The 144,179-nt window shown below is 46.3% G+C and overlaps 1 long non-coding RNA gene and 1 other non-coding gene across 2 annotated transcripts; one reads left to right on the top strand and one right to left on the bottom strand.

The window, feature by feature from the left end:
* Positions 1–5,971: 5,971 nt before the first annotated feature.
* On the top strand, positions 5,972–6,044 carry TRNAG-UCC (transfer RNA glycine (anticodon UCC)). The gene has a single exon. It is a non-coding gene; the product is annotated as a tRNA-Gly (tRNA).
* Positions 6,045–43,591: 37,547 nt separating this feature from the next.
* Positions 43,592–105,643, bottom strand: LOC139037459 (uncharacterized). The gene is made up of 2 exons (XR_011490298.1): positions 104,718–105,643; positions 43,592–43,868 (listed from the first exon to the last, which is right to left on the bottom strand). It is a non-coding gene; the product is annotated as an uncharacterized lncRNA (long non-coding RNA).
* Positions 105,644–144,179: the final 38,536 nt, after the last annotated feature.

The raw sequence follows: 144,179 nt of genomic DNA, 5'->3' as shown, positions 1-144,179 counted from the left end.
TCTTTTCATGGGCATGGCAGCTCATGGTATTCATACGTTCTGGGGTTTAGGCATAGAATCTTGGGGGCCAATTTTACAATTCTGCATTATACAGTTACCAACTAAGGCCAGATGTGATACAATATGAGCAATATGATAATGTTTTTGTAAGAAAAAAATTCAATGAAAAAACCATGGGTTATATTTACTTTCTTCTTTATCCTGATGATTTTTTTTTTTTTTTACAATAAACACATATTGCTGGATAATATGAAGAGTTTACACAACATTCAAACCCATAAAAATTCATAGGCAAGGTGGAACTCAAGGTACGTTTTCCCACAGAAAAAATGTTTTGGGGTGACTGGAGTCCTATGATATTCCACAAAAGACGTAATTCTAAAACTCCATGCTCCATGTATTATTTCTAGCAGGCACTAAATTCCAAGTTCTAATCAGGATGCCAAGAATAAACGACTCTTACTCCCTCACCCCTAACCCCCAAGAGGCGTCAGTGGGCAAGGGGGCTGGTGATCAGAAGCTATTAACATATGAAAAGATCATTCTCTGACGTTTGCAAGAATATCTGCCTTAAGAGAGGAGGAGGCATAGCCCCTGACAACATGGCAGCACTGGGGCTGGCCTCGTTGTTCAGTTGCTCAGCCGTGTCCCGATTCTGCAACTCCATGGACTGTAGCCCGCAAGGCTCCTCTGTCCATGGGATTTCCCAGGCAAGAATACTGGAGTGGGTTGCCATTTCTACCTCCAGAGGATCTTCCTGACCCAGGAATCAAACCCGAGTCTCCTGTGTCTCCTGCATTGGCAGGTGGATTCTTCACCGCTGAGCAACCAGGAAGTCCAGAAAAGCCTTGGACTTGTGTGCATGTGTGCAGAAGTGTGTGCACATTAGCAAACAAGGGAGTATGTGCATGAAGGGCTGGGTGCTGCAGGTGACCCGCAATGACTTGGGCTGCCTCTTCCCAAGAGAAGGAACGTCTGCTATGCAAGTTCTTATATGAGAATACGGGTTTTACTGAAAATAAGGAACGTGCAGGGGCATGAGAATTTATTTTACAACTCTCCACTCTCTGTAGTTCTCGCTTCATCCCGGACGGGCCCTCCTGGAGCAGCCACTTCCACCTCCCCCCAACCCCCTCACCCCATCTTCACTCACTGCATGGGCTTGCTTATTCTCTCTCTAGCTCATTTGGTTGGTCAGTTGGTTTGGTTTGGTGGAGACTCTCTCCATCCTCTCTTGGACCATTTTCTCCCTGATCTCCCTGCCCACAAATGAGAAACAGCCTTTGATGTCGTTTGGTGATGAGTGATTAAACACTACAAACCAAGGTACATCTATCACGGAATAGCCCTCAGCAATCCAGAGGGAGGTTGGGTATCCATACACCCAACAACATGGATGCATTTCCAGAGTTATGCTGAGCGAAAAAGACATATGGACCACTACCCCATTTATAAAATATTCTTGAAATTGTAAAATTATAAAAAGAGAACAGACCACTGGTTGCCAGGGTTGAGGGACAGGAGAGGGCACACTAAGAGATCCTTCTGGTGAGACATACCTTGACTGTGGTGATGGATATGCAAATACACTCATGGGAACAATTGAACAGAACTAACTGCATGCATGTGCACCTGTGTGTGCACACACGTACCAATGGATATACACAAAAGTGCAGCGATGTCAGTATTCTGGTTGTGATATCTTACTATGGGTCTGTAAGATGTTACTTTTGGGGAAGCAGCATTAAGGGCACACAGGATTTCTCTGATTTATCTCCTACAACACATGTGAATTTCCAATTACCTCACAATGAAAATTTAATTGGAAAAAAAAGTGAAGGATAAAGAAAGATTTTTCTCAGACAAACAAAAACAGAGGGCATTCATTGCCAGGAGATGTACCCTGCAAGGGATGTTAAAAGGAGTTTTTCAGGCAGAAGGAAAGTGATGGAGGTCAGACAAGCGGAGCAGCAAAAGGCAGAGATGAGTGTGGAAGAAGGAGGAAACGGAGCTAAAAGAACGTCTTTCGCGTTTCTTATTCTCTATTGGTCTGAATTCCTAGCTGTGACTTTGCAGCTTTCTTCTTAGACTGGGAAGCTGATTCTTTGGGCCAGTGTCAAGCATGTTTCTTGAAAGCTTGCAGGCTTCAGGCAGACTCTGTGTGGAAGACACAAGGGTCTCCCAAGGGTGCCCCAGCTTCTCCCAGGCATGATCCTCATTCTCCCTGAGGAACCATGACAGAATTTATGGGAGGGGGCCCACTGAGCCCTCAGCACGTGGATGCTCTCCAAGGCCACTCACAGCCTCAGTTCTGCCTTTTAGTGCTGTGTGACCTTCGGCAAGTTACTTGCCCTCTCTGGTTCCAGGTTTCATAGTTTTTGTAGTTGTTGTGCTGGGCCTTCACTGCTTTGCAGGGGCTTTCTCCAGTTGAGATGAGGGAGGGCTGCTCTCCGTGGGTTGTGCGCAGGCTTCTCCTTATGGTGACTTCTCAGTGCAGGGCACACGCCCTAGGGTGCGTGGGCTCAGCAGTTGCGGCATACGAGCTTAGCTGCTCTGTGGCAGGTGGGGTCTTCCCGGACCAGGGACCAAACTCGTGTCACCTGCCCTGGAAGGTGGATTCCTACCCACTCTACCACCAAGGAAGGCCCAGATCTCATATTTAACAGTGCTTTTCCGGGCAATGGTGGCAGTTATAAGACTTAACACATGGGATAGAGCCTGGCACATAGGTGCTAAAACATGTTCCTTTCTTATTAAGATGCGTATAACCATTCTTCCTACTGGGTAGACAGCTGCCACCCATGTAGGAGACTCCATTTCTTGACAAACTTCACAGGTAAGGCTGCAGTGCTTTGTCCTCTCCTGAAAGCCTGTACTTGGCGGGGAGGCAAACATGACTATCACTTCTCAGTCATCCTCCAAACTCAGGCTGGGGACAAGCTTCAGAGGAGGCCCTGATGTCTAAGCAAACAGTTCTAGACCCAAACCACCTAAAGAAACAGTCACCCTGACGTCTCCCTCCTCCCCAAAGCCCTTGAGAGTGGAAGCCTCGTGCTGCCTTCTCAGAGCTCCAAAAACTTGGCATCTTGGTTTTAATACAATTCTACAGTCCATTCTCTAGAGACCCAGCAGTCAAAACAGCATCTTTATTTTTTTTTTCCATTTATTTTTATTAGTTGGAGGCTAATTACTTTACATCATTGCAGTGGTTTTTGTCATACATTGAAATGAATTAGCCATGGATTTACATGTATTCCCCATCCCGGTCCCCCCTCCCACCTCCCTCTCCACCCGATCCCTCTGGGTCTTCCCAGTGCACCAGGCCCGAGCACTTGTCTCATGTACCCAACCTGGGCTGGTGATCTGTTTCACCCTAGATAATATACATGCTTCAATGCTAAAACAGCATCTTTAAAATGAAATTCATTTTTCTAGGTTCCATATATATATATATACACACACGTGTACATATAGGTTAATATACAATATTGTTTTTCTCTTTCTGACTTCACTCTTTATGACAGGCTCTAGGTTCATCCATGCGTGCTCTGTCCTAAGCCATGTCTGACCCACCTCTCCACAAATGACCCCCTTTTGTTTCTTTTTATGGCTAGAAAAATGGCCCTGATGAACTTACTTGCAGTGCAGGAATACAGACGCAGACATAGAGGAGAGACGTGTGGACACAGAGAGAGAAGGGGAAGGTGGGATGAATTGGGAAAGCAATGTTGACACATACACATGACCAAGTATAAAATGGAGAAGGAAATGGCAGCCCACTCTAGTATTCTTGCCTGGAGAACTCCAAGGACAGAGGAGCCTGGTGGGCTACAGTCCGTGGGGTTGCAGAGAGTCAGCTATGACTGAGCGACTTCACTAACACTGTGTGTGTAAAATAGACAGTTAGCGGGAAGCTGCTATGAACAAGGAGTTCAGCTTGGGGCTCTGTGATGACACAGGGGGATGGGGGTGGGTGGGGTGGCAGGCTCAAGAAGGAGAGGATATATGTGTATTTATAGTGGATTCACTTCATTGTACAGCAGAAACTATCACAACATTATAAAGTAATTATGTTGTTCAATCACCAAGTTGTGTCTGACTCTTCATGACCCCATGGACTGCAGCACACCAGGCTTCCCTGTACCTCGCCATCTCCCAGAGTTTGCCCAAGAAAGCAATTATACTCCAATTTAAAAAAATTAATAAATAAAATGAAAGTCAGGTTGTGTCAGGCTCCCACTCCCTAAATCCACACAGTGGCTCACGCTGTACTTGAAACAAGAGCTGCTCATCAGGAAGGCTTGTTTACAAAGCCCCAGACCCGACCCTCCTCCTCTGCTCCTCTGGGGGCTCACGGCATTTCAACCACCCTCACTCTCTCTCTGGCTTTCAAACCCACGACTGCCTCAGGGCCTTTGCACTTGCTGCCTCTGCTTGAACTGCTCTGTCCTTGACCTGAGCTGGTCCCCAGTGTCAGCAGGAAGGCTTCCCTGACTGTGGTCTAGAGCAGATGCCTCCCTCCCCTGCAGCAGCCTTCTCGCCCCTGTTTGTCCCACGTGCTCCCCACAAGCTGAAAATGTCACACCATTTACATATTTACTTGATTTTTTTTTGGGGGGGGGGCTTCTAATTTTTGCCTGTTTCCTCCTTTAAGAACATCAGCCCCGTGGGACAAGGGACCGTGACGTGAAGTCCCCAGTGCCCAGATCTGGGCCAGGCATGTCGTGTGGGTGGTTTCTAATACTGATTTGTAAGTGGAGAACTGTTCCTCCCCTCCTGGCACAAGTAACTCATGCCTGCATAGGCTCCTGATCCCTAGAGAACCATCAGTGGATCCCAAGCCATCCCCAGACCACACTCTGGGAAGCTTGCCCAAGAGAAACAGCCCACGACCCCAGACAGTCGTGTCTGGTGTTAGGGCCCAAAGACAAAGACTCTTCAGGCCAGGCTGGGGGGCCCAAGGCAAGAGATGCTGAATAAGGGGATCACTGAGCATGTCCCCTCCTGGCGTGTGGTGCATGTGCAGTCACGTAGCCGGGTTGTTTGGGATTAGGGAGCAGTGCCAATGCAGCTGACACTGAGGCAAGGGGATTGTACCTGGGAAAGCTTTATTTCTCCTGCTCCATGCCTCATGTCACCCTCACGGCCCCTCCCCCCTCCCCCTGGCTGAGCTGCACACCTCTCCCTCTGCGGTCATGATAATTCAGCCAAAACCAGAGCGACTCCCCACCACCCCCTGCTCCCCACCAATATGTACAGATGTCTGGGTATCCAGGGAGGAACATTTGTCAGGAGGCTCCAGGAGACAGATGACTATTCCATAAAGATTTCATTTTTGTTGGAGTCCATCCACGTCTCGGTATTGTCATAAAAAGTCAATAGGAAACTTCCATTTAGGAAAAAAAAAAAAAAAGAGGCACAATTAAAAAGAAATAGGGACAGCTCCAGGAGAGGTTGAAGATTAAAGACCGAGAGGCCCAGGGCAGGCAGGGGAATTTTATGAGCTACCAAAGAAAGAAAAACACACCACATAGAAAATGTGCCCAGCAGAAACTTGTCTTGGCAGCCTTAGCGGAGTTGAGCCGGCCAGTCTGCAGTGCTGATCTTTGCAGACCCTATCGTGGGGGCAGGAGCTTGGGGTCTGCTCAGGGTGTGGCTGTGTGCCTGGCCTCTAGCTGGAGAGGGGCTCAGACCCCCAAGAAACACTGCAGCTGCTGCTGTCAGGAGGCATTGGGGCATTAGACCTCTGAGACAGTAGAAACACACCCACCTCGGAGCCACAGAGGTCAGCAGCCCGAAGCAGATTAAACCTTCATAGGTTCAGAATCTAGGACTTCTGAGATGCTCTTGAATTAGCCCTATAGAATTTTCCAGATTCCAAGAATATGGAGTTAGACTTCCTCAGGTTTGAGAGATTGAATGCACAAATGGACAATGATCAGGCCAAATATAAAAACAAGACTCTGGGATTTCCCTGGTGGTCCAGTGGTTAGGACTCTGTGCTTCCACCTCAGGGGGCACAGGTTCAATCCCTGGTTGGGGAGCTAAGATTCTGCATGCTGCGGGCATAGCCAAATTTTTTTTTAATTAAATAAAAGCAGAATTCTGCCCCAGAACCTACAGCAATCTACCCAGGAAACCAAGCCTTAATCCACAGCCAACAGCCCAGGAAACCAACGTATTCGAAGTCAGACTCACAGGAACCTAGATTGCTGTTCTGCTTGACAATCCAGGAAGATAAACAGTCATTGCTGTAACCATCAGCCAAAATGGCCAGGACTTGATGAATCACTGACAGCTTCTCTAATTTTTGTCCCCACATTCAATTTAGGGCCAACACGAGAAAGCCTGATATAAGCCCTAATCAATTACACAGGATGTCCGGTCCTCTGTAGCCTGCCTCCAGATCCAGTATGCCAACAGCCTCCAGATAGATCCACTGTGCCAACAGCCTCCAGATCCACTGCGCCAACAGCCTCTGATCCCTTCTCACCCTTCCCTCACTATAAAGCTTTCCCATCCCCCTGTCTTTGAGTCTCTGCTACATGCAAGTGATGGTGGCTGACCCCCTCTCTCTAGCAAGGGGAGAATAAATTAGCTCTGAATAATTAGCTGTGAATAAATTAGCTGATCTTCGAGTCTTCCCACAGGTTAAATGCCCATTTCCCACTTGTTAGTGGTGGTGCCTTATCAGATCACTCCCAGTCTCTCAGCCTCTGTCTGGGCATATTAGTAATGAGTCAATGGCACTGGTTGTCTCCATAGCTGGTCGCAAAGGATTCATGAGGTCCTTCATATACAGCTCCTGGCAGAATACCTGGCGTATAGTTACTGCTCAATGAATACTGACCACCATTTTTATTATGATGTCATTGCTAACCACCCTTCAAGACCCTTAGAGATGATCTTCTCCTAGAACTGCTCTGATGACCTATCCGGGAGGAATAAAAGCTAAGTCAACTGAGAGTCATTGGTCTCAAGCCTTAAGTTAAAGTGGAAGCTTGGAGCTTGGTGAGCAGCCAGGGTGCTTTGGAGAGGAAGCTGATGGGACCTGGAAATTCAATATCTCCACTAAGGCAGGTGGAAGTAAGCCAAAGGGATTTCTATCTACAGGGCAGGACTTAATACTAGGCTCTTAACCAACTCTGTGAATTAGGCAGGGATTATCAGGCCCATTTTACAGACAAAGAAACTGAGGCTTATAAGAGGTTAAGTGAATCTCTCAGTCCCATGGGTAGGTCTTGAATCCTAAGGTGCTCGGGATTAGAAAAAGCTAGGGAGAGGGAGTCTTCCCATAGAGTGTGGAGACCACAGAATCAGAGGCATTGCAGGACAAGGACAGTGTCAGCAGGTTCCAGCAAGGGTCCTGACAGAGAAAGCCCAGTGACCCAGACAGACCAGAGGGACCAGGCATGAGGAATGGGCTGCGGCTGCAATGGGCAGCCTTGGACTCTTGTGTGGGCTTCTGGGCAGGACTGGAGGGGACAGGGTGAGCTCCTGAGCAAACTCTCAGGTCAAAGACCCAGGCTCAAGGGAAGAGGTTGGAGGGGTTCAAGAACCAGATCAAAGGGAGAGGATGGGTTTTAGAACCTAGCTGCAAGATCAGCCAATGACCTAGATGACATTCAACTTACTAAACTGGCTCTTGAACGTCTCTGGACTAAGATAGGCCCAGCCCCAAGGTCTATGACCTTGGTGACTTGCAGGTGCAAACAGATGGCCTTGGCTGTGGGGAGCTGGGCAGATGAGCCCAGAGGTCAGCCTCACTCTAGTCTGTACACCCACACGCATTTACACGCCTGCACCAATGGTGTTGATCAGTAAGCAGAGAAGACAGAACAAATGAATGCTGTCCTAGAACCAGCCTGGAAGGATATTCAGGAAACTAACACATGCAGGAACTAACAGGAGAAGAAAATCAACCTTTGGATAAGAGTTAGGGGGGTTTTGTGCTTGAATATTTTTACAATGTGTATATATTAATTTTCAAAAAATAATTACGACAAAAGACTACCCTCGTTAAATGAGGATCAAAAAATTTACAGAGTTGAAAAGGCAGTTGAAAAAAAAAATGAAAACGAAAATAAATAAATAAATAAATAAATAAATAAAAACTAAAGTGATGATAAAAAAAAAAAAGAAAAGGCAGTTGAAAGACAGTACAGGCACCCAAATCACAGTCTAGGAGGTACATCTGCTCTGTCTCAACACCCCTACCTCGGCATGGGCACAAGAATTGTGTGTCTTTGGCTCCAGCAAGAAAAGCCTGGATGAACAGCATGCACAGGCCAGGGCCAAGGGGGCAGGGGCTAGCTAGGCTTTCCTTTCGTCTTAATAAATGGAAGATTAGGATCTCTTTTTAGCAATTAGAAATGTGTAATAAACACAGAGAAAGGAAGCAAAATAACAATTGCAGAGACGATGACGGCTCACGTGTATGTAGTGCTTTCTAAGTGAATTGTAAATGTGTGTATGCGCTCAGTTGCTCAGTCGTGTCTGAGTTTCTGTGACCCCACAGGCTGTAGCCACCAGATTCTTCTATCCGTGGGATTTTCCCAGAAAGAATATTGGAGTGGGTTGCTATTTCCTTCAACATGGCAGGTCCTCTTTAAGAATTTCTTACATAATAGCAGGCTCTCCCCTGATGGTCCAGTGGTGAAGACTTTGCACTTCCACTGCAGGGGGGCTTGGGTTTGATCCCTGGTCAGGGAACTAACATCCTGCATGCCGGGGGGCAGGGGGGCAGAGAATTTTTCATACATAATCGCTAATACAATCTTAATAATGATGACATAGGTACTATTATTGTCATATTCCACAGATGAGGAAACTGAGGACCAGACAAGTTAAGCAACTTACCCGAGATCACACAGCCAGTATGTATTGCAGCTGGGATTAAGCCAGGTGTTCTGGCTTCAGGGCCCACACATATTTTTATGTGTCCTGATAAAATAAGTGTTCACATACTGAGGTATGAGGAAGTCTTTCTGCCTTATACATGAGTTAACCTGAATTTCATGCTATCATAGCCTGTTTGTGGCCTATCAAACACACATTGTATATCTACTTTAATTATAAAAGGAAAAGGCTCATTGGCCAGAAGTAAAGCATGTTAAAAATAAAGATCAAATCCCTCTCCCTGCGATGCCCATGCTGGTCCTCCTTTGACGATATGACTCTCCTCCCAGGTGCCAAGGCCATATTGACTCACTTTATACATGCTGATCTATTTTTTTTTAAACCTTGAAGGAGTGTATCCATGACTTGTTTAATGTTCTTTGCTCTGACAACACATTAAACTGCTGAAAACCATGCTTCTCCCAAGCAGATCCTCTGAGAGGGTGTCTTCTGGGCTATACAGTCCTCAGTTTGGCTCAAATAAAACTCTTTTTGATTCTGACTATAGATTGTTCATCGATTATTTCTGTCGACAGTCCAAAGCATTCAGCTTCTCAAATCCTTTTATTTGAAGAGCTCAGATGAAAGCAGGGGAAGAAACACACAGTTCACAGATCCAAATGGACTGGCCTGGACTCTAAGAGGTCCCCTGGCCCTGTTTTCACCCCACATACAATTCCTTGAGAGACCGTCCGAGCGGATCTGAAGCCCCAGCGGGAATCGTCTACCTGGCTCAGAGGACAGCAGGGCCTGGATGGGGAACAGACCCCTTTCCCATCTTACCTGTGGATGCCCCACCCTCGGGCCTGGCATCCCACAACTGGAGGGCCCGCCGGCCTGGTCTGCCTCCAGCCCGGTTCTCTGGACGGATGAGCCAGGCCCCGGCCTGCAAAGGGCAGCTTTGACGGAGTTCACCAGACTCAAGGTGGAGAGGAGACAGGCCCCCGGCCTCCTTTTGCTGGTGTCCTGGGCCTTTCACCAAAGGGGGCTGAGCTGCAGCTCCCCTCGGGGTCCAGTGGTTACGGGTCCGCCTTGCAATGCAAGGGACGCCGGTTTCTTGATCTCTGGTCCAGAAGATGCCACAGAGCAAATAAGGACATGCACCACAACTACTGAACCTGTGCTTAGAGCCTGGAGCCACAGCTACTGAAGCCTGCAGGCCCTCGAGCCTGCGCTCCACAGCTAGAACAGCCACCGCAATGAGAAGCCAGCACGCTGCACCCAGAGAGCGGCCCTCGCTCCTGGAGAAAGGTCCCGCCCAGCACGGCCAAAGATAAGGTAGACAAATGGATAAAAATCTTAAAAAGAGCAAATGATACAATATTGTAAAGTAATTAGCCTCCAACTAATAAAAATAAATGAAAAGAAAAAAGAGAAAAAAAAGAGCAAATGAAACTTTTTTTTTTTTTAAGTTGATCCTTTTAAATCCAAAAGACTTTGACAAAGTCTCTGTGGCTTCATGATTGCTGCCTCCAATAGGTACACCGATTTTCCTGGAAAAAAGAAAGTGCTGAAATAGACCTAAGTTTAGCTACAGAAAATACATACTAAGGAATATGTACCAGTTGCCTGGATGTTGGAGGAGTGATAAAAGGAAAAACAAGCTGTGTGTTTACAAGACTCCAGTCATTTCCGGCGATTACGAAAGATGGGAAGTGTCTGCCTTTAGAAATCTAGGAAACAGGACTGAAGTGAATCCACACACACAAAACCAAATCCAGTGTCAAAATATAAGAAACTAACATTGCAGCAAAAAGAAAAGAAAAGAAAGGAAAACCTAGTAAGATACAATGGGTCTGCGAAAATCTGTTCACCTGGACTCCAGAGGCATTTTCTTGTTTCTGAAAGTTAGTGACAAGGGAATCGTGGGCACTGCAAAGAGCATGGTGCCCCATCCTGCCATGAAAATGCTCCCAGGACAAGCCCTTCTCCCAGTTCACTGGTTTTCTTTCTGAACCACGGCAGATAGGACAATCACTTCTTCACAGTTAGGATGTATGTCAGTGACGAGAGTGAAGTCTGATGCTGGGTTTTGATCTCTGCACCCCCAGTGGGAGTAATCCTGTGGACTCCAGGCAAGGTCTTTGATCTCTTTGTGTTGTTGTTGTTTAGTCCCTAAGTCGGGTCCAACTCTTTGTGACCCCATGAAATGCAGCCCACCGGGCTCCTCCATCCATGGGATTTCCCAGGCAAGCATACTGCAGTGGGTTGCCATTCCCTTCTCCAGGAGATTTTCCTGACCCAAGGATCGAACCTGCATCTCCTGCATTGCAAGCAGATTCTTTACTGCTGAGCCACCATGGAAGCCCTTGATCTCTTTGGGCTTAAGTAAATAAAGATACTTAAGCCGTAGCCGACAAAGTTATCCAGATAAAGAGACACTCAAAGATGAAGTCTAAATTCATCGGCAGGTAACGCCCATCACTGCTCAAAGGGTCCAGGGCCACCAGCAATTCCTTTGATTCACTTTCTTCTCAAGGTTCCTATTTCATAAAAGCCACACTTCACTTATCAGTAATAATGCATTTTGCCTACTTTGGTTGGCCAAAAACATAATTAAACTATCAAGCAGAAGTCCTGGTTGATTACTTCTGCAGAAAGTTATCAAAAGAAATCAATGTTTCCATGAAAAATAGGATGTCATTTTAACCAAAAGTGTTAGTTGCTCAGTTGTGTCCTATCTGAGATCCCATGGACTGTAGCCCGCCAGGCTCCTCTGTCCATGGGATTCCCCAGGCAAGAATACTGGGTAGCCATTCCCTTCTCCAAGGGGATCTTCCCAACCCAGGAATCAAACCTGGGTCTCCTGCATTGCAGGCAGACTCTGCTGTCTGAGCCGCCAGGGAAAAGTTAACCAAAAGCAATGTCACTAAAAGGTTTAGTTAAGGGTTAACTATATATTTCATATTTGGAAACAGCGTTTATAACTTACAAAAATTGTCCTTCAACCATATACTACCTTCCGGAATCCTTTTGAAATCCAGGGACCTTGAACTTGGAATTACTGTATCTGGTGGTCTCTAAGATTCTAACATTCCATGATATTTAGCTTCACATATTCTGGCTGCCAAGGGGGAGGATATATATTAAGAACTCTCATCTACTACGAGTGAGAATATAATTTGGTACAATATTTGTGAAGGCCAATTTTGCAATACATTTTAAAATCCTTAAATGGGTGAAGAAGTTCTAGTTCTGATAATGGTGGATGGAGTAGCTCCTTCCTACTAGACCAAACCTCCTGAAGATAACAAGTAAACACTTGAAACAAAATATTTTAGAGAGGAACGATGTGAAAGCATCTGAGAGCAACCAGAAGCAGGCAGAAACCAAAGCGGACTTTAACCTTTGAAAAAAGGAACCACACAGGATGAGACCTATGTTTAGACAGTTTTCAGATGAGGGCACTCCTCAGCCTGCCAGACAGAAAGCTGCAATCTTAACTGTTTGAAGTATCAGAGGACAGAGTTCATTCAGGGCTGTCAGAGTGGCCGAAAATCGAAGAGCTAGATCTGGAAAGAAGCTAAGAATTTTTTAAACTGAATAGAGATATCAAAAGCTGAGAGAGACAGAATGTGGAGTTTGAATCTTGTCAACTTTTCCAGGAGAGATTTCATAAACACCTTGAATATTTTATTGATATCCAGAGAAGAAGGAGGGGAGACGATCAAAGATTATGTCCCAAGACCGAAGATATTTCCCTCAGATTAAGCAAACTATCAAAAACAGACCCGCTTTAAAGATTAAAAATCAACCAACACAATACTGTAAAGCAATCATCCTTCAATTAAAAAAAAAAGTCAAAATCAAGTTTCCATAACTTCAAGTTGATAGCCATAATTACCTGCCTGCTATCGTCAAAGACAGACAAAAGATACAGAATCTCTAAACCCACTGTTCACAAAAAAATACAATAAAAAATTTCTAGATATGCAAAGATACAGAAAAATGTGACACACACTCAAGAAAAAAAATCGGAAACAGAACTCTAAGGTAACCTAGATGTTGGAATCAGCAGATAAGAAATTTATAGTAGCTATTCTAAATATATTTGAGGAATTAACGGAGAACACTGCCACGATGGGCTTTCCAGGTGGCTCAGGGGTTAAAAAAAAAAAAAAATCTGTCAATGCAGGAGACTCGGGTTTGATCCCTGGGTTGGGAAGATCTCCTGAAGAAGGAAACGACAAGCCACTTCAGTATCCCTTCCTGGGAAATCCCATAGTTAGGGGAGCCTGGCGGGCTACAGTCCATGGGGTCACAAAGGTCAGATATGACCTAGTGACGAAACAACACCGCCGCTGCGGCAGAGAATCTCAGCAGAGCAACGGAAACAATTCTTTAAAAAGACCCAAATGGAAGCTGCAGAACTGACAAGACTCAGAAATGAAAAATTCAGTGGCTACCCCTAACAGAAAAATGGGTAAGTGAACTAGAAGACAGGCCAATACAAATAAGCCAATCTTTTTTTTTTTTTTTTGGTAGATGGGCTTTAATTGCCCTGTAAGCTGCCTTCAAAAAGATTATGCCATAGGAACCGAGCAATGTGATCTATGATAAATCTAAAGTAAAAGGAGCTCTTTTAGAAAGAAATTGAGAACTTCCCTGGCAGTCCCGTGTTTAAGACACTGAACTCCTAAGATAGCGGTCATGGATTCGATCCCTGGTTGGGGAACTAGATCCCACATGCTGCATGGTGTGGCTATGAAATAGAAGTGTGTGGTCAAAAAGCATTCTCTTATGGTTTAATTGATGATATCTCTACTCAAATAAGTCAATCTTAAAAACACAATACAAAACAAATTTTTTAAAATGAAAGAGCTTCAGTGACTTTTGGTACAATATCAAGTATTCTAATATAAGTGTAATTGGAATCTCAGAGAGGAAGAGAGGGAAAATGAGCAGGAAAAGTATTTGAAAAATGTGGCTGAAAATGTCCTAAACCTGATGGAAAACACTAACTTCTAAACTCAAGAATCTTATAAACTCCAGGGAAGATAAGCATATACACTCACCACAGAAAGCTATGTCATAGTTAAACTGCTGAAAAATAAAAAGTCTTAACCAGCCAGAGAAGAAAATGACACATATACAAGGACCAATGACATGAATCACATCTGAGTTTTTATCAGAAGCAATGAAGCGAGAGATCATGAGATGATAAGATAATGAAATGATTAGTGCTAAAATTCTACATCCAGTAAGATACATTCTTCAAAAAATTCAGGAAACAGACGTTTTTAGTTAGCTGAAGCTGAGCGACTTCTTCATCAGGAAATGTGAAAGGAAGTTATTCAGATTGATGAGAAATGACACCAGGAGGAAACTTGAGTCTTCAACATGGGGAAAAGATACCAAAAATGGTAAATCTGTGAGCAAAATAAAAGACTACCTTTTTGTCCTCCTGCAGTTTATTTTAGAGACAGCCAGTAACTGTTTTTGCCATGATATCATACAGCATGAATCTCTGACCAATTGGAATTAGACCTTATCAACAAGTCTAGAAAATCTTCAAATAAAAATTAAGCAACACACATTTAGGCTTACCATTTATAACTTAAAAGTAAAATTCTGAAGCTGTGAAACCCGTGGAAGATCTTTACAGTCTTGGGGAAGACAAAGATTTCTGAATGTGACAGGGCACACAGGTCCACTCTGGCACCTGGACTGTGTCTTGGAAAAGAAACCTTGGGCAATGTCAAAACCTTAGAGCTCACTGTCTTAAGTTTTACAGTTAGTTTTTACTAACTCAGGACTCTTGAGGTAGTAAAATGAAATATTTGGTTGCTACCAGTAGGAAAAGGGCTTGGAGTTCAAGATGAACTTAGATATTAAAAAAAATGAAAGGTAATTTTTTTTTTTTCCCTTCTGACATGCAATTGAGTTATCTGTGCATTTCTAGAAGATTAAAATGTGAGTAGTAGCCCATGGAGAAGCAGCCTTAGGGAAGAAAGAAGAGGAAACAGTGGCCGGAGACCTCAAGGACTGGATTCCAGGATCCCTTTACACTACGGGGTAGTCCTGGTAACAAGATGTACCACACTAAGCTTCGGTGAGCCGTACTGGCTCAAAGCAAGCTGCTCTCCCTTTGAAATTCACATAGAACCCCTGTGCAGTTTTGCCTCTAGAGAAAGGACATTTTCTTATACATATGGCTTCCCTACTGTCTCAGACAGTAAAGAATATGCCTGTAATGCGGGAGACTTGGGTTCGATCCCTGGGTTGGGAAGATCCCCTGGAGGAAGGCAAGGCCACCCACTCCAGTGTTCTTGCCTGGAGAATCCCCATGGACAGAGGAGCCTGGGGGGGCCACAGTCCACGGGGTCATAGAAAGTCAGACATGACTGAGCGACTAAGCATAGCACACACACGTGTGTGCATATATATATTTAAATATATATAAATTTTATATTTAAGTTTGAAAGTGAAAGTCGCTTAGTCGTATTTGACTCTTTGTTACCCCATGGACTATACAGTCCCTGGAATTCTCCAGGCCAGAATATTGAAGTGGGTAGCCTTTCCCTTCTCCAGAGGATCTTCCCAACCCAGGAATTGAATCGGGGTCTCCTACATTGCAGGCAGATTGTTTACCAACTGAGCTATCAGGGACACCTCATATTTAAGTTTATATGTATTTAATATATAAATTTATGTATGTGTGTCCATGCTAAGTTGCTTCACTATACATATAGAATGTCAATGTCATTACACATAAATAATATATAAAACATAAATATACAATATAAATTTTATACAATAAATTATATGTATTATATATATTTAATGTATAATTTTATTTGTTATATAAATATATTTTAATATGTAAATTCTACATTATTTATAAATGTATATTTAATTCAATATAATTATTTATAAATGCAGATTTAGTATATAAATTATATATATTTAATTGAAGTGTAGTCGATTTACAATGTATATCAATCTCTACTGTACAGTCAAGTGATACAGTTAAACACATATGGATGCTTTTTCATATTCTTTTCCATTATGGCTTATCACAGGCTGTTGAATGTACTGTAGGGCCTTGTTGTTTATCCACCCTATGTGTAGCAGTTTATATCTGCTAACCCCATGTTCCCAGTCCTTCCCCGAGAAAGGATATTTTCTACACTGACTCAGTACCACCTCTGAGAAACTTGTCTGCATTTTTTTCAAATACTAAAATTTATTGTCATAAATGAAACGCTTATCAGTCCCGTGGGACCCTAAAGATTTTGAAGCATTCACCTTCCACAGACTGCAAAACCCTGGAAAAGCTCTGACTTCTGCTTCAGGAGGGGATGGTAGGGTCGTCCTCGTCCCTGTTCTCACCACCCACCCTGAGCATAACCAGTGGGCGACAGACACATCCCGGTGGCCCCAGGGGACCGAGGCTCTTTCATCACTAGAGAATTCGAGAGACAGGCTGGAACTTGCTTGACCAGCCGTCCTGGCTGCCTTGTGACTGTCCTTGCTCCAGCTTTCAGAGCCCATATCTCAGGAGGTTTCTCAGTCACCCTGCCAGCAGGTCAAGAACTGTCAGTCGGAGGCTGTCCCCTCTCCCCAGGGCAGCTGCTTCCCGTCCTAGAGCCTCTGTTCAAAAGGCTTCTAGGTGTGAATGCCCCCCGCCCCTGCCTGCTTCGGCCTTTTCTCCTGGCTTTGAGTTCTGTTCGATGTCATCCACCCCATCCCATGCCTCCTTGGATCTCAGCTACAATCACTCTGTCTGGGCCCTTCTGGGTACCTCCAGCCTGAGGACACCAGGCTAGTTTCCCAGAAGACCCAGAATCTAAGAGTTACTAACCCAGATAATCACAATGGCTCACCTAGAGCCAGACATCCTGGAATGTGAAGTCAAGTGGGCCTTAGAAAGCATCACTACGAATAAAGCTAGTGGATGTGATGGAATTCCAGTTGAGCTATTTCAAATCCTAAAAGGTGATGCTATGAAAGTGCTGCACTCAATATGCCAGCAAATTTGGAAAATTCAGCAGTGGCCACAGGACTGGAAAAGGTCAGTTTTCATTCCAATCCCTAAGAAAGGCAATGCCAAAGAATGCTCAAATACCACACAATTGCACTCATCTCACACGCTAGTAAAGTAATGCTCAAAATTCTCCAAGCCAGGCTTCAGCAATACGTGAACCGTGAACTTCCAGATGTTCAAGCTGGTTTTAGAAAAGGCAGAGGAACAAGAGATCAAACTGCCAACATCCGCTGGATCATCAAAAAAGCAAGAGACTTCCAGAAAAACATCTATTTCTGCTTTATTGACTATGCCAAAGGCTTTGACTATGTGGATCACAATAAACTGTGGAAAATTCTGAAAGAGATGGGAATACCAGACCACCTGACCCATCTCTTGAGAAACCTGTATGCAGGTCAGGAAGCAACAGTTAGAATTGGACATGGAACAACAGACTGGTTCCCAATAGGAAAAGGAGTACGTCAAGGCTGTATATTATCACCCTGCTTATTTAACTTATATGCAGAGTACATCATGAGAAACACTGGGCTGGATGAAGCACAAGCTGGAATCAAGATTGCCAGGAGAAATATCAATAACCTCAGATATACAGATGACACCACCCTTATGGCAGAAAGTGAAGAAGAACTAAAGAGCCTCTTGATGAAAGTGAAAGAGGAGAGTGAAAAAGTTGGCTTAAAGCTTAACATTCAGAAAACTAAGATCATGGCATCTGGTCCCATCACTTGATGGGAAATAAATGGGGAGACAGTGGAAGCAGTGGCTGACTTTATTTTTGGGGGCTCCAAAATCACTTCAGGTGGTGACTGCAGCCATGAAATTGAAAGACGCTTATTCCTTGGAAGGAAAGTTATGACCAACCTAGATAGCATATTAAAAAGCAGAGACATTACCTTGCCAACAAAGGTCCATCTGGTCAAGGCTATGGTTTTTCCAGTAGACATGTATGGATGTGAGAGTTGGACTATGAGGAAACCTGAGCACCGAAAAATTGATGCTTTTGAACTGTGGTGTTGGAGAAGACTCTTGAGAGTCCCTTGAACTGCAAGGAGATCCAACCAGTCCATCCTAAAGGAGATCAGTCCTGGGTGTTCATTGGAGGGACTGATGCTGAAGCTGAAACTCCAGTACTTTGGCAACCATCATGCAAAGAGTTGACTCATTGGAAAAGGCCCTGATGCTTGGAGGGATTGGGGGCAGGAGGAGAAGGGGACGACAGAGGATGAGATGGCTGGATGGCATCACCGACTTGATGGGCATGAGTATGAGTTGATGGACAGGGAGGCCTGGCGTGCTGCGATTCATGGGATCGCAAAGAGTCGGACACGACTGAGCAACTTAACTGAAAAAACTGTAAGTTATGTGTAAATTTCACAGCTAACCATTCCGATGACAAAGAACATTTACTTGCTCTTGTTGTGTTTAGATCTATATCATTCAAAATGCTTTAAAACGGTACAGCACTGGCATTCACTGCCCACTGCTGAGCCCTCTTACCTTTGAGTAAAAGCCCGCGCCAGGGATTCACGTTTCTGCTTTATTTCTGGTCCATGGGAGTCCTAAAACAATAAAACAGAAAGACAAAACCAAAAGGACATGAGCAATGTTCGCTGCTCTCTAGCTGAGTCTCGGGCTCACTGCTGAAGCTGTACCTGTAGCTTTAAGTGGACGCGTCAGTCCCCTGGCAAGAAGGCTGGTTTGGACTGCAACCTTCATTTACTCGTCCATTCAGCAAATACGCATTGCATGTCAAGGTGCTTTGGAGATGAAACGAAGCAAAAACCCTGCCAGCATTCATTAAGGTTCTGGCCTGTTGTTACTAACACTCGTGCCCACTTCTTTATCTTCTGTGTCCTTCACACAGCAGGGTAAGTGGGAGTCCAGTGAGCAAATTTAAGGCTGAAGGAGAAGCAGAAGTCTTTTTGACCATCATGGGGGACCCTGCCTGGGTCTGAAAATTAAACTGACAAAGATTTAACAGGAGAAAAGCATACACATTTATTTAGTATGCACATTTTACATGATCTGGAAGCCCTCATAAGGAAATGAAGACCCAAAGCAAAAATTAGACCTGAGTATTTTGTGCTGGGTTTGATGAGGAGTGCCCAGGTGTGGAGCATATGACAGGTGAAGGAACAGAGGTGAGTGTAGTCAACTGGGGCAGAGTGAGCAAGCCCTGTTTGTTAGCACTCTTCCCTGTGTCTTCTGAGATGAGGATGATCTCCCAGGTAAAGGGAGGGTGCCTCTCACAGGAGGATTTTACCTCCTGTGTCTCAGGGAGGGAGTACAGTGGAGGTAGAACAGGGCAGCTACGATTTTCCCAAGTCCCTTCAGTTTAAAATACTCGATACGCCCAGGTACCATATATTTTTGGGTAGTATATTCTGAACCTCATCGTGGCTCTGGCTGTAATGGTGTCCTCTTAGATAATCAAAGAGCCTATTGCTGGGCAACAGGGAGCTAGGGGCAAAAATGAGTCAAACCCATGCATCCCTCATCACCACCCCTCCCCCAGTGCACTCCCAGCACGCCCCTGGCTGACCAGCAGCCAGAGCCTTGATGCCAGGACTAGGTTTCCCAGATACATCAAGACATCTGCCGGATGGCACCAAAATGAATCCTCGAGTCCTCCATTTATTCAACACAGTGGACAATCCTTGTGGGCCTCCCTGCTGGCTCAGTGGTAGAGAATCCACTTGCCAATGCAGGAGACGTGGGTTTGATCCCTGGATCAGGAAGATCCCCTGGAGAAGGGAATGGCAACCCACTCCAGTATTCTTGCCTGGGAAATCCCATGGACAGAGGAGCCTGGTGGGCTGCAGTTCATGGGATGGCAAAGAGTCAGACACGACTGAGCGACTAAACAACAAAGACAATCCTTGTCTCACAGGTTTTGGGTACCAGTCACAGAATCTCCCTCTGTGAGCTGCATCACAAGGGGCCTGTGTGCTAAGAGACTGCAGGTTCCGTGAATCATGTAGAAAGCTGAGTCGCTGGGTTTGGGAATGGGCAGGGGAGAGACCAGGTATGCAAAAATAGGCATGAGGCAGGAGTAATGTGGTCCAGGAGGGCACTGCTGAGTTGAATAAGGTAAGCCCCAAAGTCTCAGACAACAGCATCCCAACGACAGAGCTTGGTGGCATATCCCCCACCCCCACCCCCCAGCAAACCCCCAGGCTATGCAGAGAGAGGAGAGGAGGAACCAGCCTCTCACTCTGGTGTGGCATTCAGAGTCACCCCCTCCCCAAGATACCACACAATGGAAGGAAGGGGCACGGCCCCAGGGGGAACTGGGTGCAGCAGGCATGGGTAGCCCTGATACACTGCAGCTCTCTTGACAAGGCTTCGTTGCCTCTTTGTAACCAGGCTTCTCCAAGTACTGCTCAGGGGTACAGGCAGCCTCTAGAGGCTACAACAGTCAAGGAAGCTGAATCTCTTCTCTGTGTGTGCGCGCACTCAGTCATGTCTGACTCTTTGTGACCCTACGGACTGTAGCCCTCCAGGCTCCTCTGTCCATGGGATTTTCCAGGCATGAATACTGGAGCAAGTTGCCATTTCCTTCTCCAGGGGATCTTCCTGACCCACAGATTGAACTTGTGTCTCTTGCATCTCCTACATTGACAGGCAGGTTCTCTACCAACTGAGCCATCTGGGAAGCCCTGTATCTCTAGTCTCCAAAAAAGAATGAGGGCTTGTCTGGAGCCCAGTGAGATGGATTTGGGGCGCCTGGCCTCCAACACTGTCAGAGAATACATTTGTGTTGTTTTAAGTCACCCAGGGTGTTTACAGCAGCCAGAGGAAACAAAAACATCTTACATGACAAGCAGGAAGATAGAGACCAAGGGGCTCACGTGTCACATCCTAGGAATCCAGACCTTGCCTCCTGCTGGGGAGCATCCTCCTGGAGTCCCAACCCAGGACAAGTCCCTAAGAGGGAGGGTGCCCTGGGGCTCAGCAGAGCCCTGGGAAAAGCAGTGGTCCTTCATCAGCTCCAAGAGGGCTGCTCACCAACCCTCAGCCTCCAGCACACGGGGCATTTTATGACTGTTCTGTGCCCACTGATGCGCCTGCCAGGGCACCGAGTGGAAACGGTCTAAGAGTTCTTGGGGCTGATCCGGGTGTCTCCACAGTCTCCGTGAGTCTGAACTGGTGCATCCACTGCGTGAACAAGTGCATACTGGAAACATCCAGATCGGAGTAGGAGTTGCTGCAGACTCGGAAGGCAGAGGATGGTGAGGGTCCTCAGAGCAGCTGCTGTTGCTCAAGGCATTTTGATCACCTAGCATCAGGCATGCTGGCTTTCACGATATCCTCTGAAAGATGCACACACAAGGGCAGGTGGGAACGAAACGTTTCCTGCTGCTCATTTCATCCCAGCCTCAGCCCAAACGTATTTATATCTCAAAATTTCTCAGCACAATGAGGTGTGAAGCAGGGGGAGGGAGATGCTCTAGCCACACTGTGGGGGAGGGTGATTTGGTCCACGCTCCTGTTTACTGGAATGGTTTTCTATTAACACAGAAAAAAAACTTCTGAAATAAAGGAGGACTGCAACTGTTTGTTTCCTTTTGCTTTTTTGGTTACAGCAGTAAAAACTGTCCTTCAAAATAGTCCCCAAAGACATCAGAGCTGGACAGTGACGAATGGGGAACAGATGTTTCTGGGCTGTCAGAATGGCAGCTTCCTCCTTGACACGTGGGCTCTGGGATGCAGGGAATGGGTCACTGTCCGGCCTTGGAGGCCAGACAGACCAGGCCTGGCAGGCCAGGGCTCCAGTTCCAAGGGTGAGCAGGACGGCAGGCCAGCCTTCCCCTGTCAAGTTGGGCAACTTGGGGCTTTTAACTGCCTTGGGGATGAGGGCGTGCGCCTTGAATGAGGAACTAGGACCGGCCCTGACTTCCCAGCAGGCGTACAGCTCAGTTTACAAAGATCTGGTTCCCCAGGCCTGGGAGGCAGGGGCCAGAGGAGGATCTGCTTTTCTCAGGACCTGGGAGCTAGCGCTGCAATTCTGTGCCACCCACTTTCCCACATCACTTCACTTGCCCACTTCCCTCTCCCCAGAAACCCCACACGGCCAGCGCCTGGGGATGGCAGATGGGAGTGGACCCGGGGTAATGGCCAGGCAGCCTGTTCCTGCCAGAGGTCCCCACCCCACCCAGTCTCTGGTCTCCAGTGGCAGCAGCCTCCCAGCAGGTCACCCCACGGTTCTCCAACGACATCAGTGCTTGCTCCATGGGCTCCTACTGTCAGTGTCCACAGGGTGTTCAAAGGTCCTGAGGGGCTGGAGGGTCCAGACGAATGCAGTGGAATGGACATGACCAGGCCAAATCTGGTCCTGGAGACATGGGGGCCCTGCTACATGCCCTAAGGCTCCCCCACATGCAGAGCCCCTCCCCCGCCCAGCAGGAAGCAGAAGCAGGGGTTGAGGTCACCCCACATCCTTCTGTCCCGCCACACTCACAACATCACGTGCATTGCACACCATGGCCGAACTTCCACTCCTTTAAGGAACCCCCCGAGACCTACCATGGGGCAGGTTTTAGATGCCAGGGGTTAGGTGGGAGGCAGTGTCTGGAGTCCAGCTCCTAGGGTTCAAACCCCAGGTCCAGACTCATCATCCCCCATGGGCCTGGGCATTTCATAACCTCTGCGTGCCTCAGTTTCCCCATCCTTAAATGGTGAGTTTAATACTTTCCAGAGGAGCTGCTTGTGACTATTACAGGTCAAGTACCGGCGCTGGCCTGATACGCGAGGACACTACTTATAACAGGCTCAGAAAGCTGAGCACCTGGCCTCACGGATGGACCCAGGTGGTCGTGCGGCCTGTCTAGCCGTGGACCGCCCCCACCAGCTCTCAGTGAGTTCGCAGTGCGCATGCGCGGGTCCTGCGGGCCACGCTCTGCGCATGCACACCGGCTGGAGCCCGGAGCGCTGCTGGGAACAGCATCATGGCACAGAGGATGCGGAGCAGAGGGCAGGGGTACGAGGGGGCAGCTGGAGCCCAGTTCGCTCTTGCAAAGCACTTCCTGAACTGCACATTCAGTTACCACAAAATGAGTCAAGGTCCCTTTCAAGTGGCTTATTGAGCTTCCCTCTGATCTGGTGCAGCCTCCCCAGGATGGACGGGCCACAGGCTTTCCTGGTGAGCTGTCAGGCCCCGCTCGGAAACCCCTCGACTGGGCACCAGTGCCAGGCTCTGCACAGCACTGCTTCACTTCTCCCCTACATCAAACCCACAGTCTGGCCTGGTTCCCATTTTACAGATGAGGAAACTGAGGCTCAGAGAGCTTGGGTGAACGGCCTGGGATCACACAGCTAGTCAGGGTCAGGGCTGGGATTTGATCTTATGCCTGTCTGGCTCTTACCTGCTAGCTCTTTTGCCTGGCTCAGTGCAGTGAGCCAAGGCCGTGTTCACCTTACCTGCCTGGGTCAGATAGAGGTCTGGAAACTCTCACTGGTAAAGTGGAGACGCTGGGGAGGTGAGACTGTGGAAACGGGAGGATTAGAGCCCCTTTTCTCACTTCCCAGGAGGAAATAGGGCCCCACTGATGGGGTGGTATCTCCTGTGGACAGATTTCTCATAAGAAGGGAGTCAATTTGCCTCTAAAATATCCAGGGGAATGCCCTATGAGTCAAGTAGTTAGGATTCTGAACCTCCCCTGCAGGGGGCCTGGACTTGATCCCTGGTCGAAGAACTAAGATCCCACAAGCTGCCTGGTGTTACCAAAAAAGTCTCCCCTGAAACACCAAGATTCCATGGTTGAGGGAGACAGCCACAAAAGCTTTCTCTGAAACCTGTCTTCAGGACCAGGCACCTGCCTGGGTGGAGGGGGAGCCTTAGCTGTGAAAGCCCTTCATCCTGGGTGCCGAAGGAGGGAGGGTGGGCCCCAAGGCCAGTGTAGGTCCTGCCCCGGGGAGAGGTCCTTTTGGGTCTCTGGGAAAGAGGGAGGGCTTCTCAGTGGTAGTCAGGGGAATAAGAGAGAAAAAAGGAAGCAGGTGCATTTGAAACACAAAGACAGCCTGTGGAAAACCCATACCAGCCAAGAGGATCTGAATTGTGCTGCTGCTGACTTGGTTGTTTGTTTTCGCTTTTGTCCTTGTTTTGATTCAGTTTAGGAGTTTTCTTAGTAATCACCGCTAGGAAAGTCAGGTGGCCACACAAATGGAAAAGAAAAAGAGAAAGAGGGAGAGAGAGAGAGAGAGAGAGAGAAACAAAACTGGGTGATAACAACAGACAACAAATCTAAGGACGTTTTCATGGAACTCGCCCATCTTTTTGAGATGGAAAAGAGCCTGAGCCTAAAGTCACACTTATTTTTCCTGATTCCCTTTGTTTTTTCCCTTTTAAAAAGCAACTTTCACTTAGGGAAATAATTCACAGTACCCTTGTAAAATGTACACACTATAAATAAGGCTCAGGAACGCCTTGACCACTGCCCTATGGATGGGACCTCCCAGTCGACCCCTGCACCCTGAATGCTGGAGGGCTCTGTGGACTGGATAAGGCCTTGTAGTCCCTCATTATTTACTGCTTCGTTTTTAGGAGTAGGCTCAATGCTGGTGACTAAAGCACATGCTTAAAGAAGCATGGTTTTCTCTCTTTGCTTTGGAGATATTTGTATTCATAAAGCATGTTTTAAAAATACTGTCATTCATTATGGATTCTTAAACTGACCACTATATTTCATGTCTGGCAGTTAACATGCATCAAGGATTGAAATGGGAGCAAACATCAAATAAATTACTTAAACATGAAAAAAAAAAAAGTTCTGTAAGTCAAATTGCAAAGTTTGCCACAATGCCCTGCTCCTCAGAAAGACCTAGAAAGGTCTGAATTGCCCCTAAACTCTTCCTCTGAACAGTACCTAAGCCTTCTGTTTGAAGCTCTTTCACATACCCCATCCCTCACCCGCCATGCTTCAAGCCTGGACTGGCCACCTTTCTCATATCTATTTCAGAGATCCCTGGGTCAATAAGATCCCCTGGAGGAGTAAATGGCCACCCACTCCAGTATTCATGCCTGGAATGCCACATGGACAGAGGAGCCTGGCAGACAGTCCACGGGGTCACAAAGAGTCGGACACGACCGAAGCAACTGAGCATGCATACACACACAAAGATCATCTCAGAACTAAGAGTCTTGCCCCAAACTACCCTCCCTTGTTGGTTTCTCCAGAATAGCAGCAACTCCTGACCTCAACTCCTATCTTCTCACTGAGATTTCAGGAGATGATGACCTCCTGGGGGTGAATGTCCCGTACGCAGACTCCCATCAGAGTCCCTGGGTTTCCTGACTAAAGCCAGCTGCTCCTTCGTGAAGCTCTGAGCCTGTGTTCTTATGGAGATTTTCCATCTAGTGTCTCAATGCAGGAGCACAGGAGACTTGTAAGGCTCTGGAACATTCTAGAAGACCATAAACACCAGATCTTCAAGCAGCTGGTTGTAGAAATGGAGGAAAGAGATGCACCAGCTCTCACCCCTGTCCTCACATCCTCCAAGTTGAGCTCATCCACACTGGGTCATGAGGAGACACAGCATCCAGAGCTCCTGGTTGGACTCCACTGTTGCTCTGCCAATAGAGTAGATATATTGTGAGCAGTAGCAGCTGAGGTGGGTACACAGCCTTCCCAGAGGATACTGTGTAGACATGCTGTCCGCATGGAGGGCTGTCCACAAGGGTCAGGACAGAATGCCAGACTTTAAGAACTGCTTTCCCTTCCATGATTTCTAGCACATTGAAGACCCTCAGAAGTCTCGCATAGTGGAAATAGTTCAATTCTGTAACTCAAGTTTTCCCAAACTTACTAGCTCAGAGAACTCGTTTCTGGCAAAGTGCCTGTTGCTGTCTCCCAGCAGAACACACGCTGAGACCTGCTGGTCCAGGCATCTGGGGAGAGTAACGATGTGGGTCACAGTGCTTCTTAAGCAGGTGACAATTTGTGCTGCTGGACTGCAAGGGCCTTGACACCCAGCCTTTTTTCTGATAGTTTAGATGGACCCAGTGTCTGAAACCCTAGGGTGTTTTAATGATGGCTTTAGTTTAAAAGAATGGGATCTCAAACTGTGGCCCCTGTGATCCCTGGTCCAGGAAGATGCCGCAGAGCATTCAAGCTCATGTACCACAGCTACCAAGCCCAAGCTCTAGAGCCCGCAAGCTTCACTGCTGAGGCCTCGAGCCTGGAGCCCGGGCTCCACAAGAGAGGCGTCTGCAGTGAGAGGCGCACGCACTGCAACAGCAGAAAGCCCGTGTGCAGCAGTGAAGACCAAAATAAAGTAAAAAAAGACCCCGTGTGTGTAGACCCTCTGCCACCTCACAGAAAAGTCAGCATTTCCTGTTAAGCGTGCCCAGTGTGTATTAAAAGCTCAGCAACTAGGTTTCCACCCAGGAATCCTTCAGAGGACTTATACGTGGTGTGTTGGCACTATCTGGGCAAGACAAAAGCCCCATTCTTCCCTGGTCGGATGTTAGGTGCTAAAAATTCGGGTCACCTCCTGAGGGTGATCCTTAGCCTGGTTCTCAAATGTGGGCATCAATCATGTCACAGGTAAACAGGGCTCATGAGCTACTCCATGTATAAACCAAAAGACCACCTGGGAAGTGGATTGTCCTAGAAGTGTAACTGGAGATGAGCAGTGGGCAGAAGCATGCTATGATCAACTTTGATGCTGGCATTCTTGACGGGGCATCTCCGATTCTGGAGGGCAAATGAGCAGAGCTGCTTTGTGTCACCCAGCGAGGTCTGCCTGGAGACATGTTGGTGTTTACCTGCCACATCCTTTCATTTTTATTACACTCAATCGCCTTGGATATTTAATGCAGGAATTTGCTGAAGTGGTTACCAAGCCACGGGGAATAGGAAGGCATGAGGGAGCCACTTTCTGACCCTGAGCCTGGCAAAGTTGCCTTCTTAACCAGACCTGTGCTGGGTTACGACGTTATTTGCATTTAGAGCATTAAGCCTTGAAGCTAAAATTGTAGCAGGAGCTAATTGGAATACAGGCAGCCTGCTCTGCCATGGATTTAGGATGTTTACTCAATGATGGATGAGAACTTTCAGGGAAAGAAGGATTTTCCCCTCCATCTTTCCACAATACAATGTCAGTCCACAGTGATCAAGGTCCTGATTTGGGGGTGAGTGTGCAGAGCCTTTTTAAAAGTCTTCACGGGCAAGAAGAACAGATCCTGTATCTGAGCTTCATAGTTTTGCTCTCAAATAGGCGGGAAAAAAGTAGAAATAGTGACAGATTTTATTTTCTTGGGCTGCAAAATCACTGTGGACGGTGATTTTCGCAGCCACGAAAATAAAAGACACTTGCTTCTTGGAAGGAAAGCTGAGACAAACCTAGACAGGATATTCAAAAGCAGAGACATCACTTTGCCAACAAAGGTCCATATAGCCAAAGCTATGGTTTTTCCAGTAGTCGTGTATGGATCTGAGAGTTGGACCGTAAAAAGGGCTGAGCACCAAAGAACTGATGCTTTTGAATTGTGCTGGAGAAGACTCTTTAGAATCCCTTGGACAGCAAGATCAAACCATTCAACCTGCAAGGAAATCAACCCTTAATATTCATTGCAAGGACAGATGCTGAAGCTCCAATACTTTGACCACCTGATGCAAAGAGCCAACTCACTGGAAAAGACCCTGATGCTGGGAAAGATTGAGAACAGGAGGAGAAGGGGACGACAGAGGATGAGATGGTTGGATGGCATCAGTGACTCAAGGGACATGAGTCTGAGCACACTCTGGGAGATGGTGAAGGACGAGGGAGCGGAGAAGCCTGACCCTGTCCTTGTACTACAGACCCTGGGTTCTCAAAGAGTCGACACAACTGAGTGACTGAACAACAACAAGAACCGAGAAGCAATTGGGTGAGATGTCAGCGGGGCTAGGGTTTACAGTGGGGTTGAAGGACCGCATTGCTCTGCCCGAGTTTAGGCAGAGCTGTATTAAGTGCCGCTCACACATGTAGGAGACATGGGTTGGGTAGGTCCCCTGGAGAAGGAAATGTAAACCCACTCCTGTACTCGTGCCTGGGAAATCTCGTGGACAGAGGAGCCTGGTGGGCTACAGTCCATGGGGTCGCAGAAGAGTCAGACCTGACTGAACAACTAAAACAGCAACAACATCACGGCCTGATGTTGAATCAGGAGCATCTGGCCGCCGTGCCGCTGCACGAGGGACTCAGGACCCCCAGCAGAGACCCCCACGCCCCTGCCAAGCGTTTGTCTTCAGGTTCTTGGAACTGATTCCTGATGACTCCAGAAAGTGGAGGCCTCCCATTTCCAAAGTTCCCACTCCTCCCTCCTGTGATAAGACAGACAAAGAAGAGCCACAGGTTTCTGTCAGTCCAGGCAGAACAAGACCTCTGATCCCACAGAGTAAGGGAAAGACATTGGTCCTCAGAGAGGAGCCTCTTTCCAGAAGGGGGTTCCTTACAATGCAGCTCTCGCAGCATCCATCCTACACTTGGACCCAGAGGCAAGGACAAGAGCAAACCCTAAAGTGGTCAGAAGCATTAATCTCCTGTGCTCTGGTCCTGTTGTGCGTGCACGTGTGAATGTTAAGTCGCTTCAGTCGTGTCTGACTCTTTCCAACCTCATGGACTGTAGCCCACTGGGCTCCTCTGTCCATGGGGCAACCACGGGGTTGCCATGCCCTCCTCCAAGGGATCTTCCCCAACAGGGATGGAACCTGCATCTCTTACGTCTCCTGCATTGGCAGGTGGATTCTTTACCACTAGCGCCACCGGGGAAGCCCCTGGTCCTGCTGGTCTTTAGTTATATGACTTTGCTTTGGGCCTGATGGTGGGTGAAAAGTTGGGGACAGTAATACCAACCACATAAGGTTGTTTCATAAATGAAGTTCACGTTTTTAAACAATTTGGTTAGAAACACCCACTCTGAGTATCAGCTTTGCTGCTTCCTAACTGGGTCATTGGGGACAAAGTCATGTGCACACTCTGAGTCTTCATTCCTCTAGCCTAAAATGGGGAGAAATGGGCTATGAAAGAGTGGAGGGGTGTGCTTTTCAGAACAAGTATGTTTCATGGTTTTCAATAACTGTTAGATTCATGTCTCCATTTGATGGAAAGATGTGTTTCTCCTTGAATTTAGGGAGGAATCAGAGGAGATTGTGTTTTATGCTGAAGTTACAAACACTGGCCTAACTCCAGCTAAAAGTCTTTCTGTTTTTACAAGCACTGGAGGGGGATCCAAATGACACCCCAAAATGTGACTCTTAAAGGATTTGAAGCTTTTGCCTCATTTGAACCCTGTCATTTCACAACCTTTTCTTTGAGAGAGGCCTGACTTCCCAGTACTCATGTTTGTTTGTTTTGTCATCTAAACCAGTGTGGCACAACAGATATAAAGTAGAACTACTTTTTCCCCCCCAGTAAACTCTAGAATTTTCCTGTTTGAACTCAATATAAAAAAGAGTTATACTCAAAGTAACAGCCTCCCCTCAAGTTTGGCACATTCGGGAGCCCTTTTTCCTAACAGAGGTTTAGGAGAGGAGAGTCAGATGTGACCAGTAGTTGTAATGATGAATCGTTGGGGAAGATTTATTACCAGGGGAGGGAATAGTTTTGAATCTACTTTTCTTGGTGCACACAACAAGTATTTATGTAATTTTGCAAAGCACTTTTGAGATAGAAACACACATGTGCACATACACAGGAACTATATTTAGTAACACTACCCATGCAGTCTTGGCTTTAAAAACTCCTGTTTCATCATCTGGCCGGAGAGCCAGCAGCCTGCGCTTTACTAGGAGCCCAGGGATGAAGAGCCTTAAAAATACTAGAATCAGCCAATCAGCCAGAACATGGACAGCAAGCACCATGACAACTAAATTAGTTTCAAGGTGATGCATCTTAAAGCAGCACACAGTTTTTTCCAATTTCAGTAGTTTGAAATGAAAACAATGCAAATCAACTAATTTACAAAACCAAAACCAATTCACAAACATAGACAACAAACTTACAGTTACCAAGGGGGAAAGGGGAGGGAACGGGATAAATTAAGAGTATGGGACGGATAGACACATTAGTACAATCCGGTATATGAATGACTGGGCTTCCCTGGTAGCTCAGTGGTAAAGAGTCTGCCTGCCAATGCAGGAGACGGGGGGTTGATCCCTGGGTCGGGAGAATCCCCTGGAGGAGGAAATGGTGACCCCCTACAGTGTTCTTCCCTGGGAAATCCCATGGACAGAGGAGCCCGGCAGACTGCAGTCCACGGGGCTGCAGAAGAGTCGGACACGACTTGGTGACTAAGACAACACCAAAAGTGAACAAAACAGATAAACCACAAGGGCTTACTGTATAGCACATGGAATTATAGTCAATATCGTGTAATAACCTGTGATGGGAAAGAATCTGAAGCTGTCCATCTGAAACTAACACAGTATTGGAAATCAACTATAGTTTAATAAATTTTTTAAAAATTTAAGAAAATAAATAAATAGTTTGAAATGAATCAAGGAAGGGGGAAGACATATTGACCACAGCAACTGAATTTCTGAAAAATATTTTATTTACAAATAAAGTCTTACATATGAATCTTCAGACTTACCAGTCCCAACAACATTGCACTGACTGATACCCCTGTCAACTAGAAAGATCAGAAAGGGAAGGAGAAGGTTCCATTCTGTAGTATTTACAGGTATCTGCCTTTGTTTGATTTGAGACAGTGGTGATTCACAGAGCTATTGCAGTGTGTGAAACAGTCTGCTGGTGATGCCAGCTCAGATCTTCCAGAACTAAACCTATGATGAATTCCAGGGGACCAAAACCTCTGTATGATTTCTGCAGATCATACACATATCTGTGTGTGTTCATGACATTTATAGAAGTGAGGTGCCTGGGGAACAGGAAGGGGGTGCTTTATAGGACAGATAAGCTCTGATTAGGAGTATGACATCATTCATCAGATAAAAATATAACACCTGGGCTTTAGCCCATTCCTTATGCTGAAAGAAAAGGAGTTGAGGATGAACGGAACCCAGAGCCTTAAGTATTGATTTTTCACAGGCTGCCTCTCTTAACACATTTTTTGGTGTGTTTCAACCCCATCTTTTAAATTTGTGGGAATGTAGATTGGTGCAGCCACTGTGGAAATCATCATGCAGGTTTCTTAAAAAACAAATAAAACTAGAAGCAACATATGACTCAACAATTCTACTCCTAGGTCTACATCAACAGAAACCCAAAACACTAATTCAGAAAGGTGCATGGACCCCAACATTCATAGCAGCACTATTTCAATAGCCAAGATATGGAAACAATCTAAGTGCCCATCAACAGATGAATAGATTAAAAAAAAATGGTACTTGTATACAGTGAAATACTACTCATTCTCTTTTTCTAAAAAACGAATAAAATTCTTCAAATTGCAATAACATGTATGGATCTAGAGGGCATTATGTTTAGTGAAATAAGTCAGGCAGAGAAAGACACTTTGTGATATCACTTACATGTGGAACCTAAAAATACAGATATATCATCAAATAAATATGCAGATGACACCACTCTAATGGCAGAAAGTGAAGAGGGACTAAAGAGCCTCTAGATGAGGGTAAAAGAGGAGTGAAAAAATTGGCTTACAATTCAGTATTCAAAAAACTAAGATCATGACATAAAGTCCCTTCATTTCATGGGAAATAGAAGGGGAAAAAGTGGAAGCGGTGACAGATTTTATTTTCTTGGGTTCTGAAATCACTGTGGACAGTGACTCTAGCCGTGAAATTAAAAGACACTTTCTCCTTGGAAGAAAAGCTATGACAAACCTAGACAGTATATTAAAAAGCAGAGACAACACTTTGCCCACAAAGGTCTGTATAGTCAAAACCATGCGTGCTGCAGTCCATGGGGTCAGAAAGAGTCAGACAGGACTCAGCAACTGAAATAAACTGAACTGAACTGATGGTTTTTCGAGTAGTTGTGTACAAATGTGAGAGTTGGACCATAAAAAAGGCTGAGTGCTGAAGAATTGATGCCTTTGAACTGTGGTATTGGAGAAGACCTGAAAGTCCCCTGGACTACAAAGAGATCAAACCGGTCAATCCTAAAGGAAATCAACCCTGAATGTTCATTGGAAGGGCTGATGCTGAAGCTGAAGCTCCAGTACTTTGGCCACCTGATGGGAAGAGCCAGCTTCTTGGAAAAGACCCTGATGCTGGGAAAATCTGAAGGCAAAAGGAGAAGAGGACAGCAGAGGATGAGGTGGTTAGATAGCATCACTGACTCAATGGACATGCATTTGAGCAAACTTTGGGAGATAGTGAAGGACAGGGAAGCCTGGTGTTCTACAGTTCATGGGGTCCCAGAGAGTCAGACATAACTTAGTGACTAAACAACAACAACAAACTATAACAAATAAGAAACCAATTCACAGATATAGAGAACAAACTAGTGGTTAGCAATGAGAAGAGGGAGGGGAAAGGGGGCAAGATGGGGTAGAGGATTAAGTACAAACCACAACACATAAAATAAATAAGCTAGGGGGATATATTGTACAACACAGGGAATATAGCCAGTATTTTACAATAGCTATACATGGAATACAATCTTTAAAAACTGCGAATCACTATGTTGTACACCTGAAATTTATATAATATTTTACATCAACTGTGTCAATAAAAATAAACAAAAGTTTTAAGGCTTTGGCTGTTTGTTTCATCTTCTCGGCCGCCTTCTCTTCTGTTTCTCCCCCCTTCTTCTAAGAGAGCGGAAACAACTTCCTTAGAGGTCCTCTTAACCCTGCTCTGTGTCGTAGGGGACTGAAATAGTCCTCAGTTTCTCTCCGAGTGGGAGCATGGTTTGAAAGATAGACTCCACCAGCCTTTAGCCGAAGAGACACAGTACAACTTGATACAGAGAGGGCGTATCTCTTCCTCTGACTATTTCAAAGCAACTTCCAGATCTGGTGTTTTGAACACATCTGCCCGGGGCTTGAAAACCCAAAGGTCCCATCTTCACTTAACAGTTAAGGAAATTATAGGGTAGAGCTTAAATGACAGTTTCAAGTGAAAAGCTCATGCTACAACCCAGGTCTTCCTTGTTCTGGTTAGTTCCTTGTCCTGGTTCTCCTTTATCACAAAATGCTCTTGCACAATCCACCCCCTGGGACAGTGTTAGTAAACAAAGATGGCTGTCAGCCACCTGCCTGGAGAAATAAAGGAGATTACACATGTATCTTAAGGCTCAGTCGAAGCTGCCAAGACTTGAGACACCCTCTTGATGTCCACTGACTTCTCAGATGCTCCAACCCTTTGGCCACCTTGATGCAAAGAGCCGACTCATTGGAAAAAGTCCTGATGCTGGCAGAGACTGAAGGCAGGAGGAGAAGGGGGTGGCAGAGGATGAGTGGTTAGATGGCATCACTGGAATTTCAGTGAACTCTTTGAGATGGTGAAGGACAGAGAAGCCTGGCGTGTCACAAAGAGTCAGACAGGACTGAGACACTGAACAACAACAACGTCTGAGAAGTTACAAGGGCTGGAAATGGACCGTGATGGCCACCAGGGCCCGAATCCACAGGGAAATGAAGGTCAGGGAGTTTCTAATTATAAACAACAAACCAGAGTTCAGACTGGCTGTTTTTCTCGTCTCAGAAAGCCTTCCACGGCGTGACTTGTCTCCCTTCATTGTGTGAGGTTTGTGCTTTTTTGAACCGCTCTGTTTACACAGTTTGAAAGTGTTTTTTCATTAATTTTTGCTGGCCAAGAGTCTCCCGAAGCTGAGTTAAGAAGCAAAATAATGAGGCTTTCAATCATACACGAGACTGACAATCAGCTAATAAAAAAATTCCTTTTTTTTTCCTTCCTATTTCCTCAAAAGGCAGTTCTCAGAAAAACAATTCATTTACTGTATGTACCCTGTTTACCAGCAAGGTTAAAAGTTCAGGAAAAAGAAAGACATCAAAATATTTACATTAAAGCAAATCAGAGTCCTTCTCCTGCGTCTGGCACTGTAGGTTTAGGATCGGCAGCTCATGACGCCCCTGCAGCAGGGAAAGCCGTGCTCTGGCTGGCTGGCCCCACACTGCTCCAGCTCTCTCTCTCTACCACTGTTTTTTTCTTTTTTTCTTTTCCTGTATTGCCGTCTTTACTTCCCTCACTTTCTAGACCTTTTCTTCCTTTGGATATGATTTTATAGCTGGGGTCATTAAGACCCCATCCCAGTAATTTTGCTGACAGCCTGTTTCTACCACTTCCTTTATTATTTATAATTGTGACTTTTAAAAAATTCTCCATTTTCATGTATTAAAATAATGAAGATGATGGTCACCGTTCATTGACTCTGTACTCTGTGCCTCATGTTGGGCTAAGTGCTTTCATAAGGGGGCTTCCCAGGCAAAGAATCTGCTCGCGCTGCAGGACACACAGGAGATGCAGGTTCCATGCCTGAGTCCGGAACTGCTTTCCTACATTGCAGCAAATACTCTTGTGTGCCAGCCTGGGGAGCATTTCTCTCCCCAGTTGATGATTTTGGAAATCAAGACTCAAAGAGATCAAACTTGCAGACCAAGACCATGCAGACCGGACCTGGGACCCAACAGATCAATTGCTGAAATTTATGGCATCTCCATTTCTCTACTTTAGAGGAAGAGCCCCAGGACTGTAGCTTTTCAGAAGTACTTTCCTGGGTCCTTCTTGCCTCGGGAAGGAACGGCTCAAGGAGAGTCAGCTGCCCCTCTGCTAACACGAGCAATGATCTTCCAGAGGATGTGGTGGGCGAGGGCCAGGCAGGGAGATATGCCAGCTGCGGGTCAGGCCAGCCATCCTCGCCTGTGGTCAGCACCTCGCAGCTGTGCTGATCATGGTGGGAACCTAGCCTTAACGAGGGAAGGGCCCCAGGCTGGGCTGCGTGGCCTCTGCAAGTCTGTCCAGGAGGCGGCAGTCCTGGGGCGCCAGGCAGAGACGCAAAGCTGGAGCGGGCCGCTCGGCTCTCCTCCGACAGACACTGGGCAGAGCCCTGGAGCCAGGAGCGCTCCCAGGCACCCGTGCAGGGCAGAGAGAAGGGGCTTCCAGAGCAGGCACATCCTTCTTGTGGCCCTACTATGTGCCAGTCACCAGCCGGGCATGAACAATGTGGCCGGGGCCTGCCCCCCAGGCCCCGGGGTGAAGATGGCTCAGGCCTGTGCTCACCAGGCCCAGAGGGCGTCCGTCCCTATGCGTCCCATCGTGTCGCCTCTCCGAGTGGCTTCCTTGAAGTGCCCCAAGAGGAACAGGAGGGGCCAAGGCCTCCCCATCTGTGGCGTCCTGTGAGTCTGTAGGGAGGCTGCCAACAACCCCCGAGGGGTCAAGAAGCACACCCATCCCCCCACACACTCCACAGATATCCTCCCCCCCACACAATCCACACACACAACATAGACATGCACGCATACATCACAGACACTAGACGGCACACACACATCACAGACTGCCCCCCACACTCCCACGCCCACTTTGCACACGCATCCACACATGCACAGATACAGGTGCTCACGTGCCGCAGAGACCCACGTTCAGTTACACACAAAGCACATGGGCCACACCAAACACACTGAACACACACACATGATCCATAAACAGCTGCGCCCACATCACGCGTGTGCCATCCCCACAAGACTCACATGACCACACCACATGTGCGCGAGCACACGTACACACACATGTGTACACGCACACCTGCGCCCTCCGTTGTTGTTGACCCTCCTTATTCGGGGGCACTGGAAACAGGGGACGAGCTGCCAAACCCCCTTCCTTCTGGAAGAGAGGATGGCTGTGTGAAGGAGAAGTGTTTGTAAAGCAACTAACTTCTTGGGCTTTCCAGGTGGTGCTATTGGTAAAGAAGCCGTTTGCCAATGCAGGAGACATAAGAGATGCGAGTTTGATCCCTGGGTCGGGAAGATCCCCTGGAGGAGGGCATGGCAACCCACTCCAGTATTCTTGCCTGAAGAATCCCACGGACAGAGGAGCCTGGTGGGCTACAGTCCACGGGGTCACACAGTCAGACATAACTGAAGCAACTTGGCACATATGCAAAGCAACTTCTTGGGAAAATGAAAAAGCACCCCTAATGTGACCTAAAGAAAGAGTAACCACTATTTTACAGTCCAAACCAGGACATGCTTCAGAGTGAAAGGCAGAGTGGAGAGGCATTACCAGGCACTCACTGATGTCTGACAGGCATGGATGGGGCTGTCCTGAGCAGACCCAAGGCTTCCTCCCCTAAAGGGACCAGGAACAGTCATCCCACAGCTGTGCTGCACTGCCTCGAGAGGCTTCAAAGATTAAAAAAATAATAAAATTAATGGGAAAAGAATCAGTAAGAGCTGGAGGCACAGCAGTACTTTTTTAAACTTTTTATTTTATTTATTTTAATTGGAGGCTAATTACTTTACAATATTGTAGTGGTTTTGCCATACACTGACATGAATCATGTCAGTGTATGGCAAAACTTTTTATTTTATACTGTAGCACAGCCAATTAGCAGTATTGTGATAGTTTCAGGTGGATAGCAGAGGGACTCAGCCATATGTGTATGCATATGTATGTGTCCATATACGTATGCATGCATTCTCCCCCAAACCCCCCTCCCATCCAGGCTGCCACATAACACTAAGCAGTGTCCTATGCTATACAGTAGGTCCCTACCGGTCATCCATCCTAAATACAGCAGTGTGTGCATGTCCATCCCAAACTCCCCCTCCCCCCACCCTTCCCCTTCTGGCAACCACACATTCAGAACACTAACAGTTTGGGATGGTACATTTCCCTCATTTTGGCTCATCTTCTTAAGGGCAGGGAGGACCGCTTCTCCTGGTGGAGCTCTTTTCACGGCTCCTTAACCCATCTCAGTGATTCTCTAACAGTGCTGCTGCTAGCTGAGGGCTGGAGAGTTGCCTGGGGCCCCAGGAGCTTCTGTCTAACTGATTTCCCCACGCCGCCTACCCCACAAGCTCCTCAGAAGAATAAAGACCGAATTCTCTTTACCAGAAGTTCGGTAGCACCTACGTCAGGCAGGCACATGTTGGGCTTTGGAGGTGAAAGGTGTGACCACAGAGCTCTGACCTCAAGGGGCCCAGAGAGCAGAGCAAACAGCTGTGCTCCCTGGTCTCCTGGGATCTTGTTGAAAAGCAGACTCTTGTGCCAAGGGGCCCGGGTGGGGCCTCTGCCTTTTCGACCTACCCTCCCACCATGCTGTGAGAATTAGGCACTTTGCAGAGAACAGACCTGTCCACATCCTGGCCCTTTAGTGACTGAGCATCCTCACCTGCATCTGCCAGGAGGCAGGACCAACATCACTGCGTTAGGCCGGCGTCACTGAGTTGCCCTAGAAACGTCTGGGTGCTGCCACCCACCTGCAGGGAAGCTGCTGCACCCACAAGGGAGCCAGGATCTCAGAGGGGTCATCTGACTTCCGATCGCCCCATGTTCAAGGATGCCCTGTGGCTGTTGTTCAGCTGCTAAGTCGTGTCCGAGTGTCTTGCGACCCTTTGAACTGTAGCCTGCCAGGCCCCTCTGTCCACGGATTTTCCAGGCGAGAATACTGGTGTGGGTTGCCGTTTTCTCCTTCAGAGGGTCTTCCTGACCCAGGGATCAAACCCGAGTCGTCCTCACTGGCAGGCGGATTCTTTATTGAGGAGCCACTGGGGACGCCCTCAGTGGTGCCCTCGAATCTTCCAGCTGGTGCTTAGGGTTCACAGTCTTTCACAAGGAGAGAAATGGCATCTGCCGGCACATGTTCATAAAACACAAAGAGACGGAACAGCACAGGACAGGTGAGGCCAGACTGCTCTGGAGTTCAGTCAGCATGCACCATCTCATTCCTAGCTTTGTGCTTTGGAGCAAAACGAGACTCAGTTTTCTTAACCGAAACAAAAGAATAATAATTCCACCTCTGTGGCCGGTGACGAGAACTGGAAATAATTATGTGAATCCCCAAAGAGTGGGATTCTCAAGGTGCCCCTTTATTAATCTGTCTATTTGGACAGTCGTGGCTGAAAAGCCAGTACCTGGAGACCTGGGTAGAGTGGAACAGGGACCCCTGACTGAAGGAGGGGCTGTGCCCCTTCCCAGCCACGGGGACTCAGATGTCTTCGAGATCCAGCTGAGTCCTGGGATTACAGTAGTGAGAGCATCACACACAGGCAGAGCTTCCCGAGGGACCCCAGGTCTCACATCTCGAGACAGCAGTGTTCCCCATGCACCTGTGAGTCAAGTCTAGACCTTCCGCCATGTAGATTCCCTTCCACGGGATCAAAGCAAACAAACGTGATTTGAAAGTACTTCAGTCTTAACAAAAAGACATTTAAATCTAGAAATCTCAAGTAGAACTGTTTGTCAGAAAGCCCCAGTCTCCATATGCCTGCGGCAGAGCACCTAAACTATGAAACCCTCACGGCTTTTGATAAACAGAGTCAGGACCCGACGTGGGGATTCACGCGAGTGAAGCCAGCCCCGCCGTTTCAATCACGGTGCCTTTCTGAGCCAGATGCTCACGTGGGGAACAGGGGAGGGACGTCGACTGCCGACACCAAGTTTTCATCTCCACTGGATTCATCCTCTCTTACTGGCATCTCTGATGGAAAGGGAATACCTGGACCACCCAGCAGGAGGGGAGAGTCACCCGGAGCCCAGGATCCCAAGGGTGACCACATCCATCCTGGACGAGGACCTGGAGCCCTCAGCTTAGTCATGTTTGTGCCAGGATTGTGTTTGTGCAGATCTAACTGCAGGGAAACTTGCAAACACCTTACAGATACTGGGGTGAAAAGGAGAGGGTCTGGAAATTGGGGACAAGCAAATATCACCACCACTTCCTAAAAGAATGGGTTCTAGGACTTGCCAGAGGGAAGGATGGAGTGAAGGGATAGTTAAGAAGCTTGGGATGGACATGTACACATGGCAATACTTAATGCAGACAACCAACAGGACCCGCTGTGCGGCACAGGGCACTCTGCTGTGTCATGTGGCAGCCTGGACGGGAGGGGATTTGGAGGAGAATGGATACACGTATATGTATAGCTGAGTTCCTCAGCTGTTCACCTGAAACTCTCACAGTGCTGGTGATCTGCTATACCCCAATACAAAAAAAAAAAAAAAAAAAAAAGAACCGGTTCTAAAAACTACAGAAGAGCAGACTTGCTCCAATTTCCAGGCAAGCCCAGAAGAGGCGTGAGGCATTGGGGAAGAAAGTGGTGGTCTCTAGAGGAGCGCTGCGAGTTCTCTAAGAGAAAGTCATTCCATGCTAACCTCGTTTCCTGTTTTGACGAGCTTCACCAGAACAGTCAATTAGGGGAATGCCCCAGAAAGTGTGTCTTGCTTTCAGTAAAGCATCTGAAAACCTCTCATCAGATCCTATGCACGTAAGATACAAAAGATGGCCCAAAGGATGGTGTGACCAGGAGAACTCACGCTTGACAGGAAGGGCACCCCGAAGGAATCCACTCACAGCATCACGGCAGTCCTGCTACCTCTTGTCCCACCACGGCTGCCGGAGATGGCCAGGGTGGCCACCCTGGAGGTCTTAGCCGGACTATTCAGAGTTCTCTCCCTTGTGGCAAGTGTGGTTTGAAATGGTTCTCCGCAGCTCTACACCTAGAGAAGGCTAAAAACTCCAAGGGGACAATGCTGGTCTGTGGCTGGTTTTGCACCAGTTCCAGCTACTGGAGGGAGCAGCAGTGTCCCCGTGGAGGCCCAGAGGGCTCTGAGCAGGCACAATTCAACTTAATAGACGGGCCTGCTGTAGAGCATGGGGAACGATCGCCAGCGACCTTGACAAACCATGAAGCAAAAGAAATATGTGTGTGTGTGCGTGTGTGTGTGTAAGTGAATCACTTTCTGTACAACAGAAATTAACACACCACTGTACATCAACTATGGTGGTGGCAGTTTAGTTGCTAAGTCATGTCTGACTCTTGAGACCCCATGGACTGTAGCCTACCAGGTTCCTCTGTGGGATTTCTCAGGCAAGAACACTGCAGCAGATGCCCATCTCCTTCTCCAACATCAAGTATGCTTCAATTAAAAAAAATATAGCTTGGAGGCAGACACTAAAAGCATATTTGTTGAATTTACAGACCACAGACCTCTGAGGAAAAATGGCTCACTCACACGAGCTGGAAGACAGGGATTAAACAAGACAGAGTCCATGTGAAGCCCTACATTTCCTTTCAAATCCAGTCCCCTGGAGGAGCACCAACTCGGGGTGCATTTGATCCCAGCTGTGGTACTGCATACTTGAGTGCGGCCAGAAATGACAAAAGGACACCTCGAAGGCTTCACCTTTACTTGTAAATTCTTTCCATAATATTAAAGCTCTTCAGTGTGTGAGACAAGTCCTAAAAATCCCTTCCCTGCTTACAGGGTGACCTTGTTGTAAGGACAAAATAAGTCAGAGGTGGTAAAGTGCTTTGAAAAAGGGAAAGCTCTGAAATTCAAAATAGTGTTATTATTTGTTGTAAGGTGCTTTCCCTCCAAGAAAAGAAAGAAAAAATCTGACAGACTGCAAGTGATAAGCAGAAAATGATTCAGCGCTGAGTTCTCTTTCTCCAGCTCTAACCCCAAGTCGGTAGAGTTTGCAAGCTGCCCTGCTGTTGTTCAATAGCCCAGTCCGAATCTGTGACCCCATGGGCTGCAGCACGCCAGGCCTCCCTGTGTCTTACCACTTCCCGGAGTTCGCCCAAGCTCATACCCATTGAATTGGTGACACCATCCAACCATTTCATCCTCTGTTGCCCCCTTCTCTTGCCCTCAATCTTTCCCAGCATCAGAGTCTTTTCCAATGAGCCAGCTCTTCGAATCAGGGGGCCAAAGTATTGGAGCTTCAGCTTCAGCATTAGCTGAGGTCAGCTTCAAAAGCCTAAATGCCTCTCAGACTCCAAATCCCTCTTCTGGCCATCTGCTTTTCCAAGAGTTCTTTCTGGAAGGTCAGCTTTCCACTGATTAAATAAATAATCATTCAGAAATCTCCCTTTCCAGAGCTGGGTCTTTAAAAACGTAACTGGATAAATGGCCAGAGTGGATGCCAAATGACTTCAGTTTGGGCCTTAGACTTCTGCAGTGATTTAAAATTTTTTTCCGTCTCACCACTCTTGCTGCTGTGCAAGCCCTGGTTCAAAAGTTAGGTGAAAAATGCACTGCATTTAGTTGCTAGATGCAAGACAGGAGAGCAGGCCTTAGTCAGGGTAACAGACAGGGATAATGACCTGACACTTCTTTCAAGAGGGTCAGTATAATTTTACTTGGTAGTTATAGGCCTCAGACTGGTCCTAGACTGAGCTGCCTGATAGAACTTCCTGTGACAATATGAAGGTTCTATTATCTGTTATGTCCAATATAGCAGCCATAAGTCACAGGTGGCTATCTACATTTAAATTAACTAAGATAAAAATAAATTAAAATTTTAGCTCCTCAGTCACACCAGTCACATTTTAAGCTTTCAATGGATTCTCATGGTCAGTGGCTGCCATTTTTATCCATACTTTCGTAAACCAATCATTCTGAATCTTGGCTACAGTATGGACTTACCTGGGGAGTTTTAAAAATACTGATATCAGTCCCCCCACCCCAAATCCTAGTGTGATTAGTCCTGTTGGAGCCTGGGCATGTGAGCTTTCTTTTTTAACTCCTAGGTAATTCTAACATCTGGCCTGGGTTCAAAGCCATTACTCCAAACATCTACCCACAGGGCGTAGCCACAAACGCATGAATAGTCCTGGGCTCCTGGCACTCTCAGGGGCTGTCTCTGTTGCTCCATGGTACTCTTCTGCATAGTCTCTCCCTCTTCTAGAATCCAGGGAAATGTAATGAGGGAGGTGGGAAAAAAGAACCTCAGGGTCGAGTGGGGCCTCAGGAATCTTTTCACCCGCACTTCCTAGTGTTCTGTTAAGGAAATTGGTGTCCCAAGTTCAAGGACTTGCCAAGGCAAAGGCTGGCAGAACAAGGATGGGAGCTGTGTCCTCCAGACACCCAGCACATCCCTCCCCTGGGATGTGGAGGTCACTGTCACCTTCTGGAATGTGAGTGAACACAATGTAACTTTAGGATATTCATAAGCAGTGGAGGAGGAGAACGACAGAAGATGAGCTGGTTGGATGGCATCACTGACTCCATGGACAGGAGTTTGAGCAGACTCATGGAGATGGTGAAGGACAGAGGAGCCTGGTGTGCTGCAGTCCGTGGGGTTGCAAAGAGCCGGACATGACTTAGAGAATGAACAACAACAGCAACACAAGAAATGCAAAGGTCGGTTTCAGATGAGGGTCTGGGTACCCAGAGGGCAGATGGCTCGTGATCAACCTTTCCTGCTGGGCAGCGACCTAGCAGGAAGATTCGGTCCTCTCTGCGGTTACTCTCTTTATCTCCTTAGCTCATCAGAATAAAGGGATTGACAGCTTCCTCACCCAGCAGACAGTAGTTAGAATACAAGGTGCTCAGCCTCACAGGGTCACTCAGAGAAGCAGTGTCACGATGGAGCCAGTCAATACCTTGTCCCTGAGCAGAGTGTCAAGTGCTGGGGACAGCCTGAGGGGTGAGGCAAATCAGAGCCCGCCTTTAGAGAATTGAAATCTGGAGGGGCTGGTGAGAGTAACGGCTAACTAATAAGTGAACAAGCAGCGTAACTGTAGAGGGAATGGGGTCTCTCCGGACAGGTGGTCAGAGAGGCCCCCTGACTTGGGGACATTTGGGCTGAGACCTAGATACTCATCTTGTATATACTGTTCAGTAGGGGGGTTTTGATATGATCATCATGGTCTTCTGATAAATTAATTCTGAAATGTGTGAAACAGTAGGACACAGTCATTTTAAATTATTCTTGTGTGTCTGCTAAGCTTAAACACAAAGACAGATGGGAATTTCTGGAAGGCAGCTCCTAATCGCCTCTTTGGCCAGGTCCCCAGGAGCATGGGAATGTCCTACCAAGAGCTGGGGAAGAGAGTGTGATCCAGCAGAAGGGATACGCTGATGTTTACTCATTTTAAGGAATATTTATCTGCCAATTCCAGGGGCTCCAACGTGAAGGGTGGGTTTAAAAAATCTGGGCATCTATGGTCTGTAATGAACTATCCAGCACCCACTACACTTGGTGAGTGAAGCCTAGGGAGGCTCAGGCAAAAGTAGACTAGAGGTGTTGGGAAGGCCAAGCAGACTGACCCCATCCTTACCCTTGTCTTCAGAACCTGGCACAGAGAAGCCCAAAAAAACCCTTGTGGCATGAGACAGTGAATGGGAGACTGATGTGCAGAGGGAGGGAGAGGGGCAGCTGAGAAGACAGACGTCTGCAGGAGCAAGCTCAAGGTTGGTGATGATTCGGGGCCCCATCTCCAGGCCACGACCAGAGAGGGTGTGGGAAGAGGCTTCCAAACATCTCCCAGTCTTTTTCTCAAGTGTCAACTTGCCAGTACTGATTCGAGAGAGGGCTTCCAGAGAGAGAAGAAAAGGCAGGGCAGGCCAGACTGAGTAATAAGTGATCCAAGTTCAACACACTTCTTCTAGAAGCTGTCATAATGAGCTGTGTGGTTATGACATGGTTTCTCTGTGGTCCTAGAGAAATGAATCTCAAACGTCATTTGGTCTCCTTTACATTGAGATTTAAACAGAACTATTGAGATCATGGAGGACAGAGGAGCCTGGAGTGCTTCAGTCCATGGGGTCTCAAAGAGTCAGACACAGCTTAGCGGATGAACAGCAACAATAAGCAAACAATCCATTTTTCTTTAGTTATGCTTTTAATGAAGGGAAAGGGACGAAGATACAGTGAGACTGGCCAGCTACATAGGAAAGCGGCCAGACGAGACCACGAGCACCGCATGGCAGGCACCTCGCACTGAGAGTCGAGTCCACGGCGGTTGGAATCAGGTCCCAGGGCCAGCCCTGCCCCTGCACTCGGCTGTGGGCAGCAGGCAGAGGTGTTGCCGAGGGGCTGAGTCCTGTGTCATTTTCAAGCAACTGTGTCATAAAGTTTCCTGTTTCATCTCCCAGTTATTCTGAAACAAAAACATGCACGAAAAACACAGGTCACTGCCAACCGCACTGAGACACAGTCACTCCAGTACATGGAAACCGAAAAGGGAAAGACAGATCGTAAATGCCACAGCAAGATGGGGAATCAAATTTATCAGCATCTATTCAAATAGTGATAATCAACAAAAACTGCGGTGGGGATGGCGGTGGGCGGGGCATCTGTTCAAAAATAATTCAGAAAGAGGCTGTAAAGGCAGATGTTCCCAGAAGCCCACTGCCTGTTTACTGAAAAGTTTAAGTCAATTCTGCCTCCTCTGGGTCCAGGTCTAAGTCTGGGGCACACCATGGCACTTCCCCTATGTGCCTTTGTTGGTCTAGCTGAAGTCAGATAGGACTCCCTGGGACAAACCTGGCATTGACCCAGGTGATACTTTGACAGCCTCTCTTCAAGGGTCCAAAGAGACTTAAAACAGGTCACCATGGAATTGTAGTTGGATGCAGGTGGATGGGGAGGATGCTGTATGAACTTCTGGTCCCCTCTCCTCTTCCCATTCAAGACAGCTAGTCTCCCAGGGACCTCACAGCATTATGCACACACAAGCTTGTACTGAGCAGCCTCAGCGAGGTAGGGGGAAGCAGAGATGGTCAAAGGGGGGATCTTGTCCAAGCAAAGACCCTGAGAGACAGCACAGGGCTGAAGATAACTCCAGAGACTATGATTCTATTGAAAACTGCTTTGTCCACTTGAGGCTGTTATGGTTTGGCTCCCAAGCAGCACATTGTTTGTGGAAACTCACCCTTAATTTCCCCAAACAAGTGAAGGGACAGGTCCAGAGACAGAGAGAGGGATGGCTTGATTCATGAATGCAAATAGTCCAACCTCTCCCCAAAAGTGGGCTTTGCACTTAATCTGCAGCTCAGGCCTTGGAGGAGAAGAGAGAACTGGAGACAGCACTGTCATGGGAGCAAAGTCAAATCCACACCTGCCCACTCTTCCCCATTGCATTCTCTGACCAGCCACCACTGATGGTCAGAGAAGGGATGCACTCTGCCCAGGACTGTTCAGAACTTTCTTGCGCACCCTGTCATCCCTTCCACATGCCATCTTTGCTGGATGCGACCCTGAGTTCACTCGGAAAGCCAGCTGCCTGGGCCCCTTTCCCTTTCCTGACTTTTGTTAATGGCACAAAACTTTCTGCAAAAAAGGCTGGGAGCAGGGGGTGCTGCATAATTTTAGAAAAGCTCCATCCTTCTGGAAGAGATTCATTCACAATGCACAGTAACATGCAGAAGACCCTGAGAAGTTAGGAAATAAAGCCATTTAAATTAATTCCTTGTGTGCTTCCCAAACATATCTGGAGTGGAACCCCTCTTACACTGGAACCTCTGCAGACAAGGTTCCACTGGGCAACAGAGAGCAGAGCTTCACTTAGACTGAGTCCTTGCGGTCCTGACACTCACAGGGCAGTTGTGACAGTCTGTTTATTTCTTGGAACTCTGTATTGTTTTTCCTCAATATTTTCCCTCTAAGGTCCCCCACACATGAGTTCGCTGAATCACAAAACTCCTGCAGCCTTTTTTCTTTTTCTCTCATAAGCCTCCTATACTAGTGACCTTTCTGAGTGATGATGAACCTGGCTGTGTGCTTGCTAACATCCTGGGTAGAACGCTGCCCACCTGAGCCTGTTGGGAATCCCAGTTTCCTAGTGTGTGTTCAATGAGCTAGCATTTTCTAATGTGACTTAATATCAGAATCTGGGCCCAAGATTTTATATGCAGTGCCTTCCTGGGTGGGCAAAGAGAAACAGGAACTAAGACACGCCTCAGTGGCTGACATGGGTGGAAGGGGCGACCTGGTTCCTCTAGTTTGAAACAGAGAGGCAGCTAAGGAGCCTGTGCTCCTCTCCAGTTCTGAGTGGGAAGGAAAAACCAAAGTGCAAGAGCCCAGGCAGGATTTGATATGCATCACTTGACCATGTGGAGTTGGACCAAAATAACAACTGGGGGAGGTGTCATCTGGTCAACCTACATTTTACAGATACACAGAATGAGGAAGTTGGCAGTCTTTTAAGGGTCACTCTGGAAAAGATATTGCTGGGAATGAGATCTGGATCTCTCCTACCATCATCGCTAGATTCTGAATTCTAGCTTTCCGCTGTAAACCTGATCTAGCTGGTGTGGGAGTTTTTGCATGCATAAGTCAAACCTTGAGTGACTGTACACTGACCGGGCAGTCCAGTTATCATTGAAGGAACTCAAGATTTTACACCCAGGGACTCTAAAAGGCTTGCCCCTGATTCAGAGCTGACCATACAAATGGCTTCCCATGTGCCAGCATACCCTGGAATGGGGCAGAGACCACCAGCACTTCTTTTGCACTGGGATATTCCTAGAGAAACTTCTGGTCACACGTTACTCCCTTATTCTTACTCCCAGCTTGACTGAGCTGTGTTCTTCCTGCAGCTCTCTAGCATTCAGGGGACCCCCATGTGCTCTCCCCACTGTGGGTACCCAGCTCCACTTTTCCTCCATCTGTACACCACACTGTGAATATGAGTCCTTATCAGGGGCCTGAGATGCAGCCCAGGCGATTCCTTGGATGCTCCCCAAGCCAGGCCCCAGATTACACCCTCTCAGCTCCTGTGGCAGAGGAGGGTCCTCAGCCTGGAAAACTGAGACGTGGAGAGGGACAGAGCTCAGACATCCACCCCTGACTGGATGGGTCACAGATCAGGGCGTTTCCCCTCTATTCCATCCAAGCTTCTACTTCCCAGGTGGTAGGAATAGCGCAGGAATACTGGAGTGGGTTGCCATTTTCTCCCCCAGGGGATCTTCTCAACCTAGGGCTCAAACCCGCATCTCCTGAGACTCATTCATTGGCAGGCCAATTCATTACTGTTGAGCCAGCAGAGAGAGTGGGATAGGACTTAGCAACTAAACAACAACAAGTACCCGGGCAGGGGAATGGGGAAGCGAAGAGCACACACTTCAACTTGCTGTAACATCCTCAACAGTGCCGAGACCCCAGTGCCAAAACACCGGACCTGAGCCCCCAGCCACCCACGTGCAAAACACATTCATTGAGGGCTCCATCAGCTCCTGGGAAAATGATGGGCCAAGCACTCACATCCTGTTCGTGTTGATTCATATCGGATTTGGATGGGGTTGGAAGCCAACTTTTTTGAGCTTTTGAAACTTGCCAGGAGGGTGTGGCAAGCTTGGCAATGCCAAGGTGCACACTCTCAGAAAATGAAAACCTAGAGGACACGCTCAGCAGACATCATTGTTTCTTGCAGACTAATTTTAAGGATAAGTGATGTGGATCCCCTGTGCCAATGATTCAGCTTTTGTGCTACGAGAGATGTCAGGGCAGGGGAAAGAGGAGCCACCCTTGAGAGGCCCCCTCCCCTTGTTTCTGGGGAGGGCCCCGTTTTTAGAACAAAAGCCACACAACCCCGAGCAGACATAGAACCTATTCTGAGGGGACCTCCCCGAGAAGCAGTTTTTGCGAAGTGTTCCATGCATCATTACAGACTACCCATGGTTCAGGAAGTCTCAGCCTTTAACAACGCCATCAGCAGAGCGCGAGCCTGTCCCAGGGCTGCCCCAAACACAAGCGGCATCCTGTAGTCCATTGTTTGTTGATCTCATCCCATCCCATCCCAGATACTAGTCTGGATGTGTGCTTTCTGTGAGCATCTGCCCTCTCAGATTGCTGCTGCAGGAGCATCTTTCTCACCTGGGAGGCAGGAGAAGTTCAGCCACTAGCTGGTACCTGGTAGCACTCAGCCTCCAGTCCAGCATCCTGATCGTGATGCTCCTCCACCTTTTAGGATGAACAGGAGTTCATGGGTGATTCACCCTGACCCCCAAGGATCTTGGAAATTTGCGCACCTCTTGGTACCAAAAGGAACCCATAAAATACTTCCCTCTGTTAATACTAAAGGTTTCCACAAATGTAAACAATGGTGGGCAACCCAAGGACTGGGCTTCACTCAATTATTTCCTGGTCTAGTCAATACCACCCCCCTCCCCTTGGTCACCTTCTCTATCCATAGGAAAAAAAAAAATCCTCTTTTCAAAGAATTAAACCTCAAAAACATTATAGCAGATCTATAATCTGGTTGACATTGTAAAAGGTCAAAGTTAGGTAACCTTGCTATACTGTTACTAAGGGATGCAAAGGTCTTTCTGAAAGGCTGGTTTTACCTCTAAAGTTGGACTAAAACACACGAAGGGAATCTCAGTGTTAAAGGGAAAAATAGAAACAATCTTTAGGCCTTTAGGTTTTCCAATCACCCTTGGCCCATGGCTCTAACTAACAGTCCTCAACATGGACCTCTGGACCAACAGTATCATCTGAGAATTTTCATAAGTGCAGATTTTTCGGGGTGTGCCCTAGACCTTCTAAATCGGAAACTCTGGCAATGGGAACCAAGGATGGCTCTTTTCACAAGTGCCCGAGTGATTGTGACACACACCCGAGTATCACCAGCGGGGAGTGATGCCCGGGCCGTGGGCTCATGACCGTGACCATGACCATGGCGAGTCGGCTGTCTACTGATGCTGTCTGTCTGGTCAGCTGTCCCCAGGCGCCTCACTGGATGGCTCTGCCCTGAGACGCCGCAGTGGGAGGGAAGAACCGGCAGCCCGGGAGCCAGCTGAGACTGGCAGCACGGTCTGGACTGGCCTGGGAAGAAAGGCCGGCATGGCTCATTCCTTAGTGCTCTTTCCCAGACGCTGAGCATCTGCAGAGCGTGGGAGTGACACCGTGGGATTCTACACCTGTACCCGGGAATCCCCCACCACATCACGTCTTTCCTGGCCAAGCCCTCTCCTCCCACACATAGCCTTCCTCTCCCCCACGCTCTGCCTGGGGAGAATCCTTGAGCCATGATGTCTGTTGGTATTTCTCTCAAACAGGAGACTAGAGAATGCCTCTACCTGACTGCCCCGCTGGGAGGAGAGGGGAGCACAGACCCCCTCTGCTCTGGAGCCTCGCTCACACCCGGTAGTGCACAGGTAGGGGTTGACGGCTGAAGGCTCACAGCCGGATAGGTAGCTGGCAACACATGGCCAGGTCAAAAAAAACGTTTAAAAAAATAGTTTGTTTATCATTTAAAAAAACTAACCTCATACAGGAAGTATGAGAAGAAGAAGAAGAAAAACACAGCCCCAGGCTACGACACCGAAAGTGGCAGCCTTGGATACAAACCAAGGGAAGGCCCTGCAGTTCCCATTCCCACTTTGCAGGGGTGGCGGGAACAGGTAGGCTGGGGCGCTGGGCCAGCCTGGGGACTTACAGAGAGGGGCTGCAGGAGAGAAAGGGACCGTGAGTCCCGAGGCACAGCCCTGCCACACACGGGGGGGACGGCGCCCCATCCAGGGCCCTCCAGGCGGGGCTGGCTGTCCCAGCCAGACGTGGAGAAGACACCAAAATGGAAACTGCCCTCTGAGAGCATCCCCCGTGTCCGCCCCTGCTGGCCCACGTTCTGCCCTTTCTGTGTTTCAGGTCAAGACCAGATCATGCTCACCGTACCCCACGCTCCTTCCAAAGCTAACAGCAGTCAGCTAGGCAGACCCCACCATCCCAGGCCTTCCATCCATGCTGGGCACCCTTTCAGGACCACAAACCCAAACTGGCCAGCCTTGTTTTGGTTTGAAGGGCATGGACACGAGGCCACCCAAGGCAGATAGGAGTCAAGTAGGACCCCTTAACCAGGGCCATCTGCCCCCCCTGAAATGTGGCTCAAATGGATTGTTTTCTTTAATAGGGGCCAGGAACTCACAATGTCCACCCAAGAATTCAAATGAGGAAAAACAATGAGACCCAAGAACATTTCCTCTTTCATAGCACGAAATAGTAAGAGGATAGGAAACAGGAATCTTCCCTCCTCATCATAAAAAAAAAAAAAAATACAAACGCTCTCAATGTGCCCACACTGGAAAGACACCAACGAAATGACTCCAAGTCATGACTATCGCTGTCAAAGAAAGCCATTTAAAAAAGAAAGAAAGAAAGAAAGAAAAAGAAAAAAAAACTCTGCACACCCAAAAATCTCAAAATAGAACCAAAACCTGCAAATCATACTCAGGCGTCTATTGTGAACCTATGTTTTAGCATGCTCTTGAAAAGGTTAATAATTTTCCTACCGAAACTGAATGTGGGTTGTGAAAGAACATTAAAATGAAGAAAATTTCCCCGTGGCTGCTATTTTATTATCACCAAAGCCATCAAGTTTCAGTTTGAGTTATTTGTATTTATTTGTGAAAACAAAGATTAGATAAGTAGAAACATAAACCTCATCCTAATTATTGCCCTGGAGTATCTGATTTTTCAGACAAAAAAAAGAAGAAAAAAGAGCATCAGACACACACTCAAGGCATGAGAATTCAAAACAACAGAGAGGAGAGAGACGGTCCTGTTATCTCATCCTATCACTTGAAAAAATGTATTGTCTCATGTCAAACATTAATATTTGTTTACAATAACAACCACACGAGAGGCAATGGGTACTTTGAGTCGTTAAAACTTTGGTCCACTGCAGGCTCAGGTAGAGAACTTTTTTTTTAAGCTGCAAACTTTCATGTTTTTGTTTTACACTTGCAGAAATGCAGTCCCAGCCATATACTTCCAAGTCTTGAAAAAAGGGGAATTGAAGAGTTGCTTGAAAACATCCAATTCTGAGCCTTGAGATACCTTCCAAGCAGTTGAGCTGGGATGAAACCTGGGGTTGAGATGCAAAGCTGGATTTTAACTCAAATGGGTCTCAGATGCCAGGTAAGCAGCTTGTTTTCTGAAGTTTTCAAAGAAATCCTCTGGATGAAATGGTTAATCAAAATCAGGGGTGAGCAAAAATCTCTCTCCACGTTCTGCCGGCACAACATAAACAGCAGAATGAAAAAAATAACATGCAAAAAGACCTGCAGTGGTCTCACATCACCGAACAAACTGTTTTTCTACCTATTTTGTGTTGCTGGCTTTTGTTATCAGCCCAATCGGCAAATTGTGGCCAATTTTGTCATGGTTGAAGCAGACATTTTGTTCCCAAACTGCTTTCAACATTTTAGCTACCAAATAGTTTATGAGAAATTGAAGAAGCCACAATACAAACAGAAAAGGTACCTAATCTTGCTACATTAACCCCTTTTTAAGGTTAAAGTGACACACACACATAAAAGATTAAAAACAAGAATTCTAGCAAATTCAAATTCTGAAATAACCTAAGCAGAATTTCCTGGAAAAAAGAATAATTAATGATTAACCTACTGATTGGATTTTGAAACCAACTACACAACATCCCCCGATTCTGACCACAGGACACCACGAAAAGAGCTTTTAATGACACAAGAGGTAATTTTTATTTTACATCCACACACATCAAATACTGCATGAACCTGCACAGCCAAATTCTAAAGGAGTCAATTAAATTCTGCTAAAGGCAAAGAATCGGTTAAGCACTTATTTACTACTGAAAATAAATGACACCCACGTAGTTCATCTTATATATTAATATTGAAACCAAAGAGCAGTCTTCTACCACAAATCATTTCATTAAAAAAAAATAATGAACTAGTTAAAATGAAAACACAGGGTTTTACTTGATGAAACATTCAGTATTCAGATCAAAATGAGAGAAAGCTGACCTGGCTTTTCAAAATTTGTTTTTGCTTAATTCCAACAACAAATTGAAGATGAAACAAGGATGAAAGACTCCTTGTTAAAAATCCAAGAAGTATTAGTTGGAAGAAAAGCAGAATTTCTGACAGAAGACTTAAGAAAACTCTTCTCTCTTTGCAATCCTATCTCACATTTGAAGGCACAGCATTATGTACATTTTTAGCCTTTTAAAATATCAGCATGCCCACACACTATCTCAGATTAAACCAAGGAGAAAATGACACATTCTGAAACCATTTTCTAAAGCTCCTTTTCCTGATAACACTCAGGCACTCACAATCAATTTAATGAGTTTCTAAAAAGCCCAAACAACTCTCCATAAAGAGACAGAATTGTTCACAACAGCCTGCAGATATTTCTAGATTTTGCAAGCAATACTAAGAGTCCTTGCTATTTACATTTAGAAAAACTAATGTGTTTTCAACATCTATATCAGAAAGAAATACTACTCAGGGCTTTGGCTAATTAAATTGAGGAACAATTTGAAAAACCCCAAAAGATCCAGTCCAGCAGTCCCCTGATTTCAAACAATTTAAAAATTAGTTCATTTTCCCCTCACCAAGTTCTTTGCACAAATATGTATTCTCCTAATCTATTCCTACTTGAAAATTCTTAAGATAATAAAGAAAGTAAACACCCACAGAGTAAGAAGTCATTTCTTCCTAAAACATAGGGCAGCAAGATAAACAGTGAAAAGAACTAAAAACAAATAGCACAGCTCAGGAAGAACACAGAACACAGACTGATGGATAGAAAACTTAACAGGAGGAATTTTCAGTCCTTAAGGATGAACTCATTTGTGGTGAGTTTCAGGCATTCTCGGGGAGTGATCAGCATAGCTTTGGGGAAACTTGAAGCGAACACAGTATCAGTGTAATAACATTTTCTGGTTAGGCTGTTTGACATCAGACCTAAAACATGTGATTCAGAATTTACACACTTTATGATTTTATGATCCAGCTCTTTCAATATTATGGGACTGTTCTGATACTTGAGAGCAAGCAGCCTGACTTGCGTAAGGCAACAGCATTTTAGAGCAAACCAAAAAACCTTGAATGAACCCTACGATGAAAGATGACAGGGAATAAGAAGGCTATGGCAATCACCTGAATTTGTTACTTTCAGACATTTTCTGTATGAGTCTCTTACCCTAGAATATCTGCCCTCACCCTTAACCAGCATAATCGAATATTCACATTCAGAAAAACCCTGACCTTAGCCAATACTTGCTACTCTTAAACCACATATCTCCCCTTCCCCCGACATAAGACTTGGGAAATGAGGGTGATTTTAGTCATCTGGAAAGAGTGAAACATGACATTGGTCTTTAAGCACTTTCTTCAGAACCGTTGTCATTTAAACTCTTTTACCACAAGTAAAAAAGGCCGTGCTCACGGAACAAATTCAAGCTCACCCTCAGTTGTATCTGTAACCTGGGAATTTCTCATGAGCAGGGTGGCACAGGACAGAAGCTTTCATGGAAGAAAGAGTCAAAGCACTTTAAAAAAAAAAAAAACAAAACTCCCACTTTTTTGGCAAGTGTAAAAATCAAAAGGTAAATTCTACCATATGAAAATTTCGTGTTCTCAGCACAGTTACTTCACCTACAACTAGCTAACTTCTTCTTCTTCTTCTTCTTCTTTTTTTTTCACAAAAATGCATGTGTTAACACCAAGGTTTTGAAATACCATTGTTATATTTGGAGGCATTCCTAGGTGTAAGTAAGGGTTTTCTCCCCCATTTTTTAGATACACATTTTTACTGGGAGTCAATCTGTTGTATATGAAATGACAACAATTTTGTTAGAGCAATCTGGCTTTAAAAGTTAGTACAGGTTCTACTGTAAAATTAAAATTAGAAACCAAACCTTTTTTTTCTTGAAAGCAAGAAATAATTTTCCAGAATCTAGAAATAATTGCCTCTGGAAAAAAGAAAATAAAAATGCCAGACAGACAAGGGTAAAAAAAAGCTCAGAATCTTTGCCCTGGAAACAAAGGTCTCTCACATTGCATTTTCTATTTTTCACAAGGAAAAAACCAAATAGCTCTCTAGTCCCCAAATGAAATATGTTACAAGAACTGGAAACATGCAATATCTTAAATATTAATAAATCTAAAGGAACACAGGTATTGCAATTTTTTTTTTCTTGTTAGTATGAATTCAACCTACTGTGCTGGTGAATTGACAGAGATCAGACCCTGTGTCTACAGCATCAGAAATAGGATGATGTGTTTGGAAACTCCGGTTTGAGCTAAATAATTCTCCTTCTGACGGGGTCTGTTAGCATCATTAAAAGCATCATGAATAACCCTGGATCATGAATAGCATAGTATATTTTTGAGTCTAAAAATCCTTCATTGATGTTGGCTTGAAAGCTGTTTAATTAGCTGTAAGATGCCAACCAATCTCTTTATCAAAGCCAGCTGAAAACAAAACTGAGAGAAATAGCTTGTGGTTTCACAAAAAATGTATTTACATGAGGTATATTTTAAAGTGAGTTCGATCATTAGGTACAATGTCATCTATGCCGTGCGGTGGATTTGACATTTAAAGATGTCAGAGGTTGTCAGATTTATCTCCAGCCTATACTTAGTTTAGAAGTAACCACTTCTGTGAGCAGATCTTGTTTTGTTGATTTCCAGCCTAGAAATCTGCAAAGATTTAACTCTTATTTACTGAACACAGATCTTTCCATGTCCTCTCACTTCCTTACTTAAGACTAACTAAAAAGAAAGTGGGGCCAAGGGTGACAAAGTGGAATTGAAGCCCACTTTCACACTGGGTCACAGGGACCGTGGCAGAGTGAGCAGACCACGGTGAACTGAGCACAGAGGAACAGGGCTATTGACAAGCATGATGTTTACTAAAACAGAGAGGGCTCCAAACCCTGACCCACTATTCACGCAGCATGTCTTGGAAACAACATTCTGATAAGAACTGTTCTTCACTTAACACTCAACACTGTCCACTTGGAGGAAAACCCAGAGTGAGACGAGAAGCTTTACCACGATGAAAACTGCCTCAGCAAAGTCCCCTCGAAGGAGCAGTAAGATACCCCAGAAAAACATCAGCCTTTAGACATCTTCAGATCAGGAACATTATTTGATAGTTTTGTCAGTCTATTTAGTGCCCATGTATCCATGCTTTACATTTTATTGAGATGGTTTAGTGAATCACCACCACTGCACTATCACAAGAAATGGGTTTAAAGAATGTATTAGTCACTCATTCACTCTTTACCAAAGATAACTTTTCATCTTGTCTAATTTGTTGAAAATGAAAATTAAGGTCAAAGACAAATTCAGCTTGAGAGAAGCCGTAGCAGACCCAAGTGAAATTTGCAGCCAACAGCACCCTTGAACCACACAACCTCATGCCTGGGACCACACACATCTTTCAAAATGAAAGGGAAATGGTCGTTGATGTTACAGGACCAAAATGTACATTCTAAATAAGAACTCTGTTCGTCAGGACCTTTCTACCTTAATTCACCTTGTAGCGGTCAAAGGGTACCAGCCTCAGGATACTGATTCAGGAATTCACACGCAGTTAGAAACAGAATTTGTAAAGGGGTACAGAAAAAAATGTTCTCAGAGACTGCCACTACTCATCAATTACTTTTCATAGTTTGTTTTACAAAGGGCTTCTCCCCAAACCCAAGGCTTTCATTGTTAATCATTTTTTTAAAGATGTAGCATAAAATCTGTCCATATAGGTAGGAGGGCCAGCCCAGAGGAAGTCCCCACCAGGGCCTGACACAGCAGCTAGAAAAGGAAGCATAACCGGGGCCCGAGGAGCAGAGGACAAGAATATGTGCTGTCTGGCTTCTGCTCTGTGACTGTCTAAGTGAGAAGCAGCCATTTGATTCATTTTCTAAACTCAAAAACAACTGGGCTTCATTTATTAAGAGTTCTCTTCTTGCCTGTGTGGTGGCTTTCCTTTGGGAAGTTACCAAAACCAGTGCCTGAGCACCCGGAAGGCTGGAGTCTGGGGAGGGGTGGGAGAGAGGGGCTTCCCTGTCCCCCAAACCCAGGGGCCTCCGCTTCTAGATTCTGAGAGAGCTCATCCTGCCCGTTCCTTTGACATCCTGACAAAGTTCAAAGTCGGTGCACAAAGGTCCCAGGGACAGCTAATCAGCCAATTTCCTTTACGGATCAGTTTTGAGAAGGCCAGATAAAGAAAAAAGGACTTATGAGACAGCACTAAAGTACTTTTGATGGGATGATTCTAGAATGGGCAGGCGAGCCTGCGAAACCTGATGTGAAATCTTCCAAACATTTCAGCACACCAGAGGGATTCCCGCATTGGCAAGACCCTTCCCACCGGCCTGTGGCCTTTGTCACAGACCAAAAGGCCAGGAGGTGACAGGCCCTGCCATGTGTGCCTCCCTTCTGGGATGCCTCTGTCCTTGCCACTGTTCCCACTATGTTGATTATGTGACACTCCCACCAGGCTTGCTTTCTGGGGTCACCTGTTTCTAGGGAAGGAGCCCTAATCACTTCAAAGGGACCAGAGCAGCCGCTGTCCACACTTGGCAGTGAGCAGTGTCTCCGTTTGGTGACGAGGCAGAAGCACTCCTTCAGAACAGCCTCGTGGCACATTCCCACCGCAGGCTGGCAATACTTGCCCCTGCTGAGAGGCGTCTTCTCCTCCACACTGGGGTCGGCGCCTTTGCGACCGATCTCGGGTCTGTACCAGCTGTCCTCGTCCCCCGCCGCCCTGCCCAGGTGACGGCGGACGATGAGCAGAACTCAGCTGCAGCTCTCACTGCCCTGTCAGCCTTTATTGACTGTTTTTTTTTTTTTCTTTTTGTTCTTGGAGAGAAGCAAACCACATCGTCAAAGCATTTAAAAACACAAACCAAAGGAAGCTGGGTTTCCAGGCTCTAAGTAGATGCTATTTACCCACAGTTTATTTCCAGGAGTCGCTTGGAAACCATTGTCATTTTTCACTCGGATTCGGTGAGAAGCCTAGCATTTGGAGTGGTACCGGTGATCTATATTTGCCTCTTGCCAAAGGGAAGCAAAGCCCAGTCTCTGTCCTCAAACCCAGACTCACCTCAGTTCCCTGGACGTGGCTTCCCCAGCCCTCTTCCGTGCCTGCCGTGCCGGTGGCCAGAGTCCAGGCCCTGCTGGTGGCCGTGACCCCGGAAACTGGTGGAGATGGAGTGAGCCTTTCTCTCTTTAGATGCCACCACCCCACACTTGAATGGAAGTCCAAATGTCATTCTGTGGTTTGAAAGTCACCTCCTGTCACCTCTGCCTGGGACATGTTGTCACCTGAAACACGTAGGCCTCCGAGTAGTTGGGTGACCAGTGTCGAGACAGGCTCGGTCCAGCTTGATTGTGTCTCATCCTCTCGCAGCGTGGTGTTTGGTCCGAGTTGGCTCTGGGTAAGAATCTGGTAGATGGGCCCACAAGTGACAGATGGATGCAACTTTTCAGGTAGCAGGAGCCTGGGACTCACCACAGTTCCAGGGGAGGCACAGATGGGCCCCACGAGTTGACAAAGACCGATAGCTGCCGTTCACTGAGGCCACGTTCCAGGCGCTTTGTGTTCATGATCGACTTGCCGCAAACTTCTGAGGTTGATCCTCTTGTCACCCTCACTGAGGGAGAAGGGAGCCATGCGGTGGAGAGGGGGAGGCGGTGAACTGGCTGCAGATGACAGCAAGTGAAGAGTCGGGAAGGATGGCTGACCTCTGTTGCCCCAACCCACATCGCTGCCTTCTTACCACCTCATCACCGTGCAAATCAGCAGCCCCCACCCACAGCCCATGCAGCCGCTTCCACAGAGGTTGTCGGTCCACAGATCCGTGTGTCTGGCCGTTCTGTAATCTCTGCAGGACACCTGCAGCTGGCTGACCCTGCCTTCCCTCCCTGAGCATCCTGTCTGGAGCATCATGGACACCCCATCTGTGTTCAAGAAGCGAGTTGCCATCTCCTGCCCATGGAGCCCTTCAAAGCCAAGAGGGCACTGTCTCCAGTATTGGATGTTTGTTCTTACATGAAGGAAGAAATTCGAACCACAGGTTCATCACTCCCACCTGGAGAAGGCGCCTCTCTCCCAGCATGCGCCTTGGGGAGCCTGGGTCTCCCTCCCTTAGCTTTCCTTTGTCCCTGAGCATCCCCCAGGGATCCCTCCAGGCCGGTTGCGAGTCCGAACAGCTGCACTGCATTTCCCGTCTTCCATGCTCCCACTCCCGACCCTTCCCTGGAAAGACTGGGGAGGTGGCCTGTGGGCATCCGACCCCTGGGCTCAGCCTCCCAGACCAGCGCTGAACACACCTGGAGGAGGCTTACGTGTTCATAAAAGTCTCAGAGCAGGATTCAGGCCTCTTTTCAGAGCAAACTGTGGGAGCTGGGAGCAGAGAAGGTGGGGTTTTGAGACAAGCCCGTCCCTCCAGCAGGCAGCTTATAAGATTTCTCCCAGGGGAGGCTGAGGACCATTTCTCCTTAGCCAGTCTTCTCCTGCTTGGCCCGTGGTCTTGCGTTGGGAAGCAGACAGTCATGGACCACCCAGCGCACCATGGCCTTTCTCTTCCTTCCCTTCATTTGAGCTCTGACCATCTCTTTCCCCAGGACCACCCAACACAGACCACACATGGCCCGCTTGGTGGGAGGGACATCCTCTCTGAGTCACTCCATCATTGGAAAAAATAATTAAATAATTGTGTTTCTGCTATTTGCTGCTTCCCTTGGCCTTCTCTTCCTGTAAATGAATATATCCAGGGTGGTTTCACTGTTTAATTTGTGTCTTTTTCTTTTTTAAAGCAAAAACACAAAAATATTTTTCTTATATTTTTTTAAGCAAGTTATATACATTGTCTACAAAAAAAAAAAGTTCAGAAAGAAAGAGAAGATGAGGACTCAGGAAAAAAAGCAAGAGGACAAAGAGGAAGGGGAAGGGGAGATATCTGGGAAGAAAGGAAGGAAGGGGGGGATGGAGGAAAAATCCACCCAGAGACTGAGGCTCCTGCCTAGAGAATCTGAAGGAAGCCCGGGCCTCCTCTCTGGTTCAGATACTTATTCCACGCAGTTCTTAAAAAGCAATTGTAGGTACTTCTCTGGTGATCCAGTAGTTAAGAATCTGCCTGCCAGTGCAGGGGATGGAGGTTCGATCCCTGTTCCAGGAAGATCCCATCTGCGGTGGGGCAGCTGGGCCCGCAGGCCACCACTACTGAGCCCACAGTCTAGGACCCGAGAGCCAGAGCCAGAGAAAGCCCACACGAAGACCCAGCACAGCCAAAACTAAGAGTGATTCACAGGGTCCTTTCAAGTTGGGAAAAGGTGATCTTCCCTCGTGATAAAAACATGACTTTGCCTACCTAGCATTGTGACCGGACTGTTTTAAAAACCAGTCAGTACATGAAGCCAGGGAGAATGGTCTCAAGACTGTCAACACTGGAAACCCCTGCTATGGGAATAAATCTCCTTGCCTGCTGGGGAAAAACAAATCCAAGCCAGAAGACGCCAGGAGCCAGCAGGGGCATCTCCGGGCACTTTTAATAAACTACTGTTATCATGGGAAATGTATAGATGTTAATGACAATTCTGCAACTTATTTGAAAAGTCCGAAGATGTAAAAACAGGAAAAGTGCACCGTTAGGACTACCCGTGTCAGTCCTGGCTGTGACCTCCAGAACGTGATGTAACAGTCATGGAGAGGCTTTCGGAGGAACACCGGTGGTCACGTTTGGGATGACGGGTGAGAAGGTGACAAAAGGCTCAGTTTTAGAAACAGCTCCTGATTCACAGGCAGAGGTGCATGTGTACACCTGGCTTCCCTAATATCGTTTGGCTTCAAGGGGTGTCTGCAAAAAAGCCATATAGTTTCTCGGGCCCGCACCTGGCCCAACACTCCACCAACACACCCCTTATTTGCTAGTTCATCCTGTTCATCAACTTTTCTTCTAACCTTCTGGGCAGTGTCACCAGAATCCATCTCCAGCTCTTTTTCTGATGAGTCCATTTCACACTCTGACAGATACACCCCTGTCAGGAAGTCAATCTCTAATATGAAATTCCAGGACGTCCTTTCTTGGTTTCACCCCATTACCCTGGTCACCCTTCCTACCACACTAGATTCTTTTTTTTTCTCCTAGACATCAGTCACTCATGCAGACGAGTTCTATTCCTTTTCCTGCCCAAGCTCCATTCAGACAAGATCAACATTTAATTCTCAACAGCCTTGGACCACCAGTGACTTTCCTCCAGCCACTCAGCTCCTTTGCCTTCCTTTTCCTCCATGAGGTTTTTTCTTTTTTTCCCACCCTAATGTCTGTGTGGTCCACTTCTGAAGGAACTCAGACCCAGAGACACTCCTCAGATTAAGAGAAATGTACTTTTGCCTAAGATTCCCAGTGGGGCTTCCCAGGTGGTTCAGCAGTAAAGAATCTGCCTGTCAGTGCAGGAGACACAGGTTTGATCCCTAGTCCAGGAAGATCCACTGGAGTAGGAAACAGCAACCTGCTCCAATATTCTCACCTGGAAAATCTCACGGACAGAGGAGCCTGGCGGGCTACAGTCCATGAAGTCGCAAAGAGTCAGACATTACTGAGGGACTAAACAACAACAGGAGTCCCAGTGAGCTGAATTACAAGACTAACCACAGCTTGGAACAATCCTGATGTTGAAGGTGGTAGATATTTCTGGCTCCACATTGGGACGGTGTGGGAGGGCCACTTATAAATCCATCAGAGGTGCTGTCATTCATGCTAGACTTTTCCGAATGGCGTTTCCGCGGGCGAAGGATGCGATGAAGCAATCGCTGTCTCCAGCAAGATGTATTTTAGAAAGCGAAAGGCAAGCTGGCTTTTTAGTTGTAGTGCTGCCTCATTTGGAAAGAAAAAGTATGTCATGCACTTGTTTCACTGAGATGCCTGTCTCACACTTTAGGCATTTGTGGTCCCTAGCTAAGGCAATTTCTTCATTTCATTGCGGCCTCTACCCAGAATTATTAATGCTGACACTGGGCACAAATGTGTTACAATTAAACCTTGCAGGGGTGTGGCATTTACTCTCAGGAAGTAGGTGAATTGTCTACAAGTGGGACTTCAGCTCGTGTGAAATTAAATATAATGTGTTAGTTCCAACAAAGTGGACTTTTTAAAAAATCAAACATGGCTCAAGAACTTGTTTGATGATGGGGATACACATGATAGTAAAAAAATAAAAGAATATCATAGAAAAGGAGATTCTATGATAGAATGATATGGTAGAATTCTGCGATAGAATCTCTTGAGAGATCCTATTCCAAGGCCATAGAATGTTTATTGACATTCATTTTATGAGGGCTTACCTCCCAGGCTGACTTAAACCACTTACAAACATCACGTGACTAATTCTCACATACATACTTCCCTTGGTAAGATGGTACACTTGACTTAGCAGATGTAAACTAAATATGAATGAAGGTTCAAAAGCATGGATAGATCCCATCAAATGCAAAACACACATCAAGGGACACTGTCTGTGCCCTGGAAGAGCCAGGGGGCTGCAAACTGCCACCAGGAACCACTTCAGTTTCAAGCACAATTTTCCCATGAAATGAAAGCCCATCACAAGGTTGGGAAATCGGCCGCAGGTCTGGGGGGCTTCCCTTAGTGATGTATCCTTCTGACTCACGGACTGTCTGGATTCAAGACTGCAGGATGAAAAGGTCCTAGTGACAGGGCTTTAGCACAAAGCTAATCTAACCAATGGCATGCTACTCTGAACAAGAAGGAAAGGTTGTTCCAGGGAGAGGCGGCCATGTGTCGTCTCAGCGCTCTGGACTAAGCTTCCCCGATCCCTAGGGGTGAGGCACGCTCCCTCCCGGCCTCAGCTCTCGGACCTGGGCAACCAGAGGTCTGGACTCGATCGTGGCTCTTGAGATACTCTTCCCCCCTCCATAATTTCTATAATTCGTTGCAAATGACATCCACCATCTAACTTTATTATACACAGTGATTCAAATGCCTTATTTCCATGCATATATTTTTTGTTGTTTTTTTTTTTTTACTGTGGCTAAATATACATAACATAAATTTCACTATTTTAACTAGTTTTAAGCTTCCAATTTGGTAGCATGAAGCACATTCATTGTGTTGTATGACTCTCACCACTATCCATCTCCAGAAATTAGCATCATCCCGAACAGAAATCTGGTACCCATTTTAAGCAATAACTCTCCATTCCTCTTTGTCCCCAGCCCCTGGTAACCCCTCTTATACTTTCTTTCTCTTTGGATTTGACAGCCCTAGGTATTTTATATAAGCACAATCATACCATATTTTTATATTCACAAATATTCTCAGCATGGTAAGGATTAAATAGCACTATGGTTTATCTGGTACCCTGTTCTTTTTCTGTCCTGCAACATGTAAGATATATTAAAACAAAGTGGCCTTCTTTAGGGTCACCGATGTGAGCAATTTTTCCACAGATTTGAAAAATGGAAGTGAAGTCCAGACATCTAATTGCATAGAAAGCCCGTATACCGGGAGAGGATTCAGTGGTAAATATTGCTGTTTTGGTTTGGTGAAAGACACACTTTAAAAACTGCTCCTTCAGAAGTCATTTCAGAGGTAAAATTCGTCAGGCTGCTATCTCGTATCCATCACAAGTCCTCTGCATGCAAGCGCGCTCTCACCACTGAGTAAATTTCTGTGAAACAACAGGAAACTCATCACAGATCCCAACAGAAAACGCAGTGAGTGATTCCCCTAAAGAAGGGACAGCTGAGGTGGATGATTTAGTGGTTAAAAAAACAAAAAAGAACCAACAAAAAAAAAAAAGGAGGGAGGAGAGAAAAAGAAAAAGGTTTTCTTATGACTAGAAAAGGCAAGTTTTATTTTTCAAATTCATTTGTTATCATCAAAAAGTGTAGATAGGGTCAGCATGTGTCATTCATTTTGTGTAGGGAACCACACTAATCTCGCTAATTTTCTAGACTTGTATACTAAAAAGATGAGCTGTAGTGTCACAGAAAACAATTGCATAGGCAAGCTAATATGAAATATGAATTTCATAGGCAAGTTTACATAAAATACTAATTCAAGAAATAAGCAACTGTGAAATATTGATGCCATGCAATATGGGTGAATATGAAGATAAGAATCACTGAATTCTTATCTTCATATATAAATAATTCCTATGTGAATTTTGATTAAAGACCACTGTTTACTACTTTATAGCAACAGTAAAATATGTGAGTGACCATATGACAGTTCTAATTTGAAATATAATTCTAAATAATATTTTACCTTAGATCTGAAAAGGCCTGATGGTGTGTAAAAGGCTTAATAGAGGGGGAAAAAAAACGAAAGCTAAAGTTTCCATTTTGATGCAGAACTCAGAAAATATCAACTTGTTTCAATTTCTGAACCCTCTCCTGTTGGGATTATTATAACAATGTCCTTTTTGATAGTGACAAGAAATGGAGGTGAATCAACTAATATTATTTTTCTCTTTTAAAAGGATTCAGCTCATTGGTATATATACATTAACTACATAAAATATACAATATTTAAGTATAGATGAAATATTATTAATACAATAACCAAGCAGATATATGAATAGGTTTCCTAGGAAAACAGGAAATTTTTCTAGAAAAGCAAATTTCTGATTTGGCACAATTAACTGAAGGCTCTCTGAGTTATCTGGAGGGAGAGATTACAGAGTATATATATTTACATATATCTAGAGAAGAGAAGGGATCTTTCAGACCAACAACCAAACACCAAAATCTAGAAGTACACCATCAAGGTCCTCTACCATTTCTTTCTTTTGGACAAAATGTAATTGCTGGTCATATACTGTTTGGTGCAAAATCCGGACAAGTGGGCCAAGTGAGCCACCTGGCCCCACCAGACCCTAAGACCAAGCTTTATCACACCGTAGGGTTTTGAAATCATCAGGTCACCAGACCACACAGTTCACAGAAAGAAAATACCAACATTTAAAACGAAAGCTTTATCGACTTTGGTCTAAAACTGGTAAAATGACCTTCAGGAAATTTCAAAGTGAAACTGATCAAATTCATTTTCAATCCCTCCTAAAATATAAAATGTCAAAAATATAAATAGGCTGATCAGACTCAGGGTGCCGATGTTTGAAAATGACTCAAACAGCATCGTCAGGGAAAGTCCTGCAATTTCATAACAGGGCCCTTACAAACTGGTTGTTCCATCAGGTTGCATTTGAGGGATGATCATGCCCAAACTTTCGTGTCTGGATGCCAGAATCTGGAGGGGGCGGTGACCCTCACAGGACTCTGGGGTGGATATTTTATGGTACACACCTCCCTCCACCACCAAATATTGTGACAGAGAGGCAACGAGTGCTTCAAAAATACCTCTGGCTCACAAATGACTGCTAGTCAACTCACATTTGACTGTGAAAGCCACAGCGGGGGAGAAGAGGTCTAAACTAGCTACAGGGGGAGGCAGAGGGGTTCTGCTCTAGAACCCTTGGCATCTGTGGGTGAGTAGATTATTTTCTAGTGAGTAAGACTGAGATCAGTGAAAATGCTCAGCGTTGCAGAGATGAATTACTTATCTGCTGTCTAACCTCCAAGCCATCTAAGAAAAGACTCAATAAATCAGGAGTCCAGAGAAACAAAAGCACCCTGATAGGTCCTGCAGAGTGTCTTCACCTGACTGCTTCTGAACTAAATTCTAGTTGTTTCTGTTCACAGACACTACAGGGGTCTGGTCCGGGAAGCATTTAGACACTTCATTGCTGGGACATTCTATCTGCTGACAGGGGCTAACTTAGGTGGATAGAGTTCTTGACTCTGAACAGAAAATAAAATGTTAAAAATAGCCATGAAACCTGCCGTACAGTACAGGGAACTCTGCTCAACGTTCTGTGGCGGTCTGGACGGGAGGGGAGTGTGGGTGAGAATGGAGACATGGATGTGTGACCGAGTCCCTTCACTGCTCACCTGAAGCTATCACAACCTTGTCAATTGGCTATATCCCAACAGAAAATTACACGTTTAAAAAAAAATAACCATAAGAGAGCCGAATACCTATGTATGCAACATAAAATGTGGAATGTCTTAGGGAAATCCACTAACCACCATATCCAGGAACCGTGATCACTGCCCTCCAAGACACTGGTTAATCCTGTCAAAATCAGGCTTCTTTGCCCTAAAACATCCTTCAAACACCAGACTCCAGAAGGAGACATTTGTCTCTCTAGAACCTTTCTCCAGAACCAAAGAGAATCTCTCTCTCTCTCTCTCTCTCTCTCACACACACACACACACACACACACACACACACAGACCCTAATTCTTCTCCCAAGAGGGCTAAGCCCAGAAAAGACTTCATGGGATGACTAACTGGTGAAATCCTACCAGGTTCAGGGTAAGAGAAGGGATTTATTTCCTCTCTCCCATTTTTAAAATTAAATTTATTTTTTAATTGGAGGAAAGTGGCTCTACAATGTTGCACTGGCTTCTGCCACACAACAACACAGATCAACTGCAGTTATACATATGTCACCTGCCCTCTTGAGCCTCTCTCCCCTTCCCCTCATCCCATCCTCCAGGTCATCACAGAGGGCCAGGCTGGGCTCCCTGTGCCATGCAGCAACTTCTTATCAGCTATCTATTTAGCTTATGACGGTATATATATGGCAATGCCACTTTCTCCATCTGTCCCACCCTCTCCTTCCCCTGCTGTGTCTACAAGTCCATTCTCTACATCTGCATCTCCATTCCATTTTTCTAGATTCCACATTTATGCATTGATACACAATATTCGCTTTTCCCTTTCTGACTTACTTCACTCTGCAAAACAGGCTCTTCCATCCACCTCACTGCCTCTGACTCACCACCACGCCTCTCCCCCATTTTTTGGCATTCACAGCAATAAGCACTTATTCAAATGGCCTCGGAGCTCCAGCTGCTGGGATCCCGGGGTGGGGTCTGGGCACTTGGCACTTCCCCCTCTTACCTTGCCCTGGTCACGTTCCTGTGACAGCATGCTTATCTTTTCCTTCTAGTTTTTAGCAGTGAGTTTCACTTAACACGGAGTGCAGAAACAGACAAGACAGAGGGGCAGGTCTAGGACAGGCAGCTGTCTGAGTGCTGCAGCACCAGCCGTGGTCCAGGCCTGATGATGAGAGCAGGCGCTGGGGAGTTCAGAATGAGACCCGGGCAGCTGAGGATAAACGTCCAAGTGACGGCAGGGGTCCTCTGTGGGAGGGATCCCCTGGGCAGGGGTTGGGACCCTGAACACACTCGGGACAGCCCGGCCTGTCCCCTCGTTGGCATTCTGATTTCCTCAGCTCCCCCTTCCTGCAGCTCTGCATCTCTGTTCCTGCTGGCACCCCCCGCTATGGGACTTCCAAGCAGGTGACACCATGGTGGGGGCAAATTTAAAGGCCAGAGGGTCTAAAACTCCAGGTTCTGCAAACCCTCACACAGCATGGGGAAGCCCTGAGAGGCAGAGAAACAAGTGCAGGATTATCAGAAGCAAGGTGACATTACACTGTGACTGATAACTGTCCCCCCAACACCAGAACATCTCCACAGCTCCCCTGTCTAGCTTCTGCGTGCCCTAGCGGCAGGAGCTCCCAGACCCCAGTTCACACAGTGCCAGGAATTGCTAAGGGCACAGGACCTAGGGAGGTGAGGGTTCCATTCAGAATTCATTCTCAGATCCTGAAACTAGCTATTGCTGTGATTATTCAAGTCCCACTTTGAGAAAAGGAGAACAAGATTCAGGTTTTTCTTGACAACTTGTTCCAATGGCAACAGATCAAGGAGCTGTCTTTAAGACAAACAAAGCTTGCACATTCCTATTAAATTGTTTGCTCTTGGTTCTTTAAAACACACACACACACACACACACACACACACACACTAGACTCTTTCTCTGTCTCTCTCAGAGACACACACAAACGAATACTCAGGGGAAATGAAAAAGCCTCACATACTCAGGATGATGAGCAAAGAAAAAAATTTTTTTTTCCATAGGAATGGCCTTACTTTCACATCCTTAAAATTCTACAACTGGGTTCAGGGCAAATAAAGAGGAAACCACTGAAAAGTCTGAGTGGGCCCCACTGATCTTGAAGGCTGAGGCCTCACTGGGAGGCAGGCAGATGCAGGGCCGGTTCCAGCAGCCCAACTGGTTCATTTCTTTTTTAACACCACCACCTACAGGGGCTGCTTTGAATAGGATGGTGCGGTATGGTCCGTAAAGCCTTACAAGAAAAACAACATTCAGAACAATTGCACCACATTTTTTTGAACTTCCTGTTTATTAGTATTTTATCTAAGAGCAGAACAAAAGTCTGTATAAATGGGGGAAAAGAAAACAAAAGCACTCAGTCTAACATCTTACAATGCACACACACATACACACACACAATATCTTTTCCAAGGCTATTTCATGTGGATTTTTTTCATGGAACCCACTTCAGGTCTTCAAATGCCTTTGGTGGCAGAGGTTAAGAGGAAATGTACCATCTTCTAAAAGTTATAAAAGTTACATGTTATTAAACAGTTTTAAGTGGGCTTGTTTTCCGTACCTCTGGATGACGGCATTCATTTCTGCACCGGAAGAATTCACGTGTTATCAGCAAGATTTTGTATTTTGGCAGACATACCCACGAACACAGTGAAAATACAAATGCCACCCACAACATTTATTGCAAAGGTGGGTTGTGTAAGAGAAGGCTGAAGGTGTGGGATTGAGACGAAGGGTGTCCTGGTTCCCAGGCTCAGAGGAGGCCAAAAGGCTGAGACGCCTGTGTTTCTCCTCAAAGGAACAGGGGGCCCAGAGAAGATCACTTCAGCGAAGACATGAGGTCATCACTGAACTGTCAGTGACTTCTGTGAAGCCTTTCTTCCTTAATTTGGCTACCAGGTCCTTCTTTGGGCTCCTACCCTGCCCACATTTTGAACAGGATTCAGGGCCAATAAGACTGAGGGAACAGAGAACAAATGGCCACAGAGCTAAAAACATCGATCTGGTTGGGCATATTTTCTCTTCGAAACGTCCTGAGTGGACTTCCCTGGTGGTATGGTGGATAGGAACCTGCCTGCGCATGCAGGGGACATGGGTTCCACCCCTGGTCTGGGAAGGTTCCACGTGCCACAGGGAAACTAACTCTACACGCCACACCACTGAGCCCATGTGCCGCAGCTACTGAGCCTAAGGCTGGTGCTTCGCAACAAAAGAAGCCGCCACGAGGAGAAGCTCGGCACCACAGCTAGAGAAAGCCCCCTGAAGCGAAGAAGGCCCAGCACAGCCAAAGATAAGTCATTAATTAAACAATTTTTTTAAGTGTACAGTCTATCTTTGTGGACATGCATTCATCAAAAACCTTGGCCCAGTTCCGTGGAGCCCTTTTTGAACAGTTCTAATATCTTTGTCTTCTCTTCTCAAGAAGGATACCTAAGCATTTGGAATTATCAGCTCAAGAAATTACTAAAGTTTTCTTCTATGCACCAGTAATCTGGAATTTTATATAGTATCTTTGTGTCTTATTCTCTTATAATATTAGTCTACTTAGCTTCGCCTAGGTAGTTCTCATACCAAATTACTTTGTTCACATGAAAATGAGAAGGAATAAATAAGAGATCTTCTGTTGTATGGGGTAAAAAGCAACATATCCCAGCTGATAGGGAAGACATAAATTAAAGCTGAAATGTGAACTTAGCCCTGGTCAAGACCATTTTAACTAATCAGAAACAGACTGTGAATGCTCAAGCAGAACAAGTATGTGTCTTTCTAAATGAATGAAAATGAAGTGAGCGTCTAAAAGTGAACTGGACAACCACAGTAAACAATGAAGTTCCCGAGTTATACAGCAACCATCCTTTGCTCACGGGTTATAATCACTGAGAATTCACTAGATATGCCTTAAACCTGGAAGACAAAGAAAGGTGAGGTTGGGATACATGTATGTGCACGGCGGAGTCCCTTCGCTCTTCACCTGAAACTATCACAGTATAGCCTGTTAATTGGCTAGATCCCACTACAGAGTAAAAGGCTTTAAAACAAACAAAGAAATGTGAGGTCGGTTTTTTTGTTTGTTTGTTTTGCTAAGTGGCCTTGGTCACTCTGCCAGTGGTCAAAACTGAGAAAGGGATTCTTAGAGTCAGTATCCCTGTGGCATTTGACTGGCAAAATAGATGAATCTTTGGGAGGTACTTTCTGCTAAGGAAAGACTTGCTTCTTGGGCATAAGAGATGACAAAACATTTTATCAGAATCAGAGAACATTTCTGAAGCAAATCACTGGTTCTAGCTAAACGACATGGAGAAACTCAGAGAGACAAAGCCCCTGGGTTTGCTTCACAGAAAGAAAATGTGGATGCATGAAATGAGAAAATCCTTCTCAAATACAAAAGACAATGCCATGGGCCAGTAAGGAAGGAGTCAGACAGCTGGCACCAGGAGCTGGGGTTGCTGCGAGGGAGGTGGGAGAAGTGACCGACAATCTGTGAATAGGGATTGTTCTGTCACCAACTGCACACCAGGCTGAAGAATAATGGACACAAAACTCAATTCGTAACGACTACCTTGCAAGCTGGGATTCCCTGGTGGCTCAGTGGTAAATAACCCGCCTGCCAATGCAGGAGACATGGATTTGATCCCTGGGTTGGGAAGATCCCCTGGAGGAAAAAATGGCAATCCACTCCAGTATTCTCGCCTGGAGAATCCCATGGACAGAGGAACCTGGTGGGTTACAGTCCACGGAGTCACAAAGAGTCAGACACGACTTAGCGACTCAATAGCAAGAACAACCTTGTAAGCTACTGAGGTCCCTCTTCCAGCCAGCCGAACAAAAGGCATAGGAAGTGTGAGAAGTAAATGACAGGTGGCTACCTGGAAGTCAAAAAGTGGCTCCTTTGCACACCAGTAAGTATCCATTTGTGTCATTGAGTAAACTCTGGTGGATATCAATGGTTTGCTGCCCTAGTTACCTATTCTCAGTCTTCATAACTCCATCCCCCCCGGCCCCCAGGAGAGGAGTGAAGATAAGGTCAGGTAAATCAATGAGTACATCACAGTCCACCCACTGTGATTGGTTCAGGGATAGGTACTTGACCTCAGCTGGTCCAATCAGAGTGAATCTCAGCACTTTCGCAAGGAATGCTGGGACAAAAGCTCTTTGCTGCTGGATTTGGACCCAGAAGGACAAATGGCAGCCACTTGAGGGCATAAAAGTTGAGTCTGTTTGAGAAGGCAAGTCAGAACATTAGAAACCAAGCCAAGAGGAGAAAAAAGCTGAAAAGTCTTAACTTCATCTGAGAGGTGTCTGTGAAAATCCTATTCTGAGACTGCTTACTGCCATGAGATGGTAAGTTCTAGAATCTAAGCCAGTTTGAGTTGGATTTTCTGTCATCCTTAACCTGGAAAGATTCTTAATTAAATCTGAAGCTCATCTGCAATTATATACTATCCATTCCTAAAGGAAAGGGTCTACAAGTGTAGATTCCTCTTTTTCTCTAAAATATTCAACATTACTCAACACTCCATCCCATAACTACAAACATGGGAACATATATCAGAAGATAAAATTAAACATAAAACAGTTCTCTCAGTCCCTTCAAGCCTTAGCATGATGAGAAATCCTAGAGACCTTACTCCGGGTTTCCCAGGTGGGCCCCTCTGAGACTCCTTTAAAATTTTACAATTATAAAGGAAGTTAAAAATAATTTAAGCTAAAACATACAGAAAATAACAGAAAGCCAGACAAAACTGTTGAAACAGAGAAGACTAAGTCACATGTTACGATCATTAACTTCCTTCTATTTTCAACATTATTTCTCATTCAGTCATTTTTAAAAATTCCAATTCCCTCTACCCCAGGAATTTGATTTTCTTTGGGGATCAATAGCCTGCTCTGGAATCTGACCAAATAGGACAGAATAAATCTTGAAGAGTTTAAAATATAAAGATTTTTCATTTTCATTTAGTTTATGATAAATAATGCTCACAGGTTTCTTGGCATTATTGGTTTCAGAATAGGTCCATATAATAAGGGATTTTAAAAGGTGTTCACATTCAAACTTCAAAATAATAAGAAACATGGATCCAACTTTGATCAAAGTTCCCTTTCAAAAATAATCTTCCTATCATAAGTTTTGGTATTGCTTCATAGAAACAACTCTAATCATAAGGGCATCTGCTGAGATTTGACATCTGATCTGCCCTAATCTTTCATTCACTCATCACTGTGCAGCCCCGAGGACAAATAAAAGCACCAAGATACTGAACTTGAGCTCAATGTGTAACCAAGACCCACCGAAGCAAGGAGCAGAGAAGGCATCCCAGCTAGCCTCCCATTGGCAGTGGCTGAGATGCGGAAGAAAGAAAGCGGGGGCACTGAAGTGCGAGTGGCCAAGTCCGCCCTGGAGCCCATCAGGCCGTCCATGGGCCTCGCCTTTCACGGCCTCTTTGGTCCTCCTGACGCACCATCACTCTCATGCCTTAACTGGCCCATGCACTGCCCTCAAAGGATCTGATGCAAGGCTGGGCATGGCAGCACCAAACAAGTATTTCGTTTTCTAACTTTTTTTTAACCACCAAAGGGCAGGAGAGGCATCTTGCTCCTCCATGGCCCAGCTTGGCATCTTTCAGGTGCATGTCACCTTCATTTGTTGTTGTTTTTTAGTGGTTCAGTCATGTCTGACTCTATGTGACCCCATGGACTGCAGCCCAACAGGCTCCTCTGTCCATGGCATTTCCCAGGCAAGAATACTGGAGTGGGTTGCCATTTCCTCCTCCAGGAGATCTTCCCAACCCAGGGATCAAACCTGCATCTCCTGCATGGCAGGCAGATTCTTTACCACTGGGCCACCAGAAAAGCCATCACCTACATCAGAACATTTCAAAATCTACTTTTCTCATGACTTACTGGGAAGCTTTCTAATACCAATAAGTGAAATCCCCAGGCAGCATATCTTGATAAAATATTCTCTTCAGTGTTATATTTTTTACTCACTTTATGCCCCGAATGACGTGTATGAGGAGTGACATCTTGCTTTGAGGGACAGGAATGTCATCCTCACCAACATTAACCATGTAGCCCTGAACTGAGATCTACCAGGATGAAAAGTAACCAGGGCCCTATAAAATGTGATGCATCTCTAAGTGTGAACAAATGGCCTTGTGACACTTTTCTTCTACTGTCATTAGCAGGAGAAGCCTCCTCACATATTTGTCCAACATAGGTGCCCCAACCCTTCCTGGCTGAGCTAAACGTCAACTTTTCTTTGAACACACTCTGGATGCCCACAGACAGAAGCCTCGAGTTCTTCTCTGTGCTCCCAGAAGGCTTCGTTTATAGTTTGGTTTAGTACCATGGCAGTTGAGACTATAGCACTCTGGGATCCAACTGTTGGCTTAAAATCCAGGCCCTGCTACTTACCTGCTGTGTGACCCTGCACAAGTTACTTAACCTCTCTGTGCCTCAACAGCCTCATCTGCAAAACAGAGGTCATAATAGGATCCTTGGACTCTTGGACTGCGTGAAGAAGAAATGAGATCATTCATAGGATGAACCTGGTCCAGAGTCTGGCATGCATTTGGCCCTTGGAAAGAGTATTGATAGCACATTACCTTTCACAACTGTCTGCCCTTCTATGCTATGAACCTCCCAAGGACAAAGCATTATTCCTTAGGGTAGCTTGGTGCCTAGGACATAATATCATTTATGGAATATGTGTGAAAATAAACACATGTGATAACCCAATCCTGGTTTTAAAACTGTTTTTAAAAAAAAAAAACAATTGTTTTTTTTCCTCCTTCTTCCAAAATGAAACAATAAAAGCAACACAGATCAGTTAAAATGTCTAGGTTAATCAAATAGAGACCCCGCTCCTGTCTTTTGGCCTCAATCACAGGTTTTCAGTGCAAACACAAAGGCCTAATAAAATCACACACATATAAATTACCTTCTTTTCAATGTTCCATAAAATAAATACTTTTAAATAAGAAGTTGATGGTGAGAAGCTATACTTATTATGGAAGGATGAAAAGTAGTTCCATGATGTTCATCTTAGGAACAAATGAACAGTGACCAAAGTTTATAAATGAAAATTCCTGGAGGACACAATTCCTGGTCCTGCACTGCCATCTCCTTGGGGTTCTGCCCAGCACCAAACCTTGTGTCAGGACTGTGATGCTCGTCTCCTGAGCCCATCACTACCCCCTCACACATATGGTACTAGTTATACGGTGGTTCAGCAGTAAAGAATCCACCTGCCAATGCAGGAGACATGGGTTCGATGCCTGGTCTAGGAAGATCCCCTGGAGAAGGGAATGGCAACTCACTTCAATATTCTTGCCTGAGAAATCCCATGGACAGAGGAGCCTGGCAGGCTACAGTCCATGGGGTTGCAAAGAGTCAGACACAACTTAGCAACTGAATATCAATTTTTTTTAATGATATGATTTTAACTAGGCATATAAAAGAATTTGTATCATATATCAATACATTTTTTTAAAAAAGCCTCTGTGTCATAAAACACATAAATGCCAGAGCCATTAGTTAGTTATTTACAATGGCTGACATGCAAGTGGATTTCAGAGGCCCTGAGAACATCCCAGGGGGCATGAGACCTCCAGGGTGGGACCACTCCTCTAGAAAAACATCTCCCACTGTCAACCAGCAAGGGTACAAGCCAACTGCTAGCTGAAGACAGAGCAGAAAGAAACATTGCTGTGAAAGCCTCTTCTTTTCACAACTCCTATAAGGAGTATATATTTTACAGCAGAGAAACTAGTACTGAGAGCAAATCTGAACTGTATGAAAAAACATTCTGGTGTTATTTCCCTCCAACCCCCTCCCAAACTCACCCCACTGCTTGGAGACATTAGCTAGCCAAACATGACAGAAAATATAAGATCATATAGTTTTCAAACTACTACGAGCCAAACTGCTTTTCCGTACTTCAGGGTACACACCAAGTGGGTGAAAGATGCTGGTTTAACATAGGGAGCTACGTTTATAACACCCCAAGGGCTGAACTGTTCTCTAGGAAATAGAAGGCCACGGGCAACCCTGACCTCTGTTATTGGGCTCTCTGAAACTCAAGTCAACTCAGAAATGACTCTCAGGACAGGGAAAAAAGAAAGAGAAGGAAGAGGAGGAAGAGAAGCAGCAGAAGAAATTCTTTTAAAAAATGACGTATCCCTGTTTTTCAAGACTTTCCCTATCACACAAGATGAGACCCCATTTGAAAGAGGGTCACACAAGCATCAGGAGAAAAAGATGATGTCTGTTTCTTCAGGAGCGAGACCAAGAAGCCCAAAGCCCGCCCAGCTCCAGGTGTTGATTCTGGTTTCACACTTTGTGGTCCATCCCCCCTCCCCGGTGTCCCACGCCCGCCATCCCTCTGCCTCGGGGGGCTGCCACCGGGCATCATGTGTCGGTGGGGGCGGTCGTGGGCGACGGCGCTGACGTAAGGAAACAGGGCCCCACCCACACAGCCGGGGTTTCAGTTTCACCCCGCAGCAAACACCATTATGCAAATGACTTCCCCGCCCACCCCACCCCACCCCCGTTCTGTCTTACATATTCATTATTCAGTCTGAAGTTAAGTACATACAAGGCTAGCTAAATATTTGCATCCTATTTATTTTAAAATGCCCAGATGCAATTTGGAGACAAGATTCTCCTTTCCGAAGGGCAATCTAGACTATAAAGTAATGAATTAGGTGCAGCGGCAGGAAAAAAGCCCCGAGGCTAAGAGCAAACTTAACAGGAATGGACCCGTTGAAAGGCACGTGCCAGGAATGACACTGAGTCCCAGGCAGGAGACAACTGCGGGTGTGTTCTGACTCCTTCTAGAATCCCGGAGTCTCCTGGGGTTTAGGAAGGCGAACGTCCAGTTCATATTCAAGTCGCTCGAAATTGGGAAGTGCAGTCATTTTTGTTTGCATAATGTGTGATTTTATTTGCAGTTTAACTCAAGTAGTTTAAGGTGTCATCCATGCTCACCAAAAAAATTCCCAAGCAGAAACAGTGTTGGTAAAAAGGGGGGTGGGGCAGGATATGCAGGGGAGGGCAGAAAGTCATGCCTTCCAGCACTTTTACAGCTAAATAAATCATTTAAGGATATTTTAATACAAGCTTTAGACCAGAATGATTCTTTTTGAACTTGTAATCCTTATTGTTTCATTTATGAGATTCACATAAATCTTGGTGAATGATTTAGGATTTTTTTTTCTTAAAAATGTCAAGAGTTTTTATCAGCAGATACACAGGAGCAAGCTTTTGTTGGACAGTTGTTTCTGCTTCCCTCAAAGGCATGCTTCCTGGCTCCCACTTACATGCAGTTTCATTTTCAAGGTGCGTTTGCACGGTTGGTGTGAAGCTCCCAGCTGCACTGAAGTGACTGATGACTCTGTAAATTATCCTGAGTGCAAAGGAAATCTAGTTCATTTATAAAAAGCTCTGAAGTAATTATAAACTCCACTGCAGGTGGGAAACTTTTATAAGACAAAAACTACCCAAGCACAGACACTTCTCGGAAAGCCCCAAGTAGTAAAGAAATCCTCTAGTGACTTGTGACTCAGTGTAAAGCTGATCCACGTTGAGAGCGATGCCTTTCAGCCCTCACGGTGAGACCCATCGTATGTAAGGCACAACCAAGCCCACCTGGCCTTGCAAGGGATTCTGAGCAAACTTAGAGGCTGTTTCTGCTTCCATGGCAGGTGCTGGGCACAAGGCCAGGTTGAGGAGAGCTGTATTTACACAGGTGGAATCCTCCCAGGCTGTCCACAAATCCCCACCCGTTACTGAGTTGAGCGTGACCCCTGCCTTAGGTGGGAACCATGTGATGAGCTCTGTCTCTATTAGAGGCGGTAAAAACAAGACTTAGAAGAGATTAACTTGCCCAAGATTCTGGAAAAGCTAGAAATCAAGGCATTTTTCAAATATATATATATTTTATATATTTATTTTTGTTTATTTATGTGGCTGCACTGGGTATTCTTGCCTAGAGAGTCGCATGAACAGAGGAGCCTGGCAGGCTACAGCCCATAGAATCACAAAGAATTGGACACAACTGAAGTGACTTAGCACACACTCACTGGGTCTAAATTTCGACATGTGGAATCTTTTGTTGCAGCATGTGAGATCTAGTTTCCTGACCAGGGATGGAACCCAGGCCCCCTGTACTGGGAGCTTGGAGTCTTAGCCACTGGACCATCAGGGGAGCCCCAAGGGTTTGTGTTTTTTTTTTTTTATCACCACACACTGTCCCTCTAAGGGGGAACAAAACAACCAGATGTACAAATTCTGTCCAACTTCTGGACACCATTTACTCAAGACTGGCCTTCCTCTCCCTGGTCAGTGTGGGCACATCTGGTTAGTCCTGGGATGTGACATCAAGGCTCTCATTGTTTCCACGTAAGAACACCATGCTCACCACCAGCTCTGTCAGTGAAAATAGCTGGTGTCTGGGAGGGAGAGTTGATCTCGGTTCAGGACACTCCCCAGTGTCCGGACATGCAGGGAACCATGTCCCTTCTTTACCGCTGGATGGAATCTGAGAATCTGAGTTCCCTTTGCACTCTGCAGCGGACCTTTGTCATCTTCCTTCCCTGCCTTCTTCCCTGAGGGGCTTTGAGTTCGACACTCTACAGCTGTAGGCTGATGTGGGGAAGAGAGGAGGGGCCCTGCATCCCACAGGGATCACAGATGTGTCTTTACATAAACTTGTAAGGAATGTAGGGACTTCCCTGATGGTTCATTGCTTAAGACTCTGAGCTTCAATGCAAGGCTCCCGGTTTGATCCCCAGCCGGGGAATTAAGATCCCACATGCTTTCGAGCATGGCCAAAAAAAAAATAAAGGAACATAGCATCTTGGTGTTCAGTTATGGGACTGTCAGATGCCCCTGAATATTCATTGGAAGGACTGATGCTGAAGCTGAAACTCTAATACTTCAGCCACCTGATATGAAGAGCCAACTCATTGGAAAAGACCTTGATGCTGGGAAAGATGGAAGCCAGGAGGAGAAGGGGACCCCAGAGGATGACACGGTTGGATGGCATCACCAATTCAATGGACATGAGTTTGAGCAAACTCCAGCAGATGATGGACAGGGAAGCCTGGCATGCTGCAGTCCATGGGGTCGCAGAATCAGAGATGACTTGGCGACTAAATAACAGATGCTTTACTCTGAGTCACCCCAGGGAGGACAGACAAGCTCCTGGATACCCAGTGAGCTTCCCTGGGACCTGCCTTCCTAAAATAAGTGTGTGTCTGAGGTCCCAACTATAAAAGTTCATCCCGGATTCGGCCAGTAACCTGTACCCTAGGTGGGAAACAACTTTTTAGGGACTCACATGAACTCACTTGGTCAGGGTAGTCTGGGGCCAAGGTTTGAAACCACCAAATAACTCAGGTATAGCTGGGGAATCACTCAGATCCTTTGGGACATTGTTGTTATTGATCCTACAGAGGAAGATTGAACCCTATCACATACATGGGACTTCATTCTTTAAGACTGGAAAGGTGTTTCAGAATCTAACATCAATGATTTCCTGAAAGAACTTCATCATTGAAGACATCAGATTTTCAACTGGGTTCTATAAAATCTGCATCATCATCCCTTCCAAGGAAGATGACTTCTGGAGGTGTGGACAGTGAGCACTGATAGGTTTAAAGGTTTCAAGGGTGAAGAAGAGATAAAAATTGGAGCAAACCAAAGATGCCACTACCAGCCGACTATGGAAGAGGAGCGAGGCTCAGAGTTGGGGTGAAGGGGAAAGAAGACATGGAGGGTGAATCAAAGAGGAACTGAGAAGGAATGGGCTGGGAGAGGCAGGAAGAGATCTGGCTGCTTCAGGAGATGAGGTGCAGGAGAAGAGAAGTACATCCCCCCGTCTTCAGTTGGGTCTTGGATTATCTTGGAGGGCCACGAGAGAGGCCTGGGAACAGACAGGCTGAACTGTCCAAGGGGCTGTGTCCAAGGGGCTGAATGTAGATCAGAATTTGGCAGATTTTCCAATAAACAGCCTGGCTTAATGAAGACCCCACTTTACTAGCCATTAGAAGGTGTCCTTGGCATCTGGTCATTAGAGGAGATGCTACAGAGTAGAAAGGTACAGATGGGGGTTATATGAGATGGTCACTGGGTCCTCTTGAAGCTTGAGATGATTCTAGGGAATGAATAAAAACTTGGTGAGATGTCACAGCCAAGTGAGAGTAAATATTACGATGCAGCTGACATTTTCCAAGCACCTACTCAGTATTGAACTCTGTGTTAAGAGATTTACATTTAACACTGGCAGCAGCCTAAGAAACAGGTATTACACTGCTGTATTTAAGATGGATAACCAACGAGGACCTACATGATAACCAACAAGGGTTCCATGTATAGCACATAGAACTCTGCTCAATGTTATATGGCAACCTGAATGGGAGGGGCGTATGGAGGAGAATGGACATAGGTTTTAATAAAAGTATGGTTGAATCCTTTCCCCATTCACCTGAAACTATCACAACATTGTCAATTGGCTCTGCCCCAGTACAAAATTAAAAGTTAAAAAAAAATTAAAACAGAAATAAGTGTTATCATTTACCTCCATCTTACGGATGAGGATGTTGGGATTTGGGAATACAAACTGAGTTAATCTAACTTATGTAACTAGTATGTGGTGGGCTCAAAATCCAAGCCTTTGTCTTTGGGAATCCAGTGATAAAAGAACCAAAGCTGCCAAAAGAAGGTCAAGTGAATCATATATTTTTATTTTCCTATTTTTGGCCACACTGCACAGCATGCAAGATCTTAATTCCCCAACAAAGTATCAAACCTGCGCCCCCTGCAATGGAAGCACAGAGTCTTAACCTCCAGACCACCAGGGAAGTCCCAGGTGAATTGTCTTTGAGAGCATGCTATGCTGTGTTCAGTCATATTTGACTCTTTATGACCCCATAAACTGTAGCCCGCCAGGCTCCTCTGTCCATGGGATTTCCCAGGCAAGAATACTGGAGGGGGTGGCCATTTCCTCCTCCAGAGAATCTTCCCGATCCAGGGATCGAACCCACATCTCTTGCATCTCCTGCATTGGCAGGTAGATTCTTCACCGCTAGTGCCAACATTAAACGGATTCAAAGTCTGAGAGCGAGACCTAAGTTACTCACTCAGGCATTCCTTGACTCCATCTGGTCATCACCTTTGTGACTTCCTAGGTGACTAGAACATGTGGGAGAAATTAATATCAAAAATTACCAAATAAAAGAAACAACACCCAAAAATCTAGGGCAGAAAAGCACCAAAAATAGCCAACATCTTCCAACCTCCAACCTCCTCCTTCAAAGGAGGAGTCTATACAATTTGAACTTGAAACATGCAAGGAGAAGAAGAGTGGAAGGTGAACCAGACGGAAGCCTCTCTGCGACGGGAGAAACCTGCCTGGGGCAGGAAGTTCGAGTCTGAGAGCGGAGTCAGCAGTTCCTAGGGGGTGGAGCTGATCCAGTCATTGGTCTGCCTGACCCCTAGCGTTGCTCTCTGCCAGAGGGACCAAGTAGGTCAAGGCGTTTGGCAGGTGCTGTGACATCTTATCACAGGAACAAAGGGTCCTGTTCTGGACATCAGGAGCCCCTGTGCCCCCATGAGCATGAAAATCACATCCCACCTATTTGCAGTTGTCCATGGGTCACAATATAGCTTCCCTGGTGGCTCAGTGGTAAAGAATCCACCTGCAACACAGGAGATGCAAAAGACATGGGTTTGATCCCTGGGTCCCCTGGAGAAAGGAATGGTAACCCACTCCAGTATTCTTGCTTGGGAAACCCCATGGACAGAGGAGACTGGCAGGCTACAGTCCATGGGGTTGCAAAATAGACACAACCTAGTAACTGAACCACAACAAGAACATGGGTCAAAATATGTAGAGATAAAAGTATACTGTTTGATCAAAGATTTGACACTCTAGCTAGCAAAATTCTGAATTTGCTATTTAAAGCATGGAAGCCAGAATGAAGAATGCAAAGGTGAACGTATTTTATCTTTATAATCAAGAGAAATTATGTCAAATGGCCAAACATTTCATCCAGTCACTGGCTGCATAATTCATCCATTGGCATGGATTTGAGTCTTTTAAATGCATCATCCAAAAATGGGTTAAATTGTGTTTCCCTAAAATCTACATGTTGAGGTTCTAACCCCCACTCAGTCCCACACAATAAGACTGCATTTGGAGGTAGGGTCTTCAAAGAGTTGAATTAAGCAAAATGAAATCATATGGGTGAGCCCTAATCCAAGATGACGGTCCTTATAAGAAGAAGGGGGATTTCATTGGTGGCACAGTAGATCAGAATCCGCCTGCCAATGCAGGAGACACAGGTTCAATCTGTGTTCCTGGAACACAATCCCTGCTCCTGGAAGATTCCACATGCCTTGGAGCAACTAGGCCCGTATGCCACAACTACTGAGCCCACACTCTAGAGTTTGCAAGCCCCAACTATAAAGCCGGAGTGCTACACCTACTGAAGCCCTCCAGCCTGGAGCCCGTGCAGGAGAGCCCACCACAAAGAGAAGCCTGTGCACCCAAACGAAGAACAGCCCCTTCTCGTGGCAACTAGAGGAAACCTTCACAAAGGAGACCCAGCGAAGACCCATGCAGGCAAGAGTAAATTTTAAAAAAGAGGGAGAGGAGACACAGAGAGTCATCAGGTATGCACGAGCAGAGGCGGGGCCGTGTGAGGACACAGCGAGAAGGTGGCCAAGGAAAAAGGCCTCAGAAGAAACCACACCCGCCAACACCTTGCTCATGGACTTCTGGCCTCTAGAGCTGAGAGCAGATACATTTCTGTTGTTTAAGCCACTCAGTCTAAGATATTTTGTTATGGCAGCCCCAGTAAATCAATTACACATTTCGAAATCACTTTGGTTTGTCTACTTCCTTACAAACAGTGGCAAGGTGTCCAGGGTTTGTATCTCCTGGGCCACCAGAAACAACAGAGGCCACACCAGCCTGCAAGTGCTCAGAGAACCCTCATCTCACATGGTCCCAGCCAATTTCTGAACTGTGATTTCATAAAACTTAGTGTGGAATCCTAAATATCAAGGACTACGGTGTGGAGCCAAGACCGCCACATGGACAGCATGGAATGACACAGATAACACCTCCCCTAGTAGAGTCAGCGATAGTTGACTCTATCTCCCCAATTGCATCCAGGTTGAGCACTGTGACACTCTAAGACGGTAGGAAAAAGAGAGACCAAATACATAATGTGGAGTCATCTTCATGCTCCACGTGACTAATAAAGAATATTCTTAAAGGTATCTGGTTCTTAAAAGTCAGGGCTTTTTCATGCTATTTACCAGCAAAATCCACTGTTCACTGAACTGCTTGTCCTGGACTCTCACAAATTTGCACATTGATGCTGTTCATAAAGGACTAAGTGAATAATTCAAACAAACCTTGTGATTTGCCAGTAACAGTTTGGGCTGCTTCAGGTTCAGTTTTCAAGCTCTTCTGGAAAAGCTTTTGGGGTCCACCATGCTTTTCTGGATGCGTAACAGAGTGACAAATTCCTGGGAGGGAGTTTAGAAACTGCCAGGTAGAGTGAGCTTGGTGGGGGCCTGGCTGAGCCACAGCTCGGGGGCGAGAGCTCTTTCCACTGTGGTTCTCCAGGGCTCTGAGAGGACTGCCGCAGAAGGAGCTTCAGCCCTCTTCTGAGCAATCTTAACCTGGGCGGAATGGGTGTCCCGAGGGTCTGGGGGTGAGGGGTAATACTCATTTGCATATTCATGTCACAGCAGGTCTGATCAGGACACACTCCTGTGTCTGCTGAGTTCCTTCTCTACCTCTGTTCACTCTTTCACCAGCCAGATGACACCCAACACTCGTCTCAGGCACAGTCTGGACTTGGCCACCTCTGTGATCTCGCACCTGCAGGCACCCTCACCTGGACAGCCTTTTCTCACCACTGTTCGTCCCTGCCTACATGCCTCCCAAGGTCTGGTCCAGACCCCACCTCCTTGGCAGACACCACGGTCCCAGAGTAAGTCATTCACTCCCGTGGGCCAAATCCCCCTTCAGTGTAGCTTTATATCCCTCACTGTCATTTCCACCAGAATTCTTTTCTAATGATGGCTGCGTCCTCATCAGAACCTACGGTGCTTAAATAAAATATTTGTGGGTTTTCACTTCATTTGGATCTCAGTACTTCCTCATTGTGTGTGTGTGTGTGTGTGTGTGTGTGTGTGCGCGCTAAGTTGGGTCCAACTCTTTTGGGACCCCATGGACTGTAGCTCAGCAGGCTCCTCTGTCCATGGAATTTTCCAGGCAAGAACACTGGATTGGGTTGCCATTTCCTTCTCCAGGGTTTCTTCCCAACCCAGGGATCAAATTAACGTCTCCTGCATAGGTAGGCGGATTCTTTACCACTGTGCCACCTGGAAAGCCCACTTCCTCATTGCGCATGGCATGTTTTGGTGCTCTTTATAATGTACGATGACTATCAGGTCTGCCCTTCTAAGTACTAAAAACCTTCCGTCAGTCTGTCCTGGTTATATGCCTTAACTAAGGAGGGGTTAAAACTTCATGGTCCCAGTGTCTGCATCCCACACATGAGCGCGCACTCACACATATGCATGTGCTTGGATGGGAACAGACCTAGAGCAGAGGCCAGGGGAGCTCTCTGGGAGACGGTCTGAATGTGCAGCATCTGGCCCAGACGTGGCGTGGTTCTAGGAGACGATATTCCTCAACCTTGTCTCCTGAATATCTCAGTACTCAGCCCCAGAACCTGTGACTCCAAACCACAGGGCTTGTTTGAATTACCTACTTAGTCCTTTATTAAGAACTTCAACGTGCAAATTTGTGAGATTCCAAGACAGGCAGCTCAGAGGATAGTGGATTTTGCTGGTTCCAAATAACAAGAAATTCCTCTGCTTTTTTTTTTTTTTTTTTAAGGCAGCGGCCACAGCTGTGGGCTGGCTGTTGCTTCTTTATCTTTTTTAAAAAATAATTATTTATTTATCTGCACTGGCTCTTCATTGCTGCACATGGGCTTTCTCCAGCTGTGGTGCACGGGCTTCTCGCCGCAGTGGCTTCTCTCGTTGCGGAGCATGGGCTCTAGGGTGCACAGGCATCAGTAGTTGGGCCTTCCCAGCTCTGGAGTGTGGGCTCAGTATTTGTGGCACACAGGCTTAGTTGCCTGGCAGCATGAGGAGTCTTCCTGGACCAAGGATTGAACCCCTGTTCCCTGCATTGGCAGGTGAATTCTTAACCCCTGGACCACCAGGGAAGTCCAATTTCTATGCTTTAAAAGAGCCAGATGCAATTGGAATATGACTTATGAAATACACATCTGGGACCGCAGTTACCGCCTGGCAGTACTTAGCCCTCCACCACTGAAACGGCCTGTCTATGCCTCCAACTTCCTCCGGTCACCATGCAGTTTCTGCGCAGACAGCTGGCCGAAGGAGCTGGCCATGCCTCGGTGGCCGGCAGGGCCCCCGCCACGGCGCACACCTGACACACAGGTGTTCCCATTTGTCATTGGTGCTGCTCAGCCACCGCACCCGGGGGAGATGGGGAATCCCTCTGTAATCTTGGGCGAGAGAAATGACTTCCACCCCATGCCCACCCCTCACGTGGTAGCAGCTATCTTCCTTGCCCATCTGTATAGACTGGCCCAGGTGTTACCATCTGCTCTGAGTTCTCAAATGTCAAGGGTGGCGTGGGCGCCCTGGAGTTTTGCAACTCAGCCAGTTCTCCCAGTCGCTGCTTCTGTCTTGATTATGGCTCTCATGTATCCATCTGCCACCTTGCCATGGGCCAGGTCACTCCTTCCTGGCCATGCACACCAGGCTTCCGTGACAAGTGCCTTCCAAGCGAGCTCCAAATCTCCAGTAGGTGCCTTCCAAGCGAGCTCCAAATCTCCAGTAGGTGCCTTCCAAGCGAGCTCCAAATCTCCAGTAGGTCTTTGAAAAGTGAAAGTGAAAGTGAAGTCGTTCAACCATGTCTGACTCTTTGCGACCCCATAGACCACCAGTCTCCTCCATCCATGGGACTTTCCAGGCAAGAGTACTGCAGTGTGTTGCCATTTCCTTCTCCAGGAGATCTTCCTGAACCAGGGATTGAACCCGGGTCTCCAGCACCGGGCAGACGCTTTACCGTCTGAGCCACCAGGAAAGACCAGTAGGTCTTTAGTGCTTCCCATAAAGTCATTTTTCTAAAGCTTCAGCATCCTGTCCCAGGTTTTACAAAACCGTTAAGTATTGCACATGCGCACACACATCCTGCAGGTTAAAGGCCTTACACAGTGATCAGGCAATTGAGATTCTAACAGAACACCCAGGCTCCTCCCCGCCAGCCAGCTCTACAGGCTGTGTTTGCCTCTGACCATGCCACTCCTCCCATTAAGTGATGTCATGTCCAAATCTTTGTGACCCCACAGACTGTAGCCTGCCAGGCTTCCCCTGTCCATGGAATTCTCCAGGCCAGAATACTGGGGTGGGTAGCCACTCCCTTCTCCAGGGGATCTTCCCAAACCAGGGATCAAACCAGAGTATCCTGCATTACAGGTGGATTCTTTACCATCTGAACCACCAGGGAAGTGCACCCCTCCCATTTAAGGATCTTTTCCCACTTTTAAGTTTCAATCCAAATGTCACCTTTCAGCCCAAACAAAAATATTCATTGTAATCTTCTATAATATTGCACTGTGTGTCCCAAATTGTATTCACTGGAACTCTGGTTCTTTAAAATTCTCCAAGAAATAAATGAGAAGAGGTTTCCCCCATCATCTGCCCGCTTATGTTATGCTGTTTCAGGTATTCACAAAGCATGGCCAAAGGCTCTGAGAAGTTCTGCAGTCTATAAAAAATCTTGAATTAACTCGAACTTTCCCACTCCATCCTTGGGTGTAGGCTCTTTGGGGAGCATAGCCTTTAGTATGGTCTACACCCTCACTTACATGGCTATATAATGAACAGCCTGACCTACAACTAGCCTGAACATGAAAGCAGCAGAGAAGGTTTTTTGAAGCCTCTGTTTCCTAGGGCTGGCAACTGCAGTCAGAAGCCCTGGGTGTTTCAGTTCAGCAGCGATCAGATTGGTTGAGCTACCAGCTTCCAAGAACCCCGCAGTGGGCTGAGCGCAGTGGGCGCTCAGTGGTCAGAACCTGATCTGTGAAATCCAGAAGGAGAACTCTCAGAGTCCCGGGTTTAGGAAAACTGGGGCAGGAAGGTAGGCTGTCATCAGGCCCCTTTGTGTGTATATGTGTGTTAGTCGCTCAGTCGTGTCTGACTCTTTGCACCCCATGGACGGTAGCCCGCCAGGCTCCTCTGTCCATGGGATTTCCCAGGCAAGAATACTGGAGTGGGCTGCCGTTTCCTCCTCCAGGGGATCTTCCTCACCCAGGGATTAAACCCACTCCCACATTTCGGGCGGATTCTTTGCTGCCTGGGCCACCAGGGGAGCCCTTCTGCTTCCGTTATAGCTTGACAGCACGTTTTCCCCGGTTGGAGGGTGCCTGAGCCTCCTGTCCAGAAACACCCCTCACTACCTCACTCCCGGGGGCTGAAGCCACAGCGGCGCCGCCTGCGCGGGGAGGCCACAAGGCTGCAGGACTCAGCTGGGCGCTGAGAGAGTCCTCAGCAGAAGACGCTTCTCTCAGTCTTCAGGGCTCCCCAGAGACAGGCCCACTGGAGCATAGTCCAACAGCTCCACCCCCTGGAGGATGGCTCTGATCAGGGCAGAGATACAATCCCTTAGGCTCCAGGCCTCTCTTCTAAAACATTGTTGTTTTTATTTACTTTTATTCAAGGGTAATTGCTTTCCAATGCTGTGCTGATTTCTGCGGGACAACAGCATGAATCAGACAGAAGCATGCATCTCTCCCCTTCCTCCTGAGCCTGCCTCCCAGCCACCACCCACCCCAGCCCTCTAGGTCATCACGGAATGCCAAGCTGAGCTCCTGTGCTAGACAGCAGCCTCCCACTCCCCCAGCCGCTTAGTTCTAGAAGGGAACCAGTTTAGAAGATGTGCGCAGACGGCTGCACCCTCCACTCAGCGGAGTACCTGGGCCTCCGCCGGCAGGCTCCCTTTTCTCTGTGTCCTTGCAATGCAGAGAACACAGCCCAACTGCAGGGACTCACAGGACTGGGGGTACTTTCAAGGGGGCAAAATTTCACTGCAAACTCCCCCCTACACACACACGCTTCCCCTTCATTTCCATCAGCTGCTCTCAAGCCACCTTTCATAAATCAGGGTCTGCTGTTACATGAAGCAGCCGTGGAGAGCCCAAGTCACCCAGGACCAGTCTTTTTCCTCTTGAGGGCCCCACCTTCCTTCGGGCAGTGGCTCCCTGGAGCCCAGTGAGCAGGAAGACATGGGATGGCTCCCAGGACAGCAGCGGGGCCAGTTCCCCACCTTTACGCCTGGATGCAGAACACAGGGGGCCCACGGGACCTGCAGAGTCCCTTGTTTAAACACTGAAGAATTTCAAGATGGTGACAGCAGGCATTAAACCAAGTGCCGACCTTCTGGGCACAGGGACCTGTGTGATGCCTAGAGCCCATACCTCCAAGGTTGGTCCATCTCTGCCATGGATGCTGGGGACTTAATGGTCTCACCCTACGTCTTCACGGTGGGAAGACAGACATCACAGCCTCTCAGGAAGCCTTCTTTCAAAGGAGGCTCTCAGACTGGCTCTCTGGATGCCCGCCCCAGATTTCCACCCGCTTCAAGCCCTTAGCAGACCTGGCAGCCCCTCTAATCATCTGGCTTGATTCCACCTCCACATGGCGAGGTCAGGCTCTTTCTTAAAGATTGGGTCCATACCTGATCTTGAGGTTATCTTCATTGATCTGTTTGTTTTTGGCTCCAGAAAACTCAGGCTTCTTTTCTCTCTGGATAGCATGTCTACTTTTCCACGTTTAGGTCAGATTTTCTCCATGTGAAGACATTCATCCAAAACCAATTCTCCAGCCCCCACGAGTGTCCTCAGCACTGGCCCAGCCACGCCTGCACCCACCGAGTGTCTGTGCTCTGTGAACTGGCTGCCCACAGAGCCTGTTTATTCCACGCGTCCCCTTCGCCCTCTGCTGACGTCTTCTCTCCCCTGCCGAGGCGCTTCTGTCCCCCTGACTGTGCCCACTGTCTGCGTATTCCCATTTATATGCCGCTGCCCCTTCCTCTTTCTATCTCACATTCTCTGAAAGCGCCGAGCATCCCTCAGCCCTGAGGTCACAGGATGTTTGAAAGGCAGAGGTGTTGTGTCAAAGCCCTCAACCCCACCTTCCACCCAGAATCATTTATGGCACGCCCTCCATCTCCCCCAACCTAAAACGTATAAATATACAATATATTTTCAGCAGGAAAGAGTGAACTGCTTAAAAAATGATACTGGGAAAAAAATGCTGGCCATTTAAAGACTCATTAGGCATCCCCCCCAACTTCAAATCATAAACAAAAATAAATCCCCATGGACTTGGAATTTTAAAGCTCAAAAATAAACTTATAAAACATCAGACAAAAAAAAATACATGAGAATACTTTTGTAATCTAGAGGTGGGAGCAGATTTTCTAAGCAAGCTAAAACCTGGGGGTCAGGGAAATAAAAACAGATTGTACTACACTAAATTAAATGTTTCTATAAAAGGAATAAGACACAAGAAACAAAGTAAAATGTCAGGCAACAGGCTGGGAAAAAACTATCTGCAGGGTATATATATCAAAGGTTTAAAATTCAGAATAGTTGAAGAGCTCTTACAGAACCAACAACAAAAAAGAAAACCAGGAAGGAAAGGAGACAGGAAGGGAGGTAGGGAGGGAGGAAAGAAGGGGGAGACCTGAAGGAAAGAAAGAAAGAGAGGAGGGAAGGAAGGGAAGGGGAAAATAGGGAAAGAATATGAGTAGACAATTTTTAAAAGAATAATTGATGTCACACCCTTTAAACCAACTTCTCCGTTAAACCAACTCTCCCCAGAACAGTCTGCAGTTTATACATTTGTTTTTAAAAATCAGTGTTTCTGGAGGCTGGGTTTAGTCCTTCACTTTTTTTTAAGAGTATAGCTACACCTTTTAAGGTTTATGCCAAGAAACTCTTCAGCAGAGAGGGCAAATTCTGAAGACATCCCTAAATGCAGAGTCTTCTGCAGACTAGTTGTGCGTGACTGCAAGGTAAGCTGAACCCAAAAATGAAGGCGAGAGTGCTATGCATAGAAACACACATGACCACATGTGAAGTAGATGGCCAACGGGAATTTGCTGCAGGATTCCGGGAACTCAGACCAGGGCTCTGTAACAACCTAGAGGGGTGGGATGGGGAGTGAGGCGGGAGGGATATCAAGTAGGAGGGGACACGGGCAAACCCATGGCTGATTCATTGTCGTTTGGTAGAAACCAACACAACGCTGTCAAGCAATTATCCTTCAGTTAAAAATAAATATATATATTTATTTGTGGTGCTCCATGAAGTGTACTAGTCTAAATTTTAAAGATTATATTACAGATTACTTAAGCAATTACTAAATCCATACTAGGGGAAAAGCCTAGAAGGAAACACTGTGATGGGAACAGCAGAAAGCTCTAGCAGTGAGAATACAGGCAGGCATCACCCTCTTCCCAATCTCTATTTCGAAAGTCTGCACCTGGCGACACGACAGGCGTCCAGGTGCTGAGGGTCCCAGCAGAGCTCCTTTTCTGCCCTGGGACAGTCATACAGTGCCTCCATCCTCAGGCCACTGCCACCTGGGGTTTTTATATTTTCTTCAGATATTACCTTAAGGGAATAAGCCATTTGAATCCCACGGGCACTATATTTTTTTACACGCAGTTTTTGCTTTGCTTTAAATCATGCCCTCAATTTTATAAGAACTATTTAAAAACTTAAAGTCTGGCCCTTGTAGCAGATGGTGGCAAGCAGGGGGCCCCGGCAGCTGGTGTCTCCACCGCCTGGTCACAAGGGCCGCACACAGTACCCGAGGCAGGGGCTGTGCACGTGGGCGCCCACCCTGCCAGTCGCCTCGTGTTCTGAGTCTGGGCTCCTCTGTCTACTGACTTTGAACTCAAGGTTTCACCTGACGACTACTCATTGCTGAAGGCTCCCCTTGCTACTAAAATAACTTTCCATGAAATACTCTGAAAGAAGCTTCTTGACTGTAAATGCTCTTATATGATAAGAAATGCCTGTGTTTGTGTGTGGTTACATCTTGTGTAACTGATTCCACCAGGTTTTCGAGGTGAAAATTGCTCACTTTTGTCATTTCCCAAACCTGACTTTCTTTCACTATAATGTGGCAACTTCTCGGTTCTTTAAACTATTTTTTTCTTTAAGTTCTCATGAATTGATGGTTCCTGTTTTTCTGAACTGCTTGTCAAACCCGTGTTTATGTCAGACTCACAGACAGACACCCATGTTCAATAACTAGGAAATGTGGAAAAAGTCCCTCCAGAAAATGTGACTTCCTGGCCCCTAAGGAACCGCTGCCCCACTCTGCGAATGTGGAGTGATGAGCGTGAGCATGGGTGGAAGGGAAAGAAGCTGGAAAACAACAGTGACCGTGAAAGCTCCGATTTGTCTCGTGTGCGGCTCCCTGCTTACGTGGAGCCCTTGGCTCAGGCGAGGGCCCTTGGGGGTGACCGACCCAAACAGCTGCCCGCCTGTGGACACGCCCCACTGCCTACTTCCAGCATGGAGCATCAGACCCGTCACTTGAAAGGATAAAGCACACTTTGCCTTGTCTTCCCTTTGTAAATTTTTCTTCCAGCAAATGTAGAGACCACACTCCATTTTTGAGCCGTTGCCTTTCGGCAGTGCAGGAAAAGTGAAAACATCTTATGTGCTTAAATAAAACCTGATGGCCTGCCTCAGTCATTCACTCACAGACTGCTGGAGATGCTTCTTAAGGGTTAATCCACCCAGAGCTGGGCGCGGGTGGGGAGCTGCTCAGAGGCGCCTCCTGCAGCGTCTTTTAGGATGGCCACTGTTTTATACTCATTTCCTAGACCTGCCATCACCAAATGCCTCAAAGGAAACCAGGGGACTCAAACCACAGAAACGTGTCATCTCACAGTTCCGAGGGCTGCAAGTCCGCGATCAAGGCGTTCCAGGGCCAGGCTGCCTCTGAAGCCTCCGGGCTGTTTGAGCCGCTCTCCTCGCTCCTGGCGGTCCTCTGTCACCCTCACCCGACACCCTCTCTCAGCGCCCGTCCCAGGGGTCCCCTTCCTGGGAGGACAGCAGCCATCACGCACTAGGGGCCCACCCGACTCCAGGAGGACCCCATCTTCACTATCTACACCTGATGCTATTTCCTAATAAGGCCTCTTTCTGAGATACGCGGGGGTGGGACTTCAACAGGTGAATGCGGGGGTGACACAACCCAACCCGGACACACCCAGGGGCCCCTGATGGTGACTCACAGAGCCGGACTCCTACTCACTTTCATTGTCACCGACTCTGCCCGTCTCCTCCCTCAAACTCATTCCCCCCAAAGATATTCCCTTCTTAGGAAGCACCTGTCATTTGCTTCCTCTTCCATCAGAGTTGACGTCTGCACTGAGATGGAGTCAAATTAAAGGTGTTACCCAGCTCAAAATCCTGCTGCTGATTACCAAGGTCCTCAGGACGAAGGGCTTCGAAGCCCAGCCCCCCTGGCCAGCCCAGAGTCTAAAGAGAACAGGGTTGGATGGGAGGGTGGGCCGTTGTCTCTTATCAAAACGGACACCCAGCCTGGGTCTTTGTGGTGCCTTCCGCCGCCTAAGGTCCTGGGTGCTCTAAAGGTAAAACCTAGGAAACCTCAGAGACCTAGCTGTCCATCGAGAAGCCGGCGTGGCCTTGGGACCAGGTGGCCTGGGCCTCTGGCTCCTCCGCTTGTCAGCTGTGTGACTCAGGTGCCGCTTCCTCTCCGAGGAATGGGGACCATCCTTAAGAGGCATCAGGGTGTGTGAGACACTGGCCCAGAGAAGGCGCTCACTGAAAGCCAGCCAAGGTTTCTGGAGACGCCTCTCACCACCGAAAACTCAGTGACTTTCAATAGGCAGGGACATTTGCTCAGAAGAATTCTGAGATGATTCTTTTGAACCTGCAGTCTCCATTTCCTCATCTGTCTGCTTTATAAATACAATTTGGGGTCAAAGTGACTTTGGGGGCCTGTGACCCTCAGGAAGCACCGCCTGTCAGAGTCGAGTCTCTCCTTCCTGACCCTCAGCTGCTTTCCGAACCATCACCTTGGAGGATGCAGACGCAGCCCTCGGAATGCATCTGAGAACCGCCTGCTCCTGATGATGGCAACCCACCCCTCTGCCTCTTGGGGCTTCACTGGGGACCAGGGCCCATGCACACATGGCTTCCTAGACTGTGAAGGCCTGTCCATCTATCACCTGGATGTCTGGACAAGCCCACAGCCCTACCAGCAGGACACCAGGAGAAAGGGACACTGGGCCAGTTGCCCCTGAACCCTGAGATTTGACCGCGTTAACCTCGGGACCACTGAGCTTGGCGCCCACAAGCCGATCCTCTTCACACACAAAGTGGTTTCACAGTCAAAAATTACTGTGATAGTTTTTGCGGAAAATAGGAAAGAACAGAAAAAGACTCATTCAACTACGCGCTTATATTTGCATAAAGAAAGTCTTGGCAGATACATAAGAAACTAAGAATAGGGTGATGGAGGGGGCGTTGGAGGGAACCGGATCAGAGACCATGGTGGGAATGAGCTTTCCACTGAACACTTTTTAATACAGTTTTATTTTTGAAACTTCTTTAAACAAATAAAAGCCAGAACCCCTATTCCTTATTTCCCACATTTGTAGATTAAAAGAGACAGTCTATATGTTCATCTCAGGGGCTTCCCTGGTGACTCAGTGGTAAAGAATCTGCCTGCCAATGCCGGAGACACCTGGTTCAATCACTGGGTCAGGAAGATCCCCTGGAAAAGGGAATGGCAACTCATTCCAGTATTCTTTCCTGAGAAATCCCATGGACAGAGGAGCCTGGTGGGCTCCAGTCCATAGGGTTGCAAAGAGTTGGACACTTGTGGAAATCTCAAGAGATGCCGTGAAGCATGGGCTGAAAGTCAGGGCCCCCTGAGGAGCCCTTTGCAGGAGCCAGCCTCTGGGTGCCCGTGATTGGAGGGTGCCCCCACCACTCACCAACTACAGAGCACCCAGCGAATCTCCCAGCGCACAGGAGAGTTGCTCCGGAAGAGGTTACAAAAGAGTTGTCTTCTCTTGGAAACAATGTACCTGAGTGATCCTGAAAGACTTTCATCTGGATGTGCCCTTGGAAAATAAAATCCCCCCTCTAGTGACTTTCCCGTTCCACCGAGCTACTGGCTGGTGATGGGCTTAGTCGGTGAGCACAGGGCCAGCAGGCAGAGCCTGGCAGACTCACTTTCTCCGGGGGAAGCTCAGGGTTTGCAGTCACCGTTCGTGCTGCTGGGTGGCAGTCTGCACTCATTCCACGTCTCACCTCTCCCTCCGCAGACCTTCACCCTGAGCAGGCACTTCTGGGGACTTCAAAGGGACCGCACACAGACAGCCTCCCGTCTGTCAGGCTGGGCTCAGTGGCTCCAGCCTGAAAGGTAAATCTGAAGCGGATCAGATGCACCAAGCCCACAAACTCTGAGGATATCTATGTAAAACAACTAAAACTGGGATCATTGATAAGCAAGAGTTCAAATGTTCTAGGAATTTAAGGTGACTTATTGCTAGTATTTAATTTTGTGCTCAGTCATGTCCAACTCTTTGTGACCCCGTTGACTGTAGCCTGTCAGGCTCCTCTGTCCATGGGCTTTCCCAGGCAAGAGTACTGGAGTGGTTTGCCATTTCCTCCTCCAGGGGATTTTCCCGACCCAGGGATCGAACCTGCATTTCTTGCATCTCCTGTTTGGCAGGTGGATTCTTTACCACTAGTGCCACGTGGGAAGCCCCAGTATCTAATTAACAGCTACCCAAGAGTTAGCTAGCCTTCCCAAAAGCTTCTCATGCCTGAGGATGGGGGAAAGAAAGAAGAGAACAGGAGAGAAAGAGGGTGACTACCCATCTACCCATCAGAAGTCTGGTTGAGTGTCTAAATTATTGCCATGCCCACTACCTGTCTATAAGATCACATCACACATCTAGTGGTATGTCACTCATCCTTTCATCCACATCACTGAAGCTTGTGTTGCAAGGTGAGTTGTTTGTGTTGAGTGAAGTGCCCTAGAGCGTTAGATGCTGGGGCCGCAAAGACAATCACTAGTGGAGCGCCACAGGCCTCTGCTCTGGGTCTCCACTGAGTCAAAAGATCTTCCGGTCAATTTATAAAATGGATACCCCTCCAACTGGCCAATGATGTGGAGCTTTACATTAAAAAATTTTTTTTAATTGGAGGATTATTGCTTTACAATGTCATGTTTGTTTCTGCCATATAACAATGCAGATCAGCCATAATTATACATATATTGCCTCCGTCTTGAGCCTCCCTCCCCTACCCCTCTAGGTCATCACAGAGCACCAGACTGGGCTCCCTGTAACCTAAAAAAAAAATGGTATTGATCAAGCTATTTGCAGGGAAGGAATGGAGCCAGAGATACAGAGAACAAACTTGTGGGAAGGGAAGGGAAGAGTGGGACGAAAGGAGAAATCAGCTTTGACATATGTCCACTACCGTGTGTAAGAGATAGCTGGTGAGGAGAAGCTTTACATTTTAACTAGAGGATATACGGATCAAATCTAGAAGATCAAATGAAGGAAAATGTAAAATTTTACTTCTGTTTAAAAAAGTCAAAAACAAGTCGCCATCAAAAATGCAAAATGAGAGAGATGTGGCTTTAAACAGATCCCCACAAAGAGGCAGGGTGGCGGCTGACTGTGGGTCCAGCAGATGAGCGTGCTGGCCTCAACCTTCAGCCTAGCAGGGAGGGTACGGGGCTTCGGTGAAGAGGGACGTCAGAGAACTGCAGTCCACGCCATGAAGGGGCATGGGGTCAAGGGTGCTGCATGTTTCAGCAACCACGGGGAGAAGAAAGAGCTTGGACACAAATGGAGATGTCCACGACATTGGAAGGGCTCTGGCATGGAAGAAGCCGGGGCTGGTGCTATAATTCAGCAGTTTGGGGGACAAAGTAATTGATCAATGGATGCTAAGGCATGTGTTGAATTATGACCATAATTACTATCCTGGCTATGACAGGGTGGCTTCAGGGGCAGAGATAGGTCCAAAATGTGTGAATGCCAGGAAGGAAGCTCTGGATTAATCTATATCTGGACGGAGAGAAGGGGTTTAAGGACAGATCAGTATTCTGTAATAACCTAAATGGGAAGAGAATAGATACATGTACATATATAACTCAATCACTTAGCTGTATGCCTGAAACTAATAACACTGTGAATCAACTATGGCCCAATACAAAATAAAAAAAAATTTTTATAAAGATATGGGGCTCGTGCAGAGGGACTGCAGGGGAACCCAGGGAACTCCCAGTGGGAAGTGAAACATGTTTTCATAATGAAGATGACTCCAGGTGGAACTTTTGAGCACCGGCCACTGTGTGTCCCCATGCCTGTGCCGACGGAGGGTCAGAGAGGTTCAGTGACCGGCTCTGGCCACGCGGCTGGCAAGGGGCAGCCAGAGCTCCACTCCGGCTGCCAGACCAGCACAGGGAAAACAAGCAACACACACACACTCACACACATGCACACACACTCACACACACTCACACACACACTCACACACCTACGCTCAGTTCTCCACTCAGATGTCTTCTCATTAGAGAGACCACCCTCTACACGTGAGGCTCCCTCACTGGGCACCGCTGTGCCCCCTCCTCCAGAAGCCCTCCTCACAGCCACATTTGCCTTAGAACATTGATCCCTTAGGTCACCATGGGTCTCAAGAAACACGTGTCAAATATTGAGTAAATACAAAAGATATTGATATATTCACACTTCTCTATTTAAAATGGATAACCAAGGACCTACTGTATAGCACAGGGAACTCTGCTCAATAATCTGTAACAACTTAAATAGGAAAAGAATTTGAAAAAGAACAGATGCATATACATGTATAACTGAATCACTGCTGTACCTACATGCATGCTAAGTCATTTCAGTCATGTCTAATAACATCGTTAATCAACTATCTGTTGTTCAGTTGCTAACTCCTGCCTGACTATTTGTGACCCCATGAACTGCAGCACGCCAGGCTTAATCAGCTATGGCCCAATATAAAGTAAAAATTAGAACAAAAAAGATAGGATGGACAGTTGAATCTCCGTCTCCTGGTGGTCTAGGGTTCCAGAAGCCACACTGACCCTTGGGCCTGGACAGGCCCCACACCTGGGGCCTGTCCAGGCCCTGAGAGTTGCTTGGGGGTTTAATCCCCCAGAGATGGGGACATTGAGGCTCATGGCCACTGGGGACCAAGGCCCAGGATCTCCATCTGCCTAGCCCACCCTCCTGGCGGAAGGTATCTCCACCTGGGAGAGGCACACACTCTTCTGGGGAAGCCCAGTAGACAAGATGCCACATTCTGAACCTTCACCCCAGGGCCACATCCTTTCTCGGGGTGATGGCCCAACCCTCAACCCAGATCAGGACAACAAGCTCTCCATCTGTGCTGTCCAATAGGGTAACCACTAGCTACACACAGCTACATACACTCACTTTTAAATTAATTGATGAAGTAAAAATTAAAAAATTAATTCAGCTCCTCAGTCACAGTAGCTACATGTGGCTATGGTTACATATAGGATGGCATGCTCTGGAGGGTTTGGGAAGCCACAGAGGACACCACGTGACTCCCATGGGTGGCCCAAGTGTGTCCTGCTTCACCTCCACTGTTAACATTGCTCTTTCTAGCCCCCCAGGCCAAGACAGAGGCCCAGGTCAGAAGTGGTCCAACAGCAGGCATTGGGCAGGACCAATCAGGCAGACGGCACTCCCACCGGACACGGCCAAGGGCAGCTGTGGAGGCTTAGGGGCCCACGCCAGGCCGCGGGAGAAGTAGCGTACCTGCAAAGAGGGGGCCTCTGGTCACAGGACAGATCACTGGGTCATGCGGCCCCTGATCGGCAGAGCAGGATGCAGAGGGACTCTGGAGCCTCATGCCTGCCATGCCTTCAGTGCTAAAGCAGCAGCTGTGGCGGCCGCCTCACTCCCTGGACTACCGCCCCTGCCCCATCTTCTGGTGCCACATGACCCCAAGATTGTTTGATGACCCAGGACCAACAAGGAAAATGCAAGAATCTGAATTCCCCAGCAGCCAGGTTGAGGGGATACAGTGGGGGCAGGGTAAGCTTGGAAGAGACTGTGGCGTAATTTAGAGAATAAAAGAGAGTTCTAGCTTTAGATAGGCCTCCATGGTGGCTCAGACGGTAAAGAATCCGTCCGTAACGCAACGGCTAAATAAAGGACAGAAGTGGTATGGACCTAACAGAAGCAGAAGGTATTAAGAAGAGGTGGCAAGAACACAGAGAAGAACTATACAAGAAGGTCTTCATGACCCAGATAACCATGATGGTGTGATCACTCATCTAGAGCCAGACATCCTGGAATGTGAAGTCAAGTGGGCCTTAGGAAGCATCACTACGAACAAAGCTAGTGGAGGTGATGGAATTCCAGTTGAACTATTTCAAATCCTAAAAGATAATGCTGTGAAAGTGCTGCACTCAATATGCCAGCAAATTTGGAAAACTCAGCAGTGGCCACAGGACTGGAAAAAGTCAGTTTTCATTCTAATCCCAAAGGAAAGGAATACCAAAGAATGTTCAAACTACTGCATAATTGCACTCATCTCACATGCTAGCAAAATAACACACAAAATTCTCCAAGTGAAGCTCCAACAATATGTGAACCAAGAACTTCCAGATGATCAAGCTGGATTTAGAAAAGGCCGAGGAGCTACAGATCAAATTGCAAATGGGTTCATCGAAAAAGCAAGAGAGTTCCAAAAAACATCTACTTCTGCTTGCTTGACTACGCATTTGACTGTGTGGATCACCACAAACAGTGGAAAATTCTTAAAGAAATGGGAATACCAGACCACCTTACCTGCCTCCTGAGAAATCTGTATGCAGATCAAGAAGCAACAGTTAGAACCGGACATGGAACAACAGACTGGTTCCAAATTGGGAAGGGAGTACGTCAAGCGTGTATGCTGTCACCCTGCTTGTTTAACTTATATGCAGAATACGTCATGTGAGATGCCAGGCTGGATGATGTACAAGCTGGAATCAAGATTGTTGGGAGAAACATCAATAACCTCAGATACTGCAGATGACACCACTCTTATGGCAGAAAGCGAAGAACTAAAGAGCCTCTTGATGAAAGTGAAAGAGGAGAGTGAAAAAATTGGCTTAAAACTCAACATTCAGAAAACGAAGATCATGGCATCCAGTCCATCACTTCATGGTAAAGAGATGGAGAAATAATGGAAATGGTGAGAGACTTTATTTTGGGGGGCTCCAAAATCACTGCAGATGGTGATTGCAGCCATGAAATTGAAAGACACTTGTTCCTTGGAAGAAAAGCTATGACCAACCTAGATAGCATATTAAAAAGCAGAGACATTACTTTGCCGACACAAAGTTTTTCCAGTATGGTTTTTCCAGTAGTCATGTATGGATGTGAGAGTTGGACTATAAAGAAAGCTGAGCGCCAAAGAATTGATGCTTTTGAACTGTGGTGTTGGAGAAGACTCTTGAGAGTCCTTTGGACTGCAAGATCAAACCAGTCAATGATAAAGTAAATCAGTCCTGAATATTCATTGGAAGGACTGATGCTGAAGCTCCAATACTTTGGCCACTTGATTCGAAGAGCTGACTCATTGGAAAAGACCCTGGTGCTGGGAAAGATTGAAGGCAGGAGGAGAAGGGGACAACAGAGGATGAGATGGTTGGATGGCATCACCGACTCAATGGACATGAGTTTGAGCAAGCTCTGGGAGTTGGTGATGGACAGGGAAGCCTGGGGTGCTGCAGTCCATGGGGTCAAAAAGAGTTGGAGACAACTGAGCGACTGAACTGAGCTGTAATGCAGGAGAACCAGGTTTGATCCCTGGGTCGGGAAGATCCCCTGGAGAAGATAATGGCAACCCACTTCAGTATTCCTGCCTGGAGAATTCCATTGACAGAGGAGCCTGGCAGGCTACAGTCCATGGTGTGGCAAAGAGTCAGACACGACTGAGCAACGGACACACACACACGCACACACACACACACACACACTAGCTTTGATACCTTAGCCTTAGAGACTGAAACCCATACCCACTGGACAAATCCTCTGCACAAGTGGAGCAGTTACAGGGAGAATGAGGAATGGGGAAGTAAAAATGAGCACAAGCATATGACTCTGCTCTGAGAATCCTTATCTGAAAACCCACATGGTCACTTCCAAAACTGAAGTGAGCCTCACCAACCACACACAACAGGCCAGACCCACTGGCCAACCTCAGAGGCACTGCTATGGGTCACGCATAGTCAAGAGGACAACTCACAGAGGGCCACCCCTAGTGCAGAGGGCCACTCACAGTTCAGGAGACCACCCACAGTCTAGAGGACCACCTGCAGTCCAGCGGGTCTCCCACAGTCCAGGGGATGACCCACAGTTCAGGGATCATCCACAGGCCAAAGGACCACCTACAATTTAGAGGGCCACTCATAATCCAGAGGATCACCCCCAGTTCAGAAACCATTCCCCCAATCAGGACCGGCCTACAGTCTCATGATAAGACTCTCCCAGGACCTTCCTCTGCATTGCACACACAGAAAATATGGCCATGGGCTTACAAACTATGCCTTCCACTGGCCACCTTGTCTGTCAGGAACTGAAAGAGGAAGGCCCTGGGACGGTGTGGAAAGCACAGGAGGGGCCTTAGGTCCAAGGTGTGTGTTAGCAGCTTCAGTTGTGTCCCACTCTCTACGACTCCACGGACTATAGCCCACCGGCTCCTCTGTCCAGGGGGTCTTACCGGCCCAGGGAAGGTCCAAGGTGTGCTAACAGCAAATACTTCCCCTCCCACCGCCCCCAGGCATCCCATCCCCGACTGTGTCCCTAGGTATCAAGAGGCGTGTGGGGCAAAGGCCAGGGTGAGCGGTGTGAAGAAACTGCAGGCCCTCGGAGCCCCGCCTCTTCTCCTTCAGTCACTCATCCCTGGACCCCCGCCCAGCCTTTGAAATCGGATCTGGGCAGTTTCCTTGCTACAGCTCGGGGTTGGAAGGGCGTGGTCCTGACTCGGGAGCCCATCCAAGTTGGGAAGAGCTGGCTGCAAGGAAAAGGGTGAGTCATGAGCCCAGACCTAGCTGAGATTCTGGGTGCATCCCCTGGGGGAGGCGGGCTGCAGAAGGCTCATCTCGGACCTGATTCTACAGTGTGTGTCTTCTCCAGGCATGAGGTACTGCCGGAGATGAGAGCTCCCCATCTCTCTGGGCCGGTCTCCTAGGGCACCCACAACCTCCTGATGTTTCTGGATCTATTTATGTCTGTTTCACCAGAAAGATACGATAGGTGAGAGCTTGTCTGCCTGTTCACATCTCTGGGTCCAAGAACCAGATGGTTGGTTTCAAAGCCAAGCTCAGTGTGACCTTACTCATCTTCCTAAACCCCTCTGGATCCCAGGTTCCTCATCTGGACAATAGGGACGATACCTGATGGACTCTGCACACACTTCTGTGAGGACTAAGTGAGGTCATATATACAACGCATCCAGAACTGGGCCTGCTGCCAAGTAAATACTCCATAAACAAAACAGCACTCAGATTTTCATTATCTTACTGGATAAAAAGAAATATTTGCTAAATGCATGAATGAGAAAAAGTTCTATTTAGATGTAACACAAAAATCAAAGGGATTTCAGTCCCTTTGAATGTCTCCTCCAGTTGCTCAAAGCCCTGGAAACCAGTCTATTTGTACTCCCCTCCTGATACCTCCAGTGAGAGCTATGTCAGGGTCAGCAATGCGCCCAGTTAAAAAAAAAAAAATTTCCTAAGATCCTCTCCAGATAGGAGGCCAGTGAAAGCTTTAGGCAGAAAGGGTTAGTTGGGGGCTCTAAGGAAGGCTCTTTAAAGGAGCTTGACATCTAGGGTTGTTAGCGTTTTCCCCTCATTATCCTTTCTTCCTCCTGTATGGAATGAAGAGGTGATGACTGGAGATCCGGCAACCTTAAATAAAACCATAAGGCAATCTCAAGGAAAAGCCAGTGCTGAGGATGGCAGAGAAGAAAGACGAATGAACTGTCTTTTGGCCTTCATCCTGGACAGACAACCTGCTTTATCTTTTCCTAAGAGAAAGTAAACCTAACACTTGCTAGACACACTGCTATTTGAGTTTCCCTTTATATCTAGCTGAACTGATAGAAACTCTCCCTCTCACACTCTGTGAAGGATTTGTCCAATGAGAACATTTCAGCCATTATTAAAAATTCCAAAATTTAAATATGATACTTTTTTGAAAGGACAGGGTGGCTAGAAGGGCTAAAAGCACCTGCAGTAGAAGCCTTCCCTTGCAGAATAACCAATCCCGAAAGCAAAAGATAAGCAAGAAAACTGCAGTGGATGAGACTGGCCATCACCATTAGCCTTTTTGATTACACAAGAGACAATAAAACCAGTTGTTGGGGTTTTTTTTTAAATCAGAGGAATCCTCTGAGACCAGTCAAGCCTCCCACCCACCCCTCCTTCCTGTGGCCCCGACTTCCTTCTGATCTGCTGTTGGCTCCTCCTTGCCTGAGCTCTGTGGTCTCACCAGAGCTGTCCTCTTGAGTCTGGTGGGAGCCCCGCAGCACTGAGCCAAGCACAGCACTGCCCCACCCCAAGGCGCTGGCAGAGGGTCCTCTGGATTATGGCAGAAGCGGCTGCACGGGGACAAGTGTCCACAGAGTGGCACCACCTAAGACTGACTGACCCCTGGAGCCAGAGCCCGGGATGCAGAACCTAAGCTCAGACAGGAGGTGCACAGAGGCCCTGGCACCCCGCTTTGATGGGGCAGCTCCCAGCAGGGCACACAGCACAAGGACACACGGGGCACTTCTGCTCCCCTGCAGAACGAATGTAAAGATGTGACTTCTGAGACCCTGTCTGATCTTGAATGTCTCCAGAATCGACAAGGCAAGGCCATATTATGTTCCCCTGTGTTTTAGTTTTAAGTGTATCTTACTTAATATTTTCAATATGAGTCAGCTCCATATACTATGATGATTTTCAAACAACCAGAAGTTGACTGTAGCCGACTTTAAGACAGGAAGCATGGGTACAGAATCCAGCTGCTTCCACCCTGGGGGCAGGTCTGGGTTCAGTGGTCCTGAGTTTTCTGGCCTGTGGCCTGAGTCTGGTTGGATGATGCTCAGAATCCTCCTGGTCCCCTGCTTTTTCCTGACTCTCCTCTCCCGGTGGGGGCGAGCGGCTCTCCCATCGCCGGTGCACTCCTTGAAGGAAACTGCTCTGCCTGATACACTTGCCTGGGAATCCTGGATCTCCAGTGAGTAGAGGAAACCGACCCTCCTTCCTGTCTTCTAGGGTGGGTACGTGTGGGCTTTGGGAGAAGGGGGCTAAAGGTAATATACAGACAATTACTATTATTACCACGTGGTTGGGCAGAATGAAATTAGAGCTGCTCTCTCTGTGATAATGTTAAGGACAAGGATGATGGTGATGGTGATGGCCATGACATCTAGAACCCCAGTGTTCCTGGAGAGAACCAAGAAGACTTTCCCACTCACCTAATTGATAAATGTCCTGCAAATACAGAACATGTCATATTATGGAAGACACAGACAGGATCTCACTTCAGGGGCATCAGAGCCAGTTCTTTATGGATTCACAGGGTTCAGGGCCCAGGGAGAGATGGAAAGGTGTATGAATACATTTCTGAGTCAGTGAATGTGTACGTGATGGCTACTGAGTCTCCTTGTAACTTGTGTGCTAATTATCACTGATCTTTACAAGGCCCCATGAGACTGGTGCTATGATATTTGCATTTCATGGTGATGAAGGTAGGACACGAGTGAGTTAAAAAACCACCTCAGATTGCCAAACATCGAGGGCTTGGGAGGCCACCTCTCAGGTGTCATGGACACCTCACGGCAAGGGATAATGAGAACCCTGGATGGGGTGTTGACTAGGAGCAGAGAGTGCGGGACCTAGCCAGCAAGCCATAGGCCAGCCCTCAGACTGAGGGCGCCATGACCGCAGGGCACAGGGCGACTTGCCAAATGTCATCAAACTCTCAGTGTTTTCTTTTTGCCAAAGATGTGCTTTTAAAACATCTGAAGTTTCTATTATAGAATGTTTCTCTCTCTTCACTCCCTACCCACATTCACTCTTAGACTCGGAACTTTGGGGAGTTAGAAAAAGATGATGTCATTACTGTTCAGTCACTCAGTCGTGTCTGACTCTCTGCGACTCCACGGCCTGTAGCCCACCAGGATCCACTGTCCGTGGGATATCCCAGGCAAGAATACTAGAGTGGGTTGCCATTCCCTTCTCCAGGGTATTTTCCTGACCCAGGGATTGAACCCGGGTCTCCTGTATTGACAGGTGGGTTCTTTACCACTGAGCCACAAAGGAAGCCCTAGAGAAAGGTGATAAAGCAGCAAATCACATTCAGAAATGCTCTATTTTCAGACCTATCCATGGCTTTATTTCAGACCTTCTTAAATGACTCTTTCTTCTGATTACAGAAGTGATAACAGCAGTTCACCATAGGCTTCTGTCTCATGGGTGAGAGACCCATGGACCTCCAGCATCCATATAACTGCCTGACTTCCACATGACAGAACATAATTAATGTCTAGAATAAAATCAGCCACCCCAAAGCCAGGAGGATTTAAAGACACAGGACCCAGGGATAAACACATGGCCAATGTCTGGTGCAGTTTCTAAAATGTGGACGAGAGAGAGGAGTGGTGGACACGGAACACAGAGGCACCGCCTAAGGCATTTGCTACTTTTATGGGCTCTTCTCTCCACAAAGATGGCATTTCTCTGAGCACTTACAAAGATTACCAAGAAAGAGATGCTGGGCAAGTCTCCCACCTTAGAAACCCCTGCCGCCTGCCTGGCTGAGCCCCTGAGTTGACACCTGTATGGCTGTGACTCAGCCTTGGAATAAGGCTCATTCCACTGGAATCGCAGGATCTTGCTTGAAAAAGTCAAGGCACTCAACCCAGGAGCTGTAAGCCCAGATCCCTTCAGAGCCCAGGTGAGAGAAGGCAGTAGAGCTAACGTTAGGGGGTCCCTGCCGAGTCCAGGGGTTTCTCAGGTGGCTCAGTGGTGAGGAGTCTGCCTGCCAATGGGGGAGAAGCAGGAGACTCGAGTTTGACCCGTGGGTCGGGAAGATCCCCTGGAGGAGGAAATGGCAACCCACCCCAGTATTCTTGCCTGGAGAATCCCATGCACAGAGAAGCCTGGCGGGCTACAGTCCATGGGGTCCCAAAGAGTCGGACACGACTGAGCGACTCAGCACACGGGCACTGCTGAGTCCAGACCCTCTTGTGCGCACTTGGTTCTCCGAGTCCTCCTGACCATCCGCTGAAACCAGTGGAGTCACACATGGTCTGGAAGCCCAAGAGCCTTGCTACATTGAGGGCTATACAGGGCCTGTGATCCAAAGAATATGGGCCTGCCACCTATAGTCATTGGAACACCAGAAACCAGCCCTGGGTGGCCAGCAGACCTTAGTGCAGGATGGAGTCAAAAGGGCCTGCACTGGGGCCTTGAGCAGCTAGCCTGCAACCCAGTGATTGTTGTTTAAAATTTTAATATTTTTCTCATGTTGTAGATAAGAAGAGGAAAGTTGGAGGGAGATTTTCTTCCTTGGAATCTCATTCTTGGCTTTTAAGCGGATACACAAAGTCTTCCCATGCTACCTGTTGCCTGCACGATGTGGGCTTTGAAGCTCACATGGTGACCGCCTCTCCCCTGGGTCCCTCAGCCAGTGTGACATCACAGGACACGAGATGCAGCTTCAGCCCTGGGCCACCACTACCCTTCATAAACTCTGGATTTTTAATTGCACCAACTGTATCCCCTGGGTCCCTCAGCCAGTGTGACATCACAGGACACGAGATGCAGCTTCAGCCCTGGGCCACCACTACCCTTCATAAACTCTGGATTTTTAATTGCACCAACTGTACACTCAACCAGTCCCATGATGGCAGACCCTGAAAACCCTCAGCATCAGCCAGAAGAGCTGACCCTGCACCGGAAGCCCTCAGCACAGGGGTCACCCGGCCGCTCGGAGCAGAGCTGGGACTGCAGCCGGACGGACGGGCCACCCAAACAGCGGAGACCAGAGAGCCACACCCTCCGGGAGGGGCCCGCCAGCCCCGGGGCTGTGCTGGGGGCAAACAGAAGGTTCTCTCAGCCACTCCAATTTGAGAAATCAGGTGCTGACTCATTATTAACCCAGGAAGCCCACGCACTCAAATGACTGTACTGAAAAAGCTCTGTCATACCCTGCTTACTGATGTGCAGATTTTTAAGCAAATTTGAAAAATGTTTATCATAAGGTATTTATGACATTTTAACCGTTTCATTTACAGTAACCAGACATTTGAAAAAAAAAAAAGTTTCCTGTATTTTACTTGACAGTAAAGCGAAGCTTTATCAGAATAGTAACAGCTTGAGAAACACATATCAAGGTCAAGTCAAGCCTCAACGACTCAGCTCCCCCATCCTCACACCCCCGCCCCCGCCGCCCCCAGCCCCCTGAATATTTTCTTTCTGATTTTACTACCGTTTGTGACTTTCAGTGCCAAGGAAAGGCAGAAGACATCCAATAAGCTCCTGGAATCATTCATATGCTTTTAGAGAGAAAAGTCGAAATTCTGTCTCTTTCTTGTAATTCTTGCACCAAAAGTGGGCAGCTCAGACCACGAGGCCAGAAATTGCTCAGAAGCCGTCTTGCCTCCACCCCTGAGAAGCGGAAGCCAGCCCAACCTCAGCACCCCTGGGTTAACACGGTCACCCACCTCCATCTCTGAATTTCCCTTTGGCTATAGAGAGGAGTCTCAAAACAGCTTCTTTTTAAACCAGCCAAGTATCACTGGCTTCTCCGTAATACACATGCTCACAATTAACAGGCTAAGAAATTTCTCCAAACCATCAGGCTCACAGACAGTAGCTACGGGGGTGAGGGTGCTGGGAAGCCAACTTCTAAAGTCAGAGATCTTCAAAGTCTGAACAACACACAGCTTCCACTCCAAGACCCCTCAGCCAAGCTCCTGGAGCTGAGATTCTTGAGACAAACTGCAGAAATGAGCAAGAAAGTGACAGAAACATACTCACCAGGGAGAAGCTGAGAGATCTGCCTCCTCAGAACCAGGCTGTGAAGGTCTGCAAGCCCGAAGCTGGCTCAGGCACAACCCGCCTGGAATGTCGGTTTGAAACTTAAAAAGCACCGACCATTCATTCAGTCAGTTATTTCCCTCCATTCCCAGTGATGTCCACACGATTGAGACTCAAAAAAAATAAAAAAAATTTAAAAAGTGAGAGAGAGAGAAAAAAAAAAAGGCGCACACCTCAGTCTTCATTCTCATTGGAACGAGATGACTCATGCTGACTCACAGCCACCACTTCCTCTCCCGACATTCTCTTCATACTTGTGAGCAGCCTAGTCCTGTTCCCAGGGTCTCTGAAGCCCTTCCTGGAAGAACAGCCTTCCTGACCCCCGGCAAGCAGACTCAGCCACTGCCCTGACACGCTGCCCTGGGAGCCTACTCTAGGGAAAAATGCCTTATTTAGGAGGCCTAGGAACGGCCAAAAAAAAAGAAAAGAAAAATGCAGGAGTCTTCCATGCATTTGAACCTTCAATAGACACTGACATTTTGTAACGGATTGCAAAGCTCCTGCACTAAATGCTTGCTTTTTCAGGGCATTTCAGGGACGTAGAGAAAAATGGGAATTGTCTTATTCTTTAAGGACATTACTTTGCCCTCATCATGCTTATCTCAGTGTGTGTTTATTCCTGCACATCTTCCTCTGTCAAACTAATCACAGGATCTACAACCACAATTTCTTCAGAGTTATTTATTAAGAAGGGGTGTGCCCTGTTTTTAGGATCAGGTGACTTACAAAATCTCTTCTAAATCCATCTCTCAGGCTTCAAGAATATGCCACATTTGAATATTCAAGTCCCAAGGAATGAAATGAAAGCAGAAGCCTGGAAACTGTAAAAACCGTTGACGGATGTCTGCATGCAAGGACTGAGGCGAGCCTACCTCCCAGTTTTCTTTGGAATGATCCCCAGGGGTGGGGCAGCCTTCCGCAGCTTCCCACATTTTTAAATTATGAGAAGCAACGGAAGAGCAAAATCCATGTGATGTTAAGCAGACTGAGCCACCAAGAAGTGTGGCTGTGGTTGCATCAGGCCCATCCTGGTTTCTGGAGCGTGACCCACACAAGGCTACGGGTGAACTCTGGGGCCCTTCACCCTTTCGGACTTAGTACCTGCTGCGGTGCACCCCACACTGTGATACCCCTGAAGCATAGAGAGCAAATGAGGAAATGCCGTTTTGGAAGGGACAGAACACTCGAGCAAGCTTCATCGTGGTGTGGTGGTCCTCACCCTGGAGGGGTCAGGAGACCCAGTCTCCATTTAGAGCCAGATTCATCTTAGGGCAATAACTGTTATTGTTATCGTCTAGTTGCTAAGTTGTCTGACCCTTTGCAACCCCAGTAGCCTGCCAGGCTCCTCTGTCCATGAGACTTCCCAGGCAAGAATACTGGAGTGGGCTGCCATTTCCTTCTCCAGAGTATCTTCCCGACCTAGGGATTGAAACTGCGCCTTCTGAATTGGCAGAATTATCCCTGAACCACCAGAGAAGGAATACTTGTTTATTATTCTAGATCTCAGTTCTTTTAACAGAACCATCAGGGGTGTTAAAATTTTTCTATTAGACCACACCAAGTGCTTTGAAGTCCCTGTGAAACTTGCAGGATATTAGTGAATTGACCAAATATTCTTATTTCTGACAGTTTTTTGGGGGTTGGTTTTTCTTTTTCCAGGAGTGTGGAAAGCCTGTTGGTTTTCCGGAATTTCAAGCAGCTTTATTGTGCGATGCAGTGCATGTGATGCATTAGGGGGAGAGTGGAAACACGGGTGGGGGTGGGGGGCTCATGAGCTGCCTGTCCTAAAGGGACACACCTCAAATCATGAGGGGCCAGCAGCCCCCAGACGCAGGCTGTGATCCCAGGGGTCTGTGGGGCTACTGAAGCGGGGACTGTGGGTTGTTATTTTTGTCCTGTGTAAAGAAAGCCAGCCTTCCATTATGAAGACTGAAAGTGAAAGTGAAAGTGAAGTCGCTCAGTCATGTCTGACTCTTTGCACCCCCTGTAGCCTACCAGGCTCCTCTGTCCATGGGATTTTCCAGGCAAGAGTACTGGAGTGCGTTGCCTTTTCCTTCTCCAGGGGATCTTCCTGACCCAGGGACTGAACCCAGATCTCCCGCATTGCAGGCAGACGCTTTACCTTCTGAGCCACCAGGGAAGTCCATTATGAAGACTGTTTTAGGGCAACTCATTAATCCCTGGGGGAATTGAGAAATTGTTAATTGGGAAAAAACTGCCAGAAATGAATTAAAGAAATCTAAAATAGATGGGAAATGTAGGCTCTGAGGGGCAGCCACACCCTCCTGCCAGATGTGCCTCGTCATTTTACCAGTGGTGTCTTCCTTAGCAATGCTGTTTCAGGGAGTCTTCTGGAAACTTCCAGGGCAAGACTTCCTCCCATAGCAGCCACTTAAGGCACCACCAGGCAAGGTCAGTAGAACTGTGTCCTCCACATGGTGTTGCAACAGATAACCCCAGGAATGCTGTGTCAGTTCCTGATTGCCCCTCCTTCCAAAGCTCTTCTCATCCAGGCCAGGAAGTGGGAAAGACCATCAGTGCGAGAAGGGACTGCCATCAATGTACTGGTAAATAAATCACTCATTGAGGCAAATCAGCACCACCTTCTATGACTGCTAATATGGAAAGCTCTGGAATGGATTTTCTTTAAGGTAGCTTACCTCTGCCCAGTTCATCAGAAAGGAGACAATGATGTCATTTTAAACCTGGCTATGTGGAAACACTTTCTCTCTCTCTCTCTTTTTTTTTTTTTCTTCCCTGTTTGTTGGTTGGGCAGGATCCTAGTTGCCCAAGCAGGCATGGAACCCATGCCCCCTGCAGTGGATGCACAGTGCCCTAACCACTGGGCCGCTAGGGAAAGCCCTGGAAATACTTTTGAAACATCTGCATGATCCTTTCCCCAATGAAAACAGCACTGGAAAAATTTAGGTTTCTGTGAATTAGGAAAATAAGCAAGATTCACTCCTAAAGACAGGGCACAGTCTGAAGACAGTGCATACTAACTCATCACAAGATTCTTACAAGCCCTGATGGCTCACCTTTAAGAGTATTTAATATGTGCCAGTCAGTCTCCTCAACACAGAGGTATTGTGACCTCTGATCCTCAAAATAGCCGTATGAGGAAGGCAACGACACATATCATCTTCATTTTCTAGCAAAGACTCTGAGAGGGCCAGGAGCCTGCCCCGGGTAGCACTGCCCAGTGGTGAACCCAGGACATCTGGTGTCAGAACTCATGTTCCCAACCACCAGGCCAAACGGATTTCCACAAAGGACTTTTTAAAAAACCTTGGCACGCACATCCCCTAACCCCATGATGAATTCTCCCTCATTCTGCATATTTGTAAGCAGAGGTACTTTCTGTTCATCTGAGAAGTAAATAAAAATTCTGACCTTGAAGTGCCCCACACCTTAAGATGGCAGCAGTTCTCGTTAAGGGGAACGTCATGTAGAATTAAACACTGTGCAGGCATGCTGAGTCGTTTCGGTCGTGTCCAACTCTGTGAGACCCCATGGACTGTAGCCCACCAGGCTCCTCTGTCGGTGGATTCTCCAGGCAAGAATCCTGGAGTGGGTTGCCATTTCCTCCTCCAGGGGATCTTCTTGACCCAGGGATCAAACCTGCGTCTCTTACATCTCCTGCACTGGCAGGCAGGTTCTTTACCACTAGTGCCACCTGGGAAGTTACCCACCAGTACTTCCCAAAGAGACCCATGAAGCTGCACGTGCCAAGACATTGTTCACCGCACATGGTACACGAGGGCATCAAGGAATATTCCCAGCGGTCCTCCCTTCACTTGCTGAACAGATCTCACTGCCGCTCTCCTTCCTGGGAGAGGATCCAGTCCCTCATTTCAAATCTAGTCCCTCCTCCCCTCTCCACTTCACTTCTTCTCTAGGACTTTACTCCTAGTCATAAATAGGTCCTCTCCCTCCATCACCCTTAACCTTTCCCTGTCCTTGGGCCTGAACACAGGCCAAAGTCTCTGCCACCTGCAGAAAACTCTCTCTTTGACCCCGTGAAACAGACCCCAAGAACGTCCCCGGATTCATTCCATCCCTCCCCACTGGCAGCAGCTTTGACCTTTGGTTGGAACTGACTCCACCCCCATACCCAGGGAGAATTTTGATTGGGCGAAGCAAAACAAGAGAATGCCAATGTTACGGTTCTAGGATGGGCCCCCAAGCCTAGGTCAGTTAGTGTGTGGCTTCTTTGGGCCAAGCTGATGGGCTCAGGGGTAGGGCCACTACCTCAAGGATGGCAGGGAAGAATGCACAGAACTAAAGAGAAAACACAAATCCCATCTCAATGTCTGTTCCTCGAGGAAGCAGGAGGGGAGATTCCATGCTGTCTAAAATGTTTAAACAAAAAGCACAGCCAGAGCCTGGGTGAACTCTCATTCAAGTTTGCATCCTGTCACTAGCTGCATGATCAAAATCAAGTGGTGGTCCACCTGCCTCCACCCTCCCATCTGTAAGATGGAAGGAGAGTCGTGCATGATTCAGAGGAGTATCATTTCAACGCTTATACTAAAGCTTGCATATATATTTAAGTGTTCCATAATATTAACTGCCATTCAAGCTCTTAGTTACCCCAGCTTCTTCTCAAGGGCAAGAATTGTTGTTGCTGCTGTTCAGTCACTCAGTCGTGTCTGACTCTTTGCGACCCATGGACCGCAGCACACCTGTCCTTCATTATCTCCCTGAGTTTGCTCAAACTCATGTCCATTCAGTCCATGATGCTGTCCAACCATCCCATCCTCTGTCGTCCCCTTCTCCTCCTGCCTTCAATCTTTCCCAGCATCAGGGTATTCTCCAATGAGTTGGCTGTTCACATCAGGTGGCCAAAGTATTGCAGCATCAGCTTCAGCATCAGTCCTTCCAATGAATAGTCAGGACTGATTTCCTTTAGAATTGACTGGTTTGATCTCCTTGTGGCCGAAGAAACCCTCAAGAGTCTTCTCCTTGCTTTGAAAGCATCATTTCTTTGGTGCTCAGCCTTCTTTATGGTCCAACTGTCACATCCGTACATGACTACTGGAAAAACTATAGCTTTAACTCTACTGACTTTTGTGACCTGTGATGTCTCTGTTTTTTAGGTTTTTCATAGCTTTTCTTCCAAGGAGCAGTCATCTTAGGGGTGGTTTTAAGCCACTGGGTTTATAGTAATTTGTAACACAGAATTGGTACACAGTAATTTGTTACACAGAATAAACCCAGCACATTTGCAAAATGGAGGTTCTATACTCACAAAGGTATATGAGAATTGAAAGTTTACATATGCGAAATGCATGGAATAATAGAGACTATCTCTAAGTATTGTCTGTTAGTCATAGATGCCACTGACTTGGTAAAACGGCTGACTACTTGAAAGTTTTCCCATCACTACTGTATCTGAGTCACAGGATACAGTCAAAAGTCTAGAATTTTAATGAATGAATCACATACTAAATATGCATCATCTTTGAAGACTCAGTACCTATGAATGAGCTGCATAGTTACAAATTATTATGTAACAAAGCAGACTGTAATAACGAAGATGTCAGGGTATGTGGAGCCAAATACAAGAAATCTGGAAACTCAAACATTCAGTGCATATTCAGTGAAGGCTGCCAGAGGCCAAGCACTGATGCAGGTCCTGGGGGCACAGCAGGAAAGACACAGGGTCTCTGGTCTCACGAAGTTTTCCTTCTGGTAAGATGAGACAAAAAGCAAGTGTAGGAGAAAAATCTGAGCTAGTAATAGGAACTGTGCAAGAACTTAACAAAGGGTGGAAGAATGCTACTTGAGAGGAGTGGACCATCTAGAAAGGCCCTTCTGTTTGGGGTGCCATTTAAACTGAGTTCTGAACGATGGCCAGGAGTCAACCTGCTGCATTCAGGAACAGGGACCAGCTAGAGCCAAAGCCCCAAAGCAAAAAGGGGTGTGACACGTCTCAGGACCAGCAAGGCTGACACTTACAAGCAGCAGGGAAGGAACAATGGGCTTGGCAAGAGGGCAAAGAAGGAGCTCAGATATTATGCCAAGGCCAGTGAGGAGGCTCTGGAGGGTTTTAAATATAAGAGTGACATGGTCTGATTGGGACTTTCTAGAGGCTAACTTTGAATCCTAGTGCAGCTCCCAGCAGCTCTGTGATCCTGCATTCCCTTTCTGATCTGGAAACTCTCCGAGCACAAGGATTTTGTCTCATTCACCACTGGACCTTCAGAGCCTAGACTAGTGCCTGCCATTTACATCTCTACACTACTTCAAGTTAACTGCAGGCACTGTAAGGAATGGAAATGGAATAACTTCAGAATTCACAGGAGCAGGACTGGCAGGGGAACCCACCCACCCCACCCCCACTCCTGCCAAAGACCTCACAGCAAGCCTAGAAGGAGGAAGCAGAGATTCAGAGACTTGCCTCCTTTTCCATGACCAGTGAGGGGCTGAGCTAGGACTTGAACCCATGTCTAAGTCCTGTTCAAAGATTAGTCTTGATGTTGGAGTAGAAGGACCCAGAGCTCACCATCTCTGACAGGCACACCAATATTAACAACTATTTATAGAACTCCTTTTCCAATAAAAAGGCTGGAACCTGCCAGAAAAGATCTTCTACATCTAAAGATATAAAGAAGGAATCATAATGAGATATGTGGCACAGTGATAAAGAATCCACCTGCTCATGCAGGAGACATGGGTTCAATCCCTGGTTCAGGAAGATGCCCTGGAGAAGGGAAAGGCAATCCACTCTAATATTGTTGCCCGCAGAAACCCATGGACAGAAGAGCCCATGCGGTCATAAAGAGTTGGACACGACTGAAGTGACTTAGCACACACGCCCTAGACATGGAATTAAATATCTAGTTTGGTGACAGAGAGAGAGAATGTGTTAAAACAGAAATGGCGCTCAGCACCCTGGCCAGTGTGGTTGGAGGGAAACCAAAACAAATACTGCTCGAATGGAGACAATGTCATAGCGGGGGATTCGGTGGACGCTAGTGAGCATGGTGTGATATCAGCAGGTCCTGGAAGCACATTATTGGTCACTGTTTGCATCTGCTGTCTCTGATTTGCTAAAGACAGACTCTACTTTTGAAATGTTAACAAGAAAAACACAAAGCAGACTATTGTGAAGAGCCAAGGCAGTAAAAATCCTCCTTTCTTGGCAAACTGGAAGAACTTATGAATGGAATGGGTCCTTCCCTTTGAAAATAGCAGCACATGATGGTCATCTTCATTTTGCAGGATTTGGTGTGACTGGGAGGTTTCTTAGGCTTGCATTGGTGAAACAAAATAAAACCAAACTCTTAATATGTAAATAGCTTTTTAGTCTCATGCGCACTAACAAAAGATCAGATGGAGACTATTCCTCTGAGGTACCATCGTGATTTACAGCTGAGGGATTTTTTTTTCTTCAAGAGCAGCATTAGCTTCTTAATTTTCATTTCATTCACATGGACACATACACCCCCAAACAATTCGAGTCTGTCCCTTGAAAAGCTCATAATTAAAAACTTTACTGAATAAAAGAGGAAAAGCCAGCATATTTCCTGATAGCCAGTAATGGATTACTTGTTTGTTCTTCACTTGCTAAGTCGTGTCTGACTCTTTGCAACCCCATGCAGCACGCCAGGGGCCTCTGTCCTCCATTATCTCCCAGAGTTTGCTCAAGTCCATGTCTGTTGCATCATTAAGTGTCATCAAGCCAGAACTTGAGATAGTTCATGCATCTCTAGTGGCTCTTAGTGGAAACTTATGAGTGAAATCACATGTCTGATAGGGACCAGCCCCACCAAGCCCTTGAGAAGGAGTAACCGATGAAAGCACTCCCACCCCAGGGCCACTCAGCCCAGCCTCACTGGCATTGGCTGTCAGCATCCAGCCCGAGTCACGGCAGGCTCCACTGTGTCTTCCTGCCTCTGGTCTGCCAGCACCACTGCCTTCTCTGAACTGTCTCTTTCACTTCTGTGCTGTGACAAAGCCACAGAGCTGACCGAGCCTGGCTCCTGCTGTCATGTCTGCCCAGCTTCGTGGGGTCTGTCTAGGGTTCCAGGGTTTGTCCTCAAGTCAAACACATCCAGTTTGGGACCTGGCTCCCAACTGAGTGGCCTTGGAAAGCACACCTCCTGAGTCTTTGTTCTCTTGCTTGTACCTTGAGAATACCCATGGTCGCAGGAGCGTCTTGTCCATCTTGGGGTCGCAGGAGCGTCTTGTCCATCTTGGGGTCACAGGAGCGTCTTGTCCATCTTGGGGTCGCAGGAGCGTCTTGTCCATCTTGGGGTGGACTAAATCATGATGCATGCACAGCACCTGACAGAGGGCTGAGCCCTGGATGAGCACCCAGCAAGTGACAGATCCCTGTGGCGGTGTGCTGCCATTCTGCCTAAGAGGACTCTTGCCTGGTGCACCCTCCCCTGCCCACTGTGTGGGTCCCGATGGTTCTAGCATCCTAGTGTACCTCCCACTGAGTGTATCAACCAGGATTCGATATGGATGGGTATTTCCAGGAAAAAGAAACAAGGGTTTAAATTAGGATTTTATTTCCCACTCATGTAAAAGCAGTCTGGCATAAGTATCAGGAGCTGATGTGGCAGCCCCAAAGTATCACTAGACCTTGGCCTCTTATCTTTCTGATATACCATCCTGGAGCATGGCTTTCAACATCAAAGCAAACTCATGGTCTAAGATGCCTGCTAGAACTCCAGCCAGCAAATCTATATTCTCCATCTTGACGTTAGGAGAAAGGAAGGGAAGACAAACAGCTTCCCAGGCAGTGCCAGTGGTAAAAAACCCACCTGTCAATGCAGGAGATATAAGAGACACAAGTTTGATCCTTGCATCGGATAAGTCCTCTGGAGGAGGGCATGGCAACCTGCTCCAGTATTCTTGCCTGGAGAATCCTATAGGCAGAGGAGCCTGGTGGGTTACTGTTCACAGGGTCTCAAAGTGTCAGACATGATTGAAGGGGCTTAGCACACATGCAAGGGAAAGTGTTAGTCTCTCAGTCGTGTCTGACTCTGCGACCCCATGGACTGTAGCCCTCCAGGCTCCTCTGTCCACGGAATTCTCCAGGCAAGAATACTGGAATGGGTTGCCATTCCCTTCTCCAGGGGATCTTCCTGACCCAGGGATTGAACTTGGGTCTCCTGCACTGCAGGCAGATTCTTTACATCTGAGTCATCAGGGAAAGTCATACAACATATATACATATAGTCCTCCCCCAGACCCCCCTTTATGGAATCTTACTGAAAGTTCTAAATAGTAGTTCTGCATATAGAACTAAATCACCTGGCCTCTCCTAGTTGCAAGCTAGTCTTAGAAATGTAGTTGTTTCATTGGACACATTGCCATCAGAAGTATAATGTGATTTTGAATTAGATAAGAAGGGAAGAAGGGATATCAGTTGTCTGATATGCCCACGGCATGGCCAGTCTGAGCCATCTGCCCTTCTGTGAGATCTGGTCTAAGACAGCGGGAGAGAGGGGAATCCTTATTCCCTGTGGACCACGGGCTGGAGGGACTGCAGTCCCACACACAGGAGCACCGAGAGGAACGTGAGCCAGGGAAGGGACAGCGTGAGCTCGAGGGAGGCTGCCCATGGAGATCTCTCTCCACGGCTCATTTTCCTCTTTTACTGTAACCCTTTCCCCTCCCTCAAGAGGAAAGGTGCTAGAGGGAAGCTCCCCTCCGACCCATCCGCCTGCTCCCACAGGTGACCATCAGTGCTGGTCACTGAGTGGCTGAACACACAGCCAGTCTACTCGGGTTTGGCAAATGCAAAATGTATCTCAACAGGATGTGATCAAGAGCTGTGGAGGCAGGCTGCTGGGTTTGACTGCTCCCTCTGCGTCCATTGCTCCTTTGTGTGAAAGGAACAGTAACAATGAGAGTTCTCTTCAGGGAAGATCCACAATGCCTGACACCTCATGAGACCTCAGTAGATGTTGGTCATTCATGTTATCATTGTTATTACTGCATGCCAGTGACTCTGAGATGCACTTTTTCTTTAACATTATAACAGCATTTGTACTATAAGACATGTCATAATTAATTAGCAGAGGTTTTTTTGTTTTTTTTTCCCTTAGTGGAAATCAAAGCTGTCTGAGAGTCAATGGAATTGTTATCAATAGGAAAGGAACAGAGAGAGTTTAGAGATTCGGGGCCTTACAAGGTAAAAGAAAAGTCAACAGCTTATAAGATGCGAAATAGTGAGAGCTGAGCTTGGGTTGGTCATCGAGTGACCAAGCCTGGAAACAGCTCAGGAAAAAGAGGAAGAGAAAGCCCTGGTCTTTGCCACACCGTGTTTCAGGAAGACTCAAGGTAGCCACCATTTGATCAAAAGACAGGGAAGTTAGAGGCAAGAAAGGAAGGAAATAAAGCAGGTCTGAGACCAATGTCTTGGCAAGAACTCTGGATGAGATTGTAGCCATGTGGAACAGGCTAGAAGCAAATAGATCAGAAGCTGACTGTGGATTTTTGTTAGCCTGGATTGTCAAAGAAACCATGAACTTAAAAAAAAAAAAGGTTAAAATGGCATATAACTCAGCCATGAAAAGGAAAGGATTACTGATCTCTGCTATCATATGGATGAGCTCTGGAGACATGAACTCAGTGAAAGAAGCCAGACCCAAAAGGTCGCACACTCTGTGGTCCCATTCGTGTGAAAACCCAGAGCAGGCAGGCCCACAGAGACAGGAGGCAGGCCGGTGGTCTCCAGGGGCTGGAGGAGGCAGAGCAGGGCCAAGTGTTGCATGGAGAGCGCGTTTCCTTTTGGGGTGATGGCCATGTTTTGGAACTAGAAGTGATGGTGGGACTATGTTGTGGTTGTGCCAAATGCTACTAAATTATGCATTTTTATGTGGCTACTTTTATGTTATTTAAATTTCACCTCAATTTTTTAAAAAGCTTTTACTATTCAACTATGGATCTCCAACTTGTCAGCAACTGGAAGTGGGCTGAAAATACTCTGTATCACCCACTGAGGGTAGGCTCCCAACCCGTGGAGCTGCCAGGGGCTCCAGGAAACAGTGGATGGAGAGGTCCTGCAAAGATGGTCCCATAGATGATGGGAGCCCAAAACCCGGGGAGGAGTCTCACTTTGTCTGCCCGGAAGGCTTCAGAGTTTCTGGACTGGAAACCCCTGGATGCCTCCCATCATCCCTTAGAACGGCAGTGCTGCTGTCATTATTCTATCCCTATTCCACTGAGGGAACCTAGGCTATGCGAAGGAGCTCATCGATCTTATTGTTTTATTTTTGTGTTTATAGGCCATGAGGACACTGCTAAGAGATTGCCATGCCTCACCTGAAGATCCAGGGACATTCTACCAAATGCAGCTTAAATTATGGCCATGGCAATGACTGCTGGCTGCCTAACCCCATTTCTTCTCTCCTTTTGTCCCCAGTAGTGGAGATCTTGATTTTCAATTGGGCACAGGAAAATTCTTCTTCCTGAAACAATCCTGCATTTGTTAGCTTCCCCACTTGCAACTGGTAAGCCACCACCTGAGGAGGGCAGGATGATGAGCTGGAAGGGGTCTGAGTTAGTCAAGATGGGCAGCTGCCCTGTAACTATAGACTGCCTGCCTCTGGGTTTCTTTTACATGAGAGAATGAAACTTGTATTGAGCCTCTATTGTTGGAGGTTTCTATAATATACAACCAACTCTGATCATAACTGTTATGTCGGCCTTCATTCTGATCAACCAATGAGTCATTTGGATACTAAAATGAATGAGTCTGCAAAGCAGCCTCAGTTCCACCATCAGTTGGGGTTTTATTTGCCTCTTCAGTCTCACAACTTCTAAAAGTGACCAAGCACACTGGTGTACACCAGATCTCTAGAAGGTATCCATTCTGTACCACTGGAACTTTATACCCACTGAAGAGTAACTTCTCATTTTGCCCTGTTCCCAACCCCTGCAAGCACCATTCCACTCTCTTCTATGAGTTTGACTCTGTTAGGCACTTTCCCTGGTGTCTCAGATGATAAGGAAACTGCCAGCAACGCAGGTGACCCAGGTTCAATCCCTGGGTCTGGCAGATCCCCTGGAGAAGGTAAGGGCAACCATTCCAGTCTTCTTGCCTGGAGAATCCCACGGACAGAGGAGCCTGATGGGCTACAGTCCACTGGGTCCCAAAGCGTTGGACACGACTTGAGTAGCTAACACTTCACTTCATATGAGTTGAATCATGCAGTATTTGTCCTGTGACCAGCTTATTTCATTCAGCATAGGGTTCTGCACGTTCATCCTTGTTATCACAAATGGCAGAATTTTTTCCTTTTTTAAGTTCAGTGATACCCCATGGCATGAATACAGGACATCTTCTTCACCCTTCCATCTATGGACGGACACTCAGGTTGTTGCCACGCCTTGGCTGTTGTAGACAATGTCGCATGAATGCAGGAGTGCAAATATCTCTTTGAAATCCTGATTTCAATTATTTTGCATAAATGTCTAAAAGTAGGAGTGCTGGATCATACGGTAGTGCTTTTTTTTCAATTTTAAGAGAGTAGATCTCATGATAAATATTCTTATCACAATTTCAAAAAAGGAAGAAAGAGAGGAAAGAAGATCCTATTGTCTGCAACAAACAATACATAAATATGTTTTTTAAAAGTTGATCGGGGCACTAACAGTTTTCAGCAAAATGATCTCATAATTCCATACTAGAAATTTCAAAAAGGAACTTGTCCAATGTAGGCAAGATGGTCATCCCTGACCTCCCTGGACTGTAGAGTTTCTAGACAGATCTACAAAGCAGTGAAGGAAAAAAAGCATTGGTTACCGCATCTTTCTGTTCAACATGTGCTTGGAAAAAGATTGAAATATATCTTAATTTTACTCAGAACATTTCTTAACATGTCCCTAAGAGGAAATTCACTTCTAACACAGCTCCATGGGATTTTGATTTTGTTTTCATATTATTTTCACTTCCTGGATGATTTTATCTACTGATTACTCAACTGACTAGAGCTCCTACCAGTTTCTGTTCAGCATTTATCTTGTTGATGGTCAGAGAATACTGTCAAAAAAACAAAATCCAACCAAGTAAATGTGGAGGTCTGATTGGCTTTCATAGGCAATTCCTAAATTGAGCAGCATCCCTTCTGCTGCTGCTGCTGCTGATAAGTCACTTCAGTCGTGTCCGACTCTGTGCGACCCCATGGACTGTAGCCCACCAGGCTTCCCTGTCCCTGGGATTCTCCAGGCAAGAACACTGGAGTGGGTTGTCATTTTCTTTTCCCAGCATCCCTTCTAGCAATCTTTTAAAAGGATGCTTGGAGGAGTTGCACAAAATGGAAGGTTTTTCTAGAAAAGAGGGTGGGGCAAGAAGGTTATTAGCAAAACAAAAGAAAGAGTTATTTGAGGCCAGTATTTCTACTTTGGGAACGGCAAGGGTCTTTATTATGCAGATTTCCTCACTAATGTTGATTGAGAAATTTCAGACTGACTGTTTTGAAGGTCATTTCTGGGAGGAGAAATGGTTAAGTCTTGGTTGGGGAGTGAATGACTCCATTTTGGGTTTTAATTTTTTTAGCAATATAAGATTCAAGATAGCAGCTGCTGCTTTGAGAAACAGAACTTTCTTTTACCAGATGTTCTTTAAGTTGGAGGGAAAGTAATAAGTCTTGAAACCATGTATATTTTAATATAACTTTTATTGTTTAATGATTGTAGAAATTATAAATGCTGCTTGGAGATAATCCAGAAAATACAGAGAAGAAGAAACGATTAATCCCACCTCCCAAAGCCAAGGTACTACTAATATTTTGCTCTATTTCCTTCTGCTTGCTCACATTCTCTCTCTCTCCTCTGATCTGTTTACATAGTTGTATTCACACTGTATACATAACTTTGTACCCTGCTTTATTTCACTTAACACGACAGCATAAACATTTTTCTCTATATTAAAACCCTTAGTGTGCAGAGTGGAGACCTCTTTTCATGGTGAAACTTCAACAGTACTCAAAGAGATCATCACACCCAGTCTTCGTCACACACAGGCAAGTTCCCTCCAAAGTTTCGGGCTGCTCCTGATTAAAGAACCCACCTGCAAATACAGGAGACATAAGAGACCAGGGTCCTATCCCTGGGTCAGAAAGATCCCCTGGAAAAGGGAATGGCAACCCACTCCAGTATTCTTGCCTGGAGAATCCCAGGGACAGAAGAGCCCGTTGGGCTACAGTCCATGAGGTTGCAAAAAGTTGGACACGACTAAAGCGACTTAGCATGCCTGGTCTGCTGAACAGGACCCAGAACTAGGACAGTCTTGAGCAGGAAGGACATGCCCAGACTTGTTCATTTGCCTACTCCCAGGGCCAGTTTGTGGCCTGCAAAGCAACCCCATTAATCCAGAAGTTCTTTCCTGTAGAAACACATACTTGTTTTGAACCAAGCAGGAAGGTTCATGGGCACAGCAGCCCCAGGGGGATAAAATCCAGACACCACAAGAGAAAAGAAACTATGCCATTGATCATGTGGTAAGATAGTCAGAAGAGAAGAAATTTGTCCTAATACACAGTCCTGGCGTGGCGAGGCCTGGCCAACAACCACGTACCTGCCTGTGACACGTGACAAGCATGTGGTAAGCACACTCAAGGTTGCAGAGAGCCTGTGGACCTGGACAAGGGGAGATACAGTGCGCTGACCCCAGCAGAAGAGACCCCAGCCGGAATCCCTGGTGTCTGATTTGACTTCTCTGAAATAAAACAAGGGAAGCCAGTGTGGAAATGGAGCTGGCAGCTGTGTGACAGGTATTGAGGGCTCACTCCTTGCCATCCAGTGCGGACCAGGCTCTCGGGTGAGTTCGTCCTGTTTTTCATTTTATTATCCAAGTGTTTAACTGGTGGCTTGTGGCAAAGTGTGAAACTCAGAGTGTGCTCTAGTCTAGAGCAAGTCTGTGCATTGGGATTAACATATGCACACTACTATATACAAAACCAACAGCTAAAGAGGACCTGCTATATAGTGCAGGGAATTCTATTTATTACTCTGGAGTGACCTATATGCAAAAAGAACCTAAAAAGGAGTGGATCAAGATTTCCTAGTGACCAAGACTCTGCATTTCCAATGCAGGGGGGCCTGGGTTCTATCCCTTTTCAAGGAACTAGATTCCACATGTCACGACTACATGTAGGCACATGAAAATCATGCCACAATAAAGATCAAAGACCCCATGTACCGCAACTAAGACCCAGGCAGCCATATAAATAATAAATATTTAAATAAACAAACAACAGTTTCAAAGAGTAGCTATATGTATACGATGCATAACTGACTCACTTTGCGGTCCACCTGAAGCTAACATGATCCTGTGAATCATCTGTGCTCCAAAATAGGTAAATAAATAAAATAAAATAGATCAAGCTTACGCAAATCTTTGTGCCAACACGTGATTGTTTGCAAAAGGCTTCTTTTATATTACAGGGGCCGGGGGGTAGGATTTTGCAAAATAGAGATAGTGTGTTGGTTGCTGGGTGGCTCTGGGCACAGGAGAAGATGAGCAGGAAGCAGGCTGCATAGCAGAGGAAGGGGGTAGGCGCTGGCTCCATGGCTGGCTCCAATCCCACCTCTCCAAGAAAGACATACTGGATGCCTATGATCAGGATCCGCAGCACTTCTATACCTTGGGGACATCATTCCCTAAAAAGCTATTCACATGGCAAGGACAGTATTTCTCAATCTGCACTTTGAATCCAGTTTTCATTTCAGAGAAAGATCTCTCTAGGCTTTTCATTGACGCTGCTGTTTGGTCGCTCAGTCGGGTCCAACTCTTTTGCTACCCCAGGGACTGTGGCCCTCCAGCCTCCTCTATCTATGGGATTTCCAGACCAGAATGCTAGAGTGGGTTGCCATTTCCTTCTCCAAGGAAATTTTTAATATGATTTGCTAAAATGTGTTAAGTAAGTGAATGGTTGTCTCTGGGGCTTGCAGAGAGCTCATAGGACATTCTATACAGCAAGGATCCTGGAGGCTTTTTACTGGTATTTATTTTGGCAGCAATTTGTGTCCCTCCACCCACAATGCCCTCTTCATTCTCTCCATGCCTGTGCCTCCCTGCCCCCAAACCTCTGCAAATAGGTCCTCATTGGTCTGTAGCACAGGGCTTTCATGCCTGGCACAGCAACATTCCCCTGAATTTCTTTGAAAGAATTTGATCTTAAGCAGCAACATCCTGGAGACATAACTGGATTTTACTACTGGCTTCAGAAGAGAAATGCAGTTGACCAAATTACTCAAGGAAATAGTTAACACTGAGAGATAATCTCTTACATTAACCTTCTGGTGGAAGACAGAAATATTCTGGGAGAGCCAGGCTTGCTTTTCCATCATCACTCTACCAATCCCCTTACAGTCCCAAAAGACAAAAGGAACACTCAATCCCACAGTGACCTAGTTTCTGGCAGCTCTTATCATGGTACATTCCCATCCTCATCCTCCTGGAGCCATAAGCAGAGAGGCCCCACCAGCCAGAAGGACAGTCCCTCTCCTCAGGTCTATTAGCCTGTTTACATGACAGTGTCATTCCCCAGCCAGCAAAAGGAAATCTTCCCACGCTCCCCACACATCAAGGTTCTTCCACTGCAAAAGCCAAATGCTTCCTTCAAAAGCCGTGCATCCGTTCTCACGGCTCCTCCAGGCCAAGATGGTGTGCCTGGGAAAATGGCCATCCCCATAGCTAGAGGGAGGTGGGGGAAAGCCCATGGGAGAACCAGCCATAAAAAGAAAATATGGTTAAAACACACACACATATATTGGTTATTTGAGAGTGTGTTTTTTAATTTTCACATATTTTAAAAATTTTCCTGTTCTTGTATTGATTTGTAGTTTCACTCCATTGTGATCAGAAATGATACTTTCTATAATGACAGTCTTCTAAAATTTGTTAAGACTTGTTCTGTTGCCTACCGTGTGGTCTGTCGTAGAGGATGTTTCATGTGCACTTGGGAGGAATGTGTGTTCTGCTTTTTTTGGTGGACTGTTATGTACATGTCTATGGGGTCCAACTGATCTATAGTGCTATTCAAATCCTTTCTGTCCTTGTTAATATTCATTCTGGTTGTTCATTTATTATGTAAAGTGGGGTGTTAAAATCACTTTCTATTATATTAAACACACACACACAAAAGCCAGAAAATAGTAAGTGTTGGCAAGGATATGGAGAAATTGGAACCCTTGTGCTCTATTAGTAGGCATGTAAACTGCTGCAATGACTATGGAGAAAAAAATTAAAAATAAAGTTATCTTATAATCCAGACATTCTACTTCTATATGTCAATGTATGGCAAAAACCACTACAATATTGTAAAGTAATTAGCCTCCAACTAATAAAAATAAATGGAAAAAAATAAAAATAAAAAAGGAAAATAAATAAAAAAAAGTTAAAAGGCATGTAGCTTAAAATTTTAAATGAGTAAAATTTTTTTAATAGAAAAAAAAGCAATTGAAAGTAGGGTTCAAACAGATCTTTGTACTCACATATTTGCAGTCAATTCACAATAGCTAAAAAGAAACAGAAGCGACCAATGTCCATGACAGATGAATGGATAAACAAAAAGTGGTGTGTATATATATATATATATATATATATATATATATACACATACACATATACATATACACACACAATGGAATATCATTCAGCCTCAAAAAGGAAACAAAATTCCGGCCCATGCTACAATGTGGATGAACCTTGAGGACATTATGCTAAGTGAAAGAAGCACAGCATTATGCTATGCTAAGTGAAATAAACAAGACACAAAAAGATAAATCCTGTATGATTCCATTTATATACAGCACGTAGACTAATCAAAATCATAGAGGTAGAACATACAACCATGATTGGGAATGAGGAGATATTGCTCAGTAGGTACAGAGTTTCAATTTGGGATGACGCAAAGAGCTAGAGACAGATAATGCTGCTGGTAGCACAATATTAAGAGTGTATTTAATACCACTGAGCTAATACACTTAAAAATGATTAAGATGGTAAATTTTATATTGCTGTGTTTGTGTGTGTGTATGCTCAAGCATATCCAACTCTTTGTGATGCCATGGACTATAGCCCCCCAGGCTCCTCTGTCCATGGGAGTCTCCAGGTAAGAATACTGGAGTGGGTTGCCATTTCCCCCTCCAGAGGATCTTCCTGACCCAGGGATCGAACCCACATCTTCCATGTCTCCTGTATTGCAGACTGATTCTTTACCACCGCACCACCTGGGAAGTCCTTTATATGTATTTTTACCACAATTTAAAATTTTTTCATAAAAAAAAAATTTTTTTAATACAGATAAGCAACAAGGATTTACTGTATAGCACAGGAGACTATATTCAATTTCCTCTAATAACTTACAATAGAAAAAGTTACATATATATATAAATATATATATATAGTGTTTCAGTGTATACCCTGCACTGTGGACTAAGGGTTTGCAGAAAAGCCATCCTCCAGGGCGGGAGCTAGGTGTCTTTACCCAAGACCAAGGAGCTTCATTCCCACATGCACACCCTTTTCTGTCTCTCCCATTTCCTTCTCTTAATATCTTTGTCACTTAGCAATCCTCTCTGTGGTAACCAAACCTCCACTCCAGCATCTCTTTCTCTAAGGCCAGGTTAGTTTGCATTGATAGAATGGGTACCATGAAGGGTGTCTGCAAATCTAGAAAATGACATCCCAACCACGGCCACCATCCACAGGGCTGCATCCCCATCTGTTATGCTTTTCTTGGTCCTCCTGCCCCAGGGCACCAGGACTCACATGGACTGATGATCTCCCTACCCCTTCCCATGCCTCCTCCTTCAAATTTCTCTCTGAATTACAAGATTCTCCTGAATCTTCCCATAAACACTCTCTGTTTCTTATGTGACCACCAATTTTCTGCATTTCCTCTTTTTTTTGCTACTAAAAAAGCCTAACAATATCTGACCATCCTCCCCCCGACCCTCCACCTTTCTGCAGGTAAAGGTACCCATCTTGCCAAATGACAGCACTTCATCTGATTTTTACAACTTCACAAGCTGAACATTTTCCCATGGCTGCAGTGAATGACCAAGGCTATAACCCCAAGGACCGACCGACATTAGGATGACATTTTATGATCTGAGTCTTTCTCATTTGGGGATTATGAATTAGTGTTTCTATCGTTAAAAGCCACCTTGAGGGTATGGGGATAAGAGCAAATTCATTAGTTTTATGTGAGCAGCTAAACTAGAGCTGCAAGCATAACCAATGTGGGGACGGCTGACATACCAGTCCCACTCTTGGCATCCGTGGTCTGTGTGGTCCTGAGCAAGTCACTCCCCCATCTGGCCCTCCCTCGCAGGATATGAACATTCAGCAAGATGACAGTGATTTATTACCTGCCTGTAACGTGGTAGGTACATTCCTCCCCATGAGGAATGGGGAGAGCATGTGAGTCTCAGAAAATCCACTGCAGTTTCAAAGGCATGTGATTTCTGACGGGCAAGTGCGATAGGTCTTAAACTAGCCCAGAGAAGACACGGACCCCCATCCTGCCAGGACCCACGTCCTTGCTGGTGTTTGGAGTGTAAACCCAGAGATAGACAGTCTGCAAGAGATGGAGAATCCTCTCCATGTCATTTTAACAATCACTAAGAGTGTGGGGCTTATCCAACAAGAAAAGCAGGAGCAGAACACAGACTCCCTTCCACAGAAACCATGTGTGAAATTAGAGGCTCTGACAGTTGATAGGAGGAGGTGAATCTCTGATGAGAGGCCAGCAGAGAGTCATTAAAGTCAGATGAGGGGGGAAGAAGAAGAAAACCAGAAATACAAACTCAGCCAATGGCAGAGTCAAAGGGACCAAGAACTGGGCTATATAGAACCTTTGATGTAAGGACAGAAGTCAGAGGAACCTCTCTGGGTAAGCAGTGGCATCTTTGCTAATGAAAACATTGCTGGGAAAACTCAGATCCTGCATCTTAGCTCCAGTCCCTCTGGTGGGTCCTTGAGATGGAAATTCTAACCTGTTCAGTCTGGGCAATTGATGCAAGTGTGTTTCAACACAAAAGCCCAGAATTAAGCAGAGAAATGAGAAAGTATTAATAAAGAAAACTCCTAAGCAAACCACACTAATTTTAAGCAGTGTGTTCTTCAGCATTAAAAGGTTTGTCCTATTTCAGAAATTTTAACAAATCCAACGGATTAGCCATAGAAGATATAATTATTTGATTTTTTTAAATCTAGATATAAGTTAAAAGGTGGAAAATGATTTGTCTTAGGTTGTACATGAATTGAATACACATGATAAGTTGAATTCATCAGAGTTACAGAAATTGTTTTAAGTGCTTGGAAAGTTTTATTTATTATGGACAGTGGGAATTCTTAAGGGGACAATAAATGGGGCTTCCCTGGTGACTCAGAGAGTAAAGCGTCTGCCTGCAATGTGGGAAATCTGGGCTCGATCCCTGGGTCGGAAAGATCCCCTGGAGAAGGAAATGGCAACCCACTCCAGTATTCTTGCCTGGAGAATCCCATGGACAGAGGAGCCTGGTAGGCTACAGTCCGTGGGGTCACAAAGAGTCGGACACGACTGAGCGACTTCACTTTCAAACAGGGCTTCACTGGTAGCTCAGCTGGTAAAGAATCTGCCTGCAACGCAGGAGACCCCCCGGTTTGATTCCTGGGTTGGAAAGATCCCCTGGAGAAGGGAATGGCTACCCACTCCAGTATTCTTGCCTGGAGAATTCCATGGACAGAGGAGCCTGGTGGGCTACAGTTCCTGGGGTCACAAAGAGTCGGACACGACTGAGTGACTTTCTTTTCACTAAATGCAGTTTAACATATTTAGTGGGGGTGGGGGTGGACTTCCCTGCAGTCCAGCAGTTGAGGCTTTGCCTTCCAATGTAGGGGAAGCAGGCTCAGGCGCTAAGATTCTACTTGCCTTGCAGTACAAAAACCATAACATAAAACAGAAACAATATTGTAAAAAATTCAATAACAAATAAAAAAATCTTTAAAAAGTATTTAGGGGGTGTAATTATTGGTTGTGAAGCTATATTAGTAAAATAAAATAATAAAATTTATAAGGAATTTGTAAATAATAGAATTTGGGATGTGTAAAATTCTATAATTCATTTTGAAATCCCATGCCATTGTACCTGGCTTCTCTAGGCATACTTGCCCCCTTCAAGACAACATCTTCACCCACACTGTGACCATCAGTGGCTGAGAGAGTCTATAAGCAAAAGTTGGGGTGGGGTAGAAATAACAAATGAAAGAAGGAGGAATGAAGAATGTATTCTAGGCAAGGGGAGTCCAAGAATGAGGAAGATGGGCCCAGAAAGCAGAGTGGGGAGACAGAGTCAGACTCCTCTCATGAATGTCAGTGGCTTCAACGGACTGGCCTTCAGTTCAGTCAGATTGAACTGGAATGATTTCTTTTTTTTTTTTTTTTCATTTATTTTTGTTAGTTGGAGGCTAATTACTTCACAACATTGCAGTGGGTTTTGTCATACATTGACATGAATCAGCCATGGAGTTACATGTATTCCCCATCCCGATCCCCCCTCCCACCTCCCTCTCCACCCGACTCCTCTGTCTTCCCAGTGCACCAGGCCCGAGCACTTGTCTCATGCATCCCACCTGGGCTGGTGATCTGTTTCACTATAGATAATATACATGCTGTTCTCTCGAAACATCCCACCCTCGCCTTCTCCCACAGAGTCCAAAAGTCTGTTCTGTACATCTGTGTCTCTTTTTCTGTTTTGCATATAGGGTTATCATTACCATCTTTCTAAATTCCATATATATGTGTTAGTATACTGTAATGGTCTTTATCTTTCTGGCTTACTTCACTCTGTGTAATGGGCTCCAGTTTCATCCATCTCATTAGAACTGATTCAAATGAATTCTTTTTAATGGCTGGGTAATATTCCACAGTGTATACGTACCATAGCTTCCTTATCTATTCGTCTGCTGTTGGGCATCTAGGTTGCTTCCATGTCCTGGCTATTATAAACAGTGCTGCGATGAACATTGGGGTGCACGTGTCTCTTTCAGATCTGGTTTCCTCAGTCTGTATGCCCCGACATGGTATTGCTGGGTCATACGGCAGTTCTGTTTCCAGTTTTTTAAGAAATCTCCTCACTGTTCTCCATAGCGGCTGTACTAGTTTGCATTCCCACCAACAGTGTAAGAGGATTCCCTTTTCTCCACACCCTCTTCAGCATTTATTGCTTGTAGACTTTTGGATAGCAGCCATCCTGACGCATGTAATGGTACCTCATTGTGGTTTTGATTTGCATTTCTCTGATAATGAGTGATGTTGAGCATCTTTTCATGTGTTTTTGTGCCATCTGTATGTCTTCTTTGGAGAAATGTCTGTTTAGTTCTTTGGCCCATTTTTTGATTGGGTCACTTATTTTTCTGGAATTGAGCTGCAGGAGTTGCTTGTATATTTTTGAGATTAATCCTTTGTCTGTTGCTTCATTTGCTATTATTTTCTCCCAATCTGAGGGCTGTCTTTTCACCTTACTTATAGTTTCCTTTGTTGTGCAAAAGCTTTTAAGTTTCATTAGGTCCCATTTGTTTATTTTTGCTTTTATTTCCAATATTCTGGGAGGTGGGTCATAGAGGATCCTGCTGTGATCATGTTGGAGAGGGTTTTGCCTATGTTCTCCTCTAGGAGTCTTATAGTTTCTTGAGCTGGAATGATTTCAACTCGGGAGGAGCTGAGCGGGAGATAGAGGAACAAGATAGAATTAGGATACAGGACCTTGACCATCAGATTAAGATTTATTTCAGACCCAGGATGTTTAGGGCCAGGTGGCCATTAGCAACTCTCTTACCAGGTGAGAAGCAGGCAGCCTCTGCAAGCTGTCCAGGGGGAGGAGAGCTATAAGGAAGTGCACCTGTTATTTATCTATTTTATTTTTTAATATTTATTCATTTTTATTTCTTCGGCTGTGCCAGGTCATAGTTGCAGCTTGCAGGCTCTTTTTGTTTTGGCGTGTGGGATCTCGTTCCCTCCTGCACTGGGATCACAGAATCCGAGCCACTGGGCCACCAGGGAAGGCCCTGTTTGTCTGTTTTAAATACAGCAGTGTGGCACAGGGACCTCTCCTCACTGCTCTGATATCTGAATGGGAAAAGAATGCGAAAAAGAATAGATAAATGTATACGTGTAACTGAATCCCTCTGCTGTACACCTGAGACTAACATAACCCTAATCAACTATACTCCAATGTAAAATAAAAATTAAAAAGAAGAAGAAAGCACACCTGGCCTTGATGTGGAAGCAGACTAGAGCCCCAGAGGGTGCTGGAGGTGGAGCAGTCGCTGGTGGAGGAGCCAGAAAAGAGATTAGAGGAGATGGAGAGTGAAAGTCACATGGAGGTGGCCCCCAGGCACCTGAGAAATGAGAGCGGCCAGAACCAGGAACCGAGGGAGCGGAGGAGAGGCCTGGGAAGGAGGGCACATGCATTTGTGGCCCGAGACCCTGGAGAGAAGATGCTCCACGGATATGAAAACAAGGGGGTGGGCAGGGCAAGTCAGCTAGGTTAGAGGGCCAGGCGTGGGGTGTGGGTTGCAGTGAGGAGGGGGCACCAGGAAGCATGGGAGGAGAGCAAGGGGACGGGGTGGGCTCTATGGAAACCATCTCCCACCCACCACTTCCCGGGAGCAGCCTTCCACCCAGTGTCTCCAGCCAACATGGCAACTCTGAAAAGTGGGTGATGTTGCCCTATTCTGCAGCTGAGGCACCTGAGTCTCAAGAAATGAGAATTCTTGCCCAAGGTCGGATGCTATCAGGCGGCAGAAACATAAAGACCTGAGTCCGTGGGACTCTACTGCTGAGTCCTTTCCTCTAGCGTCCCACGTCTCCAGGCAAAAGTTGCATCCTTCCCAACCCTTAGTGAGATGTCAGCACTCGGAACAAATGAGATTGGGGCTGGGTTTGGGCTCCTAGATGACTTTCAGAACGTGGTACATCTGTTTTAGGGTGGGGGAAACTAAACAAAACTGTTTGCAGATTCCAGTCAAGTTGTGAGATCCAGGGAAATGGTACCAAGCTGGCTCAAGCCCTGGGCCAGTTCTTCAAAGGCCCACTGATTCGTCTGCAACCCAGAACATCAGAGCCGCGATACATCAGATGGAGAGTGCTCAATGGTGCCCCGACAACCTCAAGCCTTGTCTTGGACAACAGACCATCAAGTTGCTTCTGTGCGCTTAACTTCTTTCTTGTTCGCTTCCTTTTTTTTTTTTAATTAAAATCAATATAATAGTGATGAAGACAGCTGGCTTTGCAAAGCATGAAAAGTCCCTGGAATCTTGGTTTCTCCTCCCAAGTCTGCCAAAATACGAATACATTTCTCCAGGGCTTCGATTCACTCCCCATAAGGAAAGATATGCCAGTCATGCATAAGAACTATCAGACATCTTAGAGGAAATTTGCTTGTTAAACTCTTGAATATGGGACATCCCTGATGTCCAGCGGCTAAGACTCCAAGCTCCTAACTCAGGGGTTTCAAGTTCCATCCCTGGTCAGGGAACTAGATCCTGCATACTTCAACTAAGACTTCGCATGTCCCTACTTGAGACTTTGCATGCCACAATGAAGATGGAAGATCCCACATGCCACAACTATGACCCTGTTCAGCCAAACACATACACAAATATATATATATATGTATATATACATATATATATATATAGTAAAACCTTGAATATACTAGCACACCAGCAGAAGGCATGCTGCAGAAGGTGTTGGTCAACCAAAATGTGGGACTCCCCCTTCACACTGTGATCTGTGGCCCAGAAGTCACAGCCCAGCCCCACTGCAGCCTACTGGGGTCATGTGTCTAGTTCTAGGGTGGTGAACAAAAGTAAACTGGGTCCCATCCAGGCCAAGGCTTTTGAGAAGCAGATGGGATTTCTACAACTCTCCCATCTGCTGGCTGGATACAGAGGGCTCCAAGACCAGAACAGCGGAAAGCCATGAGATGGGAGGAACCAGGTCTCTGACTCATTTGGAAAAGAAGGGACCTGACCACTGGGAGCCGCCTTATGTCACTAGTATGGGGGAGTTTATTTATAGCTGCTATCTATCTAGGGCCTTCTCAGATGGCTCAGAGCTAAAGAATCTACCTCTCAATGCAGGAGGCACAGAAGATGTGAGTTGGATTCCTGGGTCAGGAAGATGCCCTGGAGGAGGAAAGGGCAACCCACTCAAGTATTCTTGCCTGAGAAATCCCATGGACAGAGGAGCCTGGAGGGCTACAGAATCCATGGGGTCACAAAAGAGTCAGACATGACTTAGTGACTAAACAACAACAGCAACAATAGTGACTTTCTGAAATATCTATAGTCTATAAACATATTTATAGACATGTGAGCATCACTTCATGGGAAATAGATGGGGAAACAGTGGAAACAGTGTCAGACTTTATTTTTTTGGGCTCCAAAATCACTGCAAATGGTGATTGCAGCCATGAAATTAAAAGACACTTACTCCTTGGAAGGAAAGTTATGACCAACCTTGACAGCATATTAAAAAGCAGAGACATCACTTTGCCAACAAAGGTCCCTCTAGTAAAGGCTGTGGTTTTTCCAGTGGTCATATGTGGATGTGAGAGTTGCACTGTGAAGAAAGCTGAGTGCCTAAGAATTGATGCTTTTGAACTGTTGTGTTGGAGAAGCCTCTGGAGAGTCCCTTGGACTGCAAGGAGATCCAACCAGTCCATCCTAAAGGAGATCAGTCCTGAGTGTTCATTGGAAGGACTGATGATGATGATGAAGCTGAAACTCCAATACTTTGGCCACCTCATGAGAAGAGTTGACTCATTGGAAAAGACCCTGATGCTGGGAGGGATTGAAGACAGGAGGAGAAGGGGATGACAGAGGATGAGATTGCTGCATGGCATCACCGACTCAATGGACATGAGTTTGAGTAAACTCCGGGAGTTGGTGATGGACAGGGAGGCCTGGCGTGCTGTGATTCATGGTGTCGCAAAGAGTCGGACACGACTGAGCAACTGAACTGAAGTGAACTGAGGTGTGTGCATTGTTTTTAGAAACCCCAAGATAACAATACCAGCTTTTATTAAGTCATCTGCATTTGCATCACAGGACAAATGATTTGCAGCAGGATAACGCCTCCCTCACTTCCATGCAACTAAAATGTTGATTTCCCTACAGCTTAAGAACATGCTGCCCACGTCATGAAGATGTGCACTGATTTGCACAGAACACGGGGAGGGCCCTGGCTAACTCTAGAGTCCCCAGAGGACTTTCCCTTGTCCCCTGCCCCCAACCTGATGAGGCTGGACCAGATTTCCTCCACAACTACGCACTGTGCTTCCCAGGGCACAGCGTGATCTGAAACCCGACTGGATTCCTACAAGGGGTTTCTTACCTGGCCCTAGAGCATGGATGACACATCCATGCAATATCATAGAAACAGCAAAGCAAAGCATGAATCTAAGCTGCAGTGCAGCCACTTCTCGGTGGTGAACAAAGAAGGCTCTTAGGCTTCTCCTCCCGGTACCCGAGACCGAGGGCCCAGTGAAGAACATCTGGGCACAAGGCATCTGGATGCACAGAGTGAGTGCCCTGGAGTTGAAGCTGGGAGTAAACGGGAATGAAGCTGTTATGTGTGGCCAGATGTGGAGGGCAGTGACAGGGAAAATGAAGAAAGAGAGTTGAAGAATGACAGGTGCACTGAATTCACACTAATGTGACACAGCACATCTTATGAAAACTTAAGACAATTAAGGGCTTCCCTGCTGGCCCAGATAATTAAGAATCTGCCTGCATTGCAGGAGACTCAGGTTCAATCCCTGGGTTGGGAAGATCCCCTGGAGAAAGGAGTGACTACCCACTCCAGGATTCCTGCCTGGAGAATTCCACGGACAGAGCCTGGCAGGCTGCAGTCCCTGTGGTTACAAAGAGTCAGACAGGACTGAGTGACTAACACTTGTAACTTGTAAGACAATTAAGCTAGGGATGTGTGGATAAATCCAAGAAGGAGAATGAATCCTTGGAATGAATGGCTTTTATTTTATTTTTTAGTATTTATTTATTTATCTGGCTGCACCAGATCCTAGCTGCATCATCTGGGATCTTTAGCCAAGGCATGCAAACTCTTAGTTGTAGCATGCAGGACCTAGGTCCCTGACCGGGAATGGAACCCAGACTCCCTGCATTGGGAGCATGGAGTCCCACCACTGGACTACCAGGGAAGTTCAGAACTATGGCCTTTATATCCTTGAGTCATTGATGTAAAAAGTCAAAATAGCAGCATAGGGTTAAAAAAATTTTTTTCTGGATTTTGCTGGGAGGGGGATTGTTTGGTTATTTTTTATGAAACAAGAAAAGTAGTTGAAGTGTAGGCAATTACCAGGACTGAAAACAGTTTGTAGCTCAGTTCCAAACATCCTGCTTTCTCAGAGAGATCCTCCTCATTCAGCCTATGGACTCAGCCCCACACCCAGTCAGATCTCACCAGCTCCTGACTGCAAATTCCCATTTTGTCTGCAAATTGACCTCCTCTCCAGAGAAGAGCTTAGTGAAGGAAGAGGTAAGGAATTGATGTGACCAAGGGCCCCTGAATTATACATAGAATGCTAAACAAGCTTTAAAATACTCAGTCCCTAACGATGTTTATTTACAAAATCACCAAATTAGGGATCTGAAGATTCATAGAAATATTCTCTGATTGGAGTGGGGAGAAAGTGTTCTCCACCTGCCTGGTAAAGAGAGAGACTCTCAGTTTCTCAAACTCCCATAGGCATTCAGATCTGCTGAGGATTCTGAAGGTCTGGAGGGGAGCCCAGGAGGCTGCATTTCTTAAAAGCTCCTGGGGGATGCGATTGTTGTTGGTGCAATGACCGTACTTTGAGTAGCTAGGGTCTCAGTTCAGTGCAGTTCAGTTCAGTCGCTCAGTCGTGTCTGACTCCTTGTGACTGCATGGACTGCAGCACCCCAGGCCTCCCTGTCCATCACCAACTCCCAGAGTTTACCCAAACTCATGTCCATTGAGTCGGTGATGCCATCCAACCATCTCATCCTCTGTTGTCCCTTTCTCCTCCTGCCTTCAATCTTTCCCAGCATCAGGGTCTTTTCAAATGAGTCAGTTTTTCACATCAAGTGGCCAAAGTATCGGATTTCAGCTTCAGCATCAGTCCTTCCAATGAATATTCAGGACTGATTTCCTTTAGGATGAACTGGTTGAATCTCCTTGCAGTCCAAGGGACTCTCAAGAGTCTTCTCCAAGACCACAGTTCAAAAACATCAGTTCTTCAGTGCTCAGCTTTCTTTATAGTCCAGTTCTCACATCCATACATGACTACTGGAAAAACCATAGCTTTGACTAGACGAATCTTTGTTGGCAAAGTAATGTCTCTGCTTTTTAATGTGCTGTCTAGGTTGGTCATACTTTTCTACCAAGGAGCAAGCGTCTTTTAATTTCATGACTGCAGTCACCATCTGCAGTGATTTTGGAGCCCAAAAAATAAAGTCAGCCACTGTTTCCATTGTTTCCCCATCTATTTGCCATGAAGTGATGAGACTGGATGCCCATATCTTCGTTTTCTGAATATTGAGTTTTAAGCTCAACTTTTTTACTTTCCTCTTTCACTTTCACCAAGAGGTTCTTTAGTTCTTCTTTGCTTTCTGCCATAACGGTGGTTGCAGATGACTCTGCATATCTGAGGTTGTTGATATTTCTCCCGGCAATCTTGATTTCAGCTTGTGCTTCATCCAGCCCAGCGTTTCTCATGATGTATTCTGCATATAAGTTAAATAAGCAGGGTGACAATATACAGCCTCAAAGTACTCCTCTAGCTAGGGTCTAGAGGAATTCAAAGACTAATCAGATGCTACAGGTATTGGCGACACGTCTCTAATCTGGGACCTGAGGCTTGCAGAGAAACTATGGTACCTGCAAAGGTCTGTCTTGACCTGAAATTGTCAAGGGTTACACAGACACAGACACACACACACACACACACACACACACACATTCTTGCTCACATACATGAAGGCATCTACTCAAAACCTATGCTACAAACTTTTATTCACACCCTACAGCACATGGGTCACACATTCAACCTGGAAGTTTGAACATTAATTCTTGAAGTTTCTTTTTGAGTCTCAATCACAGGAGGAAATTCTGAAAGCAAACGTCCAAAATACACTCCAGGCACTGGTGTGGAGTCTTTTAATACCATTAACCTCAGCAGATAGGTGTTGGAGTTTTAATTGATATTAACATGCCACATGGTGCTCAAGTGTTCATAGACTGCAATCCCCCCAAACGAGTGTGATTATCTCGTTCTTCATAAATCAGACAGCTATTGACTGCCAGCAATGTGAAGCATCTGAGACACCATAGAGGGAAGGAGATTCAAGGACGTTAAGTCTGGGCCAGGTCCCAACACGTCTTTCTCTAATCATTCAATGGTTAACTGCCACCTTGAATTACTTTGGAACTTGCAGGGAGGGGCTGGCCTCACTGTTTCCTATCACATAATTGTGGCACATGATCTTCAAGCTGAAATGACCTCCCATGAAAACATGATTTATAAGTAAGGAAAGTGAGTAGCAGTGTTTGTTTGAATATCTGTTTTGTTTAGAATTTTATGTTGTGATTTTTTTTTTTTAATCAAACAATTCAGCCATACTCAGAATGAAACAAAACAGAACTCGTGGCTGAACAGGAGTGCTCATCAGAGAAACACAGGGTTGCTGCAAACTCATGCTAAGCTTGGGAATCCATCACTGGGCTGTGGATGAGGCCACAGACTCATAGCCAGTGCCTATGGAGTAAACAGCATGGTGCTCTCGTGGACCAATGTGGGCTCAGATTTCCAAGTTACCATTTAAGACCTGTCTGATCTTGTGCTGGTGATTTGACCTTGCTTAGCATTTTATCTACTCCTTTGTGTTAGTCACTCAGTCATGTCTGACTCTGCCACTCCATGGTTTGTAGCCAGGCTCCTCTGTCCATGGAATTCTCTAGGCAAGAATACTTCAGCAGGTTGCCATTCCCTTCTCCAGGGCACCTTCCCAATCCAGGAATAAAATCCTCATCTCCAGCACTGTAGGCAGTTTCTTTACCATCTAAGTCACCAGGAAATATCATCTACTTTCTTGGGTCACCATTAAGATGAAATGAAATATCATGCGTATGAAACCAGCACATTTCAAGCTCCCACCCCCAACTTGATAGTCAATGATGCTGCTGCCCATGAACCTTTCTGCCCCTCAAGAATGTTTACCTATTTGCCAATTAACACTCTCCTCTGAAGCCTGTCCTTCCAAGAGAGGGAAAATGTTCCACCCCGCAACTCTTTCTGATCCTCCTAGCCTTCTTTTTCACCCAGGTGGAGGAAATTGATTTCAACACCCAACATTACATCCAATACATTATTTTACCTGTTTTTTCCCTTTATGGTGCTTTTGGTGTCTGCATTAGGAAATCTTTGCCTTTGCCAAGTTCATGAAGATAGTCTCCTCTGATTGCTTCTCAAGGTTGACTTGTTTAGCTTTTCACATTTAAACCTCTCTTCTGTCTGGAACTACTTTTTAGCATCATTACTTTAATTATGAACTTGGTGTTTAAATATAATATGAATAGTCATTGGGGAGTATTTGTCATAAGTTTATGTTTTTAATGAGAAATCAGGAATTTAGAAGGTATTGTTTTTCTGGGTGGAAAAAATTATAAACCCTAAGATTACAACATTGTTCTATTGTAACTTTAGGACAATCAGAATTTCAGAAAACAAGTTTTCATTTTATGAGGACAAATAAAAATCAAGAACTTTCCTGGTGGTCCCATGATTAAGTATCTGCCTTCCAGAGCAGGGATGGTAGATTCCATCCCTGGTTAGGGAACTAAGATCCCACATGTCGCAGGGCAACTAAGCCTGAGAGCCCACACCTTCCGGAGTCCTGTATCACAACTAGAGAGAAGCCTGCACACTGCAACAAAGACCCCGGACAGTCAAATTAATTAGTTACTTAAAAAAAAAGAAAAAATCAATTTGCCATAAGTGTTGATTACATGCAGAGATGACTGAATCATGGTGACTACTCAAGACATTTAGACTGTTTTAGGGAAAGACTCATTCATTCATTCAACAACATTTATTGATATTTGTTTTGCAAGGGCACATTCACAATATATTCAGTTCAGTTCAGTCGATCAGTCATGTCCAACTCTTTGCGACCCCATAGACTGCAGTACCTCAGGCCACTCTGTCCATCACCAACTCCCAGAATTTACCCAAACTCATGTCCATTGAGTCGGTGATGCCATCCAACCATCTCATCCTCTGTTGTCCCCTTTTCCTCCTGCCTTCAATCTTTCCCATCATCAGGGTCTTTTCAAATGAGTCAGTTCTTTGCATCAGGTGGCCAAAGTATTGGAGTTTCAGCTTCAACATCAGTCCTTCCAGTGAACACCCAGGACTGATTTTCTTTAGGATGGACTGGTTGGATCTACTTGATGTCCAAGGGACTCTCAAGAGTCTTCTCCAACACCACAGTTCAAAAACATCAATTCTTTGGCACTCAGCTTTTTTTATAGTCCAACTCTCACATCCATACATGACTACTGGAAAAACCATAGCTTCGACTAGACGAACCTTTGTTGGCAAAGTAATGTCTCTGCTTTTTAATGTGCTGTCTAGGTTGGTCATAACTTTTCTTCCAAGGAGTAAGCATCTTTTAATTTCATGGCTGCCGTCACCATCTGCAGTGAGTTTGGAGTCCCAGAAAATAAAGTCAGCCACTGTTTCCATTGTTTCCCCGTCTATTTGCCATCAAGTGACAGGACCAGATGCCACAATCTTCGTTTTCTGAATGTTGAGCTTTAAGCCAACTTTTACACTCTCCTCTTTCACTTTCATCAAGAGGCTCTTTAGTTCCTCTTCACTTTCTGCCATAAGGGTGGTGTCATCTGCATATCTGAGATTATTGATATTTCTCCCAGCAATCTTGATTCCAGCTTGTGCTTCTTCCAGCCCAGCGTTTCTCATGATGTGCTCTGCATATAAGTTAAATAAGCAGGGTGACAATATACAGCCTTGACGTACTCCTTTTCCTATTTGGAATATATTCACAGTATATGGATTTGTATAAAATATTTGTACTCGTTAGTTGTGCCATATTCATTATATTTACTTGTACATGTTTATGTAGTTATCAATATTTATCACATAAAATACACTTATATTGATATGCTCATTAATATATATGATTTGCTTGGTTGAAATTGGGGAAATTCCAAAAAGAACCCAGTCTAACCACCAGATGAAGATAGTTTGGAGGACAGGCTAAATGATACCATTCATGTGTAATATCAAGCCTCACTCTTTGCCTCTGAGCATGATCAGTGTTTCAAAGTGGTGTCTTTTCAGTAACAGATGTGACTCCCTGAGCTAGAAAAGCAGCATGGTCTTTGTCTAGTGTGGAAGACCCTGGCATTCATAGTGTAGCATCCTGAGTCAGAACCAGAGCACCAGAGACTGATTTAGAGAGATGCGGCAGAGAACAGTTCCTCCCTCTGGGAACTGACTTCAGATACTGGTTTTCCAGGTGGCCAAGCCCTGAGCAAGGGAAGTAGTTTATTTATCCTTCTCTTGAATGTGAAAATAAATAAAATCGACAGTCTTATGCTGTCCTACTTATAGCATCACAAATCACTTTTTATTCCAAGAGGTAAGTGAGATCATCAGTGATCCTGGCAGGTTCACATTAAAGAAAAAAAAAAATGCTACCTGAGGGAAGAATCTAGCCAAAGGAATCTGAGTTCCCATGTTATAAAGATTTGAGAAAGAGTAAGAGGCAGGTAGGTAGCTGGGCCAAGTGCTACTTGTTAATGAATCTAAATTCCAGCCTGCTTGAAATGAATAGAGCTCTTTGGTTGGTTTGAAATTTTTTTTATAATTTGTCTTTAACACTGCCTAGATGAATGACCAACTTAATTATATATCGTCATGGCCTGTGGATATCTGAAAGGACCCCTGTTTCTCCCCAAGTCACTTGAACCAAAGCTCTTGGGTAAGATTCACGACTTAGCATGCTGTCCCACTCATGGGTCTTGAACATGATTTTTGAGCTGGAAGACTTTCTTCCAAGACAGGTTACTAAGGACTCTATCAAGGACACAGGGATGTCAGCAGGGGACAAGCAGGTTGTATGACTCGGGAAAGAGTCAACAACAAGTGGGGGCTACAGAGCTCTATTTAGTTCTGCTGTTCATACCAATGTTGCAAATGTTAACTAAATACCAAGCATTTGTTTGTTATGACGGATTCTAAGCCAGTCCACCTCCTAACCATTTACTTATACAATGTGCTTCTTCTGACTCCAAGTTACGAATAACAGAACTGAGACCTCAGCTCAAGGGAGAATGTTCACCTTCTGGACACAGCTGTCACCACTGGATGCTCCAAGTTGTCAATCAAAAGTCAGAAAGGAAAGACAGTTGAGCCATTGGCCCTCTTTGATATAGCATTTCAGGTTTCTAGCATCACCTTTCTTTGCTGATTTTTACAGGCATAGTCTAGCCCAGAGGGAGCCACACCAATGAAGCCAACCCCTAATAAGACTAAGGAGCTCTGGGAACCACCTCTAATGTTCTTGATGGGTTTTTTTTTTTTAATGAAATTACATCAAGAGTAGAATGAGCTCTACCACAACTGGGTGCTCTTTGCCTTGTGCCGGTGTAAAGACCCCACTCTGCCCTGCAAGCCTTTAATATCCTTCAGGACCCCAGTGCTCGTCAGTGAAGATATGAGCATCCTTTTCTCTTCTGTGACGGGTCCCTTAACAGCAGAAAATGCCACAAGTGGACTTAGCATGCAAGTTCTTTTCTGTCTAACTTAAGAAAGAGTTGGTTAATTCTGTGTTATTCCATGATCTGCCCAAATCAAAACTTTATCTTAACTTTGATTAAAGGAAGTGATATAAAATATATACATTAGGGACTTCCCTGGTGGTCCAGTGGTTAAGAATCCACCTGCCAGTCCAGGGAACTCAGGTTTGATCCCTAGTCCAGGAAGATCCCACATTCCACAGGACAATTAAGCCTGTTCACGAGAACGACTGTGCCCACGTGCAATAACTACTGAAGCCCGAGCGCCCTAGAGCCAAAGCTCTACAAGAGAAGACACTGCGGTGAGAAGCCCGCACACCACAACTAGACAGTAATCCTGGTCCGCTGCAACTATACAAAGCCCATGTGCAGCAACAAAGACCTAGGGCAGCTAAGAGTAAATAAAAAGATGTATCGCAAATACTATGGAAACTGCCATAATGACTAATACTGTGGCCAAAACTCTTCCAACTAGGGTAGAAAATTTGATTTGATTTTTGTTTGGTTGGAGGGGAGGCAACAGTATGCCAGAAATGAGACAGTGGAAGAGTTGGGTGCAGTATTTCCAACTCTTACGGCTTCAGCAATGCAAAATAGCATCAGTGCAAGTCACCAAACAGCACATATACAGAGAATGCAAGTACCAGTCTATGAGTATGAGGGCACGGAAAAGACAGAGGGTTGCCTTTCATGACCAGTTTGCTCCTCCACGGCCAGACAGCCTGAGCTGCCTTGTGTATCTTTCTGACCCTTTGCTAAGTCACAACACAAAGAACGAAGGGAGAAATATCAGCATCCCATTCTCCGAATGTCAGTCACCTGACATTTAATTGTGGTTGTGCTGATTTTGTTGCCCTCGGCAAAATCTTGTCCTTCCCACAGCGCAGCTGAAATACTAGGTTGTATCAATCGCCGTTGAAAACATCACCAGTTTTATGTCAGACACAAAGGAAATAAAAACTGCTGACACTCTGTTTTGCAAGGACAAATTAATTTGCCCCAGAAACGACTTGTTTGCCACCGGTCTCATTAAAAGTACTGTGAGATTATCAGGAAAAATTAATACAAGCTGTTGGTTATCAGGTACATCATTTCAGCTCACAAAGGCAAGTCCGGGTTGTCAGTTCTCTGCTGGGGGCAAGGACAGGCGTTAACAAAGAAAGTCACATTCAATTAGAAACCATCACCCGGGCTGGCATTTGCAGTTACTCTGCACAGATCAGCTTAAAGAAAAAACACACTGCTGCTTTTGGGTTTGAATTTGAAAGCAAGGGCACTTTGGGCAACAAGGGGCATCCAGTCCTCCCTCCAATGTGCTGAGGAAAAGAAAGAAGAGTTTGCCTGGAAATTTGGAAAAAGGGGCTCCATGATACTAAGCATGCTCGGGACATTCAGGGTTGAGTAATTATTTTTAAAGAGCCTTACCAAACTCTTTTACTGAAGGTTGGACTGGTTGAAACTGCAAGGTGCCACTGTCACCTCCCTCATGCCCCTGGGATTCTTAGAAACTCTTTGGAGACTGGCTCAAGGGCTTCCACGCATGGCTTTCTGGCAGGGCAGATCCCATGGAGCACTCATTTAAGGCTCAGGAAGCCCACTGACAAATGCATACTGATGGCTGCCACGTGTTTTCTGGAAATTAACAAATTCTCACTGAGCTATCACTATGCACCTGGCCCCACTCTAGGCACAGGGAGTAAGTTAGCCAAGACACCAAAGCAAGAGGAGTCATGTTCAGTAACGTTTCACAACAGAACCAATTGCATTTGGTTTCCAACCTTCACAGACTGATCATTTGGCCAGAGGTTCATATGAGTTACGCTCATCCAGTGCTTTTCAGGATAAGTCCATTTTCCAGGTGTTCTTCCCGCCAGCTGTTGGAAGTGTCCCCCATCGACCAACACAGACTCAGACACAACAGCAGGAGAAAGCCATCGGTCACACTATCGGCGCCAGCCCCAGAGCCTTTATGTCTGTAGCTCTCTCAGCTGAGAGTGGGCTTCCTCCCATGAATCTGAGGATGTCACACCCCTTTTCCTTTGGATTTCATCCCAAAGTCACCTTCTCCCAGTGAGGACTTCCCTGACATCCCCTCACAAAGTATGCCTTTCTCCCAATTTGACTTGTTCACCTCTTTCTTGCTTTACTTTTCATCCATGGTCTTCATTGTCTATATTTTGTGTATGTGTTCTCTGTCGTGTTAGACTCTTTGCAATCTCCTGGGCTATAGCCCTCCAGGCTCCTCCGTCTATAGCATTTTCCAGGCAAAAATAAAGGAGTTGCAAGATTGGGTTGCATTTCCTTCTTCAGGGGATCTTCCTGAACCAGGGATCGAACCCACATCTCTTGTGTCTCCCACACTGGCAGACAGATTCTTTACCACTGAGCCACCTGGGTATTATCCATCCTGCGTATTCCTGCTCCTTCACTGGCAGCTCTCAAGGGCAGGGACCTCAGTCTGTGCCTGGAAGAGCTGCCTGCACACAGTAGGTGCTCAGGTGACATTGGCTGGGTGAATGCATCTGTGTGCTGAGCGAATGGATGAAAGCCTTTAGTATTTCTGGTGATTTTTCAACTTGGCCTTCCCTTTATGTGACAGTGGCAGTTTCTTATCACAAGCATACAGAAGTTACATTCTGTTTCCTACTCATTTTGATAAAAATGACAGAAGCAAAATGCAATGGGTCCTCCTAAAATTGCACCAAGATGGCTAGGAGGACCTTCTTGAAACTGACTTTGGTGGCCTGGAGGGAGCATTATCATGAAGGGTCCCTCAGCCAGTTCATGAAAGGACAGATTCAAGTCCCTGTTATAGGCCCCACTATATTAATGACCAAGATTGTTCATGGTCATTCATTTTAAAAGATATGTGTATTCTAAAGATATATATAAAAGCCCAGGAGTGTCTCCATCTGATTAAGCCTTGGTTAGAGTTGGCCTGTTGACTGGTCATTTTTTTTTTTTTTTTTTCCTGACAGCACCATTAGCATGCAGAACTTCCCAGACTAGGGGTCAAATCCTTGCCCACTGCAGTGAAAGCATGGATACTGGACTGCCAGGGAAGTCTGGGCTGCTCACTCTTGCTAGAACTTCATCTCCTTGAGGGGAGGGGAGATAGAATTAGTCATACCATATCCTCCGTAGTATTTTTCTTTCAATTAATGACTTTATTATGATTTTATGTTTGGCTGTGCTGGGTCTGTTGCAGAGCCGGCCTCTCTAGTTGGGGTGCATGGGCTTGGTTGTGATGGGTGGGATCTTAGTTCCTCAACCAGGGATTGAACCCAGCACACACCTCCCCCTCCACAATTTGTGAGTGCAGAGTCCTAGTGACTGGACCACCAGGGAAGTCCCCCTCCGTAGTATTTTGCATATGACTTTGCTGTAGCAATATGTATGTGTGTGTGTGTGTGTGTGTGTGTATGAAGTAATATAATATATTTATAGTAACATCAGTATATAAGAAGGTCAAACCAGTCAATCTTAAAGGAAGTCAACCCTGAATACTCTTTGGAAGGACTGATGCTGAAGCTCCAATACTTTGGCCACCTGATGCGAACAGCTGACTCATTGGAAAAGACCCTGGTGCTGGAAAAGATTGAGGGCAGGAGGAGAAGAGGATGACAGAGGATGAGAAGGTTGGATGGCATCACCGACTCAATGGACATGAGTTTGAGCAAACTCAGGGGGATGGTGAAGGGCAGGGAAGCCTGGCATGCTGCAGTCCATGGGGTTGCAAAGAGTCAGATATGACTTGGAGACTGAACAACAACAATAATTGCCATAGTAACTGTCCAAAAGTAAGTATTATTGAAATGACTTGATCGAATTTGTTTCTTTATCCCTTCTGGGCTGTGAGTCCCAGTCTCCACAACAGGCTTGGTAACCTCAATCCTGAACAGTCCTTGCTCTGCATTGAGAGGCAGGAGAACATCCCGGGCCTGGGGCTGGAGAGTCAGGAGCCCAACACCAAAATGGCCAAAGATGTGCGTCTGAAAAGACGCATGGAGACGAATGCAGTTCCTGTCTCCTGTGTCCCCAGACAAGGCTCCCTTCCCAGTACTGCAGCCCCGGTCGTCTACACCCCACACCTTTAGCCCACTGGCTCCTCTCTCAGACCTGTTTGTCTTGGGCTGTGCCTTGAGGCTGGCACTGACTCACGCACTCAAGAGGAGCCCCAGCCCTCTCCCCTGGAAGTGTGTCTGTGAGTGGCTGGTGACGAGGCTGGTGAGGCTTTCCTCCCTAGGTTGGGGGCCCCATCACTGCGGCAGATAACAGGGGAGGTGGAGGGGTTCCGGCTGCTTCCCCTTATCTGAGCTCCCCCCTGAGCCACCTGTGCCTCTTCTGAAGGCAGCACCTACTTCCAGTTAATTCCTGGTCCCGCTCACCAGCAGAAATGAGTCCTCAGTGCTCAGTACTGCAGGCCTTGAGCTCTCAGCGGTGTAAGCCGGTCAGGGAGCAGCAGACCCACCAGTGACACTTCCGAGCAGCCACACTCAGCCTCTCACAACTGCCCAAGAAGCAGCAGAAACCGCTCTGTGGACCAAAAGGACCTGGTGATGATCCAGTAACACAACCTCTAGATCCTGCCTTCAGTCTGAGCCTTAGGAGACCAAATCTCCCACTGGAGACTTGTGTAGCCAAGGACAAACCCACTGAGAGCAGCTCCACCGATACCTGGGGAGGGCCTGTTCAGGTGGCCTGCAAGATCGGAAGTTTCTAGAATCTCTTGGGACTCTTTTGTGGCTATACAACGGGATATGAAAGCTCTACTGACAGAGAGAGGAAGCCCTCCCAGCGTCTCCAGCTCAAAAATCTGCACTTTGCAAAGCAGATGGACCTCAAAGGGGATGGAGAGTCTATACCCCATGGAAATGGGACAGGCCAGAGTCCATAGAACAACGCCTGAAACTTAGGGTCCTTCACATGCAAGTGATGAAAACACAAGTGATCAGGGACTTCCCTGGTGGTACAGTGGTTAAGACTCTGTACTCCCAATACATGGAGCCCAGGTTCGATCCCTGGTTGGGGAACTAAGACCCCATATGCTACATGGCATGGTCTTGAAAAAACTCAAAAAGCAAAAATGCAAAACCACATGTGATTTCTTGGGACAGAGACCCAGTGGAAGGGACCAGTGGGCACAGTGCAGAGGAGACTGTTTTGGTTGACTTCTAAGGAGTTGTTTTTCAGTCACTCAGTCGCGTCCAACTTTTTGTGACCCCACAGACTGCAGCATGCCAGGCTTTCCTGTCTTGCACCGTCTCCCAGAGTTTGCTCAAATTCATGTCCATTGAGTCAGGGATGCCATCCAATCGTCTTGGACTGATGCTGAAGCTCTGTTGCCCTCCTCCTGCACTCCTCCTGCACTTAATCTTTCCCACCATCAGGGTCTTTTCCAACGAGTTGGCTCTTTGCAACAGGTGGCCAAAGTATTGGAGCTTCAGCTTCAGCCTACGGGGTGAGCTAGACCATTTTTACAATAAGGAGATAGAGTGAGGGACCTAAGTGCCTCCAGTTGGAGGAAACACATTAATTACTAGTATAGTGGAGAGCATCTTTCTTATTCATCCTA

This window comes from Odocoileus virginianus, chromosome 2, assembly GCF_023699985.2.
Source record: "Odocoileus virginianus isolate 20LAN1187 ecotype Illinois chromosome 2, Ovbor_1.2, whole genome shotgun sequence".
In the NCBI taxonomy this organism is placed as follows: Eukaryota; Metazoa; Chordata; class Mammalia; order Artiodactyla; family Cervidae; genus Odocoileus; species Odocoileus virginianus.
The sequence above is the reverse complement of the archived record's forward strand: the minus strand, read 5'-3'. Positions and strand labels throughout refer to the sequence as shown.